This window comes from Pelobates fuscus, chromosome 2 (assembly GCF_036172605.1).
Source record: "Pelobates fuscus isolate aPelFus1 chromosome 2, aPelFus1.pri, whole genome shotgun sequence".
In the NCBI taxonomy this organism is placed as follows: Eukaryota; Metazoa; Chordata; class Amphibia; order Anura; family Pelobatidae; genus Pelobates; species Pelobates fuscus.
The window spans coordinates 357,014,214-357,157,190 of record NC_086318.1 but is presented as its reverse complement, the minus strand read 5'-3'; the positions used below and the strand labels follow the sequence as shown (position 1 = coordinate 357,157,190).

The window sequence follows — 142,977 nt, the reverse complement described above, 5'->3', positions numbered from 1 at the left end:
TCTCGACCAGCAACCACTTCGGCCGAGAACCACGCTGTGTACTCTAAGGCATTCCTCACTTTAGTTTTAAAGGAGTCATCCAAAGTAAAGAAGATATGATCTCCAGGTCAGGATAAATTTCCTGGCAAGGATTTCTTTGTTTGTTAATGTCGCCAACCAATCCATTTTCAAAAGAAATTTGAGTTTAGTTAAAAATAATTGTAGCGTGGGAGCGTTGCGCTGGTTACAGACCCTTAGAATGTCCTTGCGTTCTAATAGCTGCTATTATGAGGAGGAATTGTTTATTAGTTAGGGGTTCACCGAGGATAGGTCCCAAGAAAAAGAACACTGGGGACAATGGTAGTGTGGGCATGTTCCCATTCGTATGTTATGTTTTCACCTCAGTCCAAGATGATTGTATTAGTGTGCACTTTCACAGACAGTGATATAGGCATAGTGTAGGGTCTTTAGAAACCTGTATCTGTAAGAGACGATAGGAAGGATTTGGCATTGGACTTGGTGCACCCTCAGGATGTCTGTAGGAGTTATGTCAGGGAAGTGGGTTTTCCATTTTCCCATGCCTGTTTGAAGATCAGTCCAGTCTGGAGTGTATCGTATGAACATGTGGAGTTTGGATGTGGAATAAGTGGCTTGTGTCGAGGAGCATAGCATGGTGTCTAATGGGTTCTCCCAATCCGCTTCTGTGAAATTTTAAGTGATATAGTGGTAGTAGTTCCACACCTGGAGGTATTTAAACCATGGGTTTTGAAGGCCTCGGAATCACTCCTGTATCTCCGCCATCGTTAAAAATCTTTGACCCGTGTTGTCTACTAAGGAGCGGAGAGCTGTGACACACACCAGTCCGCCCACAACAGGAAGGGATAGTCAGTACCTGGGGCAAAGTTAGTGTTGCGAGTGAGAGGCACGTGATTTTAAAGGGTGAGCTCCCATCTTAGATCAAGCTTGTTTCCAGGCCCTGATTGGGGTGTGTATAAGCGGGTTTGTGAGGATTTTATTTGGAAGGAGGTGGTGTGGCCTGTGCAGGAGAGCCGGCAGTGAGTCCGACTCCGCCAGGAAGGACTCCAACAGCAACTTCGAGAACCTATGCTGGGATTGGATCCAATCCAGTGCATGTCTAAGTTGTGCTGCTAGGTTATATTCCTTAGCATTTGGTTCAGTTTGTATAGCAGGGAGATGTTTTTAGGAATTTTGATTCCTAGGTATTTGAGTGCCTGTGATTCCCATTTCAAGGGGATTCCACCTGGCATTGGCGGGGGTCGGCCGCTTCCCAGATGAAGGCTGTAAGATTTGTTCCAGTTAATTTTGAGTTCTGTCATGGCGTGGAATAAGTCTAGCAGGCCAACTAAGGGAGGCAGCGATTTCTGCGGATCAGTGGTGAAGAGCAAGAGGTCATCAGCAAAGACTGAGACTTTCAAGGTGAAAGACCAAGGCCCATTGGAATTCCCCTGAAACCTCGAAGGGTTTCTATGGCTCGTAGTCAAGGTTCAATGCTAAATTGAATAATAGAGGGAAGAGTGGGCAGCCCTGTCGCACCCCCTTTTTTAGTGGAAGTAGGGGGAATCGAGGCCATTTGTTGTTACACAAGTCAGCGGATTATGTTGTAGATTTGTGATGAAGTTTACAAAAGTGTGTCCAAAGTATTGTAACTTTAACACCCGCATCAGGTGTTGCCAGGTGATGCTGTCGAACGCCCTCTGTATGTCTAGTCCAACAAGAGATGGTGCGCTCATGCCCGGCACCCCCCTCGCAGCCCCCACTACTGCCGCCAATGCCCTTCGGACCCTCATGACTGCTTGTTTGCCCCTTACAAAGCCTATTTGGTGGGAAGTCAGTAAGTTAGGTAGGAACGCTTGGATTCTTATTGCTATGATTCTAGTAAGAAGTTTAACATCTTGGTTGAGTAGTGAGATAGGAGCTCAAGGCTTCTCAGTCTCTGTCTGGTTTGGGGATAAGAATGATTCAGGCCTGATTGAGAGTGTCTATTGGTTCAAGATATAGTTGGTTAAAAAGGTTTTTGAGGGTGGGACTGATTTGGAGTTTTAGGGTTTTGTAGTATTCCGCCGTGAAGCCATCTGGCCAGGTGCCTTCCTGGATTTCAGTGTTTTGATTTCTTTGTGTATTTCCGCCTCCGTGATAGGTTTACTGAGGAGCTCCCTGGCCTCTTCATCAAGTTGGGGGAGGGCTAGGCTTTTAAGAAAATTCATGCTCTGGGCATGATTGTCCGGTGTGGCCTTTGCTAAATTTCTATGGTAATCATAAAACAATTTATTAATTAATTCATGAGACGTGCATCAAGTGCCATCCAGTGAGGTGATAGCGGAAATAGGTTTGAATTTTGACATAGGATTAGCCAGGTGGGCCAGGAGCTTCCCGGACCTGCCACCCCACCTAAAGAAGTATTGTTTTTGAAAGTCTAATTTCGATTTTGCATAGTTCGTGAAAAATTTGTTCAGGTCATATTGAACTTCTTTGTATAAATGTTTGTGGTCATCTGTGGGGACAGTCATGCATTGTCTGTGTGCCTGTTTGAGAACATTTTCTAAGGAGGCAACGTTTTGTTTACATGCCTTTTTAGCTGATGCAGCAAATTAGATTATTTGTCCCCTCAAGACTGCTTTGGACGTTTCCCATAGTAGTTTGGGGTCATCCGTGTGTTCCAGATTGTCATCGATAAAGTTAGCCCAACTGGCCAGGTGATGACTTTGGAAAGATAGATTATTAGTAAGATATGCTGGGAAATGCCAATGTGCAGTGAATGGGCGGGATGTTGGTTTATGTGTCTTTAAAGTGATAGGCGCGTGGTCTGAGACCACTATTGTTTCTATCGTGGGTTGGTTACATTTGGCAGTACTGCTGAGGTGACTAAAAACCTGTCAATCCTTGATAGAGAGTCGTGTACTTGGCACTGAAATGTGTAGTCCCTCTCCGTGCTGTGTAGTATCCTCTGTTACGAACGCTGGTAGTTATAGTACCTTGTTCGCCTATTTGTCCCGAACTGCTGAGCCTTAGTGATTATAGTTGCAGTTCGGGTGTAGATATGAATAGTTCTGGACTAATGCAGCTTCCAAGTAGTTTCTCCCCAGCCACTATATAGTTACCCAAAAATGAGCCTAGACTTCATGAAGGGTTCAACAGGAATGAAGGTTTATTGATGCCACTGGCTTTTATGCAAGTCCCCATGCAAGGGGACCTCCCACCTGTCCCTTGTTGGGCACCAGGACACAAAAGTTACAACCAATAGCATGACATTGATGTTACGGTTGCCTCCAGGCTGGCTGGAAGTTGGACCGTAGAAAAGGATGCTCCTAGCTCTCACCAAAGGACCATCAGCACCGTAGACACCATAACTACTGCGTAGCCACCATAAGTACTGCAGACTCCACGAACCACCGCTGCTGGGCCGGAATCTCGCCGTCTGCTCTGCACCCTGGACCTACGACCAGGCTCCAGGTTCCAGTAGGTGAACCTCTTCCTTCTGTAGAGCGAAGCAGGATCAGGAACAAAAGCTCTTACAAGAGCTCAGTAGCTAAGGGAGTATGAAGAGCATAGCAATCCCTGTAGTGATTATAGCTGTCCCCTTCAAACATGAGTCAAGGCTGCAAGTTAGAGGGTCAAGTCATTCTGTTTTATTGGCACCAAAAGAACCTTCTTTTATGCAGGATCCCCTTAGATAGGACCACCCACAGGGCGTTACAAAAGAACCAATCACATACGTACATTACATCAAACACTCCTAGTAATTACACACAAAATCCTCCCCTCTGCCTGTGATATAATTATGTTACACAAGGGATTAACATAATTATCACAGACCGTAAAAATACAGTTTTTACCCATACCCTGTAACTTTAAAACCATACATCCAATTTTCATACAAATTACATATTTATCAGCAACCTTTAAATATATACATAACCAAAAATCACACAAATCAATCCAGTGGATAAAAAGATAAACGGAAGTCCTTTATGACCGACCGCAAGCAGATTTTCCTGCCCAAAACCGTTCCATAGATTTGGGCTGTGCGGTCGGTCAATTTCATGCAGAAGTCCCATTTGGACGGGCGTTCGAATCTTCAAACTGGGCTTAGTCTCTGCAGCTGAAAGTTCAGTATGGAAGAAGGTAAGGGTCAGCGGTGTTCGCAGAAATGTGTAGCCGATTTTAGTTCCATGAATTTGGCTACACATACCGCTGACCTCGTTCGAATGAGCAAAGGTGGCCGCCGCCACGTGTTCGTTTGCACGAACAGCGGCCACCCAGCGCTCGGCAATTAACCTGCAGTAACCTCACAGCCTGGGAGGTAAATTGCCTGCACACTTCCACTTCTGGGTGGTCCGCCTGTGTGGTACCTGGTTCAGTAAGCCCCATTTACTGAACCAAGTGGGAGAAAGCCAGGGACAAGTTATTTTACAGGTCTGGGGACACCGTCTTAAAGGGGCATTGTTCACCAAAGTCACAATATGTCCCCAGACGGTTCTTAAAGGGCCATACACACCCAATAAAAGTCCCTAAGTTTTCAGGGCAACAATCTCCCAGGGGCCATGGTCATGAGGAAGGAGGCTGGCAAATAGGCTTCTCCACAATCCAGGGAAGCAGGGCAATTTATCATTTAAAGGGCCAGTTACAAATAGCAGTTTGTAACAATTGACAAAGTAAAACACTCCCACTACAAACATACAATCCCTTCCTCTCTGCCTGTGAGATATTAAGTTAAGCTGAGGGATAACCCAATTATCTCCAGGCAGAAAAAACATATTTTCCCCAAAACTTGGAACGTACACTAAAACACATGCTATCCCCTGATAGCCCTGATCTGGTTGACCAACATATTCAAAAATCACCCAGATCGGTTCAGGGGTTTTCAAATTGTATGGAAGTCTCATTTTACCGACCGCACACGAGGATCCTGCCCAAAATAGTTCCATGAGTTCAGTCTGTGCGGTCGGTCTATTTCGATAAAGTCAAATAAATGAAAATAAATGAAAGCACGAACGGAGCCCCCTGGCTCATAGGAGCGATTGTTCCCCTTGTTTGTGGGAACTAAACTACAGAACGGCGCTCTCCTAGCTGTTCGTGCAAAGGACGCAAATGTTCGTATGTTTTTAGCGGTGTTCGGGAAGTCGAGTGTCCGATTTTAGTTCCAGACACTCGACGACCAAGTCCCACTGCCTCCTTTCGTGCAAGCAAGATGGCCACCGGCGGCCACCCAGAGAGAGCGCTCAATCGACAATTCCCTTTGTAGATAATGAGCCAGGGGGTGGTCGGTGTTCGGTAGTTTCATCTACCGAACTAATAAAACATAAAAATAACAAATGGCCTCACAAAGTCACAAATGAAAAGTATTTTTCTACACATCCTCCATGGGTCATGTAAATTACAGGTGGTCAAGCGTGTGAGGCCGTGATCACTGTCTGTGGGAGATGAGGAACCCGTTGGGGATCTGTCTAGGGTAAAGAACAGCATTAAAGTCACCCCCTATTATTATTTGGTCAATGTCGATTTGAGCAAGTAATGTTATTAGTTTGAGGAAAAAGGGTTTAGTACATGCATTTGGAGCATATACATTTACAATACAGTAGCAGGTAGCATTGATGGTAAGACATAGGAAGACATAGCGGCCTTCGGGGTCTATTTCACAACTATGAATAACATATGGCAAATTAGAGTGCAACAGGATCGCCACCCCTATGGTTTTCTAATTATATTTAACCGTGATACAAGCCTGAATCCAATGGGTAGCTTCAGAATATCACCAATGAGTTTCCTGCGGTAATGTGATTTGGGCTTGATGTTCAGTCAGATCTCAAGGTTTCTGGGAAACCAACAAATTTAAGATTGCTTCACCAGCTTCTGTTTTCTAGGTCATCTAACTTGTCTTGCATGGATTTTAATGTGGTATGCTGCTGCTGAATGGTGAAGTGTAGCTGATGAAGATCATCTACTGTTGTGCTTTGTCTTGTTTCTAAGTGCGTGAGTTGGGATAAGTGAGTTTGTAGGAGATGTACAGAATTATCTATAGACCCTTTGAGGTCTTTAAATTGTGTTTCAAAAATCAGTTGGAGTAGATTGGAGACTTTTCGTGCTGTCTCCGATGCTTGCCGTGATACAGGAGTGGCTTGGAGAAGCGCTTGGGATGGACACTCTTCTGTCTCTGTGTCCATTGGAGAGATGTGGAGTTAAAGGTAAGGTAGGGTCTTTGAGATGCGGCTCCTTTGCTGGTCTTTGTGGTTTTCCTTGAGATCTTGTAGAAGGCGTTTTGTCTATGAGTTTGGCCATGACAGTGGAGCAAAGTTAGAGATCACTTGGGAAAAGATTAGGTTGGAGGAGAAGGTAAGAGTGTGGCGAGTTGAGATATGGTGGATGGTGTTGTGTGGCGGTAGATGGAAAAGTGTGGTCGTAGAGGTACGATAAGTGAAATTTGGAATTTGTTTGTGTACGTAGAAATTAATGAGTGCTATTGTCAGGTATGTATGAACATGTAAGTGATATGTGCAATGTTACTCGGAAGGGAGAAGTAGAGCAGTTTATAAGTGGGGAAAAGTGGAACGATAGGAGACAAAAAGGTTAAAGAGTGGAGCAGGTAAGAAAACAGTCTGGATTTTAAACAAGGTTTCTGAGGTGGCTAGTTGCTGTGTTGTCTTTTCATCAGCCAGGGCCTGGTGTGTTGTCGTTTGAGACTATGGGATCAGAAACCAAAGCGAGAGGCAGTTGCGCAGAGAGCCTACAGATCAGGTAAGTGAGGCAATTGGGGGGCAGAGATAACCTACAGATCAGGGAAGTGAGGCAATTGGGGGCAGAGATAACCTACAGATCAGGGAAGTGAGGCAATTGGGGGGCAGAGATAACCTACAGATCAGGGAAGTGAGGCAATTTGGGGGCAGAGATAACCTACAGATCAGGGAAGTGAGGCATGTGGGGGGCAGAGATAGCCTACAGGAAGGGTCAACAAGGAGCACAAAGGAACACAAATGAGCAGGAAGGGGCAGCAAGGCGCAGGAAGGGTCAACAAGGAGAAGGAAGGGTCTGCAACAAGCATTGAAGGGTCAACAAAGAGAAGGAAGGTTCTGCAAGGAGCTGGAAGGTAAAGCAGCACAAAGGTAAAGTAGAAGGAGCAGAAAGGGTCAGCAAGGAGCTGAAAATGGCAGCAAGGAGCAGGAAGGGACAGAAGGAGCACAAAGGTCAAGTAAGAGAAGGAACAGAAATGAGCAGGTAGAGTCTGCAAGGAGTAGGAAGGGTCTGCAAGGAGAAGGAATGGTCTGCAAAGAGCAGAAAGGGACAGAAGGAGCACAAAGGTAATGGAGCAGAAAGAATCAGAAGGAGCACAAAGGTAAAGTAGGAGAAGGAGCAGAACAGGCTAGCAAGGAGCAGAAAGGGACAGCAAGGAGCACAAAGGTAAAGTAGGAGAATGAACAGAAAGGGATCAGAAAGAGAAAGGAGCAGAAGGGGGAGCACAATAAGCAGAAAGTAGCAGAAAGGTAAAGGAGCAGAAGGAGCCATGGAGGTGAGAAGACAGTGTCAGAAGAAAAAGAAGACAGTGTCAAATGAAGGAGAAGAAAAGGAGATTGGAGCAGGAAGGACAAGTGAAGTGAACCCTCCACTTTATTCTGGACACCACATCATAAGGCTTCGGTACCTGGGCCTGGCAGGGAAACTTTGGACCTTCTCATCTCCCCAGGTAAAGAAAAATATCAGTGTTAATGTGTTCACTTTTATTTCCTGAGTGTCAGAAAGCACAGAGTGCCGCTGGGGAGGGGTGTCGCTGATTGGCTAGAGCGGTCAGCTGGCACGCTAAGCCAATCAGTAGCTCCCATTCATAAAAAAGTAAAATATTTTTATGAACCGGGAACTAGCGCTTGGCTAGAGTGGTCAGTTGACGCTCTAAGCCAATCTGTAGCCTGACGTCAATCTGCATGTGCATCTGTGTGTTTGTGTATATATATATATATATATATATATATATATATATATATATATATATATATATATATACATACAGTTACATTTCTTCAGCTCTTACTGAGTATCACACCTGGATTATGGCCCACAACTATGAATCTGTGCTGCTTGGACTGACTCTTTGCCTGTTATGACAGAGTTTATTGGACTTTCCTTCTCTACCTAGTAAAGATTAGACATTATGCTGTATCTAAGTTAATGGTAACCCTGTTGCCCTATCAGGCCTCCAATTTACTGAAGTCAACAATTCTTCACAAAATAGCTTATATTGCTCAGCAGGCAGCAGCAGAATCTCCATCTAATCTTCTAACACCAACTGTGGATGCTGTATCCCTAGCATCAAGAATTTAGTTTACAACTTGAAATGTCCTTCCACTAGTACTACCTCTAATCGTCAAAAGGCTTTGTAGAATCACAAAACAAATATATTTGGGTAACTAAATACTAAAAGGTTGCACAACCATTGGTTGCAATTGCCCCGAACTACCTCACCCTTACTTACTTTGGTGGATCTGAGCTAGATTAGGATATACCCCTATCAATTCAATCTGTGATAAAGCTCAAGGTAACTTAGTTTAGGCAGAATGAATTTAAGGAATGCCATCCGCTTTATGCTCTATGGTGCAAGTTCTGAGCTCTGAGGGTTCAATTTATTGCCAGTAAGTCACCCAAACCAGTGGCGTACACACAACCAATGGGGCCCCGGTGCGAAAACTGATCTGTGGGCCCCCCCGCGCGCTTACTCTGTGCGGGCTGGGGCCGCAACACATGGCGGCGGGCACTGGGTCGCAGGGCTGCGACCTGTGTGACCGCGGTATGTACGCCAGTGCATGCATAAACACATACACTTAAAGGACCACTACAGACACCCAGATCACATCAGCTCAATGAAGTGGTCTGGGTGCCAGGTCTCTAGTTTTAACCCTGCAGCTGAAAACATAGCCGTTTCAGAGAAACGGCTATGTTTCACTGAGGGTTAATCCAGCCTCTAGCGGCTGTCTCATTGACAGCCGCTAGAGGATTTTCTGCGATTCTCACTGTGAAAATCACAGTGAGAAGACGCTGAACGTCCATAGGAAAGCATTGAATAATGCTTTCCTATGGGCGGTTTGAATGCGCGCGTGGCTCTTGCCACGCATGCGCATTCGGAGCTGAGAGGCGGATCGGGGCGGAGAGATTCCCAGCGCCAAGGGAGTCCGGCGCTGGAGAAAGGTAAGTGCTTAAGACACACACACTCTCATGAACAGACGCACACATTTACTGACAGACACACACTCAGTGACAGACATACATACACACTCACTAACAGATGCACACAAACATACTCAGTAACAGACACACACACTAACACACACACACACACATTAACATACACTCACACACACACTCTAAGACTAACACACACAATCTAACACTAACACACACTCACAAACACACACTAACATACACTCACACACTAACACACTCACACTATAACACACTCTAACACACTCACACACACTAACATACACTCACACACACTAACACTCACAAACACACACTAACATACCAACACACACTAACATACACTCACACACACTCACAAACATACACTCACACTCACAAACACACACTAACATACACTCACACACACTAACACACACTAACATACACTCACACACACTAACATACACTCACACTCACAAACACACACTCACACTCACAAACACACACTCACACACACTAACACACTCACACACACTAACATACACTCACACACACTAACATACACTCACACACACTAACATACACTCACACTCACAAACACTAACATACACTAACACTCACAAACACATTTTTTTTTAAATCCCCCCAGCCTCCTTACCTGTGGGAGAGCTGAGGGGATTCCCTGGGGTCCAGTGGTGCTGCTGGGCTCCTGGGGGGCCGGTCACCCGGCGAGCAGTCAGGCTGGCCGGTCCTGCGGGCGCGCGAGGGAGCACTGTCTCCTGTGTGCTTCCTCTTCAGCTCCCTCGCGCGCCGCACTGATACCGGAGCCGGAAGATGACGTCATCTTCCGGCTCCGGTATCAGTGCGGTGCGCGAGGGAGCTGAAGAGGAAGCACCTAGGAGACAGTGCTCCCTCGCGCGCCTGCAGGACCGGCCAGCCGGGTGACAGCATGGCCAGCTTCGGGGGGCCCTGAGGTGGCCGGCTCTTGGGACCCCCAGGAGAAGAGGCTGGCCCAGTGACATACATACCGGGGTCGCAGGGCGGCCAGGCCCCCTGGTGGGCCGGGCCCGGTCGCAGCCGCGACCCCTGCGACCCCGGTATGTACGCCACTGACCCAAACCTTGCCTCTCTCATCAGGACTGGATGCGTATCACTGCCTATCAGAATAGGGCACTGTAGATGCCTATCCCTAAAGGAGCAGAGTCAAGAATTTTGGCTTCCAGAGATCGGTCTGTTAAAGGGATATGTACGGACCAAAAATGTTTAGCTTAAGTCAATCAAAGAACTCTGAGCTAAATTGCATGGCGTGGGAAAACATTATAAGGCTTTAGATTAGTTTAATAGCTCTCACTTGCGGGGGATGGGGGACACTAGGTTCCCCCTCCAGTTAATTATTTCATAGGGGGCACCTTTATTGGATTGATGACTTGATTTTTTACTTGGTATTAGTATAGTTGTCTGAAAGATCAAAATTAAGAAAAGGAAGGACTTTTTGTAATTATCTTTTTGTAATGTTGATATTATCTTTAAGCTTTTTAGTAGATAGAAATAAAGTAGATAGATTGCCAGAGGAATACCAAAAAGAGGCTATCTAATAAACAACTCCCTATCTTTCAACCCATAAAAATATAGCATTCCCAAATTTAGGAAATTATCTATCCACTGGCTGAAAGATGCTGACACAGCACGAATCAGAATTTCAATCATCCAAATTAAATTCCGAAATTAAAATAATGGTCAAATTTTGTCCGAAAACAAATGAACAACCAGATGAAATTTGGGTTGGTTGAAAAAAAAGTTTTTTTTTAATTTGAATGCATTCGGACAAAACGAAAATTTCAGCTACTGACAGTATTAGTTATCAGCAAGAAACAAAGGTTGTTTTGGTGACACACAAAGTATCACTGTTTAAAAAGAGGGGCAAAATTCTAACCACGAGCCATTTACCACGGAAACATAATCTGTAGGAACAACTTTGTTCCACTTTTCTATTAGCTATTGCAAGAATCTTCCTCCATATGGGTGAGGTGGTGATAAAGTTAACAGAAACAAAACATTAAAAAATAGGAAAAAATATATAAATAACTAATAAAAAAAATAATCTGTTAGCTAAAAGCACAACATGACCCCAGAATTCCCAAATGGATGGAGAGCAGTCTTCACTAAGGAAATTTGCAAGTTGCTAAACATATACTTCCCAACAGTCCTAGATTTAGCATAACAGTCTTGAGCGAGACTTCTACGCCTCCTTTCAAGGTTATTTCACATGTCCCACATCTGGGACATCAGAGAAACACTTACAACGTTTCAACGAAGGTCAAAGCTTTCAGAGGTTTACCACCACACTGTGAATGGGTACATTGGATAGCTCAGAGAGGGGCTGGACAGCCAGACCGGTAAAGTTTTTATTCTCATGTGGACCTCAACTTTGACACCTGATCCTCAATGCCAACCCCCTTATTTATCTCAACACATTTATAACTAACACAGAGTTAGTCACAGAAGTGAGAATTCAAGGTGAATTTCAAATTTGCATAGATAATAGCTAAAGTGGGAAGCATCTCTGTCAGCTATGCTTTCAGTTTGGCTACTTTGGTCTTAAATTTGAAATTCACTTTGAATTCCTACTTCTGTAAATATCTGGCAATGTTATTCGAAGAGTGAAATTTACATTTTACTTCAACATAGACAAACTGAGAAAATGGCTGACCTGGATAATGTTTCTAATATGGCTATTTTGCCCTAAAAAATGTAAATTAATTTAGAATTTCTTATCCACACTTTAATTCATTCTTTAAACTCCCACCTTTAGCAGACTAAATGGAAATGGCAAAACTGAAGCTAAAATAGCAGATTTGGAAAAAATCTCCATCTCAACTAAAGTCCCAACTTGACCACTTTCATGGGCGTCTGCAGGAATTTTTCCAGGGGAGGGGGCATAATTGTAATGACATCCATGCTTGGTCCCTTTTTGACAGTGTCATGAAGGGGAGGAGCATAACATTATCACATAAAGCCAGGGTGAATAGCGTTCTCACAACTAGGGTGTCAGGAATACATGTTTGTATTTCTGACACTATAGTGTTCCTTTAAGCAAATTAAAAGAAACATTCTGGTCACCATAACAACTTCATCTAAATGAAAATGCTATGATGCCAGGAAGCCCCTGGGCGCTCTCTTTCCTTTAAGGGGTTAAACCACTCTCAAATGGTTTAACCCCAAAGGCTTCCTCCAGCTCCAGGTTTCCAGGTCGCTCAGTGGTATTCGGCTTCTGAAACTGAGTGTCAGGAAGTGCAGATTGACGTCAGGCATGGGTGCTACAGATTGGCTAGAGTGGACAGTTGACGCTCTAAGTCAATCGCTAGTTCTCGGTTCATAAAAATGTTTTACTTTTATTATGAATGGGGAGCTATTGATTGGCAGAGGCGTTTCTCTAATTAGGCGGTTTAGGCGGCCGCCTAAGGCCTCGCGCTGTGTGGGGCCTCGCGGCCGCCTAAACCGCCATAGGGCAGACTGACATGTCGGGTCCTTGAGGACCCGACACAGGAGGGGGCCCGGCGGCTTCCCCTGTATGCCGCCGGGTGCGAGGCCCCTCCTGTCAGTCTGCCCGGGAGAGCCAGCCTTCAGTCTGCAGCTCCGCTGGGTGTGAGCTGCAGACTAAAGTGTCTCGCGATTTCTAGCCAATCAGAGCGTTGCCGCGGGTTACCACGGCAACGCTCTGACTGAAGATCGCGAGACCTTCACCATGTGGTCTGCAGCTCTGCATCCGGCAGAGCTGCAGATCGGAGAGCCCACTGGACCACCAGGGAGTCTGCCACCACTGGACAACCAAGGAAAAAGGTACCTGTCACCCTGCCACCCACCCTGTCACCCCATCTGCCACCCCCCTCACCCTGTCACCCCATCTGCCACCCTGCCATCCCCCTCACCCAGTCACCCCATATGCCACCCTGCCACCCCACCTGTCACCCCATCTGCCACCCCCTCACCCTGTCACCCCATCTGCCACCCTGCCATCCCCCTCACCCAGTCACCCCATATGTCACCCTGCCATCCCACCTGTCACCCCATCTGCCACCCCACCTGTCACCCCATCTGCCACCCCACCTGTCACCCCCTAACCCAGTCACACCACCTGCCACCCCACCTGTCACACTGTCACCTCCCTCCCCTGCCACCCACCTGTCACCCCTCTCTCACCCTGCCTCCCCACCTGTCTCCCCCTCACTTTGTCACCCCCTCACCCTGCCACCCCATCTGTCACCCCCTCACTTTGTCACCCCCTCATCCACACTTTAATTCATTCTTTAATTCACCTGCCACCCCACCTGTCACCCCACCTGTCACCCCTTCTCACCATGCCACCCCCATCACCTCCTTTCACCATGTCACCCACCCTCTGACCCCCCACTGTCACCCCCTTACTCTGTCACCTCACCCTGTCACCCCCTCACCCTACCACCCCACCTGTCACCCCCCCTCACCCTGTCACACCCCTCACCCTGCAACCACCCCACCTGTCAACCCCCTCACCCTGTCACCCCACCTGTCACCCTTCTCTCACCCAGTCACCCCACCTGTCACCCCCTCTCACCCTGCCACCCCACCTGTCACCCCTTCCTCACCCTGCCACCCCACCTGTCATGCAGCAAACCCAACTGTCACCCCACCTGTCACCCCCTCTCACCCTGCCACCTCCCTCTCACCCCCTCTCACCTTGTCACCCCACCTGTCACCCCCTCACCCTGTTACCTCCCTCTCACCCTGCCACCTCACCTGTCACCCCTTTCTCACCCCACCTGTCACTCCCTCACTCTGTCACCCACCCTGTGACCCCCCACACTATGTCACTCCCTTACTCTGTCACCTCACCCTGCCACTCCCCAAACAATATGTCACCCCCTCTCAGCCTGTCACCCCACCTCACATTGTCAGCCCCTAACACTGTCATCCCATCTCACCCTGTCACTCCACCTCACATTGTAAGCCCCTAACACTGTCATCCCCTCTCACCATGTCACTCCACCTCACATTGTCAGCCCCTAACAGTGTCACCCCCTCTCACCATGTCACCCCACCTCACATTATGTCACCCCCTCTCACCCTGTCACCCCACCTCACATTGTCAGCCCCTAACACTGTCACCCCACCTCACACTGTCAGCCCTTAACACTGTGTCAACCCACCTCACACTGTCAGCCCCTGACACTCTGTCACCCCGTCACACTATGTCACCCCCCTTTCACTCTGTCACCCCCTCTTACTCTGTCACCCCCCTACACAATGTCACCCTCCCTCACACACTAGGTCTCCCTCCTCTCACATTATGCCACCCCTTCACACTCTGTCACCCCCATACACAATGTCACCCTCCCTCTCACACTAGGTCTCCCCCCTAACACACTAGGTCACACCCTGTCACCCCCTCTTACTCTGTCACCCACCCTGTGACCCCCCCACACTGTCACCCACTCGTACTCTGTCACCTCACCCTGTCGCTCCCCCCACACTGTCACCCCACCTCACACTTTCACCCCGTCTTATTCTGTCACCCACCCACTTACTCTGACACCCCCCTCTTACTCTGTTACCCACCTTCACTATGTCACCCTCCCTCTCACTCTGTCACACCCTTTTACTAATATAACCCTCTCACACTGTCACCACCCTCATACTGTCATTTCCGCCACACACTCTGTCACCACTCTCTGCGCACACTGACACCCCTCCATACACACTGTCTCTCCCTCCGCACACACGGACACCACTCTCCGCACTCGGGCACCTCCCTTCATTCTCACTGTCAACCCTCAACACTCTGGCACCCACCTCCATACACTTTGGCACCCTCCTGCTCTTTTACACTCACCCTGCCACAGTTACCCCTTTACTCACCCTGTCACGCCCTGAAGGCAAAATTATACACACTGTCATAAAACATAGCTCCGCCATAAACTCAGTGCCAAAGGCCACAGGCAGTACACAAACATACACATGCTCAGAGAAACATACATACATATACAAGGATACTCACTGCCAGACACACACTCAGGCACACAGAGGTAGACAATGCAACAATGAATACATAGACTAGCTCTCTATATCCAGTGCTGCAAGCTCCCTCTTCAATATATCTACAGCTTATTATGCACACAGGGCCGCCTTTAACGCAGGGCAAACGGGGCAGCTGCCCCGGGCCCTGTCCCTGCTGCCCCCGCAAACTATGGGGGCCCATCGGGTTGCCCATGCACTTAGGGCCACCCGGTGGGCCTGTGTCAGCAGGGGCCCGGTCGGGCGCTGTGGCGCTTTAACAGCGCGACCGGGCCCTTGCTTTCCGGCAGCCGACTGGGAGGAAGTGACAGCCGCGCGTCACTTCCTCCCTCAGAAACAGGAGCCGCGCGGGAGGAAGAAGCTGTTCCGGAGGGGGCCAGGCCGGGAGAGCTTAACTCCCAGCCACCCCAGCCAGCCCACTGGACCCCAGGGAAGCCACTGGAGAGTGGTTATGAAATTTTGCATGAGTGTCTGAGTGTGTGTATGTGTTAGTGTGCCAGTATGTCTGTCAGTGTATCAGTATGTCTGTGTGTGTGAGTCTGTCAGTGTCTGTGTGCTTCAGTATGTATGTATGCATGTGTGCATGTCTGTCAGTGTATGTCTGTCAGTGTGTCAGTATGTCTGTGTGTGTGTGTGTGTGAGAGAGTCTGTCAGTGTGTCAGTATGTATGTGTGTGTGTGTGAGTCTGTCGGTATGTCTGTGTGTGTGTGTGTGTGTGTGTGTGTGTGTGTGAGTCTGTCAGTATGTCTGTATGTGTGTTTCAGTCTGTCTGTCTGTATGTGTGCCAGAATGTCTGTATGTCTATGTGTGAGTCTGTCAGTGTCCGTGTGGTTCTGTATGTCTGTGTTTGTCAATATGTCTGTCAGTGTATGTGTGTTTCAGTATGTCCATCTGTCTGTGTGTATATGTGCCAGTATGTAATTATAAAAAAGAAGAATTTAGGTAAACTAGAAAAATGGTCAGAGTTGTGGCAACTGACATTTAATGTGGATAAGTGCAAGATAATGCATCTTGGACGTAAAAACCCAAGGGCAGAGTACAGAATATTTGATAGAGTCCTAACCTCAACATCTGAGGAAAGGGATTTAGGGGTGATTATTTCTGAGGACTTAAAGGTAGGCAGACAATGTAATAGAGCAGCAGGAAATGCTAGCAGAATGCTTGGTTGTATAGGGAGAGGTATTAGCAGTAGAAAGAGGGAAGTGCTCATGCCATTGTACAGAACACTGGTGAGACCTCACTTGGAGTACTGTACACAGTACTGGAGACCATATCTTCAGAAGGATATTAATACCTTAGAGAGAGTTCAAAGAAGGGCTACTAAACTGGTTCATGGATTGCAGGATAAAACTTACCAGGAAAGGTTAAAGGATCTTAACATGTATAGCTTGGAGGAAAGACGAGACAGGGGGGATATGATAGAAACATTTAAATACATAAAGGGAATCAACACAGTAAAGGAGGAGACTATATTTAAAAGAAGAAAAACTACCACAACCAGAGGACATAGTCTAAAATTAGAAGGACAAAGGTTTAAAAATAATATCAGGAAGTATTACTTTACTGAGAGGGTAGTGGATGCATGGAATAGCCTTCCAGCTGAAGTGGTAGAGGTTAACACAGTAAAGAAGTTTAAGCATGCGTGGGATAGGCATAAGGCTATCCTAACTATAAGATAATGCCAGGGACTAATGAAAGTATTTAGAAAACTGGGCAGACTAGATGGGCCGAATGGTTCTTATCTGCCGTCACATTCTATGTTTCTATGTTTCTATGTCTGTCAGTGTATCTGTATGTCTGTGTGTGTGAGTCCGTCAGTGTCTGTGTGGTTCAGTATGTCTTTGTGTATGTGTGTTTCAGAATGGCTGTCTGTGTCAGTACGTCTGTCAGAATGTGTATCTGTATGTTGTCCATTTGTGTGTGTGTGTGTATCTGTATGTGTCAGTGTTTGTATCTGTATATCTGCATGTGTGTCAGGTTGTGTATCTGTGTGTCTGTATGTGTGTCGGTGTATCTATATGAAGTCAGTGTGTGTACCTTTGTATCTGCATGTATGCCAGTGTTTGTATCTGTGTGTGTCTGTGTGTGTTAGTGTATCTATATGAAGTCTGTGTATATCTGTATGTTCTTGTGGTGTATCTCTATGCCGTCAGTGTGTATCTGCGTGTGTGTGTCAGGTAGTGTATTTGATCGTATCTATATAATTAATCCACCCCCTTTACTTAAACCTCCCCCTTTAATTATTTAATTAATCCACCCCCCTTTAATTAATCCACTCCCCTCTAATTAATCCACCGCCTAATTAACCCACCCCCTCTAATTAACCATCCCCTTAATTAATCCACCCCCCTTAATTAATCCAGCCCCCTTAAATAACCCACCCCCTCTAATTAATCCACCCCCCTCTAATTAATCCACCCCCTTTAATTAATCCACCCCCTCTAATTAATCCACCCCCTCTAATTAATCCACCCCCTCTAATTAATCCACCCCCTGTTTAATTAAACCTCCCCCTCTAATTAATCCACCCCCTCTCTTTAATTAATCCACCCCCTCTTTAATTAATCCACCCCCCTTTAATGAATCCACCCCCCCTTAATTAAACCTCCACCCCCTTTAATACTTTAATTAATCCCCCCTTAAATTCTTTAATTAATCCACACCCACCTTTAATTAATCCACCCCCTTTACTTAAACCTCCCCCTTTAATTATTTAATTAATCCACCCCCCTTTAATGAAGCCACCCCCTCTAATTAATCCACCCCCTTTAATTAATCCACCCCCTCTAATTAATCCACCCCTCTAAATAATCCACCCCCCCTCTTTAATTAAACCTCCCCCTAATTAATCCACCCCCTCTATAATTAATCCACCCCCTCTTTAATTAATCCACCCCCCTTTAATTAATCCACCCCCCTTAATTAAACCTCCACCCCCTTTAATTAAACCTCCACCTTAATTAAACCTCCACTTTAATTCTTTAACTAATCCCCCCTTTAATTCTTTAATTAATCCACCCCCTTTACTTAAACCTCCCCTTTAATTATTTAATTAATCCACCCCCTTTAATTAATCCACTCCCCTCTAATTAATCCACCCCCTAATTAACCCACCCCCTCTAATTAATCCATCCCCTTAATTAATCCACCCCCTCTAATTAATCCACCCCCCCTTAATTAACCCACCCCCTCTAATTAATCCACCCCCTCTAATTAATCCACCCCTCTTTAATTAATCCACCCCCTCTAATTAATCCACCCCCTCTAATTAATCCACCCCCTGTTTAATTAAACCTCCCCCTCTAATTAATCCACCCCCTCTCTTTAATTAATCCACCCCCCTCTTTAATTAATCCACCCCCCTTTAATGAATCCACCCCCCCTTAATTAAACCTCCACCCCCTTTAATACTTTAATTAATCCCCCCTTAAATTCTTTAATTAATCCACCCCCTCTTTAATTAATCCACACCCACCTTTAATTAATCCACCCCCTTTACTTAAACCTCCCCCTTTAATTATTTAATTAATCCACCCCCCTTTAATGAATCCACCCCCTCTAATTATCCACCCCCCTCTTTAATTAATCCACCCCCCTTTAATTAATCCACCCCCTCTAATTAATCCACCCCTCTAAATAATCCACCCCCCTCTTTAATTAATCCACCCCCCTCTTTAATCCACCCCCTCTAATTAATCCACCCCCCTCTTTAATTAATCAACCCCCCCCCCCCCCTTTAATTAATTCAGCCCCAGACATAAAATATCTACTTACATTTTGATGATGCCTTCCTTGCCTCCGAGTCCGACCACTGGGTGCCTCATCGCCCGGAAATGGATCCTTCCGCTGAAGATCCGTGAAGGCGGACTGACGGCGCTGCGCACGTCGTCATCACGTTGCGCGACGCCGCGGCCCACAACGCTCCTCCCCCTCCTCCTCATAGAAGAAGTAAGTTCCGCCAGGCCGCAAAGGTGCTGCGGCTGTGCACAGCGTAATAATGGGGGGGGACACATGACACTGGAAGTCATGGCACCCCCCTAGTCAGTGGCACCCGGGGTGGGCCGCCTCCCCCGCCCCCTCCTTAGTATGCCACTGATTGTTGTGACTTAGATGATGATCAGATCACATTTTATGACCAATTTGTGCAGAAATCCATATCATTCCAAAAGATTCACATACTTTTTCTTGCAACTGTAGCCTGTCCCTGCAAGCATTTTAATGTAAACACAGCCTTTTCAGACAAAAGACAACGTTTTCATTGCAAACCAGAGCCAGCTTCAGTATCAGTCACTCAGGTGGCCACTGGAGGTGCTTCCTGCCGTTCAGCATCTCTGTACTCTGCATGGAGGCGCTGAACTTTCCCCATAGATGAGATCTATGAGGAGTTGCTAATTGTCGCAGCGTAGAATTTTTGCCACATATGCGTTATGCCTAAAGCATTGAATTGTCTGCGATCATCAAGTTTGATCTCAGCCAATGGGGCAGAGCGAGGGCATGACCAGCCACAACTGGACCCACCTGGCGCTGGAAAAAAATGAGTAAATCACCTTTTTAACTGATGGTAAGGTGGAACCTGGGAACTAAACAGCTATTTAGACCTCTAGTGTCAGAAATGCATATTTGTTTTCCTGACGCAATAGTGTTCCTTTAATCTTTTCTATAGAAAAGCATTGAATCAGTCCTTTCCTATGAGGCTTCAACGTCACATGACGTCAAGTTTTACTTTGTCAGTGCCGTGAAGGCGCTTCTAGTGACAACATCCACAACTGCTAAAAGGTATTGAACAATATATAAATGTTTACATACATGACTTTTACATTATTTTTTTTTTTTTTTTGTATAGCTTTAAAATATTGAACACATTTAAGGCGTAACCCTAGTTTAGAGTTCCAAATCCAGTTGTGATTTCTAAAATTTTACTATACGCTGTACTTATAATTGCACACCTCACAATCTTTTTCTATAGCTCTCGGGTCATATCAGTAGCAAATATGTTAGTTGCGACCAGGGCCGGATTTAGATGAAAAGAGGCCCTAGGCTATTCCACTTATGAGGCCCTTTCACCTCCAATTTTTAAGTTTGTAAATTACATGAGAGACAATAAAATACATCATTATTGTGATATATATCAATATGTTAAATGAAACATGTTGTGATTGGTACTAACCTTTATAAAAAATGTGGCACGGATAATAAATAAAACAAAAGTCGAGATGAGGAGAGGGGGGGGTGATTGTGAGAGGGAGGGGGGTGACTAAAAAAATTACCTTAAATCCCTGGTGGTCCAGTGGGGGCTGCCTGGTGGTCCGGTGGGGTCCCTGGTGGTCCGGTGGCTCTCATTTCCGGTCTGCAGCTCCGCAGAGCTGCAGACCATGGATCTCGCGAGACCCAATCAGAGCGTTGCCGTGGTAACCCGTGGCAATGCTCTGATTGGGCAGTGCACGCGAGATCCATGGTCTGCAGCTCTGCACATTGCGGAGCTGCAGACCGCCGGTCTCGGCGATCGCGGCAGGAGGGGCTTTGCAGTCTGCCCCGGGCACCCCCCCTATTAAGTGGCACCCGGGGCGGACCGCCCCCCCCCCCCCTTAGTACGCCACTGGTCATATCATATGCGTAGAATTTCTCCTTATTTTCGGTTCACTGTTTTAGTGTGCACTGTTTTTAGAATAGTGTAATTTTAATTTTGCTAACAATTTGAATGTAGGCCCCTCTTGATCTTGAGGCCCTAGGCTGAAGCCTAGTTAGCCTATAGGAAAAGCCGGCCCTGGTTGCTACACCTCCTCTGCACTAAAAGAGAAAATAACTTTAATCTCATTGTTTTATCTGTAAACTTCCTACCACAATACATTCATTTGAGTTCACTTTTGCCTCGTTTCCACTGAGCGGATCGGTTCAGGTCGGTTCGGTACGGTACGCTATTTTGAGTGTTTCCATTATGAAAGTGGCCCATACAACCGAACCAAACCGCACCATTCATGGTCCCCCTTTAGATGTAGGGCCATAGGAAATGGTACGGTACGGTTAGGGCGGAGCTACTGGCGTCACACAATACATTCCACTGATTGGCGGATAGAAAAACGTCAATGCTCACGTCAAAGGCAAGCGCGAAATAAACACCACGTCGCCGTTTAGTCCAGATAATAGGAGAAGGATGCCTGCAAACAACAGCAAGCTCTGGTCGGCTCAGGAACTATCCACTTTCCTAACTATAATTGGCGATAGCGTTATTCAGAGTGAGCTTGATGGATCAGTGAGAAATGAAAAGGTGTATAAAGATATTTCTCAGCGGATGGCTGCTGAGGGATTTGAACGGACATCGGGTCAGTGTAGGGCAAAGCTTAAAAAGCTGAAAGGCCAATATAAAAAAATTAAGGATGCCAACAGCCGTAGTGGAAACAGTCGAAGTAGTTGGAAGTGGTACGACGCCATGGACGCCATTTACGGTCATAGGCCGGCAAACCAAGGCAGGGAGGGCGGTCTGGACTCTGCATCTACACTTCTCGAATCCATGATAGAACCCATTGGTAAGATTTATTTTTTTCTTAATTTGCATTGGCTTTCGCTCTGCTAACCATTTATAGATTCACTGAACAAAACCATTAACTATTTGCACCAAAAAACACATTTTATTTGTACAGTGTACTGAACTATTGATCTGTGCATTTTCAGATACAGTTGAAGGACTCTCCAATGATACCTCAAGCTTTTCATATGTTTCTGACGATGGTCCATCAACGTCGTTCAGCAGCACCAGTACGATTACGTCAACACCGACCCAACCACAGACCCAACCGCAGAGTATGCCCAATGCACCCCGGCACACTGGTAAGACATGCTGTTCAGAGTGAACATTGTAATTGTGCATTTTCCTAACTTTTAATTTACAGCAAACTGTGAACTCACTCAAAATGCTTCTATATGTAGTTTGTTTGCATAATTAAATCCATAATCATAATTGTACATTGTCTGTATATACTGCTATTTAAATTCCATTGTATTTTGAGCTTATCTTAAGTATATTGTGTTTAGGGTGTTTATTGTACTTTGTGCTTATACTGTTCTTATGTGTTACATATTTTCCTTATTTACATTATGTTAAATGATAAATATCCACCTGTTTTTTGTACCAATTGCTAAAAAAAAAAAAAGCACTATTATGGTCTTTTGTTTATTCCAGGTGATAGGAGACGGTTTCAGCTGGATTTGCACACAGTCATGGAGGATATGCGGGCAGCAGAGGAAAGGCAGCAGGAAAGGATGGAGAACCTTTCTGAGCGGCGCTTTCAGGCACTGCGTCAAGATGCCCAGGAAGCGAGGCGCCAGGAGGCAGAAATCGCCCGGCAGCAGATGGAGCAGTTGGCTAACTTCAACCAGGCCTTCCTTGGTGTCCTTGGGCAGCTTGTTCAAGTGCTGGGAGGCAGTCGTGATCCCAGGTCACCGCCCAGGCAGTAGTTCGTTTCCACTAGCACATGACCTGTACACTTCTTTATTTTATTTTTTTGATAATTACATTTATTTTTGCTTTTTGTAAATAATGTTTATTTGTAAATATATTTTTTTACTCTGTACTTGTGAGTATATTTTGAAAGATCATTTTTTTATTAGAATAAAAAACAGGAGAGACTTTTTGTGTGTGTCTGATTAAATTTAAAACTTTATTAAAAATTTCTAAAATGTAATAAAACTGTAATAAAACGTTAATAAAACCAGGGTAAGAAATTAAAGGTTGAGGTGCCGCATGAGAGCCTGACGTATTTCACTGCACTCTTCTTCGCTATCCAGTGTAATTACCCGTCCTGGCTCTTCTGCAGACGTATTCCAATCCTGGTGGAAGTCTTCTCCATGTCTTTCACAAAGATTGTGAAGAGCACAGCAAGTAAGCACCATGGATTTGACAAGTGCAATGTCACTGTCATTCCTCTTCATAAGACAACGCCACCTACCCTTAAGTCTTCCGAATGCATTTTCAACTACTACACGAGCCCTGGATGTTTTCTTGTTGTAGGTTTGTTGTTCTAGTGTCAGGCGGCCATTGTCAGGAAATGGTTTCAGGAGCCAATTTTGTAAAGGGTAGGCAGAGTCCCCGAGCACATAATAGCCAACATTCACCCCCCCAATGTTCTTAGTGCAAACAGGATACAGGCCTCCCTGGCCAACCCAATCCCAAAATGTGGACAGTCGTAGAACCCGAGCATCGTGCAAGCTCCCAGGCTTTCCTACGTTCACACTCCAGAATAGTCCTTTTCCATCCACTACTCCTTGGAGGATGATGGAATGCCACCCTTTTCTGTTGAAGTAGTCAGTGTGGTATTCTTGTGGTGCTATTATTGGTATGTGTGACCCATCAATAGCACCAACACACTGTGGAAGGCCCCACCTGTTCTCAAAGTAGTCAGCCATGTCTTTAAGCTTTTGCCAGTCCGGAAAATGAATAATTTCAGGAGCTAGCAATGTGCATACAGCTTTACAAAAGTCCTGCACACACCGGCACACTGATGATTTACTGACACCAAAAAGATGACCTATACTTCTGTATTCACTGTTGGTAGCCAGCTTCCACAGTGCAATGGCAACTCTTTTCCTCACAGGCACACAAGCTCTGAAGTTGGTGGTTTGCTTCTCCATCGCTGGACCTAGCTTTGCACAAAGGTATAAAAATGTTTCCTCCGACATTCTGAAATTGTGCACCCACTGTGTGTGTGTGAATCCAGGGACGGTCACATCCCACCACTCATTGGCGCGGCGGAGAGCCCAAATGACTGGTCGGCGGCGCTGTTTTGACAAAAGGAGAAGCGTCTAAAAAAATAAACAAACAAAAAAGGACAGATGTTACTATATCACTATTAATAGCATCATGTATAAAAGCGATCAACAAAAATAACATAAGGAGTATTTATGTATAAGGTGTAATTCTTGATTTTTACAAATGTGTGCAACATGATGTTGTTAAATACATAATGTATTTCCTTCCCATCTTGTATTCGATTTTTAACATATTCAGTATTATTTTTAATTTTTAATACGTGTAGAACTACATGACAAATGGCATAAAGTTGCTTACCCTATAGCGCTGCCGTCTTTGTCTTTGCCGCACAAAGGTGTACTTCTCCTCCCGGCTCAAGACCCAAGCCATAAGTTTTCTTCTCTTTTCTGCTGTGTTTCTCTTCGCCGCTCGCAACCTTCTCTCATAAAGTGCGGCATGTACTTTGATTTCAAAGAACCAAAAGCCAAATAGAGCAAAGACGAGCTGCTGGATGACCTCCATTATTGTTATTTGTAGCGTCACGTATGTTGTCGACCAAGTGTGTCGTCACACGCATTTGGCGTAAACCACGCAAGCCTCCAGGCGTTCCAACTTGCAGTGGAAACGCTCGCTGGAATAGGCCGGACCATTCAAAACCTTCCAAAATGTACCGACCCGAACCGATCCGCTCAGTGGAAACGAGGCATATGTGAAATAGGCCTGGTCATCTCATTTAATTGCATGCACACTTCAAAGGACCACTATAGTGCCATGAAAACAAATTTGTTTCCTGGCACAATAGTGCCCTGAGGGTGCCCCCACCCTCATGGCCCCCTCCCGCCGGGCTGAAGTGGGAGGAAACGGTTAAACACTTACCTTTCACCAGCGCCAGGCTCCCTCGGCGCTAGGGACTCTCCTCCTCCTTCAGATGTTATCGAGCCGCGCGCGCATTCAGTCCGTCCATAGGAAAGCATTGTATCTAATACCTCGTTTCCACTGAGTGGATCGGTTCGGTTCAGTTCGCTATTTTGGGTGTTTCCATCATGAAAGTGGTCCATACAAGCGAACCATACCAATCCATTCAGGGTCCTGCTTCAGATGTAGGGCCATAGAAAATGGAACGGTTCGGTTAGGGCGGAACTACTACACAATCCATTGATTGGTGGACAGGAAGAGCATTTTTTCTAAACCCTGCATGGCCCTGAAGGTCTGACTTGCAGTGGAAACGCTCACCAGAATGGGCTGGTCCATTCTAAACCTTCCAAACTGTACCAACCCGAACCGATCCGCTCAGTGGAAACGAGGCATTAATTTACAGAATATCCATAATTGTGGATGGCAGGAAGGGTGGGGACTTGCCAAGCTAGACAATCTGCCCCTTCCCCTAAGACACGTCTTGCCAACTGGATTGGCAGGTATCGACGCTTCTGCCTATTTCTTCGTTCCAGGCAGGTATTTTCCCATCTGCTCCTGACACCTTCTAATTGTCAAAAGGACACCCCGGACACCTAAAGCTTTTTTTTTTTTTTTTAATTCTTTATTTTGGTTGTGCAAGCATTACATCATACTTGAGTAGCCACGACAGCCATATCAAGCTTCATAACAGTAACAGTTGAAAACAATATCATGGCATAGAAGGTACTGCACATTTTTTTTTAATAAAAGGAGAGCATGTAAGAAAAAGACAAAGAATAAGACATTCGTGGTTTGTGATAGACATGCTAGGCTAAGTGTGTACATAACAAAAGTGTTCTCGCTTAACGTTACAGTGAGGTGGGTTGCCTTGCATATTGTGTAAAGGGAGATGTTTATAGCTAGGGCAACAGTGCAGGTAGACATGTTCTCGCTTGGGTGATTACGCATGGTGTGGTATGTTATGCTGTAACGTGGTTGCGTAGTGTTGGTTCGTGCGATGCCTGCGGGGTGGCAATACCTATATGAGTATGTGCTAATGAGTGCCCTGTTAGCTTCTTGTGCATGTAACGCAGAACAACATACAGATTACGTAAAATAACAAACAATATATGTTGCATGCAAAATCTTATTAGGTCACTGTGGCAGATCTATCACCCTGCATATTGCGCAAAACAACATACAATACATTTTGCAATTAAGATCCTATGTGTATGCTGAGATATGTTAACTAAAAGAAGGAAAGATGCAATATTTCCTCCCTTGAGGACATCCTATTTTTGTATTATGCAGGCTAGTGCATCACTTGGTATGCTAGAGTGGCATATACGCTTATGACCATTAGGGCTGCGGTAAGCAAGGGGTTAAAGTTGGGCCCTCAGTGAACCTGTCTGAGCGCTTAGTGTCCCTTTCTGGCAGTTCTGAGGTCTGGTTTTAAGTCCAGCATCAGGATCAGCCGATCCCCGTTAGCGGTGGTGGTGGTGCCTGGTTAGGTAAGCCCTTGGTCAGCAGTGAACGGTTTGGGGTGTTGAGGGGCCAAATGCCGTGTGAACGTGGTTCTATTAAGGCCCATAGAGACTGTCCTGTGGCTGCCACGGTGCGGCCCGCCAAGCCTTGCTGAGGCTGGTGCGGCTGGCTGAGGCGTTGCTGGGGCTGATCAGATGGTCTCCCGACCCGCTTCTCTTGTCTAGTAGAGGTAGGCCTGCTCGTGTGGTGGGTGGTAGAATGCTTTCGCCCCTTGGTGCACCGTTTGGTCTGTGCGTTTACGGGTCTTGGGGTTCGTCGCTGGGTCCCAGCAGGTAAGTGCGGTGGGCTCGTGCAGACCTTTGTGGTTGCTGCAGGGGACCGGCCTGGCAGTGGCGGGCTCCGTTTTACTGCTTGCGTTGCCCGCCGGCCCTGCCCGCCTGTGGTATCCCTTACGGGCAGCGCCTGTGTGTGGCCTGGTGGTGAGTTTTGGTCGCTTGTTGGGTTTTCTTGGTCTTCTCCTGGGTCATGCCCAGGGAGGGGACTCCACACATGCTTGCCCCCTGGGGTTATGTGCTGCTGGGGAGTTGCTCCGATGCTCCGCCCGGGTTTCCGTGGGGTGCTCTTGTCAGCGGCTGAGAGTGTCCCTCTAGCTTCAAGCTTCTCCCAAAATGCGGTGAATATCTTATTTAGGCGCATATCGGTTTCCCGCCATGCATTGTAAGGGTCAGCGGTGCTGCTGGCGTCGGCCATTTTGGAGGCTGCAGGGACTTTGGGCTTGGGACCCCTTGGAGCCTGTGCTAGCTCGCTGCTTCGCCGTGAGGGTATGTAGGGATGGACCGGGATGACCCCCACCGGTCCAGGGGGGGGGGGGAACGAGAGCTCACCTCCGAGCTCCCGGCTTGGTGTCGGCTCCAGGGAGCGGCCGTCTCCCTGTTGTCCGCTGTGCTGGTAGGCCGCATCGCGAGTTGGGCTCCGATCTTCGCTTGTGAGGTGTCGGTCGGTTTGTCTCGGTGCCCTCTCTCACGTAGCAGTCCTTTAGCATTGATTATGCGCCGGTGTGGCAGCGTAATTCAGCCTCGAGTGCCCAGCTCAGCAGGAGCCGCCGAGATGAACGTCCTCGTGGCTCTGCGGTCAGGCTCCGCCCCCCCTAAAGCTTTTTTAGCTGCTTTATTTTTTCCTTCCCAATTTACAAACAGTGCAGATTTCAGTATAAATGAATCATGTTAAACGCACTGGGCTTTCAAGCAGCCAATTGGTCCAGATGCTTCCTAGTTTCTTTAGCTCAGTGGAGCTTAACTCAAGAGGCAGAAATTACTCAGAGCACCTGCCTTGCAAAGAGTTCTCATTGAGCTGCATTGAGAAAACTGTTGAGTGAGAAGAGAAGAGCTTGCAAAGGCAGAAGACAAGCAATCTTTAGATTTTGCAAGCTATTTTTAGATATACCCAATGAAAACAATATGTAATTAAATGGATGCATGTTTTAATTTGGGGTACATCTACTAAAACAGTGTTGTTGTTTTTTTTTTTAGCAGTAGAGCGTCCCTTTAAGCCAAAGTGATAACTCAGTCAGCAATTTCTCAGATGCTATAGTAGTAACGCAATAGTAAGTCTGCACTGTCTCAGCTCTACGACTGATATCCAAAAATTACACATAAAATACTTCTTTAAATGATTTACTTTTTTTTTTGAAATTCTTTATTTTTGTTGTGTTTGAATAACAATCAGTCTTACGCTGCCACAACAGCAGAAGCAAGAGCATAAACACATTTAGTATAACAGTGGCATTAGATATTACTGCACATTTTAAATAAATAGGTAGAAGATAACATTGTTAAGCATCAACACAAGCATTAAGTTTATATCCAGGCTGTCAGACGTTGTGCATTTCGTTGCATATGTACTGAAGGTATACCTGTTTGATAAGAGATTAAAGCAATATAATCGCGTGGGTGTACGTCAGGAGAGTAAGGCTTTTTCTCAAAATGGTAGAGTGTGTAAGACTTGCTTTAGGTGAGTGTGAAAGTGAATGGGTACAACTAACGTATGTATAATTAAAGGAACACTATAGTCACCTAAATTACTTTAGCTAAATAAAGCAGTTTTAGTGTATAGATCATTCCCCTGTAATTTCACTGCTCAATTCACTGTCATTTAGGAGTTAAATCACTTTGTTTCTGTTTATGCAGCCCTAGCCACACCTCCCCTGGCTATGATTGACAGAGCCTGCATGAAAAATAAAAACTGGTTTCACTTTCAAACAGATGTTATTTACCTTAAAGGGACACTATAGTCACCTGAACAACTTTAGCTTAACCCCTTAAGGACCAAACTTCTGGAATAAAAGGGAATCATGACATGTCACACATGTCATGTGTCCTTAAGGGGTTAATGAAGCAGTTTTGGTGTATAGAACATGCCCCTGCAGCCTCACTGCTCAATCCTCTGCCATTTGGGAGTTAAATCCCTTTGTTTATGAACCCTTGTCACACCTCCTTACATGTGACTTGCACAGCCTTCCATAAACACTTCCTGTAAAGAGAGCCCTATTTAGGCTTTCTTTTTTGCAAGTTCTGTTTAATTAAGATTTTCTTATCCCCTGCTATGTTAATAGCTTGCTAGACCGTGCAAGATCCTCCTATATGTGATTAAAGTTCATTTTAGAGATTGAGATACAATTATTTAAGGTAAATTACATCTGTTTGAAAGTGAAACCAGTTTTTTTTTCATGCAGGCTCTGTCAATCATAGCCAGGGGAGGTGTGGCTAGGGCTGCATAAACAGAAACAAAGTGATTTGACTCCTAAATGACAGTGAATTGAGCAGTGAAATTGCAGGGGAATGATCTATACACTAAAACTGCTTTATTTAGCTAGAGTAATTTAGGTGACTATAGTGTTCCTTTAAAAAATTGAACTTTAATCACACAAAGGAGGCTCTTACAGGGTCTGGCAAGCTATTAACATAGCAAGGGATAAGAAAATCTAGATTAAACAGAACTTGCAAGAAAGAAAGCCTAAATAGGGCTCTCTTTACAGGAAGTGTTTATTGAAGGCTGTGCAAGTCACATGCAGGGAGGTGTGACTAGGGTTCATAAACAAAGGGATTTAACTCCTAAATGGCAGAGGATTGAGCAGTGAGGCTGCAGGGGCATGTTCTATACACCAAAACTGCTTTATTAAGCTAAAGTTGTTCAGGTGACTATAGTGTCCCTTTAACTTAAGATGCTAAAGTACTGCCCGTTCAACATTGTATATGTTAGTATGACCACAGATGTATATAGCCTCAAAAGTCTTAGTATAAGGACCTTAGCTGAGGGGGGACTCATGCTTAAGTCAGTGAGGGAGAGAGGGATAGACAGGCTTCCCCTGGGTGGGATGTCCAGTGAGGGCCGCATGAGCCGTTTTGGTAGGTCACGCCATCGAGCTGTGGTCATGTGCGTCTGAATTACCCTGGGCCTCTGTTTTTTTGTTTTGTAAAACAAGTAGTAATTATAACTTATTGTTATAGAGGGCATCCTAGTTTTGGGTGGTCCACGTTTTATATTGACTATCACGTTGACATCTATCCTATGTGCCCATGAAGGACACAGAGCCTTCGCTAGCAATGCTTAAGGTTATTCACTATAGGTCATCAAGCATGGTGTATACTGTAAACGAGAAGTCGCTGGCTCCTTCAGTGACTGTAAGTGTGATAAAACCCCCAGGGGGCCCCCTGGTAAGCTAAAAAAAAATGATTTACTTTTTAAAACAAAACTGGTCTTTGACAACACTACAGTCAACAAAAATGTAATGGTTAGAAATGTAAAACACATAACACTATAGAAACATATGTAGGCAACAACATAACAATAAAACAACTCTGCCACAAGAAGGGGGTGGCAGAGGAACATAAACAATAAAAACCCAGATCATTATGACTGCATTGACTGTGGTATGTAAATATATGTAAATAAATCATTTAGCTTGATCATCTAGGCAAGACACATAATTGCAACAAGGTAACCTTCAACCAACAGATGGCGTTGCACGTCCATGTAGCAGTCTGGTTACAGTGAATGGGTTACCCTGGTCTGAGCTGGCTGTCAAGAATATATAGGGATCCTACACGCAGAGTGTAGTAGAATAGTAACGTGTACCGGACCTTAGAATAGCCAGGCTAACATCACAAGGACAGAGAGTAATCAGGAACAAGCCGAGGTAAGGGGGGCCAGAAATCAGAAACAGCAAGAGTACGAAAACCGAGTCAAAGGAGTACAGAAGGTAAAAAATCAAACGTAGTTAAAGTCAGAATCAAGAGAAAAATACAATTATATAACATGCTATTGGGACTATAAGAACCACAACAGGGCAATGAGTCATGTCCTGAACTCCCTTTATATACTGTGTTCCATTAATTGGCAGCAACGCCCCCAAAACGTTCAAATTCAAACATTTTGGCGGGCCATGACGTCGGTGTGCACGTGCTGCATCATAAAAAAGGGCGGGGCTATCGCAGCCTGCGTGAGAACCACTGGAAATAAAAGAGGGACTTCTGGAACGGTCCCCTTCCACTTGCAGGATCCACCAGGACTTTAGTTGAGGTTAGGGGTAGAGGCAGTAGTGGGGCTTTAGGTGCTGTACTGGGGGCTAGAGGCACTAGTTGGGCTGTAGAGAGGTTTATGGGACATTAATAGAGGGTTGGGAGCTGCAGTGGGTGCTAAGAGGCTTTAGTTGGGGGGGCTAAAAGCAATAGTGTGTCTGTAGTTGGGGTTAGGGATTGAAGTGGGGAATTAGGGGCTGTAGTGGGAGCTAGGAGGCTGCATTGAGGGTAGCACTAGTGGGGGTTAGGGGCTGTAGGGTTTATAGTAAGGGTTAAGGAGCTGAAGTGGGGAATAGGGGCCCTCCCTGAGGCTTCTTGTGTCAATTGCCCTGGTGCCCCCCCCCCCCCCCGCATCTCCCCCTGCCTCACATGTTATTAAACTATGAATTGTAAGGTACCTGAGAAGTGCAAATTTAAGACCAAAATCGATGAGCTGTAAAATGTCTCCAATTTTTCTGTTTTGACCCATAAATTGCAATTGCAGACAGCAGTTTATAAAATGACTCCATCAGAGTTCATTACAAGGACCTGCAATTCCAAACAGGAAACTGGCTTTCAAGCCACTCCACATGCCTTCTAACCTTTATACAGCATGTGCACGATGATAAGGGAGTGAGATAGCTGTTCCTTGTAATGCAACCATAACGGTAACATGACATTTGCACAGACGTTATTCGGCATGTGCTTAAACTTTTATATAAACCTTTGTACAGACGATATTCGTCATGCACTATAACCTTAAACTGAATAAGACACGGACACAGTTAATTCTGTTGGAGTATAAAGTCCACAGCTTTTATTAATTAAATTATTAATTAAATTATCATAAATTAACATAATTTAGGGTCATTGTCCAACTATACATTAAATTACTATACCCCCCACACAGTACCCCTGACAATGACCCTACCAATTGAACAATATATAACAAATAACAATTCACTTGAAACACGGCCTACCAAAGAGGCCCCACATCATATTGTTAACTGTAGGGGTGTACCTCAGACACCCCTACACCCACAGGTTCGTCGCCACCGAAGAGCTAGAACCAACCAGTCCTTAATTCCATCAGGCCTACACCTCGGCCTGTCCAGTCCAAACTCTACGCCAAATTCCAATTTCTACTATGCCCTGTTCCGCCGCTGTGACTGAAACGGAACTGCTAAACCTAGGGAGGGTGGGTGGGACAATTTACAGGTAAGAAAGGTTCTGGTTAAAATGGCCCCTATTCTAAAATGGCTGCTCTTTATACTCCCTGTCTCCGCCCCCAAGCTCCATTAAACTAATCCAACCCCCAAACACTAGCACCTGCCCACTTCCTGGCTCTGTCAAGGCCCACTCCTCCTACTGCGTTGTTCCATGGGCTTCATGACATTTGCACAGACGTTATTCGGCATGTGCTTAAACTTTTATATAAACCTTTGTACAGACGATATTCGTCATGCACTATAACCTTAAACTGAATAAGACACGGACACAGTTAATTCTGTTGGAGTATAAAGTCCACAGCTTTTATTAATTAAATTATTAATTAAATTATCATAAATTAACATAATTTAGGGTCATTGTCCAACTATACATTAAATTACTATACCCCCCACACAGTACCCCTGACAATGACCCTACCAATTGAACAATATATAACAAATAACAATTCACTTGAAACACGGCCTACCAAAGAGGCCCCACATCATATTGTTAACTGTAGGGGTGTACCTCAGACACCCCTACACCCACAGGTTCGTCGCCACCGAAGAGCTAGAACCAACCAGTCCTTAATTCCATCAGGCCTACACCTCGGCCTGTCCAGTCCAAACTCTACGCCAAATTCCAATTTCTACTATGCCCTGTTCCGCCACAGCACATGGCTTGACCTCCTTAAGCGCATGTGCGACCCCCACCACACCTAAACAGGGCCTGCTCAATACCTTCGTGGAACCCAAGGTTCAACAAGTCGTTCCCCACCTCTGACAGGTGTACACCGTCCCTCCTGAAATACCCAGGTAACATGCCCTCCAACTCTCTGTGACGCACCACTACGCCCCCAGAACGTCTAATGAAAACTGACATCATCTTATTCACCTTACCCCTCGATCGAGCTATTGCAGCCGGGTCCCTGGCGTGCCGCCACGCAAAACGCGGAACCATTTCAGACCACACCACCACCACGCCAGGAACCAGCTCCCTCAGTCGATCTACATCCCTTTTCATCCTTCTCACCAATTCCCTTTGTGGAATCCCACCTAGGTCGTTCCCTCCTCCATGAATCAATACCACATCCGGGACCGACCCTCCAACCACTTTCTGAAACAAGAAATTACACAAACTCTGCCAACTTGCTCCCCTGAAACCAAACCAACATAGAGTCACTCGTTCCAAAGGAAAGCCCAGCTGTGATCCGCTTCTGCGAACTGCGGCCCTCTTCTCCGCCCAGTACACATACGAGTGGCCCAGCAACCAAACTTTCAAACCTGAAAAGAGACAAAGTTAGTGGCAGAAAAAGGCAACGTCCCCATCCCCAGCTACTTGCACCCTAGCAATTACACCAACATATCAGGCCTTACATACGAGCGGAATCGCACGGACTCCCACCTCCCAATTTGCTTGATCTTCTCGTCCCCCAGACCTAAACGCGCAGCCTCCGTCGCTGCCCCAATGCGAAAGGAGTGCGTCCCAAATTGACTCGGCTCCAAACCCATTCTCTGCAGACCCATTCGAAACATCCGTAGAAACTGAAATCTCGACAACGCTGAACCATCGGCGTGTAAAAAGAAACAACTCTTACCTTCTGGCCGCACCTCACAGTACCTTTTGCCACAAGCCACCGGGCAAGCCTCTGATCCTGGCAACTCATACAGTACCACCGCACGGCCCTTGCCGTACACGTCCGTTTTAGACCGGCGCAGCCATATCTGCACCTGATCAATACCCACGACCACGTCCTTGAACATCAAACCGCCGTTCCCCAACTTGTTGGCACTCACCAGCTCACTAATGCGAAAAGCCCCAAAAAACGCCCAGACAAACGCCCCGGAAAATAGTGTCACTTCGAAAGGGGAATTACACAGATCAATCAACACACTTAACAGGTTTTGCAAAACCGAAAACGACACCGGTCGCCTCGGGTCCGCGAGCTTCTTACCCTTCTTAAAGCCCTTCAAAGCCTGGCGTATTAGAAAATTCTTCGTAATGTCCTCCCACCCGTTGAACTTGAACAAAAACGCCATGGCGGACATGCACCTATCTATCACGGCCGGCGACGCTTGTTTAGCAAACAAGCGACACAGTACCCACAACAGCACGTCCACCCTCTGCCCTTGCGAACTGTCACCCCCTACCTGCTGTACCGCCTCGTCCCATTCTTTCCACACCTTGACATAGCCAGACCACGTGCTCGGCGCAAGAGAATTCTTTATACACTCCCCAAGCATGCGGTCCCGAGCTGCCACATCTCGCCAGGGCAAGCCTGCCCCTGTGCCAAAGCTTCCGGCGCCGCTTCCCGAAATCGTTCCCACTGAAAACGAGAAAGCGCATCAGCTACCACATTCAACATACCAGGGATGTGCCTAGCCCTAAACACCAAATTAGAAGACATACAAAGAAGGACAAAACGCCGCAACAAACACAAAACAGGGGGGGACGACGCCGACAAACTATTGATCGCCTGTACGACCGCCATGTTATCTGAGTGAAATATAATATGCTTGTTGGATAACACCCGTCCCCACAAACTCACCGCTACCACTACCGGGAATAGCTCCAGAAACGCCAGATTTTTAATCAGCGAGCTTTGCCTCCAGGCCTCCGGCCATGGCTCAGCGCACCAGTGACCCCCCAGGTAAGCCCCAAAGCCTACGCTACCAGAAGCGTCGGTGAATAAACTAACAACCTCCCCTGATGCCGCCGGCTCTCGAAAAATCACCGTTCCATTAAAATCCCGCAAGAACCGGTCCCACACCATCAAATCTGCCTTCATATCCGCCGAAACCCTAATGTAATGCGACGGCAGCCGCACCTTACTCGTAGCTTGCGCGAGGCGCCTACAGAAAACCCTCCCCATGGGTATGACCCGGCACGCGAAATTAAGGCTCCCCACCAGCGATTGGAGCCCTCGCAGTGTCACTTTCTTGGCCCTCCCTACCGAGGCCACCAGCTCCCGCAGCCGTGACAATTTGTCCCCCGGTAACCTGCATTCCCATTTACAGGAGTCAATTTCTAAGCCCAAAAAACTAAGGCACGTCGTAGGCCCCACCGTCTTGTCCTCCGCCAAGGGAACCCCTACTTTATGCGCCACCCACTGAAACACGTCCAATATCTGTTTACAGCGGTCCGAATCCCTCGGGCCCACGCAAAGAAAATCATCTAGGTAATGCACCACCGCACCCTCTGCCGATTCCGTCCGCACAACCCACTCCAAGAAGGTACTAAACTTCTCGAAATAGGCGCACGAGATCGAACACCCCATAGGCAGGCACAGATCAACAAAATATTCCCCTTCAAAACAACACCCGAGCAGATGATGGCAGTCCGGGTGTATCGGGAGCAGTCGAAATGCCGCTTCCACATCCACCTTTGCCATCAGTGCACCATGCCCCAGCCTCCGAACCAACTCGACTGCCTTGTCAAATGACGTATAAGAGACGGAGCTAAGAGCCGTGTCGATGTCATCATTCACCGAAGCCCCTTTTGGGTACGATAAATGGTGAATCAACCTGAATTTGCCTGCCTCCTTCTTGGGGACCACGCCCAACGGGGATATTCGCAAATCGGGCAATGGCGGTGCCGAGAACGGCCCTGCCATCCTCCCCAGTTGCACTTCCTTACTTAGCTTGTCCCTCACCACCTCTGGGTGTTCCCGCACTGACTTAAGATTCCCACATAACGTACCAGGTCCCCTAACTACGTAGGGAATAAAGAACCCTTCCCGAAAACCCCGCCACAAGAAAATAGCATCTTCCCTGTTAACGTATTGCCTTAGCCAAGGCAACATCGCGTCTATTTTCACCGGAGACGCTCCCAACGGGAGCTGCGGTGGCTGCCGCCCCTGCGGGCCCGCTTCCCCCGCCAGACTTACCCTTTTTGAAACAACGGTTGACACCGTGGGACCCCCCGCAGCCTGAGCATTCGTGCCGGAACCTGCAGTTATTTCCCCATTTGCAATGTCCTTCGTTGAACATCCAACAGAAACCTTTCTTTTGCCCAGCCGACCCGGCCCCTGAGGCCGTGCCGGCTGCCCCAGGAAAGGGCGCCGCCTTCTGGGCCATCATAAGGCGCATCCATAACGGCAGGTCCATTTGGTCCCACCGCATGCTCGCATTCGCTGCCAGCCGCTGACGAAATTGTTCGTCGTACCTCCACCAAGCCAAACCTCCGTAGGTCCGGTACGCGTCACCTATCCCGTCCAAATAACAAAATAGTTCTGAGCAACGCCCCGGCGCCTTCTCCCCGATTACGCTAGCTAGAATGCAGAAGGCCCTCAACCAATTCCCAAAGGTCTTAGGTATCTTGCGATACCTCCGCCTTTTCTCCTCTTCCTCCTTTTTAGCATCCTTCTTATCCTCCTCCTTCAAGTCTAAAAACTCCTCTAGGGGAAGGAGGGAAAATATCTCCACAAACTCACCTTTCCATATCTTCTCCTTCACTTCTATTTTTAAATGACATCCGAGGGGGCCCGCGAAGGACACGTGCACATTCTGTCGCGCCGCATCCGGGACATCACCTACCTCCCGCTCTTCGCCCCCTCCTTCCAACCCAGACAAATCAGCCCCGGCTCCGGACTCTCCTCCGCCATGCACGGACAGCTGTGTAACCCCGAGCCCTGTAGCTATGTCCCGGCTACTCTCTCGTGCCCACACCTTCCCGAACTGCGCAGGCGACCCCTCTTTCCCAGACCAAGAATCTAAAAATGTTCTTAAATCATTCAACAACTGTCCTGGGTGTCGTGTGTGTGAGAACTCACCACTCGAACCTCTGGCCGTAACTGGCTGCAGAGGCGCTGTCCTTCCGTCCACCTTTTCAGGCACCGGAGAATCCCGTTGTCGCCGACTCCCATCCGCCTGGACTCGCCTCGAGACCGTAGGGGTATTGCTCCGAGACCTGTAGGGAGAAGGAAATCTGGGTAGTCTGTCCTGAACCTTCCTCACCCGCCTTTCCTCCCTACGTTCCTCCCAATCCTCCTCCGCAACGCTGCGTCTCGCAGGGCGACTGCCCTCACGAGATGATCCCCTCCACCGATCACTGAGCCTCTCTCCCGGCGAACCCGATCTTCTCCGCTGACTCCTCCTCATGCTATCCCTGGAATCACGCCTCCAGCAACATGAGCCTGCTAAGCTGCACCCGCTCCGCGCAGGTGATCCTTCCCTGCTCCCTGAACTCCTTGCTCTGCTCTTCGAAATGCTGCGCCTGACGCCAGAGAAGCGTCGTTCTGCTCTCCACTCACACCCCGAGGCCTCCCTGTCATGAAGCTGACCCTGGGAGCGGCCAGATGGGCCCTCCCGCCTACCGCTGACATCCCTAACCAGCTTGGCAGTTTGAGCACCCTGTCCCTCAACTGTCAGTGCCGAGCCTGGCCTCTCCTCGGCCGTCTGCCCCATGTCCGATTCATCTCCGCTATCCTGGCAGCCTGCCGTGTGCCCAGACCTACTCGCTTTTTGTGAGGTCCCCTTGTCCCTGCATCCGTCTCCCTGACCTGCCTCAGCCTGAGACGTCCCTGCCCTCACACTGCTGTCCTGGCCTCCCCCCACAGCTTGAGGGGCCGTCATACATCCGCCATCACCATCACACCCCTGCCCTCCAGCATTCGCACTAGTGGCTGACTCACCGGGACGTGTCCGCTTCGTGCCGCCGCTCACATGACTCCCAGCCGGCCTGGCCTCCGTCCCGGCCGTCTTCCGAGATCCGCCAGGACCGTTCCTCCTGCCAGCCGCGGAACCGCGTGGCTTAGATCCATCCGCCACCATGCGCTGTGCGGCCGTCCTCGCCAGGCCGCTGCCGCGCCCACCGGAGCGAGCCGTGCGCCTGCCTGGCTCTGTTGACCGGGCCTCACCCGGACCGTCGGTCACACCACATCCCGCCGAAGGGCTCCTCCTCCGCCGCGCTGCAGGCCCAGCGCCCGGGCTCAAACGCTGAGGTGGTCTCGTCCTCCTCGCCGGTCGACGGGCCGGTACCGCAGGAGCAGGCCCGGCAGTCCCCAACTGCTGATGAAGCCAATCCAGTCCTCTGTCCTTCACAGCTGCCCGAACACCATCCAGGATCTCATCTAGCGACGCCATAATCCTGCAGAAACGACAAAGAAAAGAACCTCGCCGACCTGACACAATTTACAGGTAAGAAAGGTTCTGGTTAAAATGGCCCCTATTCTAAAATGGCTGCTCTTTATACTCCCTGTCTCCGCCCCCAAGCTCCATTAAACTAATCCAACCCCCAAACACTAGCACCTGCCCACTTCCTGGCTCTGTCAAGGCCCACTCCTCCTACTGCGTTGTTCCATGGGCTTCAGTAATATCGTTAACCTTTACAGGAAATAACTTTTCAATTCATTTGATCACAAGTCCTTTTAGTGCAGGATTGGCCCATAATGTATAAGCTGAAAATGCTATACTTATGCTCCATTTACTTGTGCGGGTAATTGGATTTTTAAGGTTAAGACGCTTTTTGAAAGGTTGTGGCATTTGTTTGATGTAAATCCAAAGTTGATAGGATCATTCAGAGAACCACGACATTGCATTAGGTATGAAATGGGATGATTTTTCTAATACTGAAGCTCAATAGAAAATTAACAAGGTTCAGCAATACGTTTGCCAGAATGTGACCCTAGAACTCATTCATTTATTGGGTAATATAAACTGAACAATGAGGGAACAGTGGCCTAAAGATGTATTTATGAACACTTCTCTGACATCCTTTCACGTACATCCATTTTACATACAACACAACTAAGTCACAGAAGAGGTAATATATCGTTTTGGTTTGAAAAAACAATGTGTGAAGGGATTTACAATTCCATAACGTTTTATTTCCCTTGGATTCCAAATGATCCTTTCAACTCAATCTCTCCCCCTGATTCCAGTTGTCTCCTTCTCACATTCAACATTTTCAATTATGTTTTTATTCCGTTTAATTGTTTTTCCTTTTCCCTCCAATAGGTTTCCTGTTATACATAAGTTTTCATTCTATTTTTCCTTAGGATGTTTTCCTCTACCTGGGATTTGCTTTTGGCAATATGTTAAGCCACTGTGGTGGAATCTCGGTAAAAATAAATTTAGTAGGCCGAGATTACCACGTGGCATGTGTACGTGCATATGCTGACGTATCGATCAGTTGGTTGCACGAGGCAAGATACGATCAGTAGTGTACGGAGCATGTGCAAGAATACAGGATGTAGTATTCCCCTCCTCCATTGTGCTGGACAGGCCATGCGGTCAAGCAGGAAGTTAATTCTTATTTGTATTGATTGGTCAAGAGAATGTGCGGGTGGAGCTTAATATGGGAGGAGTTATGTGCCTATATAAGGAGCCTGCACTATTGTCCGGGGCTCAGAACTTGTTGTATTTTGGTGACGTTAGTCCCTCTGAGTCCCGATCGGTGATCCAATAAAGAATCTCTTCCTTCCTGAAGAAACCTGTGTCCATCTCTCTGTGCTTCGCTTCCGTCAGTTTCTCCGGTATCATTTGGTGCATTGGCCGGGAAGCTCATCGTTCAACGGTAGCTGAGAGGCAGAGGCGTGAGACGGTCTATCTTTGCCCACGTTCTCTACGGCTGCACCCCTGAACTTCTGCGTGGACCTCCCTTCGTCTCGGCGCCACTGGTCTGTTGTCCAGGAGATCATCGGCCTCTACGTAAGAAGTGCTGGGGTGTCCCCGTCGATGAGTGTGAACTCAGGTTCAGGAACGAGGAGGTAAGACAACTGCTGTTTTAGACGGCAGACCCACTAGGGGTATACCGATTGTGCGGTAGGCCCATAAGGGGTTATTTGTGTATGGAATCTGCCCCCTCTGTCGGAGGGAAGGAGCGAAGGCGCACCGCTCAATCGAACGCTCTTTAGTCAGACCGTTTGATTTGGTTAGTCAGGCGGGGTCCTGTGTAAATAGCCCTAGCCGGACACCGGTGTCTTGTCTAGACTAGCGTTCTAGGGTGTATATTACGTTCGCTAGGTCGGAGGGACCGGGAGACTAAGCGGCGCCTGTGTAAATTCGGTTCGCTAGCTCTCAACCTATCTTGGCTAAGTGGGAAGGCGTGTAAATTTGGAACCCACTAGATTTTTGATAGTAATCGACTAAGAGGCGCCTGTGTAAATTCGGTCCTCTAGCTCGCTATATGTGGTGCTTGGGCAGTGTGGCTAACCAAAACGGGTGTACATAGTTTTAGGTAGTCCATTCAAGGTACTGGCCAATAGTTTAGTTGGGAATTGTAAATGTGTTAAAGATTGTTTAGTAAAGTGTATATCTTGTTAGATAGCGCGAGCTCAGCCGTCTAGCGAGAGTGTTAATAGTGTGTTGCTGTATCATAGTGCACGGTACCATAACCCTGTATATTTACTGACACTGTATATAAGTACTAATCATTGTCGTCTATTGCATGTTTAACACCATAACCACTAATAATTGTATTGTGACCTTAAATTGTGCTTTGACCTATGCTAACCGTACTGTAACCGCTATTTGTAAAAGACGATGTTACTGGGGTGTGTTATAGATGGGTAATTCGTATATAGAGAATTATAGCGTGGGTGACTGTATAGTTTCGCCAAAGGGCATAATATTGATTATCTAGTGACTGGTGTAACAGCTGTGTGTGTACGGGAATTCCCTGAGTGTTTATTGTGTTATTGTGTACGTTTGGACACGCCCCCTGAGTCCGAGATCCCTTTGCCGCCCCCTTACTTTCCTTTAAGAGGAAGTGACGCAAATGCAGGAAGTCCTGCACCCCTTCCCTCATTGCCCTCATCCACTTCCGCTTCCTCCTCCAGTACAGAATCCACCCCCTCTCGTACTAAATCTCCCCTTCCGGAACCAGAGCCAACCCCCATTAGATCTGAATATCCTGATTTGGCGCCACTTCAGACTTCCGGTCAAGCTTCTTCTAGCTCGGCTCGAAGTGTTTTATTTACTACTTTTTCCCAAAACCAAGCTCCCACATCCTCATGCTTTATTACCCCCAGACCGGAACCTCTAACTGACGCCCCTCCACGTAGCCCCATACTAACCCGACAACTGACAGGTACCCAACAATTAAAACATTATCAGATGCCTCTTCGTCTGAATCCCGGGTCAGCCTATATCGATGCCGCAGGTCAAATGGCACATGCTGACCCAGTCTTCGTATATGTCCCGTTCACGACAACCGATCTCTTGAATTGGAAGACCCACAATTCCTCGTATACTGAGAAACCACAAGCTATGACTGATCTGTTTACCTCGATAGTTCAGACACATAACCCGACATGGGCTGATTGCCAGCAGTTATTAATGACTTTGTTTAACAATGAGGAAAGGACAAGGATTAACCAAGCGGCCATTAAAGGATAAAGCCCGCTAGAGGATAAAGCCCGTGCTTTGAATCAAGCCAATCCATCAGCATGGGCCGCAACACACTATCCTAACACCGATCCCGACTGGAATGTAAATGGTGCTGATATGGTTCAACTCAGAGCCTATAGAGACGCTATAATTGCTGGCATGAAAGCTGGAGGAAAGAAAGCCATTAATATGTCGAAGACAGTTGAGGTGATTCAGAAAAGTGATGAAGCGCCCAGTGTCTTTTATGACCGATTATTGGAGGCATACCGCTTGTATACCCCCTTTAATCAGGAAGACGCAGATAATTCCCGAATGGTGAACTCCGCCTTTGTCAGCCAAGCTTACAGAGATATTAAGCGCAAGCTACAGAAGTTAGAAGGGTTTGCAGGTATGTCCATCACCCAACTAATGGAGGTAGCGAATAAAGTATACATGAACAGGGAAACAGAAAGTAAGAAAGAGGAAGAGCGCAAGATGCGTAGAAAGGCAGATATGCTAGCGGTAGCGATCGCAGGCGTAGATAGACGGGGCCCAGATAGAGGCGATAGTAGATGGAATAGGGAGCCTTTGAGTAGGAATCAGTGCGCGAATTGCAAGGAAGAAGGGCATTGGAGGAACGAGTGTCCACAAAGAGAGCAGTACGAGAGAGACCAACCCAGGGCAGGTTATGGAAACTTTAGAGGCAGAGCGAGAGGTAGAGGAGGCCCCGGAGGGAGTAATGGTAATAGAGGGAGCAATGGGAACAGAGGAAGTGTTAGGGAAGATAGGTATTTCCCAGCAGCGCAAAGGTCCCGCGATAGAGAAGGCAGGGACTTTGTAGGATTGGCTGACACGGTCATGGAGGACTATTGATACCGACCGGGCTCCATCCCCCTTGGTCGAGCGGAGCCTATGGTCGATGTATCAATAGGGGGAAAAAGGAGTGCGTTCATGATCGACACTGGTGCTGAACATTCAGTGGTGACTAATCTAGTTGCTCCTCCATCTGGAAGGACTATTACTGTAATAGGAGCAACTGGAAGAAGTGCTGAAAAACCGGTTCTTAAAAGTCGACTCTGTACATTGGGAGGCCACGTAGTAAAACATCAATTCCTTTATATGCCTGAATGTCCAGTCCAATTGCTGGGACGTGATATGCTATCTAAATTACAAGCACAGATTACGTTCCTACCAAATGGAACAACATCCTTAAAGTTTAATGGACCTTCAGGTATTATGACATTATCCGTACCAAAGGAAGAAGAGTGGCGACTTTATACAGCGTTGACTAGCCAAAACCCTAGGAGTGATGAGTCCTTATTCAACATACCAGGAGTTTGGGCAGAGAACAACCCACCAGGACTGGCCCGCAATATTCCACCTATTAAAATCGAACTAAAACTTGGGGTTTATCCAGTGAGCCTAAGACAATATCACATCCCGCAGAAGGCTAAGAAGAACATCCAATCTTATCTGGATAAGTTCATACGGTATGGTATCCTAAAATTCTGTACTTCCCCCTGGAACACCCCATTGCTGCCTGTTCAAAAGCCCGGTACAGATGAGTATCGACCTGTGCAGGACTTGAGAGCAGTCAATGATGCGGTTGTTAGTATACATCCAGTTGTACCCAATCCATATAACCTGCTTGCTTTAATTCCGGGCGGGGCTACTTACTTTACAGTCTTAGACCTCAAAGATGCCTTCTTTTGCCGCAGAAAGTCAATGTATTTTCACTTTCCAATGGGAGAACGCTGTAACGGGCTCAAAACGCCAAATGACCTGGACAAGACTGCCCCAAGGGTTTAAAAATTCACCTACCCTATTTGGTTCAGCTCTAAGTCAAGATCTACTGGATTTCGAGTCCATCCCAGGAGAGTGTGTATTGTTACAGTATGTAGATGACTTGTTGATAGCAGCAGTTACAAAAGAAATATGTCAGCAAGCAACGCACGATCTACTACACATTCTCTGGAAGGCAGGATACAAGGTGTCTAGAAAGAAGGCTCAGTTGTGTTTGCCAACTGTCAAATATCTGGGATTCCATATCTCTGAAGGTCAAAGAATTATGGGGCCAGAGAGAAAAGAAGCTGTGTGCCAAATACCAATACCCAAGAATAGAAGACAAGTGCGAGAATTCTTGGGGGCAGCAGGCTTCTGTAGGATATGGATTCCCAGCTACGCGATACTGGCAAAACCTCTGTATGCAGCTATCAAAGGTACAGAGCACGACCCCTTCTTATGGACTCAAGAACAGCAAACGGCATTTGAAGATGTGAAGAGGGCTTTGATGAGTGCCCCAGCATTAGGTCTACCTGATCACACACGACCATTCTACCTGTATGTACATGAGCAAAGAAGAATGGCTGTGGGAGTATTGACACAGTACTTGGGATCATGGCAAAGACCTGTTGCCTACATGTCTAAGCAACTGGATGCAGTGGCCAGCGGACTTCCACCTTGTCTAAGAGCCGTAGCTGCAGCCGCCCTGCTAGTAGCTGAAGCCGATAAACTCACTCTGGGTCAAGAACTTTATGTACGAGTCCCACATGCAGTACAGACGTTGTTGGATTACAAAGGAAATCATTGGTTTAGTAACAGCCGTATGACCAAGTATCAAGCAATGTTGTGTGAAAACCCAAGAGTGCATTTAGAGACTGTAAACACCTTAAATCCAGCTACCCTTTTGCCACAACCTACTGAAAGTCAACATGATTGTTTGGAAGTAATGGATGAAGTATTTTCAAGTAGACCAGATCTTCGTGATTTTCCCATCCAGAACCCGGATGTTCAATATTATACCGACGGCAGTAGTTATGTGAAAGAAGGGATCCGCTATGCAGGATATGCAGTAACAACAATAGACAAGGTGATAGAAGCTCGGCCACTGGCGAAAGGAACATCAGCACAAAAGGCAGAATTGATAGCACTGACACGAGTGTTACAATTGGCTGAAGGTTTAAGAGTGAACATCTACACCATGGGTCGTCAACCTGGTCCCTACCGCCCACTAGTAGGCGTTTTAGGATTTCAGGTGGGCGGTAGGGATTTCCAGGTTTTGACGACCTGACGACCGGGCGGGCGGTACCCCTGCGACTGGGTACCGCCGTGACAAATTGCGGCTCCGGCCCGCGCGGCAAACCGCCGGGGCCGCATATGGAGGGGTCCATCGGGTGGCCCATGCTGTCAGGGCCACCCGATGGATGTGGATTGTGAGGGGGCCCGGTCAGCGCTGGGCGCTTTAACAGCGCGACCGGGCCCCCTGTGATGACATCGCAGAGCTGGGAGGAAGTGACTGCACATCACTCCTCCCAGCTAACCCTGAGAGCCGCGCGGGAGGAAGACCAGGGAGTCAGAGTGGGAACTCTGACTCCCATCCACCTGAGCCACCACTGGACCCCAGGGAAAGTCACCCTCCTGAATCTAAAAGGTAGGAAACAGGAGGGTGACTTAAATATAATGTGTGTGTGTGTGTGTCTTTGTATGTATGTCTGTGTGTGTGTGTGTGTGTGTGTGTCTGTATATATGTGTGTCTTGTGTGTGTGTATGTATGTGTGACTGTCTGTTGGTATGTGTGTGTCTGTATGTATGTGTCTTGTGTGTATGTGTGTCTGTCTGTGTTCCTGTATGTGTCGTGTGTGTCTTGTGTATGTGTGTATGTGTCGTGTGTGTCTGTATGTGTTGTGTGTATCTGTGTCTGTATTTGTGTCTGTATGTGTGTGTGTGTGTGTGTGTGTGTGTGTATGTATGTATGTGTGTCGTGTGTGTGTCGTGTGTGTCTGTGTCTGTATGTGTCGTGTGTGTCTGTATGTGTCGTGTGTGTCGTGTATGTATGTGTCGTGTATGTGTGTGTATGTATGTGTCGTGTATGTATGTATGTATGTGTGTGTGTATGTATGTGTGTCGTGTGTGTCTGTATGTGTCGTGTGTGTGTGTGTATGTATGTGTCGTGTGTGTGTATCTATGTGTCTGTATTTGTGTATCTATGTGTATCTATGTGTCTGTATTTGTGTATGTGTCTGTATTTGTGTATCTATGTGTATCTATGTGTCTGTATTTGTGTATGTGTGTCTGTATTTGTGTATGTGTGTCTGTATTTGTGTCTGTATGTGTGTTGTGTGTGTGTGTATGTATGTGTTGTGTGTGTGTGTATGTATGTGTTGTGTGTGTATGTGTTGTGTGTGTGTGTATGTATGTGTCGTGTGTGTGTATGTGTGTATGTGTGTCGTGTGTGTGTCTGTATGTGTGTCTTGTACGTGTGTCTGTCTGTTATAGTGGACTATATAGTAAGTGGGCTACCTAGCTCAGCCTTCCTACTGGGCATTGCTACAAGGAAGGTTAAAAAAATAGAAAAAAGGGGAAAAAAAAGGTGGGGAGGGGAATTGAGGAGGGAGAGGAGATGAGCTGACGCACAAGAAAAATCATAGAGAGATAATATGAGAAATCATATTATGCGCAAACAGAGAAGTCGTCTGAATATCACTGAAAGAGACCTTCGTTTGTTCCTTACGAAAATCGAACCAGATATCAAATATTTAGTCTTGCAGCATCAACCTCAAGGATCTCATTAATCACTAGTAAAGGTAATTTCAATTTACTTTATTGTTTTCTCATTAAACTTTATAAAGTTAAAAACCTTATAAACCTGCATTAAGTAGAAATAAAAAGATAAATGTACGTACATTTATTTTTTGTAAAACACCCTCCTTTCTAAAAAATATTCCGCATTTGCGCGAAAACTGGTGGGCGGTAAGGAAATTTTTTCAACCAAAAAGTTGCATTAGTGGGCGGTAGGTAAAAAAAGGTTGACTACCACTGATCTACACGGACTCCAAGTATGCGTTTTTAACCACTCATGCCCACGGAGCTTTGTATAAAGAAAGAGGACTATTGAATTCAGAAGGCAAAGAAATCAAGTACGCAGCTGAAATCCTACAACTATTGGAAGCAGTGTGGGAGCCGAAAGAAGTCGGTATCATACATTGTCGAGCGCATCTGAGAGGAGATGGTGATGTAACTAAAGGAAATCGGATGGCAGACAGTACAGCTAAGCGTGCCGCTGAATCGGGAAGACAGGAATATGTGGGGCATATAGCTGCCCTTATACCAACTCCACTGTCTCAATGGACTCCAGTTTATACAGCTCAAGAAGAGGAGTGGTTAAAGACTGAACCTGGAAAGTATTTGGAGAACAAATGGTATCAGTTAGAAGATGGAAGAATAGTCATTCCGGCATCACTAGCGGTAGAAATTGTCCAAAATTATCACAACGGGACACATTCTGGGAGAGACAGCACAGAAGAATCTCTCAGAAAACATTTCTACATACCAAGATTGTCCAACTTGACTCAGGCCATTGTACGAAGATGTGTAACGTGTGCTAAAAATAACGCAAGACAAGGACCAGTAAAGCCACCAGGAGTCCAGTTTATGGGGGGACTCCCCATGTCCGATTTACAAATTGACTATACAGTGATGCCTAAATCGGGTGGACATCGTTACCTGTTGGTAATTGTGTGCACCTATTCAGGCTGGGTAGAAGCATGTCCTACTCGTACAGACAAAGCAGGAGAAGTTGTGAGATTCCTGCTACGAGAAATAATACCCCGATATGGACTACCCTGCTCTATAGGATCGGACAATGGTCCAGCTTTTGTTCATCAGTGCCTACAACAACTGACTCATATGCTTGGTATAAAGTGGAGGCTTCATACGGCATATAGACCCCAGAGTTCTGGTAAGGTAGAGAGAATGAATAGAACTATTAAGAATCAGTTGGCTAAAATGTGTCAGGAAACCCAACTTAAATGGAATGTTCTCTTACCCATAGCTCTATTGCGAATCCGCAGTACCCCTACCAGAAGGATGGGTCTCTCTCCTTTTGAAATCATGTATGGGCGACCACCTCCCGTACTTGGTAACTTAAGGGGGGATTTGAGTCAGTTGGGAGAAGGAATTACCCGGCAGCAGGTTGTAGAGTTGGGTAAGACTATGGAGGAGGTACAGAAATGGGTACAAGATAGATTACCTGTGAATATTTATCCCCCAGTTCATAGTTACCATCCAGGAGACCAAGTGTGGATTAAAGAGTGGAATAATGTACCGTTAGGGCCCAAGTGGAGAAGTCCTTATGTTGTTCTTTTGTCTACCCCTACAGCGATAAAAGTAGCTGAAGTGACTCCGTGGATACATCACTCCAGGGTTAAACCAGCAGCAGTCGATTCTTGGCAAGTTACAGCAGATCCAGAGAATCCCTGCAAGATCCGGTTAAAACGCACGACTCAGTCGGAGTGACGAGGAACTTTGTGGATTACAAAATTTTATTGTTTCAGAGATTTGGTGCGTGAGTGAGAGGGCCATAATAAAGCCTGTCCGCCCACCGACGTATAGTATATAAGCCAGGGAAAGTCTCGAAGGGACTCCTGTGAAGACGAGCAGAACTCCATTCCCTGCAGCCCTTACATCCTGGAAGCTGAGGTGCCTTCGCACGGACGAAGACTGAGGATGACGGCGAAAGATGTGTTCTTTATAATGTTTATTTATGTGTATTTTTATATTCAGGAAGGTAGAGGTACCGACACTCCTAGCTGTGAGGTATGCATTAAGACTACAAGAACAGGTAACCATATTTCCCAAACCCTAATTTGGCATTCACAATACGAGTGTAAAGGAGATGTATCAAGATGTAGATACCTTAATATAGAATATAGTGTGTGCCATTTAGGAGTAGGAGAACCTAAGTGCTTCAGTCCAGAGTATCAACCCCGTACAATTTGGTTGACTCTCAGGAATGGAGATCCTCAGGGGACCCTAATTAACAAGACAGTATTAGAATCCGTATATTCTTCGGGTGTTCTGCTATTTGATGCATCTAAGGCGATATCAAGTGGTAGAAAGCCGTGGAATGTATGTGGGGATCTTAGATGGGAGAGGACGTATGGGTCTAACGATAAATATATTTGTCCCAGTAGTAAAAATAAATATGTGAGTCCTAGATGCCCAAATAGAGATTATAACTTTTGCCCATATTGGTCTTGTGTGGGGTGGGCAACTTGGGGACAGACAGTAGACAAGGACATGATAGTGACTAAGTTGCCTACCAGCCCATATTGTAAGTCTATGGAATGCAACCCAGTCCATATACTTATAAATAACCCCGACAAGTTCTTAGACAAGTATGGTAATTTATTTGGGTTTCAAATATACGGGACAGGTTTAGATCCTGGGACAGTATTGTTTATAGGGATAGAGACTGATACGGTATCCTCCCAAACTCATCAAGTATACCATTCCTTTTATGAAGAGATGAGTATAGATAATAAGATCCCCCATAATGCTAAAAACCAGTTCATTGATTTAGCCGAAAGTATTGCCGGTAGTCTTAATGTTACCAACTGCTATGTGTGTGGAGGTACTAACATGGGAGACCAATGGCCTTGGGAAGCAAAGGAGGTAATGTTCGGTTCTGAGGCAGTTGACCAATTAATATCTACACAAGCCGATTATCATATGAGTGTTAGAGGTAAATCTGAGTGGAGATTAAAGACCTCCATCATAGGTTATGTTTGCATAGCAAGGAAAGGAATGATGTATAATACTTCTGTAGGAGAATTAACTTGTCTAGGGCAAAAAGCTTATGATGATGATACAAAGAATACAACTTGGTGGTCGGCTTCAAATGTCTCAGAACCATCTAACCCGTTTGCTAGATACGCCAATTTAAAGGATGTGTGGTTTGATCTATCCATCACATCTACCTGGAGAGCCCCAGCAAGCCTATTCGGAGTTGCCACAGGACTGGGAAGGGGCATGTGTGTTGGGTATGCTCAAACCATCCTTCTTCTTGTTACCTATTGAAACAGGTGAGACTTTAGGTGTTAAAGTATATGATGTGAATCATAGGAAGAAAAGGGGACCCATAGAGATAGGCGCCTGGGAAGATAATGAATGGCCTCCCCAGCGTATTATAGATTATTATGGGCCAGCCACGTGGGCAGAAGATGGTACCTTTGGTTATAGAACCCCTATTTATATGCTCAACCGTATTATAAGATTACAGGCGGTGGTTGAGATTATTACTAACGAGACCTCACAAGCGCTCAATCTTCTAGCGAAGCATAATACCAGGATGAGGACAGCAGTCTACCAAAATAGATTAGCCTTGGATTACCTTTTGGCAGTAGAGGGAGGTGTATGTGGGAAGTTTAACCTGAGCAATTGCTGTCTTCAAATAGATGACGAAGGGCAAGCAATAGCTGAGCTTACTAGCCATATGGTTAAACTAGCGCATGTGCCTACTCAGGTATGGAAAGGGTATAATCCAAGTAGTTGGTTTGGTAGCTGGTATGAGTGGTTTGGAGGGCTTAAGGCAGTGGTAGGTGGAGTCCTACTGATTTTAATGTTGTGTCTACTCCTGCCGTGTCTTATACCCTTAGTAGTTAGGTCTGTGCAAAGTCTGATAGAAAATATAGCAGAGAGGAAGGCTGCTGCACAGATAATGGCAATTTATAAATATGAGGCTCTAGATCAGGGAGAACCAATGCAGGAAGATGAGTGTTGAAGATTCACATCATAAGTTAAGTCTGGTCTGGTTCAAGGTAACTTGCGGTGTATGCAAACTAAGGTTAAGTGATGCCTCAAGTAATTGTGAAATATCAAGAGGCATCAAAGGGGGGAATGTGGTGGAATCTCGGTAAAAATAAATTTAGTAGGCCGAGATTACCACGTGGCATGTGTACGTGCATATGCTGACGTATCGATCAGTTGGTTGCACGAGGCAAGATACGATCAGTAGTGTACGGAGCATGTGCAAGAATACAGGATGTAGTATTCCCCTCCTCCATTGTGCTGGACAGGCCATGCGGTCAAGCAGGAAGTTAATTCTTATTTGTATTGATTGGTCAAGAGAATGTGCGGGTGGAGCTTAATATGGGAGGAGTTATGTGCCTATATAAGGAGCCTGCACTATTGAGTGGCAATAAGAATCTTAGACGGCTGTAGTCTATCAGTCCAACTTCAGTACGGTCAGAAGAATGAGCCTGTGTGTTGGGTGAAACGCGCGTCGGGGCTCATGACACTGATCTGACCTGGTGTGATCTGATAACACTAGGTGTGCTACTATATACCTAGCCACCTCAGCTACGCTTACGCTCCTTCTTCTGACCGTACTGAAGTTGGACTGATAGACTACAGCCGTCTAAGATTCTTATTGCCACTCTGTTCTGATTTAGCCTAGCACTGTTAGCACTATAGACAGGTGCCCTCGAAGGCACAGATTAGGGCATTTGCTACTTTACAACAGATAGTTATTCGAGATTTCTCTTTAGCCGTAGGTGCCCTTGAAGGCACAGCTTAAGGTTCTCTCACTATCTCACTGGGTGCTCTACAAAGGGGCACTACCTTACTGTCTCCTTAACGGTGCTACTGAGACACCTCACCTCGATTAGGGTGACTCTACCTGGCTCTCAACAGACTGTGCAACGATTTTTAATTTATTGATAAGGGGCACACATTTCTGTTTACTCTCCTCTCTCTGCTACTAAAACCGGCACCTACACGGTTAATTGACGACGAGTAACAGTGCTACCCTTGCTATTAATGCCATTTGTTGGCAATTAGTGGATCCTGTCCACTGTGTACCGGACCTAAGCATTTAAACGCACAGACTAATTTACACTTAGTTATTGTGTGATTCTCGGTCCATATATAGGACCTAAGACATTTAAACGCATGACTGACACAGGCTGACTGACGTCTAAGTTACTGTGCTGTTCCCGGTCCATACACAGTATACTGTACACACAGCACCCCTGCGCAAGGACGTATCCAGACACCATTGTGATCATTACCAATTACATTGATTACCGTCCTGACGCTCGGCTGTGCCACCAACTAAACCAGTAACATCTAATACTGTGTGTATACACTAGCTACCTCCGTGTGTATCGGAGTTGTCTATGTACTAGGTGTACTACATTTATTTAGACCTAGAGGTTTTAATAAGACGACTAATTGACTAGTAGCTACTCCATTACCTCTAGGCTCAGACCTTTCGGTTAAGTACACTCTGCTTACTGGTTTAGGGACTTATCCACTTCACCGTTATCCGGTGACTAGCGCCCCAAGTTGTTTGTCTTATGTAAATATACCCTTTATTTTCCTCACTCCCCGTCTGTATATATTCCTCACTTTAGTAGTGTTAAGGCTCAGTCATCCGTTTCTGCCCCAGTTATCCATCACTGAGGCAGCGATGACCACTGATTGTTTTATTTTTAGTGCGTGTGTTAAGTACTCTAATTAATTAAAGACCTATTTCTTTTACCTTCTCTGAGATTTTTTCTAACACCATACAGGGACAGTACCTTCCTCCTTTTTCTTTGTACCAATTTACTTAGGGTTATCCCCTCATCTGTCCCCTAGACTCCACCTACACTTCTATAGGGCCCACCTCTCAAAATTCACCAATTATCATTCACTTGCTTTTTGCATGTTAAAGGACCACTATAGTGCCAAGAAAACAAACTCGTTTTCCTGGCACTATAGCGTTAATAGGTCCCCCCACCCTCATGGCCCCCCTCCCGCCGGGCTGCAGTGGGAGGAAGGGGTTAAACACTTACCTTTCTCCAGCACCGGGCTCCCTCGGCGCTGGTGACTCTCCTCCTCCTTCCGACATCATCGGCTGAATTTGCATGCGCAGCAAGAGCCGCACGCGCATTCAGTCAGTCCATAGGAAAGCATTTCTCAATGCTTTCCTATGGATGCTGGTGTCTTCTCACTGTGATTTTCAGTGAGAAGCGCAGAAGCGCCTCTAGCGGCTGTCAATGAGACAGCCACTAGAGGCTGGATTAACCCATACGTTAACATAGTAGTTTCTCTGAAACTGCTATGTTTACAGCAAGCAGGGTTAACCCTAGATGGACCTGGCACCCAGACCACTTCATTAAGCTGAAGTGGTCTGGGTGCCTATAGTGGTCCTTTAACCCCTTAAGACCGCAGGACGTTCTATGCCGTCCTTATTTAGATGGCTCTAAAATCCGCAGGGCGGCATAGAACGTCCTGCGATCTTATGTACTTTCACGGTCACCGGCGATCCCACGCCGGCGATCGCGGTATGGGGGACTTACCTGGGAGCCCAGGGAGTCCCCCTCCGTCCTCTTCGGCCTCCCAGGGCCATGTGATCGCGAGGTCCTTGCGAGGACCCCGCGATCACATGGACGGCATAGCCATCCATGTCAATGCCAGCAGGGGGAGTGCCTGTAATGACAGGTACTCCCCCTGCTGTCTGAAAAAAAAAAAATAAAAGATGTTAAATCAGTGTAAAAATAACATTATATATACTTAGATCATATATATTTATTATATATATGATCTAAGTATATATATATACACATATACACATAAATATACATACACTGTCTACGTGTATTTTAATATTAATATATACATAATTATATATATATATATTAATATCAAAATACACGTACAATGATATTGATTAAATATATATATAATTTTTATTATATATATATATTTATATATAATAAAAAATAAATAAATATATAAATACGTTAAAAAATAAAATAAAAAAATAATACAAAATAAATAGATAAAAAATATATAAACGGGGGCGGGGCCAGGCCGCCAAGCAAGATGGTCGCATGTCAGACCAGCTCCTGAAACCTCACAAGACATAAGCATGGAAACCGGACTTTTAGCAGCAAAAACCGACCGACTGAGGTGGACCCCATCGGGTGGAGAGTACCAGACCCAGGGTGAGGCTGGCCTGCCGGGTTTCAGTCCCCTGGAGGAAGAATCCTCACTGGCGCAAACGAGGCCTACTCCGGCGGTGAGTGGGGCAGACGGCCGCTGCCCCACTATCCTGCCCATCGGTGCTCAACCAAGGCCAGACCCGGCGGGAAATGGCCCCGTTCCCCCCCTCTGGACCGGGGGGGTGATCCCGGTCCACACCCCCGCACGCCCCGATCATCCAGGGCGCAGCAACAGGGCCGACCTGCTCCGACACCCAGACACAGCAGCCAAGATGGCGGAGGCCAAATGCGATGGCGCCAAAATCGAATCCGCCACAGGCTACTCATTACAACAGGCAAAGTGGCGCAGAAGTAGCCCACACAGCTCCTTCTTCACAAGAACCTACCTGTGGGTCGACCCGGCAAGAGGCAACACTTTAATAAGGTATTTCAGCCCAACCATGAGGGGCAACAGTACCCAAGAACTCTCCACGCCACAGCTAACTAGAAGAGGACACCTGCAGCAAGCTCCCAGGATACCTGAGCCCACTGCCATCGCCACGCTGCAACACTCGAGACCAGGCTGAATTGTGACCCCTGCATTGGGCCCCTCTTACCAATCTCCTCAGGGACTGTACTAGGCACTCGGAGGGAAAGGGCTGAGCAGCTGCACACGACCGGAGCCTGCCAGGCGCACACCTCGCTATAAGTGGACTCCCTCACCATACCTCATGTCATGAGACCTGCATTTTACAGGCTAGGAATGTGCACAGTACTGGATTTTAACCTGCTATTATTTCCTTTTACATTATTTTTTACTGAGCTTTGCCTTTGCTTTTATCTTATGTGTGACCAGCATAGCTTGGGATAGCATCTTGAATTAACATATATTATTCATCTTATTTAGCAGGAAAGCAATGTTACATGTTATGCAGCTCCTGCTTCTTTAAAATTAGCTCCTATACTGTGTCCCATATGTGGGGTAATTACAACTTCTACTCTACCAACTTAAGCCCGGCAGGCTACTAACCCCCAATCATATATTCGTCAGGACCTTAGGTGTCCCTACCATACATGCAGGGAGGATTAATACTTGCGCCGGTCCGGCTGAAATTAGCCTACCCCAGCTGGCCCACTGTCATATATAGTACAGCATTTAAATTACATGGCTAATATAGCCCTAGGGTGTGCCCTCAGACCATCTTGCATGCTGGCCTCCAGCTGTCAATCACCCAGTCAGTTCCACTGGTTAAATCTAAGCCCTCTAACCCGTATGAGTCGGCTCTTTGTGTTTGTGTTTAAAACTTATTTTGCATAGCGGGGCATAATTACAATTATAAATCATAGCATAGACTGTACCACGGGCATGATACGGTATAATCCACCGCAAAGCTAACAATATAACACCAAGCTCTGTACTGCAATGTCTCAGCTTGACCGCTAGTCTTAACGTGATTGTGTAACGACACATATCTGTGAATCAAACTATTACTTTAACTTGTATTTCTAAGCGTGAGAAATTATCCTGTTTTATATAACTACTAAAACGTGCAATGTCATTAATGCCATGTAATTAAACGTGTTTGCAAACTTGAGTGCACCAGCTATTGTGGCAGTGCAAATTCACATGTTAACCTTATGCACGAACAAAAATAAAGAATTAAAAAAAAAAAAAAAAAAATATATAAACATGCGTCATTTCGTTCTAACTGTAATATATATATTGATATCAAAATACATGTAGAACAAAATAATATATATATCTATATACATAAGTATATACGTAAATATCACTAAATATATACCTATATATAAATAAAAAAATAAAAAAAATTATATACATATATATATATATACACACATATATATATACACACAACCCATGCCGAAAGTATAGGGAATTTAATTTGCTAGCACTATATTTAACCCTGTAACTTTCCAAGACACCATAAAACCTGTACATGGGGGGTACTGTTTTACTCGGAAGACTTTGCTGAACACAAATATTAGTGTTTCAAAACAGTAAAATATATTACAACGACGATATCGTCAGTGACAGTGACATTTTTTGCATTTTTCACACACAAATGGCACTTACACTGACAATATATAATTGTTGTGATACGTTTTACTGTTTTGAAACACTAATATTTGTGTTCAGTGAAGTCTCCTGAGTATAACAGTACCCCTCATGTACAGGTTTTATGGTGTTTTCAAAAGTTACAGAGTCAAATATAAGGTTTGCGTTTCAGTTTTTTCACACTAAAATTCACCAGGTTGCCTTTGCGACCGTATGGTAGCCCAGGAATAAAAATTATCCCCATGATGGCATACCATTTGCAATAGTAGACAACCCAGGGTATTGCAAATAGGGTATGTTCGTTTTTTTTAGTAGCCACTTAGTCACAAACACTGGCCAAAATTTGCGTTCAAATTAGTTTTTTGCATTTTCAAATATTAACACTAACTTTGGCCAGTGTTTGTGACCAAGTGGCTACTAAAAAAGACTGGACATACTCCATTTGCAATACCTTGGGTTGTCTACTTTTGCAAATGGTATGCCATCATGGGGGTAATTCTTATTTCTGGGCTACCATATGGTCTCAAAGGCAACGTAACCAATCTGGCGAATTTCAATGTGAAAAAACTGAAATATGTAACGTGCTATATTTGACCCTGTAACTTCCCAAAACACCATAAAACCTGTACATAGGGTGTACTGTTTTACACGTGAGACATCGCTGAATACAAATATGTGTATGTTACTGCAGTAAAAGCAAACAGTATTATGACATTCACAGTTAGAATGTCACGTAGAACTAAACAAATTTAAAAAATTCTTATTTTCTCCCATTTTTGTAATATTTTTTTCATATTAAATTATGTTCCATACCTAAATATTTGATGTTAAACGAAAGCCCTGTTTCCCCTGAATAAAATGATATATAATAAGTGTGGGTGCATTTAATATGAAAGAGGTGAATTATGGTTGGACAGACATGTAGCGCAAATGCCAGGTTTTGTTTACGTTTTTTTTGGATCACAACTTGTACATTTGGCTGCGGTCTTAAGGGGTTAATGATAATTATAAGTAGCAGCATGTAAATAGTTTTTTTTTTTTTTTTTTTTAAATAGTGGAGCCAGGGTTAATTATTGGCCAGCACTGGCTGGCTATTTGACACATTTAAAAGTTAAAACAGAAAAAAGGAACCTGTAGGACAGGAACAGTGTAGTGTGTCCTGAGAATATCCTATAGTAGGGGTTAACCCTAAATATATGAACTGACAAAAAAGGAGAAAAGAGGGAACCCTTGGACAAAAAGTCCAGGATACCCAAGTAGGATATCTCAGTGTGAACTGATACTGTTAAAAAGCCATAATTTTATTTATACATACTAGACATCAACAAAGAAAGAAAGAGTATAACTCCAAACTATGGAGACAGGAAAGTAGGTATTATACTAGGAAGGGACCCCAAACACAAAAGGGAGACAACCAAGGTATGTTGCTCATAACCAGCAATGCTGCTAAAGGTAATACAACCTAGAGTAGAAATGTCCTATATAGAGTTATAGAACATAGAATCAAGCCCCCAGGGGTTAACTGCCTTTAGGAAATGTATAAGCAACTTAGAGTCCCATAGGTCACCCAGTTCAAAGAGTAACAGGATATAGGTGTATAGGTATATGCCAATAGATCAAAAGTCTCTCTGCTGCACTTCTCTATATAAGTCAGCTGTGCTTTAAGACTGCATATCCCAGAATCACCTCCTAGTCTGAATATGACACCTGTGACACTGAGAACGAACAAACCTCAGTACCTCAAACTATACAGACGAATAAAAGTATCCTAAAAAATAAAGGGGTGACTTTTTTAGGACAGCTCCCCCGAGAGGAGGAACCACAGGGCCCGTTCAGACAAACTCGCAACAGGGGAAGGACTCGCAGACGATACTAGAGAAAGATACCCGTATAATTAATATCTCGGATACTCCTCTTACTATGACACAAAGTCAAGTAATTATGAAGGGTTTGTCTTTCGTCCCAACTCCTCCATTCTGTAAATTTGAATGGGTTAAAGATATAAATCTGTTTGGGAGGAAACTTGCCCTTCATAAGTTTTTTAAAGTGAGAGATGAGAAAAAGACCAAAGATTTGGGCTTCGATACAAAAGAATATCAGTGCCTGCTGGATCTGGTATCACTTCTCAAATCTAATGACAATGCTACCCCCCTTCCATACACAGATCTGCACCCAAAGAGTAAGTTCACTCCCAACTTCCGTGACTTTAAAAACATTGACATGTTTGTTGAATCCACCACAAACATGATTAAGAACCTCAATGTTGATACCCTTATGGTTAAACCTAGGGAAAATCTTACGAAAAAAGAATGGAAAGCACTATGTGAATTGAGAGAAAACGAACATATTATTATCAAACCGGCAGACAAGGGGGGTAACATTGTCATTCTGAACAGACCCCATTATGTCCAAATCGCTGAAAATATACTGAATGATGTAAACACATATGTAATACTTGCGTCCAATCCTGCACCCAAGTTTATGTCAGAATATAAAACTCTATTGGACAGGGCTTTTGATCACGGGGTTCTCACAAAAGACGAATACAACAGTATTTTCGTTAAAAACCCAGTGATCTCAACGTTTTACTGTCTCCCGAAAGTCCACAAACAATACGAGACATTAACAGCCAGACCAATTGTATCAGGTTCAAACAATTTTATATGTAAAGGGAGCAGGTATATAGATAAAATTCTACGACCTTATGTAGAAAAGCTACCATCCTATCTAAGAGACACTAAGGACACACTAAAGTGCCTAAGGTCCTTAGAAGTCCCACAGGGAGCAATTCTCTGTAGTTTGGACGTCGAGGCGTTATATTCTTCAATACCCCACCAGGATGGAATTGCACATGTGGGCCATTTTCTTGAAACAAGAGGTCCACAACACTCAGGGCACACTACATTTGTTTTGGACCTGTTACAATTTATACTGACCCACAACTTTTTCCTCTTTAACAATCAGTTCTACCACCAGGTGCGGGGGACAGCGATGGGTACGCCTTGTGCCCCATCCTACGCTAACCTGCACCTTGGGTGGTGGGAGAACCATATTGTACATGCTGAACACCTGGTACACTTTATGGATAATGTCTTTTTATGGAAGCGTTTTATTGACGATATCCTTATAATATGGACAGGCACAAAAGAGCTCTTTATTGAGTTTGTGAAAATTTTGAATATAAATGACTTGAACTTACGTCTGACTATGGAGATAGGTACATCCTCATTAAATTTCCTGGACTGCACATTCACCATTACGGAGGGACTACAGATCCATACTACCCTATACCGCAAGCCCACATCCACTAATAATATGCTGAGTTGGAAAAGCTACCACCCCACTTCACTCAAGAGAGGCATTCCAGTGGGACAGTATCTCAGATTGAAAAGAAACTGTTCCTCTCCTGAGGACTTCATACAGAAAGCTGCCCTACTGAGAGCCAGGTTTAAAGCCAGAGGTTACCCTAATAGGTGCCTCAAACTGGCGTATCAAAGAGCACTTCTGAGTGAACGAGAAATCCTCCTAGAGGACAAACCAAAATCCTGCCCCCCAAAAATAATCAGATGTGTGGCAAACTATGATGCAGGATGGGATACTGCAAAAAGGGTGTTGGCCAGATTCTGGCCACTTCTTACCCAAGATCGCCATCTAAGAGATGTAGTCCCCTCACGTGTCTCTATAACTGCTAAAAGAGGAAAAAATCTAAAAGACCTGCTGGTGCCGAGTCACTTTTCCAAACCTAGTAGCAACAAAAAGAGCTGGATTAATGTGCAAGGGACTTATCAATGCGGACGGTGTGTAGCATGTCGCTACATAGACAGAGACTCGAAAGTTGTAACCGACTCCTCTGGTACACTGAAGTTCCCTATTAAACAGTTTTTTAACTGCAATTCTACAGGTGTTGTGTACCTCCTTACCTGCAAATGCGGACTAAAATATGTCGGTAAGACAATACGCCCCCTAAAAAGACGCATAATGGAGCACATCCACTCGGTCACCTCTGAAAGAGACACTCCAGTTGCGAGGCACGCTAGGTTACATCATAGCGATACACCAAGATGCTTTAAGTTTGTCGTTGTTGAAAAAGTACAGTTGGGAAAAAGGGGAGGTGACTTGGATCTTATTTTAAAAAGAAGAGAATGTCTATGGATTCATAAACTGGACACTCTTTTTCCAAATGGCCTAAATGAAGGTTTTACCTTCACCCCCTTTATTGAATCCTAGATTACAATCTAACCTTATGAGTATGTATTTGTGAGATATATGCTGTTTCCATTATATACCTTTACATATTACATCCTAGGCGTGAACGCATGAGGACAGCCATCCATGATGAGACCTGACGAGTCTTTTATATATATACCCACTAACTAGTTCATTTATTGGTATCTGTCCACCTATGAACTACTGAAGCCAGATTGGTGTATACATCTAACTCTATATTCTAGCACCCAATGTACAGTTCTTCCATGAATTTTAATACTTAATTGTGAAGACACTGGAAGAAATGGACCCACATTGGGCAAATATGCTAGATATGAGTGTCCTTGAAGATATACACAATATCAATAACTTCACACAAGCAGAACTGTATTTGCTACTCGTTATAAGCTCTTTAATTCTGAATCCTCTGAGAGTTTGGAGAGCATTGGCTTAATAGGTATCTAAATGCAACCTAAGAGCTTTAAAGTTGCCAAAGGCAACGAAAAAATGATTGGTGTATACATCTAACTCTATATTCTAGCACCCAATGTATAGTCCTTCTATGAATTTTAATACTTAATTGTGAAGACACTGGAAGAAATGAACCTACAATGGGCAAAGATGCTAGATATGAATGTCTTTGAAGCTATACACAATACTAATAACTTCATACAAGCATAAATGTATTTGCTACTCGTTATAAAGCTCTGTAATTCTGAATCCTCTGAGAGTCTGGAGAGCTTAACCCCTTAAGGACCAAACTTCTGGAATAAAAAGGAATCATGACGTGTCACACACGTCATGTGTCCTTAAGGGGTTAATAGGGATCTAAACGCGACCCAAGAACTTTAAAGTTGCCAATGGCAACGAAGAAAAAATACACTCTCTGAGGTTTCGGCACTAAGCCCCGCCCACTCTCTGATAGGCTTCCGACAATATGATGGACCTGTGGTTCCCCCTCTCGGGGGAGCTGTCCTAAAAAAAGTCACCCCTTTATTTTTTAGGATACTTTTATTCGTCTGTATAGTTTGAGGTACTGAGGTTTGTTCGTTCTCAGTGTCAGAGGTGTCATATTCAGACTAGGAGGTGATTCTGGGATATGCAGTCTTAAAGCATAGCTGACTTATATAGAGAAGTGCAGCAGAGAGACTTTTGATCTATTGGCATATACCTATACACCCAGGGCTGCCATCAGACATTTTGGGGCCCCTGACAAAGTTCAAGGTCTGGGCCCCTAGAGCCCACTCACGAGTCCGCCCACAGGGCCGTCCTTGAATCTGCCCACAAGGATGCTGTATGTGTGTAGAGTGAATGCAGAGTCTCTGTGTGTGTGTAGTCAATGTACAGTGTGTGTTTAGTGGATGCAGTGTGTGTGTAAAGTGGCCAAATGTAGTTCTGAATCTGTTGTAAGTCCCAGAATGCTTTGCTAGCTGGGGATCTACAATTTGCAGGGCTGTATTTAGCACTCAGCAGTGTATGTGTGTTTGAATATAAACATGGTATTGAATGGAGCATGTGTGTATTTGAATTTTGGTGTTTGAATGCAAGCGTGCATTTGTCTGTAGTGTATACACACACACACACAGATATACACACCCTGACATACATGCAAATACACAGACACACAGTTACACATATTGGCAAATAGTTACACACTGACATAGATACATAGACATATAAACATATACACAGACACATTCAGGTGCAAACTGACTCACAGACACATACACACACTGATATACATACATGCACACACATAGGAGATACAGGCACATGCATTGACAAACATGGAAATATACAGACACGGTTACACACACACACACACACACACATACATACACACTGACACCCAGATACAGACACACAGATACACGCACACAGAGATACACACTCAGGTGCAATCTGGCACCCATATATACACACAGATACACACACTAACGCTCTGATACATACACACACACACACACACACACTGACATACATGTAAATATACAGACACACTGAAAGATACAGACACACACACACACACTCAGGTGCACATTGACACAGATACATACAGCCACACATCAACAGATACACGTAAAAACTAAATATAAATAAAATATATGTGTAAAAATGTAGAAAAACAACAATAAAGTAATCAATTCTATGGGCAGATTAACACCAAATAAACACAGCTTTAGTTGAGAATCTCAGAAAACAAAGAAAGCGTGAGCCCTCCAGCAAAATATTATCTCTCTCTCTCTCTATATATATATATATATACCGTATTTTTCGCTCCATAAGACGCACCTCACCATAAGACGCACCTAGTTTTTAGAGGAAGAAACCCCCCAAAAAAATATTCTGAACAAACTGTCCCATAGTGTTTCTTACTATGGGACAGTTTGTTCAGAATATTTTTTTTCTCCCCTGTCCCATAGTCTTCATCTCCCCCCCCTCCCCATAGACTTCATCTCTCCCCCCCCCTCCCCATAGACTTCATCTCTCCCCCCCCCCCTCCCCATAGACTTCATCTCTCCCCCCCCCCCTCCCCATAGACTTCATCTCTCCCCCCCCTCCCCATAGACTTCATCTCTCCCCCCCTCCCCATAGACTTCATCTCTCCCCCCCCTCCCCATAGACTTCATCTCTCCCCCCCCTCCCCATAGACTTCATCTCTCCCCCCCTCCCCATAGACTTCATCTCTCCCCCCCTCCCCATAGACTTCATCTCTCCCCCCCTCCCCATAGACTTCATCTCTCCCCCCCCTCCCCATAGACTTCATCTCTCCCCCCCCCTCCCCATAGACTTCATCTCTCCCCCCCCCCATAGACTTCATCTCTCCCCCCCCCCTCCCCATAGACTTCATCTCTCCCCCCCCCTCCCCATAGACTTCATCTCTCCCCCCCCCCTCCATAGACTTCATCTCTCCCCCCCCCCCTCCATAGACTTCATCTCCCCCCCCCCTCCCCATAGACTTCATCTCCCCCCCCCCCCATAGACTTCATCTCCCCCCCCTCCCCATAGACTTCATCTCTCTCCCCCCCCCTCCCCATAGACTTCATCTCTCTCCCCCCCATAGACTTCATCTCTCTCCCCCCCCCCTCCCCATAGACTTCATCCCCCTCCCCCCCCCTCCCCATAGACTTCATCCCCCTCCCATATTCTTCTCTCCCTTGTCCCATAATTACTTACCTGTCTTGTAGCGTTGGCCGGCAGCACAGGGCGCACCGCGGTACTGGAACTTGAATTTCAGGTTCCGGTTTCCGGCGGGACTGAAAGGAAGTGTGCACACTTCCTTTCAGTCCCGCCGGAAACCGGAACCTGAAATTCAAGTTCCAGTACCGCGGTGCGCCCTGTGCTGCCGGCCAACGCTACAAGACAGGTAAGTATTCGCTCCATAAGACGCACAGACATTTCCCCTCACTTTTGAGGGGGAAAAAAGTGCGTCCTATGGAGCGAAAAATACGGTATATATCTATCTATATATATATATATATATATATATATATAAATTATGTATTGCACTAATTAACACACTTTAAAAAATAAATGCAAACGACCGAAAATGGGCCATGCACATAATAAAATATAAGACAGGCTATGCAAGATAAAAACGTACACAACATGGACAGGCAGCGCCAAATAGAAAAGATATACATTACAACAAAGTTACCAAAACAAACTAACAATCTGTTTAAACATTTAAATAGAGCCACAACTAAAACTAAAATAAATGGGGAATATCAACTAAGTAGTGAAAATGATTGTGGACAAAAAGTGTACGTAAAAATCAAAAGCACAGACACTAGAAAACCATGAACATAAAAGCTGCAGCACTGCTATAAAAAAAAATCAAAGAATAAAACAATAACAAAAACATACACTCAGGTGCACACTACCAACCAGATACAAACAAACACATAGATACACACACTGATAGATACATAGATACAGACAGACACACACACTCTCAGGTACACATAGATACACACACTGATAGATACATAGATACAGACAGACACACACAAACACTCAGGTACACATAGATACAGACACACTGACACTTTTTTTTAACCAACCTCCTGTTTCTTACCTTTAGGCTGCAGGAGGGTGGACTCTGCTGGCTGGGGCTGATGTGAGTGTGGGTCAGACTCTGTCCTCCTCTCCTCCCACCCTCATGTTTTTACCTTTAGGCTGCAGGAGGGTGGAGTCTGCTGGCTGGGGGCCTGGGGCTGATGTGGGTGTGGGTCTGACTGCCCTCCTCTCCTCTTCACACTCTCCGGTGCTTCCTCCCGCGCGGGTGTTAGCTGGGAGGAAGTGAGCTCACTTCCTCCCAGCGCTGCTAGTGCCAGGATCCTTAAAGGGGCCCGGACTAGCTATTAAAAATCCACGGCACTGATCGGGCCCCTTCAGAGATATGCCCATCGGGTGGCCCTAAGTACATGGGCCACCCGATGGGCCCCCTCAGGTAGTTCTGCCACTGCCAAAACACATGTATATAGCGATAACTGCTATATATATGTATGCACATAGGGAATGGGGGGCCTGGGTGCCTGGGCCCCCCAGGACCGCCGGGCCCATGACAACAGTCATGGTTGTCACCCCCTGATGGCGGCCCTGTATACACCTATATCCTGTTACTCTTTGAACTGGGTGGCCTATGGGACTCTAAGTTGCTTATACATTTCCTAAAGGCAGTTAACCCCTGGGGGCTTGATTCTATGTTCTATAACTCTATATAGGACATTTCTACTCTAGGTTGTATTACCTTTAGCAGCATTGCTGGTTATGAGCAACATACCTTGGTTGTCTCCCTTTTGTGTTTGGGGTGCCTTCCTAGTATAATACCTACTTTCCTGTCCCCATAGTTTGGAGTTATACTCTTTCTTTCTTTGTTGATGTCTAGTATGTATAAATAAAATTATGGCTTTTTAACAGTATCAGTTCACACTGAGATATCACATTTAAAATTTAGAAGAAATTGAAAAGCCTATGGAGGTTAATACGAACCACATCTAACTAAAGAGAGGGTAAAAAGCCATAAATTTGCCCACACGAACCATGCTGCAGGTGGGAGCATGCCCATGGCCAGATTTCCCATAAGGCACCTCTCTACAGGTGCCTGTCCTGTAAGGGGTGCCTACTCAACCTGTTACCATCCCCGTCACTACCTCCTGCCTTGTGGCTGCAGGCTCCAGCACTCCGAAATGTATTTATTTATAAAATATTTTACTGGCATGGATACATTGAGATTTCTCTTGTTTTCAAGTATGTCCTGGGTCCATAAAACATTGCATTGTAAGAATAGGATACAATATTACAAAAATACAATATACAAGCTATAAATATATATACACATAGACACATATATAAATTTAATATATAACAGGTAATAAATATATTCAACCATGACAGGTGCATTCTGTGCTGAGGTATATTGCTCACCCAGTCTCAACCAAAAAATCATTAAAAACCGACTTCTTCATAAAAGCGTATCAATTACGGAGGGAAGGTGAAGGCAAACGGAGGGAAGGCGTAAAAGGGGTGAGCCAGTACAGTCTTGTAGGAAGGCATCCACTGCCTCCGCGGCTGGGTCTGGGTGCCAGCTGTAGAACCGAGGTAGTTGGGCGTTGAGCCGGGAGGCGAAGAGGTCGATGGCAAAAGGTCCCCAGTGAGACGAGATAGTGGAGAACACTTCTACATCCAATTTAAATCGCTGCCGTCTGACAGATAGCGTGAGCTCCAATTCACATGGGTATTGTGGAGACCGGGAAGGTATTCTGCCTGGATGATCAGATTCCTGGCCAAACAATAGGCCCAGAAGTCCTTCGCCAAGCAGGCCAGAATAGCCGAATGCGTGCCGCCCATGTGATTGACATAGCGAACTGCTGAGATGTTGTCCATGCACAGTCGGATGCATGCACTGGCGGTCCCGTTCGCGAAGCTCCGGATCGCAAAGGAGCCGGCCAGGAGCTCCAGGGCATTGATATGGAGACGGGATTCGGTCTCCGACCAGCGTCCCCGGTAGTCACACCGTTGCAGTGGGCACCCCAACCGTGGAGACTTGCATCTGAATCCACTGTGAATTCCGGTTGGGAACCAAAGATGGCCTTGCCATTCCAAGCGGATAGGTTGTGGATGCACCAGGTCAGCTCATCTCGGGTTTCCGAATCCAGGGAAACCATGTCTGCATATGATGCCCCGTTGTGAAGATGTGCAATCTTCAGATGCTGGAGGGCACGATAATGGTGAGGGGCAGGAAACACCGCCTGGATTGAGGAGGCCAGTAGGCCGCTGATCCGTGCCAGATGACGCAGCGACAGCTGGGGGCGCGGCGTAGTTCTTTGCGGATGGAGCGTATTTTGACCAGAGGGAGGCTGAGAGATTCTGCTTCTCAGTCTACTGTGAACCCGAGGAACTCTATGCGTCGGGAAGGGGTCAGGCAGGATTTTTCCCAATTGAGGAGGAAACCCAGGCAAGATAGGAGATCCATCGTCCCCTGTAGGTGTTTCAGGAGGACCGAGCGGTCCTGTGCCATGAGGAGGATGTCATCCAAATAGACTATCAGTTTTACTCATCGACTGCGCAACCAACCAGGGCGCATCAATTTGGTGAAGCAACACGGAGCTGACGAGAGCCCGAAAGGGAGGCATGTGAAGTGCCAAGTGTCGCCTTTCCAGAGGAAGCGTAGTAAGTCCCTGGATGCCTCGGTCACTGGGACCGTCAAGTATGTGTCCATCCAGTCTCCCCAAAGGAATAAGTCCCGCAGGAGATTAATGCCCTCCATCTTGAAGTGGCGGTAGCGCACTAGAGTGTTCAGGGCCCGGAGGTTGATAACTGGGCGCACCTTACTTTTCTACAAGGAAGATGTTACTGAGAACCCCTGTGGGGGACATTGGGGCCCGTTCTATCGCCCCCTTCGTGTGGAGAGACGATAGCTCATCGTCTATTAGGGCAGGGTCTGTCCCTGCAAGTACAATAGGTTGAGAGGGAGGAATATGACACTGGGTGTCGACCAACTCTATGTGAAACCCCCTCACTGTGGTCAGAACCCAGGCATCTGAGGTGATGTCTAACCAGGCTTGGAGAAAATGACGGAGTCTGCCCCCTACACAGATATTGGAAAAAACATGAGGTTTCCGGGGTTTCCTCTGAAGCCTCTGGAGCGCCATGGCCTCCCACGAGAGGGGAAGAAAGGGGACTGTTGTCTCGTCTCCTGGTAGGATGGTCTCTGGTTGTAGAAGCCTCATCCTGATCCACGGGCGTGGTAATTAGACCGGCCGGACAGACGGCCCTTGAATCTGCCGGCCCTGGTAGAGACCTGTCCCTGAAATACCCTCTTCATAGAGGATTGAGCCTTGTCCAGGGCAGTAAAAGCACCCACAAAGCGCCCCAGATCCTTCTCCAAACAACAGGCCCTGGGCATCTTTTCCCGCCTCAGTGAGAGCGAGGTTAGCCAATTTGGGCTAAATTTTAAAGAGAATGGCTTTACGCCGCTCAATAGACAGGGAGGTGTTCACCTCTGCACCCAGCCACGGAGTTCTTCTGGGTCAACCTGCCTATTTTCTCTCTGGCTAGTTCAGCCAGGTCAAACTATTTGGCCAAAGGACCAAAAATGTCCAGGTGTTTGTCCTGGCATAATTTTAAAGCGGAATCCAATCCCTTGCGGGGATTCCACACCATTTTTAAAATAAATTGGGACATTTTGGGGTCAACAATAGGGGTCTCACAGACTTTACTGGGAATCAGGGGTCTAGGACATTCTGCCCTGAGTTTGTCGCGCGCCGCCTTGCTAAGGGGGCGCCGTACCCAGTTCTCTAGGCACTTAGCCACATGGTCCGCTGGGAGCCATTCTGCTGACCTCGGGTGATGGAGAGCATCCGGGTCAAACATAAGTTCCCCAGACGGATCCATGAGGGCGGAACCCATGGTAGTGGGGGAGTCGCTGCGCAAGCCACACTTATTACCAGCCCCGATAGAGCAGGGGCAAAGGGGTCAGTGTCCTGCCCGCCAATGTCGTCATTGGAGTCACAAACGGACTGAGCATCAGCCTCCTCACAAGACCCGATTTTTGAGTCGGAGTCACTCTCTTTTTGTGCTCTAGCACATTTCCACTGCCGCGCCCGTTCTGCCTGGCGCGTAAAGGCTCTCTTGCGTGACATAGGCACGCTGTCATGGGTGGATATAGTCACACCAGTCGTATTGTTTCTGGAGGCAGGGGGACTTAAGTGCCTGGATTTGGCCGTAGCCTTTCTTGGAACATCCCCTATAGGGCTTAAAGCAGAACGCGGTAAGCGCGTCGGCATAACCGAGCCTTCTGCGGCCAAAGGGCATGCCAGTAAGGCCTGTGAAATAGGAAGGGGGGCCAGAGCTGGCAAAGGGGTTAACCAAAGCATGGGGTATATCCATTTCCCCAGGGGGAAGGGGGTGGCAGGCACTTTGGACTTGGGCATAATAAAATTGCTGTGAGATATCCCAATGACACCAAATATAAAATAGTAATATATGCTGCAGGGAGTTGAAAGCTAAAATTAAAATGTCAGGGAGAGAACAAGCTAGCAGGAGTTAATCACCCCAGACTAGCTATACCTTATTAGAGGGTAGAGATAGGGAGCTCACCAGGGCCCAGACTGTCAGACAGGAAGAAGGAGCAATGGAGTCACAGACAGCCTGAGAAAGATAAGGCAAACAGAGAAAAAAGATAAGAGCAACAGGAGAAGCTCAATTGATAGGGATACTGATAATAAAACCCTAAAGAGGTCTTGAACCCTGGGCTCAAAGGATAACACAATATAAAATCCACAAGAGGATAAAACATGGAAACATAAAACATATGGAAAATAAATAAGTAAATAATGAAACTACAAGCAAAAACCAAATAAATGGTACAGGTAGCATCAGAGCAATAATCAGGGCCGGACTGGCCCACCGGGATACCGGGAAATTTCCCGGTGGGCCGCCGGCACCTGGGGCCGGGCAGACAGCTGGGTCTGCTGGCCGGCGGCCGCTGGCTGGGGAGGTCTGCTGGCTGGGGAGGTCTGCTGGCGGCCGCAGGGGGAGCAGGCTCTTCTGTGCTCTTCTGTCTCTGCTCCCCCTCCCTCGCGCGCAGCTTAGTGAGACCGGGGCCGGAATATGACGTCATATTCCGGCGCCGGTCTCTTGCTAGCGCGCGAGAGCGGGGGAGCAGAGACAGAAGAGCACAGAAGAGCCTGCTCCCCCTGCGGCCGCCAGCAGACCTCCCCAGCCAGCAGACCTCCCCAGCCAGCGGCCGCCGGCCAGCAGACCTCCCCAGCCAGCGGCCGCCGGCCAGCAGACCTCCCCAGCCAGCGGCCGCCGGCCAGCAGACCTCCCCAGCAGACCTCCACTAGCCCACCCAGCCGGTCACCAACAAGTAAAATATGTAATTCTGTCAGTGTCAGTGTGAGTGTATGTGTGTGTTTGTGTCTGTGTCATGGTGTGTCTGTGTCATTTTGTGTGTGTCTGTGTCATTTTGTGTGTGTCTGTGTCATTGTGGGTGTGTCTGTGTCATTTTGTGTGTGTCTGTGTCATTTTGTGTGTGTCTGTGTCATTTTGTGTGTCTGTGTCATTGTGTGTGTGTCTGTGTCATTTTGTGTGTCTGTCATTTTGTGTGTCTGTGTCATTTTGTGTGTCTGTGTCATTGTGTGTGTGTCTGTGTCATTGTGTGTGCCTGTGTCATGATGTGTGTGTCTGTCATTTTGTGTGTCTGTGTCATGATGTGTGTGTCTGTGTCATGATGTGTGTGTCTGTGTCATTGTGTGAGTCTGTGTCATTATGTGTGTGTCTGTGTCATTGTGTGTGTGTGTCTGTGTCATTGTGTGTGTGTGTCTGTGTCATTGTGTGTGTGTGTCTGTGTCATTGTGTGTGTGTGTGTGTGTGTCTGTGTGTCATGGTGTGTGTGTATGTGTTTGTGGCATGGTGTGTGTGTGTGTCTGCCATTGTGTCTGTGTCATTGTGTGTGTCTGTGTCATTGTGTGTGTCTGTGTCATTGTGTGTGTCTGTGTCATTGTGTGTGTGTGCGTGTGTCATTGTGTGTGTGTCTGTGTGTCATTGTGTGTGTGTCTGTGTGTCATTGTGTGTGTGTCTGTGTCATTGTGTGTCTGTGTCATGGTGTATCCGTGTGTCTGTGTGTATTTAAAAAGTGTTTTTACTCACCTTTTTTTTTTCTCCCCACGCCGTGCTGGTCTCCCCTCGACTGGCCCTGCCTCTATGGCTGAGATCATCAAGCATGATGATCTGAGCCAATCCAATGCTCTGCCATAGGATTGGCTGCAAAGGTGCTGCACACTGTGCAATCACGCTGTGCAGCACTGACACAGGAAGCACCTCTAGTGACTGTCTGAGTGACTGTCACTAGAGGTGTCACTAGGAAGCAATGTAAACACTGCATGTGAGTATGCGTAATGTATTATTAAATTAAAAGGACCAATATTATATATTAGAAAAAGAAATATATATATATATATATATATATATATTACTCAACCATCTGGGGTGGCAAGACATTGCCTTACATATTACATACGGCAATATATGGGGCAATGACTTATGGGGCTGGCATAGATTTTTTTTTTTCCAGGGCTGCTTTGTATCCCCAGTCCGGCCCTGGCAATAATGAGAGTAACATCAATAATGCAAATAAACAGTATACATAACAATAAGGCAATGATAACATGGAAGAAATTAGTCATGTACTTATCTGTTTGGTAGCAGCAAAGAAAGAGGAATTATGTGGGGAGGTGCTGACTATTATACTATTCTGCTCTGTGTCAGTGTGTATCAGGGATTCTTAGGATAGGTGTCAATCCATATCTGCCAAGTGACCCTATGTAGGGGGAACAGTCTCTATTCTGCTCTGTGTCAGTGTGTATCAGGGATCCTTAGGATAGGTGTCAATCCATATCTGCCAAGTGACCCTATGTAGGAGGAACAGTCCCTATTCTGCTCTGTGGCAGTGTGTATCAGGGATTCTTAGGATAGGTGTCAATCCATATCTGCCAAGTGACCCTATGTAGGGGGAACAGTCTCTATTCCGCTCTGTGTCAATGTGTATCATGGTCTCTGAGGACAGGTGTCAATCCATATCTGCCAAGTGACCCTATGTAGGGGGAACAGTCTCTATTCTGCTCTGTGTCAGTGTGTATCATGGTCTCTGAGGACAGGTGTCAATCCATATCTGCCAAGTGACCCTATGTAGGGGGAACAGTCTCTATTCTGCTCTGTGTCAATGTGTATCATGGTCTCTGAGGACAGGTGTCAATCCATATCTGCCAAGTGACCCTATGTAGGGGGAACAGTCTCTATTCTGCTCTGTGTCAGTGTGTATCAGGGATTCTTAGGATAGGTGTCAATCCATATCTGCCAAGTGACCCTATGTAGGGGGAACAGTCTCTATTCCACTCTGTGTCAATGTGTATCATGGTCTCTGAGGACAGGTGTCAATCCATATCTGCCAAGTGACCCTATGTAGGGGGAACAGTCTCTATTCTGCTCTGTGTCAGTGTGTATCATGGTCTCTGAGGACAGGTGTCAATCCATATCTGCCAAGTGACCCTATGTAGGGGGAACAGTCTCTATTCTGCTCTGTGTCAATGTGTATCATGGTCTCTGAGGACAGGTGTCAATCCATATCTGCCAAGTGACCCTATGTAGGGGGAACAGTCTCTATTCTGCTCTGTGTCAGTGTGTATCATGGTCTCTGAGGACAGGTGTCAATCCATATCTGCCAAGTGACCCTATGTAGGAGGAACAGTCCCTATTCTGCACTGTGTCAGTGTGTATCAAGGATCCTTAGGATAGGTGTCAATCCATATCTGCCAAGTGACCCTATGTAGGGGGAACAGTCCCTATTCTGCTCTGTGTCAATGTGTATCATGGTCTCTGAGGACAGGTGTCAATCCATATCTGCCAAGTGACATGTAGGGGGAACAGTCCCTATTCTGCTCTGTGTCAGTGTGTATCAGGGATCCTTAGGACAGGTGTCAATCCATATCTGCCAAGTGACCCTGTGTAGGGGGAACAGTCTCTATTCTGCTCTGTGGCAGTATGTATCATGGTCTCTGAGGACAGGTGTCAATCCATATCTGCCAAGTGACCCTATGTAGGGGGAACAATCCCTATTCTGCTCTGTGTGAGGAGGAGGAACGGGAAATGAGTAGCTCGGCATCCAACCTTGTGCAAATGGGGTCTTTCATGCTGTCGTGCCTGTTGAGGGACCCTCGTATAAAAAGGCTGAAGGAGAACGAGCTGTACTGGGTGTCCACGCTACTAGACCCCCGGTATAAGCAGACAGTGGCGGAAATGTTACCGAATTACAAGTTGGAAAGGATGCAGCATTTGCAAAATAAATTAAAAAGTATGCTTTACACAGCGTATAAGGGTGATGTCACAGCACAACGGGAATCTAACAGGGGAAGAGGTGAAAGTCATCCTCCTCCTCCCACGACCACGCCATATCTGCCAAGTGACCCTATGTAGGGGGAACAGTCCCTATTCTGCTCTGTGTCAGTGTGTATCAGGGATCATTAGGATAGGTGTCAATCCATATCTGCCAAGTGACCCTATGTAGGGGGAACAGTCCCTATTCTGCTCTGTGTCAGTGTGTATCAGGGATCCTTAGGATAGGTGTCAATCCATATCTGCCAAGTGACCCTATGTAGGGGGAACAGTCCCTATTCTGCTCTGTGTCAGTGTGTATCAGGGTCTCTGAGGGCAGGTGTCAATCCATATGTCAAGGTGTCAATATGTCATATGTCAGGTGTCAATCCATATCCATTGTGATTTAGGAATGTTAGGTGATTTCTGCCCTTTATGGATTAAAACCAGACTCTGCATCAACGGTGTAATTTTCCATGGGAGTTTGCCATGGATCCCCCTCCGGCATGCCACAGTCCAGGTGTTAGTCCCCTTGAAACAACTTTTCCATCACTTTTGTGGCCAGAAAGAGTCCCTGTGGGTTTTAAAATTCGAAAATTTTGTGTTCGCAACATCACTATTAGCCATAGCAGCATTTACTAAGCATTCAATTACCAAATCCTTGTATACCTTAATTAGTTCTGAGGTGTCATGTAGGAGCAATGTTGATAAATGGAGGAGCATTGTGTGATAACTTTCATATGACTTACTATATAAACCTCTTTCCAAAATTTCTGTACTCTAGGACATTTCCACCATATGTGTCTTATATTCCCTCCCAACATAAGTCTGATATATGCAGAATCCTGGAGTGAAATGACTGGAATGTCTGATACCGTTGAGTCAATAGTTTGTAGGGGGGGAAGTGCGTTTGTGAGTTGGTAGCATTATTTTATCCCACTCCTCTTTCTCCTGAACAAGGCCAAATTCCTCTTTCCACAAATAAGAAAGTGGAGTGCTTTTTGTGCTAATAAAAAAAAAAAACAGAATACATTATACCAATATACAGCAATGTGTGTTCTTTTAAATTTTCTTTCTAAGTGTACATATAAGAGGAAAAAAAAATAGAAATATAGTACAATTTTGCAAAATAAAGATTGTCTTTCAGTAAGAAACACAATGATCTTGCTCATATTTATTGGAGCTCATATAAGTAAGCTCCCAAACTGAAGAACTTTATACCCATACACAGGTGGTAACGCTTCTTTTTCATCTAGTGCAGATTATCCCTGGATTAAATGTAAATGTATCCGCTCAAATTTATAGTGAGCATTTAAATATCGCTTCAACATTGATAGTGTTGTGTCTGTACAAGAGTGGCACTTTCCTCTTGGGCTGTATATAATCATTATGCTTACAGCTAATAGAATTACATTTTATTGATTGTGTATATCCACAGTTTGGGTGGTTTGTCCATGCTCCAGGTCACCAACCTGGCAAATGTGATGCAGAGTTATATTTTTCCACATCAGGGGTGCTAACTACCTCTGTGCTTTGGCAGGGTATATTGTGCAAATGACACCCTTGGGGAGTGCCTTATACAAATTGTTGAATCATGAGATGGGCAGATATGTGAATCATAAGTTGGGCATTTATGCGAATAGGAATCATCTGAAACAAATAAAGACGGTGCGGGAGCATTGCCGTCCTTACCCACCCAGAACAGTGGTCTTGTATGCCAGTTCCAGAATTTATTGCACAGCAACCCAAATATTGGAAGGAAGTCAACTGGAAAAGGTGTAAGAATTATTTGGTCTACTATTGTCAGGGTACCTGAAGTCTCTACCTCCGAGAGAGGTAGAGACTTAGACGTCTATCCGTCCGGACGGGCTGTTTCCTCTGTTCCTCGCGGTCCACCCGGTCACGTAAACGCCGGCCGCGAGGGAGTCACTTCCTTTTTTAGCAGGACGTCCGGAAACCGACGTCATGACGCCAGCCCGGAACGACCTGTCACTCAATCCTTTAGAGACTAATCAGATCTCGTCGGAGGCGTGTCTATCCCTCCGAGCCAGGGTATTTAAACTTGCTTACCCATTTGCTCATTGCCCTGTCGTGGTTCTAGCCTGTCTAGTCACACAGTGCTCTGGTATTTTCTGTTATCCCTTTGGTTCCGACCCGGCTTGTTTGACTTACTCTGTTTACCTCTGTTATCCTTGACCCGGCTTGTTCCTCGCTTACCTGTCCTCTCGTTCCCTCGACCTCGGCTTGTCTCTGACCATTCTCTATACTCTCCGTACGTTAGTCCGGCCATTCTAAGGTCCGGTATACGTATCCTGTACCTGTTTGTACTCTGCGTGTTGGATCCCTGTCCCGATCCTGACATTACGACAGGGCCAATGGATCCTGCAAGTACAAACAGTCAGCTTGGTCCCTCTGATCCTAGGTTCGAAGCCATGGAACACAGAATGGACCAAATGGCACTAGCGCTACAGGCGTTATTATCTCGTGCCAATAATCCACCAGAGGAGACACGTACTACGTCTATCTCCCCTGTAAGTTCTGGCCTAGAGGTAGCCACTGTAGGTGCCTTCTCCCGCATTACCCCACCAGTACGTTATGGTGGTTCACCTGAAAAGTGTCGTGGTTTTTTAAACCAGATTAGTATCCACTTTGAATTGCAACCTCGTTCCTATCCTACTGATAGGGCAAAGGTTGGATTTATTATCACCTTACTCATTGAGAAAGCTCTGAGATGGGCCAACCCACTATGGGAGAACGATAACCCGTTAGTATATAATTATAATGCCTTTGTAGCTGCCTTTAGAAGAACTTTTGACCCCCCTGGTAGAAAGGTCAATGCAGCCAGATTACTGTTGCGCCTGAGACAGGAGAACCGAACTCTCGTGGATTATGCACTAGAGTTCAGGTCTCTGGCGTCAGAAGTTAAGTGGAATGAGCAGGCTTATATAGAGGTGTTTTTGAACGGGCTATCAGACGTAATCCTTGATGAGGTTGCTACTAGAGAACTCCCTGAAAATTTGGAGGATTTAATTTCTTTCATTTCTCGTATTGATGAGCGTTTAAGAGAGAGACAAAACACTCGAGAGAGGAACCTTAGACCTTCCTTTAAATTAGCTCCCGCATTTCAAAGTCCTGATTCCACTACCTCACTGTTTCCTGAACCTATGCAGATAGGCAATACTCGCCTCTCAGAAGAAGAGAGACAGTACAGGAGAAGAGAGGGATTATGCATGTACTGTGGAGTCAGAGGTCACTTACGCCTGAATTGTCCTAATCGTTCGGGAAACGCTCGCACCTAAGTTTCTCTAGAGGACAGGCCTTGGGTGTTTCTATTTTGTCCTCTACTCATAATTATAAAGATCACAGGCTTCTGCTACCAGTTTCTTTAACTTGGGAGAAGGGAGTACTAAAGACTATGGCTTTGATAGATTCCGGAGCTGCTGAGAATTTTATCGACCAAGCCTTTGCTACTAAACACACTGTCCCATCCCAGTTAAGGGATACACCCTTGGCCGTTGAGGCCATAGATGGTAGACCTTTACTTGAGCCTGTTATCTCCCGTGAGACCATACCCGTTAACTTAACTGTTGGTATCTTACACGAGGAGAACTTATCACTTATGCTCATTTCGTCCCCTTCGGTCCCCATAGTCCTAGGGTACCCATGGTTAAAAAGACATAATCCTATTATCGATTGGGAGTTAGGGGAGATACTCTCATGGGGTCAGGGCTGCCAGGAGAAGTGTTTACGCAGGGTTTCCCCATTGGCTGTAATAAACACACCGGGTAGTTCCACTCAGTCTACAGAGGGACAGATACCGTTCATCTACCAGGACTTAAAAGCAGTATTCGACAAGAAGAATGCCGATACCTTACCTCCACACAGGTCATTTGATTGTAAAATTAAGCTTCTACCTGGTACTATGCCTCCGAGGGGCAATGTATATCCTCTATCCACTCAAGAGAACTCAGTTCTAGAGGAATATATTCGTGAGAATCTAGAAAAGGGATTCATTAGGAGATCCTCTTTCCCCGCCGGGGCTGGTTTTTTTTTCGTTAAAAAGAAGGATGGTACTTTGAGACCTTGTATTGATTACCGAGGTTTGAATAAGATAACCATCAGAAATGCCTATCCCATTCCTTTGATTACCGAGCTGTTTGATCGTTTAAAGGGCTCTAAAATTTTCACCAAGTTAGATCTCAGAGGGGCGTATAACTTGGTGAGAATCCAGCATGGACACGAGTGGATGACAGCGTTCAATACCCGTTATGGTCACTATGAATACACGGTTATGCCATTTGGTCTTTGTAATGCTCCGGCAGTATTTCAGGATTTGATTAATGAAGTTCTTAGGGAGTTTCAACATGATTGTGTCATTGTATACCTGGATGACATACTTATACACTCTAGGGAGATTGAGACCCACCACAGACAAGTCAGAAAGGTATTGCACAAACTTCTGCAACATGGCCTATACTGTAAATTGGAGAAATGCAGTTTTGACCAGTCTCAGATAGACTTTCTTGGGTACGTGATTTCTGGGGAAGGCTTTAAGATGGATCCTGACAAACTCCAATCTATTTTAGATTGGCCATTGCCTAAGGGACTCAAGGCTATTCAGAGGTTTATTGGTTTCTCTAATTATTATAGGCGCTTTATTAAGGGATACTCTTCTATTATTGCGCCTATTACCAATATGACCAAACAAGGGGCTGATACTAAGACCTGGTCTACTGAGGCTCTTGTTGCTTTCAAGACGCTCAAGGAACTTTTTGCTTCTGCTCCAATTTTGGTCCATCCTGATACGACTCTGCCGTTCCTACTCGAGGTCGATGCCTCTGAGACGGGAGTAGGGGCTGTTCTGTCACAAAGGTTAGGGGTGGACAAACCGTTACACCCTTGTGGGTTTTTCTCTAAGAAACTATCTGGTCCTGAAAGCAGATATGACATCGGTGACAGGGAACTGTTAGCGGTCATTATGGCTCTTAAGGAGTGGAGACATTTATTAGAGGGGACCTTACATCCTGTTACTATTTTAACGGACCACAAGAACTTGTCCTATATTGGGGAGGCTAAGCGCCTATCTGCCAGGCAAGCTCGTTGGTCCTTATTCCTGACTCACTTCAATTATGTGCTTACTTATAGACCTGGTTCTAAGAACTCCAAAGCCGATGCTTTATCTCGCCAATATGAACCGTCCACTGTAGCTGAGCCAGTTCTTTCCTCGATAGTTCCTAAATGTAATATCATCGCTAACACGAATCTCAGGATTCATTCTCCGTTGCTTACCGAGATCATAAAGTTACAACATCTAGCTCCTAAACAGACTCCTCGGGATAGACACTTCGTTCCTCCTGCTCTCCAACTGGAAGTGTTACGGTGTTTCCACAACAGCAAGGTAGCTGGGCATCCTGGCATTCGCAAGACGTATGCTTTAATCTCCAAAGATTTCTGGTGGCCTGCTTTGCGTAAGGATATTAAAGATTTCATCGATACTTGTGAGGTCTGTACTAAGACTAAGCAACCTCATACGCTTCCATGTGGATTTCTGCATCCCTTAGAGGTTCCAGAGAAGCCATGGTCCTGTTTAGCTATGGACTTCATTGTCGATTTGCCTATCTCTAAAAAACAGACTGTCATCCTCACCGTGGTTGACAGATTCACCAAGATGGCTCACTTCGTTCCTCTGCCTAAACTCCCGTCTTCACCCGAATTGGCAGAGATATTCGCAAGGGAGATTTTTCGTTTACATGGGATACCCTCCCAAATTGTATCTGACAGAGGTTCCCAATTTGTTTCCCGTTTTTGGAGGTCCTTCTGCTCTCAACTGGGTATCAAATTGAATTTCTCTTCTGCCTATCATCCTCAGTCTAACGGAGCTGCTGAACGCACCAACCAAAAGATTTAACAATATTTACGTTGCTTTGTTTCTGAACACCAGGACGATTGGGTTGGTTTGATTCCTTGGGCGGAGTTTGCACACAACAATCTCGTTTGTGATTCTACTCATTCAAGCCCCTTCTTCATGAATTATGGCTTTCATCCATCTATTCTTCCCTCGGCTTCTCCTTCCCAAGGGATACCGTCGGTTGATATTCATGTTGCCAATTTGAGGAAGTTGTGGGATCAGACTCGACAAATTCTTCTGCACAATTCTATGCTGGTTAAGAAACACGCCGATAAACGTAGAAGGGCGGCTCCGGTGTTTGTTCCAGGTGATAGAGGATGGTTGAGTACAAGAAACATCCGTTTAAAAGTACCTTCCATGAAGTTCGCTCCTCGTTATATTGGACCTTACAGGGTGCTGACTCGAATTAACCCAGTTGCGTATCGTCTAGCTCTTCCAACTGCCTTACGCATCCCTAACTCATTTCATGTTTCATTGCTGAAACCACTAGTCTGCAACAGATTTTCCTCCACAACGTCCTCTCCTCGCTCTGTTCAGGTGGAGGGTCAGGAGGAGTATGAGGTTAACTCTATTATCGATTCTCGAGTACAATATCTGATCGATTGGAAGGGATATGGTCCTGAGGAGAGGAGTTGGGTACCTCAAGAGGATGTTCATGCTCCTCGTCTCCGCAGGGCGTTTCACTCCCGCTTCCCATCTCGTCCCGGTTCCTTCCGCCCGGTGGGCGTATCTGAGAGGGGGGGTACTGTCAGGGTACCTGAAGTCTCTACCTCCGAGAGAGGTAGAGACTTAGACGTCTATCCGTCCGGACGGGCTGTTTCCTCTGTTCCTCGCGGTCCACCCGGTCACGTAAACGCCGGCCACGAGGGAGTCACTTCCTTTTGTAGCAGGACGTCCGGAAACCGACGTCATGACGCCAGCCCGGAACGACCTGTCACTCAATCCTTTAGAGACTAATCAGATCTCGTCGGAGGCGTGTCTATCCCTCCGAGCCAGGGTATTTAAACTTGCTTCTCCCATTTGCTCATTGCCCTGTCGTGGTTCTAGCCTGTCTAGTCACACAGTGCTCTGGTATTTTCTGTTATCCCTTTGGTTCCGACCCGGCTTGTTTGACTTACTCTGTTTACCTCTGTTATCCTTGACCCGGCTTGTTCCTCACTTACCTGTCCTCTCGTTCCCTCGACCTCGGCTTGTCTCTGACCATTCTCTATACTCTCCGTACGTTAGTCCGGCCATTCTAAGGTCCGGTATACGTATCCTGTACCTGTTTGTACTCTACGTGTTGGATCCCTGTCCCGATCCTGACAACTATATTCTGAGGTATTTTATTTAGTCTTGCACTAACAGAATGGAAAAATAATTTTCAGATGTCATCTATGTCCAAGGTACAGTAATATTGAGGATTTCAAATTAGATAGTACTTCATAGCTTTGGAATTCTGCCATTAGGGTAAGTCGAGAGAGTCACAGATTTGATAAGGTAAATAGAAGATCATCTCTCAAACAAAATTGGCAGAGAAGTGGTTCCAGTATAAGAGTGAAAACGAGTGGTGGCAAGGGACACACTTGCATGGTTCCATTCCTAATGTTAAAAGGGTCGGCTTTTAGAATCGGTGCCGATGGTACAGTGTACAAGGCAGCGATACATGTCTGTAAAGGATTACCAAATCCACAAGATTGCAGGGTGGCCTACACAAATCCCCAGTCTTCAATGTTAAACTCGTTCTTCGCATCGGTAGACAGTAAGATCCCTACTGTCCCCTAGCCCAATGAATCAGGTTGAGGGATCTGGTCGTATTGGCCTGTGTCTTGCGATTGGGGTTGAACCCTGATCTTGTATGGTGAGCTAAATACGTCAAGTAGGACATAACTCTCAATTAGGCTAGTTAAAAAATTAGATCTCTTTTTCAAGTGCATAGCGGGGCGAATCACAACCAGCGAGGTGTTGAGACTGCATTTATTTCACATGTAAAGACAAAATATCCAAACTGACTTTGTTAAAATGCTATTTTAGAGACCTATTGGGCACCCACAACATCATACACCTACTTTGGACACCCCTCCGCTTCAGGCCTGTTCATCCCCTACTCCCTACACAAATGCTATTGTTGTTTCGGATATGGGATAAATACAGACCCAGATTGGGTAGTACCCCTGGTCTCTCCCTGGTGACCCCCCTTAAGGCCATGCCCTACATTATCCCCAAATTTAATGCCGCATCGTGGTATCATAGAGGGGCGACACACTTATACCATCTCTTCTCTGCTGACAAACTCCTGGACTTCCCCAGCCTAGTGGATAAATTTGCACTCCCGCATTCCTCACTATACTCATATCTACAACTAAAATCCTACCTGTCCAGAGAAGCGACACGCTGACCAAGCACCCCCAGGGACACCAATAGGATTACCGCATGGGAACAAATGTGTTTATCTGCAAAATTACTGCCACATTGTAAGCCGATCTCCATGTGCCTCAGCTCCATAGCTAACTATAATCACTTCTCCACCACCAAATATGCCCGACAATGGGAGATTGATCTAAATTGTCCAGGGCCACTTAAATCCTGGGATACAATCCTCAACGACCCACTCAAATTACTAAAGTCGTCAGCCCACGTAGAACAACATCGCAAAATAATATACCGATGGTACTTAGTGCCAACTAGGCTACAAAAAATCTTCCCCTCCACTTCCTCACTATGTTGGAGATGCCATATGCAGGAGGGCTAGATGTACCATATCTGGTGGAGCTGCCCGCGGCTACTAAGCCACTGGACCGAGGTCCATGCATTAATCCAAGACGTTACCCAACACCCCCTCCCTTTCTCCCCGCTAACATGCTTGATCTCCCCAGAGGGATGCCCCAACACGCCAAGAAAATTATGTTACACATTGCCTTAACGGCGCAACAATTAATAGCAAGGAGGTGGAAATCCACAACCCTGCCCAAAAAGGAGACTCTGATAGAGGAACTACACAAGCAGTGGATCTATGAGATATCCTACAAGTCCCTGTTCTCCCCTTCTGCACTCTACCAAAAAACTTGGGAGCTCTGGCAAGCATGGAGATCTGGCAATGTACCAAGCGCTGTACCCAACTAACTGACCGGACAGGTTCAACCCTACCACAACTTACAAAACCGTAACCTCGAACCCAGTCTCTTGGGTGGACCACCGGAAAATGTGTTGATATGTCAATATGTTCATAGGTTGTTGTATAGGTCTGTAGACACAGCTATATGTGATTTGTGATTATCGCTAGATAATGCTGCTAGAATGTCGACATGATGCTTGACTGTAAAAATTGTCAAATTGAAGAAAAAAAAAAAAATGCTATTTTGGTGTAAATTTTAAGTCTCACTAAGAATTCACTTTAAATTCCTGACAGTGCTCAATTGAGTGGATAACTATCCTAATAAATGGAAGAGCAAGTCAGGGCATTCCGTGTACTAAGCACGGCGGCTTCATGGGCTGCTAGTGAGCATGTGCAGAGGAACTCAGATTTCACTAGCACTCTCTCCCCCAGGAAGCACTTGTGCTGCACGCTGCTTCGGGTTCTTCTCTCAGTGAAGCGTGTCTTGCCTGCTGTGTGTGGACTCCAGACCCGCACCATGCCGCCCACCTTAAAGCACCCCAACCCGGAGGGTAATACTAGATCGCCGGTAGTGTGGCTGTGGGAGTTTGATTGCGTCAGTCAGTCAGTGTGAAAGGATGGTGTGCGGTGCGGACATCTGTGTGCATACTCTGCTGTAACTAGAGAGAGTGATCTCACTTGTTTTGTAACTACCTGACGTCAGTTATGCAGACTATATTTTATAGAATGTTATTAAAGTTCTGTGTTCTAATATGCAGACTGTATTGTATAGAATAATGTTATTAACGTTCTGTGTTCTAATATGCAGACTGTATTGTATAGAATAATGTTATTAACGTTCTGTGTTCTAATATGCAGACTGTATTGTATAGAATAATGTTATTAACGTTCTGTGTTCTAATATGCAGACTGTATTGTATAGAATAATGTTATTAACGTTCTGTGTTCTAATATGCAGACTGTATTGTATAGAATAATGTTATTAACGTTCTGTGTTCTAATATGCAGACTGTATTGTATAGAATAATGTTATTAACGTTCTGTGTTCTAATATGCAGACTGTATTGTATAGAATAATGTTATTAACGTTCTGTGTTCTAATATGCAGACTGTATTGTATAGAATAATGTTATTAACGTTCTGTGTTCTAATATGCAGACTGTATTGTATAGAATAATGTTATTAACGTTCTGTGTTCTAATATGCAGACTGTATTGTATAGAATAATGTTATTAACGTTCTGTGTTCTAATATGCAGACTGTATTGTATAGAATAATGTTATTAACGTTCTGTGTTCTAATATGCAGACTGTATTGTATAGAATAATGTTATTAACGTTCTGTGTTCTAATATGCAGACTGTATTGTATAGAATAATGTTATTAACGTTCTGTGTTCTAATATGCAGACTGTATTGTATAGAATAATGTTATTAACGTTCTGTGTTCTAATATGCAGACTGTATTGTATAGAATAATGTTATTAACGTTCTGTGTTCTAATATGCAGACTGTATTGTATAGAATAATGTTATTAACGTTCTGTGTTCTAATATGCAGACTGTATTGTATAGAATAATGTTATTAACGTTCTGTGTTCTAATATGCAGACTGTATTGTATAGAATAATGTTATTAACGTTCTGTGTTCTAATATGCAGACTGTATTGTATAGAATAATGTTATTAACGTTCTGTGTTCTAATATGCAGACTGTATTGTATAGAATAATGTTATTAACGTTCTGTGTTCTAATATGCAGACTGTATTGTATAGAATAATGTTATTAACGTTCTGTGTTCTGATATGCAGACTGTATTGTATAGAATAATGTTATTAACGTTCTGTGTTCTGATATGCAGACTATATATTATAGATATAGAATGTTATTAACGTTCTAATATGCAGAACAGTGTAATGACAGCCAGAAAGGAGTTAAACGTGGATATCCTAGTGACTGGGATACCTGACTGACATTTTGGCAATTTTTGTTTTAATGTGTTTACCATGTTATGCAACGTAGATGACTCACATCGCCTTTTCCATTTTTTTTTTCATATATAAAATGTATCTAATTTGAGCTATCATGCAGCATAATAAAAATAGACGTTCACGATAAAGTAAATATGGATGCTTATTATTAGGTAAGATACGAATATGGTATTATAGAGCTCTGAGTAAGTTATTTTTTATCTAATACTAGTGGTTTTGTGATGAACTGACTCAGGGTTTTAAACTTTAGTTTCTGATATTACTAAGTTGGATCAATAGGAAAATCGACATTTTGAAATCTTGTCAATGACAATTCAATCTTCTTCAATAGCAATAGTTTTTTTCAAACTTGCTCTGATATTTTTGGTGATTTTCACATATATTTGTCTTTCTGTCTTCTAATACACCTGGATTAAAAATAAGGACTTAAGCAAAACCTGATTTAGGTTGTATTTTACATAAAAGACAAGTGATACCCAGACTTTTAAAGCAGGACTATCTTCTTTGGTAGTGAGAGTATATTATTTTCTATTGCCGGGGGAGGTTAGTTTAAAACCCCCTCAAAAATTACCTTTGTTGCACTTCCGTGTGATGCGTCAGACTCGGTCAGATATCTACACAGAAATGCCATGAGAGAACATGCACGCCCTGGTATTTTTCCAGTAGTCCCGTGCACTTCCATTCATTGTCTCGCATTCACATATTCTAACCTACATGTTGATCCTGGCAAAGTGTTTACTGGGTTTGCTAGCAGGTGCATGCACACCTCTCACGTAAGTTAGAGATGCTCTAATCCAGGGATAAGTAACCTTCGGCACTCCAGATGTTGTGGAATATTTCCCCTATAATAATGGCAAAACATCATGGGAGGTGTAGTCCAAACCATCTGCCGTGCAGAAGGTTGCCAACGCCTGCAGTCTAATAAGTAATGTCTCATTTTGGTCTATGGGGTCTGATTTTTATTCTAAAAACCCCTGTGCAGCATCGGTAATGAGAGAAACCGTTTATCTCCCAAGAGCACTGCCACTTTTAAAATGAATGTAATTCCTCTGAAAATTGAGTGCAGCCATTTTGTGTCTCTCAGTTTTCACATAGCTGTATGCAGCAAACGGCAGAGGCTAGGACAAGTTAGAGTGACAACACACACCGGTGCTTTGATGTAATTTGGTAACCAACCGAAAATATTCCTAACCTACGTTTATCCCTCATCATGCAAATAAAATTTGATCATTTATTGTGGCCATGTGTATTCACTGTGTTGCAAAATGTTCCAAATACTATTCTGGGCACCATAACCCCTTATGCATAGTATAGTTTTGGTGCAAGGAGGTCCAGGGGGGGCCATCTTACCACTAGAGGCAGGTTAACGCTGCAATCTCCACTATATTAATCAGATGGTCTCAGAAGGACCATTTTATTGCCGTGCATGTGAACTAACCTTCAAGTGCTTTCATGTGGGAACGCATTAATTTGGCTGAAAACATTAATCTGATGATCTCAGCCAAAAAGGTGGGACGAGCTGCAGACCGAGCAGTGCGGCCTGGGAAGCAAGGCAATTTAACTGTTAAGGAGTTACTTTTTTTTTTTTTTTAAAAGGTAAATTAAAAAACTACTTTTTAATAATACACCACATTAACTCTGCAGAACATAGCACCACATAGTTCACAAAAGCACCATACAATACCATAACAACCTAAGCTTGCTGCATAGAATGGATTATGGTGCAAGGACGTTGCTGTGCACTTGCAGCAGTTTGCAAAAATAAGTCCACCACTTCTGACATGGGAAGCATAGTATTTATGTAGCCAACTGCCAGAATGCTTTGTGGTCTCAATCACAAATGTCACTATTGGCATAACAACAAGGCTGTCCTCATGTAACCTGTAGATAAAGTACTGAATCGGCTTTAGAGCTTAGCTTCATAAGGTGTTTTGTTTTTTTTGCTGAATTGCACCAACTATATTGCACTAACTATAACATTTTAAAGGGAAACTATAGTGCTTGGAAAACAAAGTTGTTTTACTTGCACTATAGCCCCTTTATAATGCCCCACTTCCCCCTGTTGTGCTGAATTGGCTAAAAACCCTCTATATCACTGACCTGATTCCAGTGCTGATGTCCCACGGCGGTGGATCAGGCTCCGCCTCTTCCAATGTCTGCCAACGGGGGACCTAAGGTGCATGTGAGGCAATGGTATTGTATAGTGCTCTCCTATGGCGTTTTGGGTGACGCTGGATGTTTTCTTGCAGAGACTGAGGACGTCCAGCGTCGGAGGTGCAGTAAACCCTGCAAGGTAATTATAGCAGTTTATCAAATTACAATTGCAGGGTTATGGGGCCTGGGGCATTGCGCCCAGACCACTTCAATGAGCTGACGTGGTCTGGGTGCCTATAGTGTCCCTTTAATTAATGGAAGCAAGCAGATGCCTCGGCAATAATTTTGATACCCTAGCATTTGTGTTGTTTGAAAGGGCTTGCAAATGTTTTATTGTAGACCAACGCAGTGGTTTGTATTCATATATAATGCTCCCCAAAAGTGTCTGGAATCAAGCTGTTGATTTTTTTTTTTCCCATGTACTCTGTATTTGACTGTAATATTGGTTTATTTTTTATTTTTTTGTAATTCAGCTGTGACTCAGGTGAGCACTCAAGATGAACTTAATTCAATTCTGCGAGAGAGGATCATGGTATTGGACGGTGGCATGGGAACTATGATCCAACAGCATAGTTTGTCAGAAGAAAGCTTCAGAGGACAGGAATTTGTTGATCATTCCAAACCTTTATGCGGAAACAATGATCTTTTAAGCATTACCCAGCCAGAGATAATCTTCAAAATTCACAAGGTATCGGTCTGCTACAGTTTAAAATGTTTGGTATGACTAGGGCGCACATGTGCCTTGAGGGTTCGAGCTTTATAATGTGAATTCTCTATTAGTCTAGGAATACATATATTCTAAACACGTACACCGTGGTCATTAAACACATAGCTAAACATACTCTTGTTTACACTTCAGGTCACATACTTCAGTACTTTATGGGATCGAAAAGCCATATAAAGCTGAGTATTGTATTTTTTTGCTTGTGCAAAAAACATTTGTGCTTTATTAAAACATTTTTCATTTGCTGTTGTGTGTTTTAACGATGTAAAAGTTTCAGGGGATTTTAAACTGATCATAATGCAAAGTCATCTGCAGTAATCATTTTAAAAGAAAAACCTTTTCTGGTTACTGTATACATTTGTTTGTCATCGATAGACCAGTCAGTAAGTTAATATGTGACTAAAATTATTTCTTTCTTTTTTTTTTTTCTCTCTCTCTCTCCAGGAATATTTACTGTGTGGAGCTGATATCGTGGAAACTAACACATTCAGCAGTACAAGCATTGCTCAGGCAGACTATGGCCTTGAACATCTGGTTAGAATTTTTCTTGCAGTTTTATAGTTTGCTGTAGTTCGTGTTCTTCGTGTTACAATTAAAGGGACACTATAGGCATCCAGACCACTTCAGCTCATTGATACTCTACCAAGAGAAAACACCTTTTATTAGTGCCTTCTTGCAGACCTAGATTTGAACACATTTTCCAAACTCTCATATTCTCACAGTTTATCATGTCAGAAAGAGGTGGGCAATAAGGTCCCTCTTACTGAAGTTTAAATGGGACAGAATGAGCCAAATCTTGGTGTAGGCCCTTAAATCCCCTGTCTCCTTTCTGAGACTGCCAGAGCACAATAGAGTGCTCTGAGTATAATGTGAAAGCGTATTGCATTTCTTTATTGGTTTAATTTTCTCTGTTCTGTGCTGACTTCTTGCTGCCATCAAAGGCACAGAAGGTTTGATTATTGGTACAGGCAGTGGTGTAACTACCATGATTGCAGGGGTTGCAGCGGCTGTGCTGCTCCCCTTCTGCCGGTGTGTGTGTGTGTGTGTGTGTGTGTGTAGCGCGTCCGAGTGGTCTGATAGGAAGTGCTCACTGAGAGAACACTTCCTGTCAGACGGGTACAGCGACCAACAGGTATGGGGGGGGGGGGAGAAATGGAGGGAGGGGCGAGAGAAAAGTTAAGGGGTTGCAGGGGAGAGGGGAAAGATAACTAGAGGGCTGCAAGGGAAGGGGCGAGAGAAAAGAAGGGGACTGCAAGAGAAAGGGGGTTGAGAAATGGAGGGGCTGCAGGGGAGGAGGGAGAGAGGAATGGAGGGGCTGCAGGGGAGGAGGGAGAGAGGAATGGAGGGGCTGCAGGGGAGGAGGGAGAGAGGAATGGAGGGGCTGCAGGGGAGGAGGGAGAGAGGAATGGAGGGGCTGCAGGGGAGGAGGGAGAGAGGAATGGAGGGGCTGCAGGGGAGGAGGGAGAGAGGAATGGAGGGGCTGCAGGGGAGGAGGGAGAGAGGAATGGAGGGGCTGCAGGGGAGGAGGGAGAGAGGAATGGAGGGGCTGCAGGGGAGGAGGGAGAGAGGAATGGAGGGGCTGCAGGGGAGGAGGGGGAGAGGAATGGAGGGGCTGCAGGGGAGGAGGGGGAGAGGAATGGAGGGGCTGCAGGGGAGGAGGGGGAGAGGAATGGAGGGGCTGCAGGGGAGGAGGGGGAGAGGAATGGAGGGGCTGCAGGAGAGGAATGGAGGGGCTGCAGGGGAGGAGGGGGAGAGGAATGGAGGGGCTGCAGGGGAGGAGGGGGAGAGGAATGGAGGGGCTGCAGGATGTTTGTTTGTGCATGGATTATACATGTATGCTTGCAGTGCCACAACAGCAGGTGCATGCTATTCCATAAACATTTGTATGGCATATAAACATTGCACGTTTTTATACGTTAATACAGGACTATAGGAAGAAGCTTAGTCGACATAGGCTATCATGAGAAACACGAACGGAGTTATGATTTCATCTAACGTTGCTACACAGAGCGCTATAGAGTATTAGGTTGCACTGTAAGTGTAGGAAACATGCTTGTACTAGAATTGTCAGTTACCAGGTATATTGAATAGTGTAATCCCACACTATACATGCTGACTGCTAAGTTGGTTATAGAATTAAAAAGGAAAAAAAAACAAAAAGACGAGTATTGCATAAACAGACAAACAGACAAACAGCCCGTGTGTGCCATGCTTGCAGGACTTGAACATAATGTGCATAGCTTTAGCCAAAAAAGGTAGATAAACCTAAGTCTGAGGTGTGTGTGGAACAGTTATATTTATTTTAACAGTGAGGCTGAATAAATGCGGGATGTGGATCCACTGTGACTATTCCAACACCCCATCTCTCTCTGCACAAGATTTACTGGAGGTGAGGATGAAAATTAATTGTATAAACAATATAACAAGATAGAACATAGCTGGATTGTGTGTCTGGCCTTAGAATGGGAGTTGAGGATCACTTGAGAGAGCCAGGCTGTTAAGTGGGCGGCAGAGGCTGCACACAGTGTAAAGTCCAGGTTTAGCTATTTCCCTCGCTTGGGGGGTTAGTATTATGAACAAAGGGATAATAGTAGCATAATAATAACTGGTGGCACTACAAATACACCATTCAGTTGAAACCTCTGAGCATGGTGTTTAGAGTGTGGCGCTGGCACTCTGTGAGAGGATCTGCATAGCTGTGTAAGTGTAGGGTTTAACTCCGGCCCTGGGGCAGAACCTAAAAATCAAAACTCAAAATGATGCAAAATCATAATAACGCTTCCTAATGAGAAACTCAGGGTGCAGAGAGAATCGAACTGCTAGATTGGCTTAGTGGCTTGGTCTTATGTGTAGATGCGGGTGTACCCCTCTAGCAATTAATGGTGTCTTATTCTATTTGGGATAACCTGAGGTGGTGGGGGAGGGTAAGGGAAGGGTTGAGATGGGGCAGAAATAAATCTGGTTGGTTAGGATAAGTATGATTCTAACTGTCCTAGACTAAAGAGACTGGGTCTCGGAGGTCTGAGGAAACAAAACCATAAAACAGTATAACATAAAGCAGAAAGGCTTATTGGTGTCCAGGGAATCCATTGTTACTGTAGGTGATGTCTCCAGCTGGGGCTCTGGTGTAGGCTGCCGGGGGACAAATGGAGAGATCCGTTTTGGGTCCCATGCATGTGTATTCTGCTGTGCCATGGCGGGCCTGTTGTGGTCCAGTGAATCCAGTGGCAGCGCCAGGATTTGTACGAGAGCCGTGACTTCCTGGAGGTCGGTGATGGAATTAGCTGTATCACCCTGGTATACGTTGAGTGTGCGAGATAGGCGCCATTGGTAACAGCGTGTTTTTGCAGAAGTGAGGTAAGTGGCCTGAGAAACCATCGCCATGCCAGAGTGCATCCAGAGAAATTGGAGTAAAAGGTGAGTGGCATAGAGAGTTACCGCATACGGCTGTGTGGATTATGGTAGAGAATAGCCGATTACTATTTGTTTTGCCCCTGATCTCCGGAGCTCCAGAAACATGTGTCCTCTCGCTTCTGCAGTTAAGCTCCGCCTCCTCTATGCTGCATTTCTAACAGGAACAGACAATCTGACACTCCAGCTGCTCTAGAACAAAACATGACGAAAAAATGTGTTCTAGATGCAAAACATAAAATGTAACATTACATGTAATCCATACGTAAACGACTCCACATTGTGGTTTATGATGCGTCTAAATCTCCTTCCCTTATTGCTATTGTTTTCCTGTAATACACGTTTTACGTGTCTGTATTTTAATCATGTTTACAAACCATTCGCTGTTCAAATATATAACCAAGATGAACATTTGGTACAGAAGATTAGTTCTCCATAATTATTTATGGACTGTAGCCTCTTGCATTTTTGTTAGATTGCCTTTCTTCTTACCTTTCCTTTTATATAATTCTGTAGGTGTGATGTGTTGGATTAAGTTTTTTAAAGAATACCCTTCATTGTTTCCAGGCATATCGCTTGAACAAAGCTTCTGCTGAAGTGGCAAGAAAAGCAGCTGAAGATGTAAACGCTGAGACAGGTGGTTTCTCTTACAGTATTTTACATGTTTACCATTATGTTGTGCATAATTTATTATAAAAGTCTTTGTGGTACAAATTTTTTGTAACCTGACACCAGAATAACATTTTTTATTTTTGTTTTGTTTTAAAGGCATTAAGAGGTATGTGGCAGGAGCTATGGGACCCACCAACAAGACATTGTCAGTCTCCCCTTCAGTAGAAAGACCAGATTATAGAAATATTAGTAAGTACATCACTTGTGATACTAGATAGTTTGCATCAATTCATTTCATCTTCTGAACGTTTATTATTAAGAAATATTGTATACAGAACATCAAAACAATTACTTTTTTTTTTTTATTCTTTGTTTTATTTGTGGATTTGCACATACAATACAAGGTACGGTATTAATTTTATCCACTTTTTGTTTAAAGGTAAATAAGGTAAATAAGTAAGCATAACATGCATAGATAGCTCTGTATCAACACAGATAACACATTTACTGAATTGTATGTGGGCTGGGTTTCTCTAATGTATCGTTTCGTGTTAGTGCTTGTCCCTCTTGGACTATGGTGAGTGCTTCGGGAGGTTGACTGGTGGCTTCGCAGGGCAAGCCTTTGGCATACTGGGCTTATTGGGGTAGGTGCTGCTGTTTGCTGGGGCTTTGGGATAATGTGTACGAGGGTTGGCTACAAGACACCAGGGTGTATGTGGCATGTGGTAGCGCTTATAGTGGGCTGCCTTCTCGTGAGGTGAGTGCTCAGATATCGCTGCCAGCAGGGAGGTCATCTTCTGCGGGGCCATCCCGTGTTTCGTCTGGGAGTCGCCCTTGTTGTCATGTTGTGGTAAGTGCATAAACGGTTGGCGTGGGAATATGTGGCTGTGAGTGTTTGTTGTGCTGGTATGTGCCGCTGGTAGGGTCACTGTCTGGCCCATGGTTATTCTAGGTTGGTGACATTAGCTATGCTCTAGTGCAAGTTCAAGGGAAGGGGGGTAACTCAAGAAAAGCTAGCCTGTGCTGGGAATTCTGTCTGGCCCTGGCTAGGGAGGGTGCACAACTTGGTGGAGTGTCCGGGGCCTCAACGAGGCTTAATAAAGACAGTCTCTGTGGTTTAGTCCCCTGAGTCTGCGTTGGATGGGTGGGGACCTCTTCGCGGTTCAAACGGGGTGATGTTGTCCACATCCCATTGTTGTCTCCGAGGGCTGCCTCTCCCTGGTTCCGCCTGTGTGTCGATGCCTTGCTGGGTTAGGAATCGTTGGCCCTCTGCTGGCGAGTGTAGCTTGTGGACTCTTCCCTCCCAGGTGACCTGTAGGGAGCGTGGTGTGCCCCAGCGGTACGGGATCTTCTACTGTCGTAGGACGCTGGTGACATGGCGCATCGTTTGTCTCCATATCATGGTAGGCTTGGAGAGATCGTTTTAGAACGATGGAGTATGTCGTTCGAAGGACAGGGAGGGTGTTTCCCTGACCGCTGACATGGTTGCCACTTTATCCAGCTGTGTGACGAATTGTACTATGACATCGCTGTGTGTTTGCTGGGGCAGTCCGCCCTGCCCACCGGTTCTGTATATGTTGTCCACCAGGATGCTTCTAGCTTGCTTGTGGGGAAGTATATGCTGCAGTAGGCGTCTTATAAGTTGTGGCAGTTCTGTCCTCTCCACTGTGGTAGGGATGCCCCTGATCTTAATATTTTTGCTGCGGTTGCGCTCTTCCCATTCAGCCATTTTGTTTGTGTCACGGTGACTTGGGAGTCTGTCAGTTTTTTCTGTGCTGCGGCAAGTGAGGCCTGCTCAGCCTTGAGGTGTGTGGTTGTCTCCTGTTGCTTTAATTCGCCCAGTGAATGTGAGCATGTCTTCTCGCAGTATCGCTAGATCTGCCTGGAACATCTTGCGGATGTCCCGGAGTAGCGTTTTTATATCTCCCTTTGTAGCTGGGATGTTGTTCTCCTCATCTGAGGATTTGTTGTTCAGGCCCCCGGTTGGGGTGATCTCGCCTAGTGCGTCCAGAGAAGGTTCCTCATCGGACGACGAGATCCCAGTTTGTTGGTCCGCCATCTTGGGCGCCATGCGCTGGAGGCCTCCCTGCAAGTAATCACCGATATTTCGGGAACCTGATGCCAGGGCTGCTTTGTTCTTCTTGGCCCGTTTCCCCATTGTGTTGTGGGGGTGTGTGGTCGATAAACCGTCGGTGTAACACCCGGTTTGCTGCGTTTATTAAGCTTCGTAGCATGGAGCTTCAGCTCTGCACGTCTGCTTGGTTTGCTGGTCGGCTCCGCCCCCCAAAACAATTACTTTTAACCCCTTAAGGACACACGACATGTGTGACATGTCATGATTCCCTTTTATTCCAGAAGTTTGGTCCTTAAGGGGTTAAAGGCATTTGTCACCCCTCCAAAGGTGACAGGTGCTTTTACATGGCCTGGGGAGAGAAGACAATATTTATATGAAGTTCTTTCCCGGATATGCGACTATCTTTCGGTTGGGGCCAGTCTTTCTCTTGCCTAGAGTCAAGCTAAACTGTTAACATTTTTACGTGTGCACAAGGACTATACAGATGTCTATGGAAGACACAACAAGATCATTTATAGAACTGCTCACGTAATGGGCGAGATGTATATTTCCTTGAAGTTGTGATCCATACTGATTGTGTTGGAATTTCAATGAAATTCCAACACAATCAATGAGTATTTCATTAACATTTTACCTTTAGCATACATGGGGGGTGGTGGAGGATGTTAAAGGGTAGATCTTGACAACTTATAATAATGATATTGAGTATCTATTATAGTAATAATATTCCTCATAACATCTGTTACCCCAATTGAAATTATACTTGTGCTTGTTTTTTTCTTTATCAGCTTTTGATGAGCTTGTGGATGCCTATGCAGAACAAGCAAGAGGACTTTTGGATGGAGGAGTTGATATACTGCTTGTAGAGACTATATTTGATACAGCCAATGCCAAGGTGAGAAGTCTTACACCGCCACTATTATCAATATTCAAATTCACTAATGGGAAAGGGGGAATCAAAAGACAGACACAAACCGAAAACAAGACAAATTTGGAATCAAAATTATGTATGGAAATTGGAAGGATAATGTTCACAATTTGTTTCTATAAACTCATGATTATGTTCCTTGTAACATGCTTTTCAAATTGTAGCTAATTGAAAAGGAACCTTTAGGAATTATACTTTTGTAATAAAAGACACATAAATGATGCAAAAATGGAACATAAAACTACAGATTCAGATAACTAAAATTGAAGAAACGTAATAGTTTCTCTATTAAATGTTTGCAAATATTGATAGAATCTTACTATTTTAGCTGTGTCCTGGGTTTTCTGAATAAAGAAGTCTTACGTGTGTGTGTGGTGTATATGTGTATATGTTTTTATATGTATGTATTCCATATGGTACAAAAAGGAATGTTGCATAAACCTGAACATTAAAGGGACATTCTACGAGCTGTAACCACTACAGCCTTCTGTAGTGATTATGGTGCCAGCATGCCATGTCGCAGTCCTGCTGGGATCAGAAAAATTGGTAAGTTAGTGAGTGCAAGTGAAGTCTAACAAAGTTATTTACGAATATTTGAATAGTATAAAATTTACATTCCGAATTGCAACCTATCCAACACAGCTTGATTATTTAAGCCTGAATTTCGTAAAATGAGATTTAAATATTCTCAGTTAGAAGTCTCGTGATTATATTTACTACCATAACATTTTTATTGGTAATACCATATCGATCAAACCTTGGTCCCTCCCCTTTTTTTTGTGCTACATTTCACAGAGGGTAAGGTTTGATGTTGTGATAACCAAGGAATACAGATGTGTATTATTTTTTATAAACCTTTTTGTGTTTTTTTTTGTCTGAGTGCTATTAAACTTGCAGACTAAGCATGTCAGACTTTAAAAAACACATAGCGTAATGTCTAGTTTATAAATTAGAGAATCACAGGCATGTGTGTTACTTAACAAATCAGAATTATTTTTATTTAATTTATTTTTTTAATGAAAAGAGAATTACTGGTTCACTAAATAAGCAGATTACACATTTCCAATGGGATACCCATGTTTAAACACAGAGCAGTCTGCCGTTTCACCTACATTTTTATGTAAAGGGATATAAAAAGGTAAAAGGCTTTATTACTTTAGTGTGGCTTGTACCTTTTGTGTGTGTGTGTGTGTGTGTGTGTGTGTTTTTATTTTTTTATTTTTATCGGATTTATTGTCTAGAGAGGAACTTCTATCCATATGTTTTAATCCTATAAATATATTCTATTAATATGTAATATTGGCATTTATATAGTGCTAACTTATTCCGTAGTGCTTTACCATAATTTAAAGGGGAAATTTAAAAGTAAATGAAACAAACTATTGACAGAAACAATAGGTTGATGAGAGCCCTGCTCGAAAAAGCTTATCATCTCTTTGTACGTATGCCAGACCGTTCTATGCCTATATATTTACCTGTAATGAGATTCTAGTACACTCAGTCTTCTTTATCTTATATCTTGTACCTCCTTTTAGAGTGGAAAAATAAGCATTTTTTTGCTTTGTGAAATGACACCACAAACATGGTCTGTTCACATTCAAAGGTCACTTGCCACTGATTACATACATTCTAAAGTCCACAGTGATGTGGACATCTATCTGTGAGCAAGATGCAGTAAGCTAAATCTGAATAATAAAAAAAGCAAAACCCAATTTATAGGTTTATACATTTTTTTTTTCTTTCGTTTGTTTGTGGCTGCTGTTAGGAAGGAATAGTTCTTATGCAGTATACTTTAAAACTTTTTTTTTTTTTTTTTTTTTTTACATTTGAGTAAGTAGCAGGTTGTATATTTTAGATAGAAGTATTGGCATAATTTCACTCTTGAAGATAAACAAGAATCACCTTTCTCGCATGAAGCGTTTAAATTATCTATTAAGACCGCATCAGGGGCATCACTTGTTAAAGTAAAATCAAATGGCAACAGGCCTAAATTAACATAAAACATGTGGATGAAGACAAGCAGGTCATCATAAGCGTGTGATATTAAACCTCCTGTTAAGGAAAGGCTGTGCTGGTCGGTGACCCAATATCATTCAGCTTGTTCCCTGGTCTGGGAAGCCTAAAGCTTGATAGTGTGGTGCCTCCCATTTAATCATACATTAGGTACAATTTGTAAAGTCTAGATGTGAAATAGTGGCACCGATTTTACTCTTGGAGACTAACAGGTGGCACGTGCTCACATGCGGTCCTTAAATTATTCGTCCTGACTGTGCCAGGGGCAACTCGATTTAAAAGGAAATTCTAATGGCAACCAACCCAAAGTAAAATAAAATCAATGTGAAGTCCCAAGCTGTTTGCTGAGGGGGGCGGGACCGTGTCGGTCTATGGCCCCTTGTTATTCGGCCTATACCTTAGTCCGGGAAACAGTAGACCAGGAAGAGTTATGACTCCCCGTTTTGTGTTTTTGGGGGAAGTGACAATATAGGTACTATGTAGGGTTGTAGTCGTGTGGTGACATTCACGCTACTGTGAGTAGTCTAATTAGGCGGGTAGAAAGTAGTTATCTGTGTGTGGTCGGTATGCTGGGCCGTTAGTTTTGGGGTAGAATCTAATTCGGTAAATTAAAGCCAATTCTACAGGTGCCCTGAGGTAAGTATACGGTACGAGGGAGAGGGCTTAGACTCACGTTTGTACGGATACTGAGGTCGTGCTATGTCCGTGGGTCAGGTCATTACTAGCCCACAGATTAAGTAACATTTACCTGAAACAAACGGGAATTAATCATTAGGTGGTATGGTCGCGAAGTTCAGGTAGTGACTGTTGCATAAGTGTCTTGGGTGGTCCCCCAGGGCACAAATGGGGCGACCGTTGCCGGATTCCAGGCGTGGGTTTTTGAGGCAAGTTGCGGTCACGAAGGTTGTAGAGAGTCTGGCGGGAGTCCCAATGTTCCCAGTAGCAACCTTGCTTCATGAAGGTTCCTGATGGAGTATTTGGCACTTTGAGCACTGTCCAGGGTAACTTAATTGATCTTAATATCAGTATGTTGAGGAAAAACTTGATAGAGAATGATAGAAAATAAGAAAGTGGTCTTCTTTGTAATACGCTTATTTTTTGCCCACTTAGGGAGATATTGAAAGTTTTTATAACACCTTTTTCCCCTTTTATTCAAGCATTTCTCTTTATTAAATAATGCCTTATGGAATACTATAGGAACTCTACCTGCAACCCTCGTGTTCTGCCTACGATCATGAGGCATTTGCCGAGCAGCAATGTACAGCTGATTGGCTAAGACTGTCATCTGGCTGCTCTCATGCGATCTCGGTGACCAGTGCTGGTATAAAGTGTTATGACTAGAAGGAAGTGTTTAATCTCTGCCATAGCCATACCTCCAGTGAGGGGCTTGGCTATGGGTGGCCAACGATCCTAATTTAGTTTTAAACTGCTCGAAAATGATTTAACACTGAAAGGAAGGACACCCGTGAGGGACAGATTCATGTAATAGCTACCTTCCCTTGACCCCATGGCCACCGCAAAAGAAGCAGTCACCATCTGGGGTCTTTGCAAAACATTCAAAGACCTGAGAAGGTAACAGAGCCGCTTTAAGATGCTGATTTATAATTTAATATTTAAGGCTGTAAGTACTTTGGAAAGCAGAATGGCATGCAAAAACCTTTAACCGTGTACCTTTTTAATTTTCTTTTTGTTACATTAACAAAGCAACCTGAAAACGATTGTTGAAATAGTTTAATCATGATGTCAACACCTTCTATCGATATTATTAAATTGACCCAAATCCACCTGCAAGCACATTATGCATTTTATCCTCAAATAATGGAATTCTTACTTATTTCTGATTGATGCATTTCTGCATAAACCACTAAATTTGTCAGTCCTTTAATGAATGTATTCACACCACTACGCAATCAAAAATTATCATTAAGACCAATGCACTGGTCAATTGCAGTACCACTCGTCTAATATATCTGATCACATGTACATGTGACATCGAGTATATTGGTAAAACCATCCAACCTTTTCGTCGAAGGATCCTTCAACATATTAACTCTGTAAAGAACACTATCACACCTACTCCTGTGGCAAGACATGTCATACATTTCCACCAGGGTAATACTGACAATTTGAAATTCCAGGCTATTGAGAAGCTGATCCCTAACCCTAGGAAAGGGAACTTCAATCAGCAATTACTCCAAAAAGAATCTAAATGGATATATTCCTTTAGAACCCTCGCCCCTCAGGGACTCAACGAGGAGTTCAACTATACACCCTTCATACATTAATCATATTTAGTTCCCATACTCAAAAACTAAAAACTTAAAAACTTTCTCTGTCATGATTACTGGTACTCTAAGATCATAATTAATTATTTGTACACATTATAATAATTTTTAGTATATTATTAATTATCTCTAATGACCCTTTGAGTATCAATACTTCTTTTAATCACAAGACATTGCAGAAATTGCTAACACTAAAGAACGTCTACTAATGTACTCATATACATGCTCCCTACTGTACATATGCCATAGATCCCTCTACTATGTTCATTATTATTTCTGATTGATGCATTTCTGCATAAACCACTAAATTTGTCAGTCCTTTAATGAATGTATTCACACCACTATAATAGCGGTTAGTGTAAGTTTTTCGTAACTGAATAATTGCATCACACTTCTTATTTTTTTTCTGTAAAATAGGCAGCATTGTTTGCTATCCAGAAACTCTTTGAAGATGAATATAAACCAAGACCCATTTTTGTAAGTAACTCTACGAAAGCAAAGTGTATGCATTTATCTGTGCAGTTCAGACAAAAAAAAATTAAAAAAAAAACTTCTGTAGTAGCTTTGAGGGATATTTTATGAAACCGAATTATTTATTTTTTGTCACAAAAGATCTATTATGTCCATTTAAATTAGCACATAGGTGTCACTGATGAAATATGGGAGCCAGAAAATTGGTGAAAATAGCTAAACTGAAATTAAAGCTGACTTAGAGAATTTTTCCAGTGCGGCTATTTTGTCCATTAACTTTGAGAATTCAAGGTGAATTCTAACTGAATTCTCACTTTTGTGAATAACCCTGAATGTGTGTTGTGAGTTCTCTCCTTGAGACAGTTGACTCATATATTTTAAACTATAAGTGTCTTGTAAAATAGCACAAAATCATTTTACAGATAACCTTATCTTCATACATTGTGCTGGACAGATTTCACATTTTTGTTTTGTTGCTTTTCTTCTACAATGGGTATAGATAAAAAGTAAACATAGGGCCACTCCAAAAATGTGTGTGTGTTTCCATTTGCCCCAAGTGCATGTGATATGCATAATGTTTAGACTTGCGGCATGCAATTTGGCTGCATCTCTTGCAGTGCCATTATGTATGGCAATGCAAGAGTTAAAGGAGCATTCCAACGTTAAAAAAACAATATTTAATATTCACGTCTCGAGTGTCCCTTTAACTTTGTAGATGCTGTGTTCCCCACTCATAAAAGAAACAAAGCTAAATTAGCTTTTTATCCATCAGCGAGTGCCCTCTTGCTGCTGCAACTCCACTCGGGGGATACAGTTGGTGATTAATCTACCATTCCTGTTTGAACATAATTGACGCATGTGTAGTTGTTGATACAAATGTAACATGTTAAGGGTTTCTACAAGCATCATAACCACTCGAGCTTGCTGTAGTGGTTATTATACCAGGAGTACTCTGGCACTGTTTCCTGGTAAAGGAGTAAGCTGTTTTGCAACAGTTTGCCCTCTTATCTGGTCCTACCAGGTGCCTTGGGTACTCTTGCTGGCTGTGACGTGCATCCATCTTCTGCAGAGATGTTGGCCCTACCATCCATTCATTGGCTAAGTCTTTCAGCTGACTGCTCTTAGCCAGTGAATGCAACTCTGCATATAAAAATATGCGCTCAGAATTGACATGTGCCAGCCCGGAACTAGAGTACTGGACTGGCTCATGTCAATTCTGTGCAGCGCCTCAATCACACTGGAGTTAGTCTTTAAACAGCAAAGGGGTTGAATTCAATATCTGCAGTGTTTTCATAACGAAACGCTGCACATGCAGACTCCAAACACCATGACCACTGATGTGCTTATAGTGCTTGGAGTAACTCTAGGGTGAGGGATTGTACAATAGAATGCTTCTTATAGGGAAGAATTTTACCTCTGTTTCCCTATGGAAGCTCTCACTTCCACGTGAAGGATGATTCAAGTAGAGTAAATAAGGAAGCCCTCCTGCCTGTCAGCATGATTGCCAGAAGATATTCCCTAGTTGTTCCAAATTCATGAATGTGCTGACATCTCTTGAAGACCAGACAGTTATTGCTTAAAATGCTTCAATAAGTGCTTTACGGTCTGGAGTTCCTTTAAGTAATTTCTCATACTTTGCCCAGTATTCTGTTTGAATGTTTATGTATACCCTGCAAAATCATTTTAGATTTCAGGAACCATTGTTGATAGAAGTGGACGAACTCTTTCTGGCCAAACCGGAGATGCTTTTGTTATCAGCGTTTCCCATGCTGAACCTCTCTGGTAAGAACCCACGTATGCTCTTTGTTTGGCGTGGTTCTATTAATGTGTTTGCTGTGACAAATTGCTACAGTTTTAGTACAACTTATTTTCTATTGACATTCAAACCTTCCACAGAGGGGATTTAAATGTCTGCTGAGTCTTGTGTATTCGTTTATAGAGGACAAATGCTTTTTGCTTTACCAATCCAAACCCCTTTTTAAACACAAAAGCACATTACTAGCTTTTGCAACTGCAGACAGTCATTGCATACAGTTGCCTAGTTTATCTATAATTTTTGCAACGTCCTGTTCATTTAATTTTATTCCTTACTCCGTCCCATTTAATGTATAAGTGAGACCGCTATATTGAGTCCGCATTACTAAAGTGTTCATTTAAACCGCTTCAAACAAGCAGAGAGCTGTTTTATGTTGTTCTTTCCTTTGTGTAGCTGACCTTTTCAGCTGTTAAACTGTCCAGTTTGGCAGAAATCAAGGGGTGTTGTTTAATTTTCCCCAGTACAAGTGCTTAAAGCCGATGTTTCATACTTTTAGTGAACGTTTAGCCAATGAGTTCTCAGAGCACTGCAGTAAAATGTGTTTCAGACAATTGCAGGCTAATAAGAAATTCTGAGTATGCAACATCAATGTGAACAAGCACCCAGAAGTATTTTTCATTAGCTCTTTTCCCATGTATTATTATTATATATATTTTTTTTTATACAACTGGATCCATCTAGAGATGTATACACGAGTCATGTAAATGTATTTCCCCTCTGGAAAACTATGTTGAAGGATTATTTTACAGGTATTATTGCACATACGTTTATGAAAGCAGATATACCGGTAATCAAGTGTCAGAACTAAATCTTTCTCTCTCTATCATTTAGCATTGGTTTGAACTGCGCTTTAGGGGCTGTTGAAATGAGGCCCTTCATTGAAGCCATTGGCAAATGTACAACATCCTACATCATCTGTTATCCAAATGCAGGTAATAAGACGTAGTTTGACAGTGTAACGCTATTATTATTATTATTATTATTATTATTACATTTCAAATGTATGTACATATCAGTCAGAAACAGACCAGGTAGTAAAAGCATCCACGAGTATTGTTGTATTTAACAAACTATATTCTATGGGTCATTCTTAAATGGAAATAACCTGCTGTAATAGGGTGTAATAGTGGAAGCAGTTCTGATGGGTTTACCGTGCCCTGGAGATGGCAACAGCACTTGGGGTGACAATAAAGGGACTCCTGCTTCTAGTAAATGCTATTCACAGATATAAAAGATTATGTGAATACTGTCTGTACTCTGGCTTCCTGTGTTCATCCCACTAGTTAAGACTAGTTTGATGCCTGATGATGTTCTGCAGCCACCCTATATTGTCTGACAAGCTTAACTCAAGAAAAAAATAACTACAGCATCGACTATGTGAACAGGGAGCAACAAATGAAATCATTTAGAAAAAACATAATTTTCCTTTTCTTTTGTTGTTGTTGTTGCTTTCAATGACACAGTATGCAATTCTGTAGAAGTTTTGCTTTTGCAACATGTAGGTGTCCTCTCTTTGCAATAGTTACAATAGGGTTGACCTAGATTGCTAGAGAGGAGTAGTGGAATGGCGACCACTCTGTTTGGTGATCAACTACGCATAACTTAAATAAACAAATTGGTTAATATTACTGATGACTATAATAGAAGAAATGGTAATTTAAAAATAATTTATTTTAGATATATAGCTGTTATACTGATGAAAAAACTGACAGTGCCCTTTGTTTTTTGTTTTTTTTTAAATAACATTTAATTTGCTTTTGTTATTTGCAAACAATTTTTTTAATTCTGTTTTTTTAATTATCAGAAATTTTTAAATGCCATTCATACATGGAAGCATCGGTATATTATATGCTCTAATATTTAGTCAAATTGGGATAATTTTCTGTTTAAATGTTAAGCCAATCTCTGTGATTCATCCAGAATAAATAACGACATAATCTCCATATTGTGAGATTCTTTCTTTTATCTTTATTTATATATATATATATATATATATATATATTTTATTCTTATTTTTTTTTTTTTTTTTTTTTTTTTGTGCATGTAGTTGCAAATCCTACTTGCAGAGCCACAACTATAGCAAGCAGTTACAAAAGGCATAGTAGTACAATTCTGTGGCATAGAGCTAATAATGCACTTTTTTTTTTAACAATTCTAGCACAAAAAGAGACCGTGCTTGGCATTAAAAACCAAACTAAAGGAATCAGGTTAAGCATATGCACGGAGTAGCTTAGAAACAACAGAATGTTATTCCACCATATAGGATGGTTATTAAATGCTAAAGTAAAACCAAGCGAATGCTCAGAGTGAAGAGTAAAAATAGAAATAATGCGAAATAGACCTTCCAATGGATGCTGATTAGTAAGCAAGTATAGTAAAACCAGTATATAACAAAAATAAATAAATGAAAAAAACATCAATTTTAATTGCCTGGTAGCCCACACCACCCCAACACTCAAATACTTTAGAGGTTAGTCTGCAATTAGCTGATCTAAGGGGTCACTCCCAGGATAAACAAGGACGGTGTGATTGCTTAGTATTATAGTAAGGTAATAGTATCTTAAGCTCAATCCCAGCATCAGACTTTGATGAAACATTGCTTAATCTTGCCTAGTATAACATAAAATAAAAGGTAAGCCCGAAATAGAAATAAACAAAGCAAAAAAACACTAGAGCCCCACAGAGTGCAGAGCCCTAAGCCACTATGCGACACAGTTTGCAATTATATGAATGCCCCTCATCTCCCTCCAACCTCCAGCAAGTCTGTTTTGACTAATGGCACAGTCCCAGCGTGTCAACGAGCCTAGCTAACTCCACTCCACCAGTCCCATGGTGTTTTACAAGCACAAGCACGGGACCAGCAAGATGGTAGAAGCCGATATGTAGCTGGTGGGCAGATGAGTAAAACAGCAGCCGTCCACTTCACTCCCCGCCCCTGTAGGCCACAGTCTCGATTCTCCCTCAGGGGCCATAAATCTACCGATCTTGGGTCTGTCAGCAGCCCCAGTAGCTGCCTGCATTGTAGACTTCAGGATTCTGGCTCAAGGTAAGTGGAACATTGGGAAAGTTGTTGAGTAGAGAGGCCATAACCTTCCAAAGCAGTTCTGACATGCGGTCATCCGCCACGGCAGCCCAGCCCCGCCCTCGACAGTGCCCTTTAAGAACAGAATGCTGTAGAACAGGGCTGTCCAATGGGTAGATCCCCAGATGTTGTAGAAGTACAACTCCCACGATGCTTTGTCATTCTAAATACATTCTAAAGGCATGCAAAGCATCATGGGATTTGTAGTTCTACAACATCTAGGGATTTACCTATTGGGCACCCTTGCAGGTAGAAGTTATTCTCAGAGTGCAATAAAGACTACTGTGTGTATGTAGATTTTTAGGAAGTCTGAGAGCAAAACCACATTTGTTAATATTTTCACTATATGTTAATTTATGTTTTTCTTTGATTATTCATACAGGTCTACCAAACACCTTTGGCGGTTATGACGAAACTCCTGAAGTGACAGCCAAACATATAAGGGTATCTGATCTCATATTCAATAAGTTGGTCTATAGCAAGTTGAAAACAAATGCATGCATGTATTTTTATTTTATTTTTGTTAATTGCCTGCCTTGAAATTCCTATCTATGTATTAGTTTTATGAACACCCTGCTTACTTTTGATCACCACATTCTTGTTTTGACATTTCCTTATACAATTTTCTGTTTTGTTTTATTTTCTTTGTAAATTGTTTTTCTTCTTATTTAGAATAAAATACATTGTGCTAACCGTATTTCTAGAAATTACATTTGATTTTATTCACAAAATACCCTTTTTAGTATATTGTCTTCATTTCCAATGTAAGGTAATTTAAAAAATAAATTAAAAAATCCTGTATGCCTACCTCATCTAGTGTGTGTGTATATATGATGGAAGCAATCTTCAGGTAAATAAATCTTTTAAAGCGGCTTGGTCACTGTCTGGGGTATTTGCACAGACCCCAGACAGTGACATTGCTGCTTGGGGTCCGGTGACCATGGGTACAGAGAAAGGCAAATGTGTCCTATTTACCCTTATGGGCACCACCATTCTTTTCTGTCCTGACATCTTTGACCTCAGTGCTGTACTCTCATGCATTGAGGTTCCTGTGAGACCACGGAATCCTCCATTGTTCGAGCTTTTTTCCCTACAGTCATCACTGATTACAGTGGGGAAAAATTACTATCGTTATGAAATACTACATTTTACTATTTGTGGGTTGGGTGACAGTGCCACTTTAATCAATACATTTTCTAGGTTAAGGTTTTACCGATCATGATAGGTTCACGTTAAGCAATAGCATCTCTCTGAATAATAACCAAATAATTTCATCACAGATCATCCTTACAGATATAAATGTTCCCCTCCATCAAATATAAAAGTGACATTGTCATCCACATTTTTTGTTTCATGTTTTATGTTCCATTATTTTCTGGATATCCTGGAGAGAGAGAGTGTTTGTTTTTAAAATAAAGATTTATGATGTGCTTTATTTTGTAGGATTTTGCATTGGATGGTTTGGTGAATATTGTTGGAGGTTGTTGTGGAACCACTCCAGCTCACATCAGGTAATTGTGCTGGCTTTTTTTATAGCAAGCATGTAAAAAATACAACCTGTAACTCACACTAATCTCAGGTAGCACTTGTTCACGTATACCAGAGCTTCCCTTACAGTAAAGTGCCCTTAACGACACAATCCCTACATTACAGTATTACTAAACATTAACCCTAACCAATAACCCATTCACTACTTTAACACTTACTCTAGCACTAACACCAAACTAAAAATCTACTTTAATAATACCAAAGGTCTCTAGAATTCCTGGGATGGCATAACTTTAGACTAATACATGCTTCACAGTTATTTATTCTTTAGATTCCATATGATATGTCCTTGTTGGCGCAGTATGGAAAAATACCATTAATCTCATAATTTATTCTGCTTTATGATTCTGATTTCTACAGAACCCCCTCTATGGTACTAGATTTCCAAATTGCGCGGTTCACTGTTGTGTATCTCCCACCCCCTCCTCCCTCTCATATATGTATATGTATATGTATATATTAAAAACCAAAGAAAAGAAAGTTACCTGCGCTCTCTCCTTAATCCCTATGTATATTTAGACAAATGGAGGTCATTTAGTTGCTCCAATGGCCATTGGAGGGAATGCCCACCTGCCAACGTCAAGGCAGACCCCCCTAAGCGGGTCCTAACACTGACCCTTCAGCCTGCTTACTTGAGCTTCTGGCAAAGATATCTCTAATGAGACAGAAAGGGGTATTTTTTATATACACCCCTATATACTTATTAACCCTTAATAGGGAACACATGGGATCTTTATCTCTTATATATGTCTTCTCCTTTTCACATCAGAGAGATTGCAGAAGTTGTCAAACATTGCAAACCGAGGATACCTCCAGCCTCCGTGTTTGATGGCTACATGTTACTCTCTGGTAAGTAAAGGTTTCTGGATTGTTGCCACTGCGTGTCTTGTTATCCAGTAATATGAGAAGGACGATAACATGTGTAAACAAAAATTGTGTTGTGATTTTTTTTAATGCGAACGCTGAGCATTGGGGTGTGGTCTGCCTTATCTTTCCGTATCAACCACCCTCTGCTTACAAAGTGAGGATGCAAGAAATTGCAGAAAAATCTGTTTATCATTCTATTAAAATAAACGTTCACTGTCTTCAGTACTTTAGCATGAGCCTTGTTCTACAAAGTGGCTTATTCACTGATTGCAAGTATCACAACACAGAGAAACAAAGCAGAAAGTTATACAAAGGTTTTAGCTGGCTGCAAGTACAACTATTGCTGTGCATTCAATGCCCACTATACTGATGCTTTGTTTTATTTGGAGTCATGCCATATACACATATTATTTCTGAGACCAAGTTGGAAGAGTCCCCATGGAAACTGATGGAATATTCTTACTGATTGCTATAATTTTAGAACTTTTTGACCCAGAATCTGTGTTTAAACCTGGTCCTTCATATATGTACTATACACCTAGTTGTTCCTGTAAATGGTGTTTAAATAGCTTTCTTTCTTTTTATTTTAATTAAGGTTTGGAGCCCTTCAGGATTGGACCATACACCAACTTTGTTAATATTGGAGAGCGCTGTAATGTGGCGGGGTCAAGAGTATTTGCCAGGCTTATCATGGCAGGAAAATATGAGGTACAGTTTAGGAAAATGTTTTTTTTATAGAAGAAAGGTCTCCAATGAGATTGTGATCCATTCACTCCAGCAAATACTAGTGAAGGGTTTATGTGTGCATATGAGGCAAAAATAAAACACATTTAGCTTGTCAGCTCTTCAGTGTATCAGGGCTGATATCTTATCGTGATACCCTAAGATTGAACAATGATCTGCGTTGTATACTAGGATGTAGCATCAGAGCATCTTCTGTAGAAAGCGATCAATTGACCTGCAACTCTCAACTAGACCGAAGTCAGGTCATTATTCAATAGTGTTTTTGGAGCAAAAAAATAAAAGTGAAACCGTGCAGAAAGGAAAGGCTGAAAGAATGAGCTTATGGTGGATTCATATTTCTTTGTGTCTTTGGGTACAATTTCTGCTTTATCATTTTCTTATTCCAGTCAGTGATTTACACTTGCTATGTGTTTCAATTAGTTTTGAAAACCTTCAGTATCTCCAAGAAATGTATCATAAAGTTTTCAATATGATTGATGATAACATTTGGGAAATGTGCAATGTATGCTTAGTTTAACAGTCGTCCAAAAAAAGAAAAATATTTTTTTTTCTTTTAAAAGGAAGCGTTGGCCATTGCCAAAACCCAGGTAGAGATGGGAGCTCAAATTCTGGATATCAATATGGATGATGGAATGTTGGATGGCCCCAGTGCTATGACCAAGTTCTGTAACTTCATTGCATCCGAACCTGACATTGCAAAGGTTGGCTTTATTACATGCTCCTATGGAGAGTGGAGACACTATTTTTTTTTCTGTAAAATTGTCACAATTTTGGCCTGCTTTTCTACATTGCCCCTTCTTTATTTTCCTTCCTCTCTCTCCTTGCTCCCCCTTCTCCTTCCCCGTCGTCTCCATTGTATCCATTCATCTCCTGCCCACTTCTAACCCCCACTTTTGTCATCCAAATTACTTCTTCCTTTGTCCCCCCTTTGTACCCTGATTGTCCCTCACTCCCCCTCTCCCATTTTTACCCTCTATGGTGTCTCCCTGCCCTCCTTGATGCCAGCGCTTGTGCACTTTGGCACCCCACTTTCTCCCTTCTCCACCCTTGTTATCCCCTTCTCGCTCCTTGTTATTATTGTGAAAACCCCACAATTACAAGTCTTTCTTGCTTACAGGTACCATTGTGCATTGACTCCTCGAATTTTGCAGTGATTGAGGCTGGATTAAAGTGCTGTCAGGGAAAGTGCATCGTAAACAGTATCAGTATGAAAGAAGGAGAAGAGGACTTTCTGGCAAAGGCAAAAAAGATAAAACAGTTTGGAGCCGCTGTAGTCATCATGGCTTTTGATGAAGTGGGACAGGTGAGCTAGTTTTTATTTTTTTTTAGTATTTTACATGGCATGTCTGCAAGCTTAATATAAAATTTTAACACGGTCAGATTATATTATATTATATATATATATATATATATATATATATATATATATATATATATATATATATATATATATATATATATATATACACACACTTTTTTTTTTTTTACTTTAAATGTCGAAACAGAAATCCAAAATGTGATTGATATTAAAGTAAAGATAACAAATGTGTGCAGAGATAGGCTTTCAGATGGAAAAGAGTGTACAAAGTGCATAGAATTAGGGGAGTTATGTGAAAATTACTTACCAGACTGGATTATACAGTTCTTAAAATAACTTGTAAGTCTACTCTTTAATTTCTACTATGCATAAAATAAAAACCCACCTAGTTCAGTCACTCTTTTCATTTTTTTTTCTGTTTTTTTTTCTTGTCTAATGCTACTTTATTGCTAGTGTGCTCTTATCTAGAGCAGGGTTTCCCAAAGTGTGGGTCGCCGGCTGATTCCCAGTGGGTTGCGATGACCCACACCTCCAGTGCTGCCCGCGACCTAGGGCTATGAGACCGTCAGGCAGACTGCTTAGTCGGGCCCTCGGTCCGTGACCGCAGGGCCGACACTAGGAGGGACCTGGCGGCTTGCCCTGTATGCCACTTGCCCCCTTTAATCATTCTGCCAAGGGGGAGCCCAGCACCTGCGATCTGCAATACAATACACTCAAAAAGCAAACCTGCATTTAAAGTCCAACACTACATACACACACCCATGCATTGAGACGCAAACATTACACATAAGTACACCACTACATTCCAATGGCAACAGTACATACCAATACACCCATACATGCACACATAAACTTCATACAAAAACATGCTTACATTCAAACGCTCAAACACTGCTCACAAATATAACCCTGCAACGATGGGCAAATGGTAGATCCCCAGCTGGCATAGCATTGTTGAAGCCCTCCGGCAGATGGGGATCTTCCTTTTGGCCACAGTTGCACTAGAGGGGGGCCTAGAAAACATACTTGCACCAGGGCCCTCTCTACATTAGTTCAACCACTGGGATAATCAACGTGAGGTGCATGGATGAAAGAGCGGGACACAGCACTTCTGATTCTGACCGTCTGTGAGTAAGCAGTAGTGTGTCTCTAAAACTGATTACCATGATATGCCAAGTTTCTGCGTCTAAAACCACCATGATATCCGAGAATTCTGGCACTAAAACTGCCATGATAGGCCAAAGTTATGCCTCTAAAACTGCCATGATATGCCAATTTTATGTATCTAAAACTGATTGCCACGGTGTACCAATTGTATGCATTTAAAGCTGGTTTCCATGGTGTGCCAGTTATATGCATATAAAGCTGATGTTATGCATTTAAAACTGATTATGGTGTGCCAATTGTATGCCTCTAAAGCTGCCATGGTGTGCCAAGGTTATGCATCTAGGACTGTTTGCCATGGTGTGCCAATTATGTCTCTAAAGCTGATTGCCATGATGTGCCAAGTTTATGCATCTAAAACTGATTGCCATGGTGTGCCAATTAATTATATGCCTCTAAAACGGATTGTCATGGTGTTTTTAAATATGCATTAAAAGCAAGTGAGTCTCTAAAAATTAATTTTTTAAAAGTGGGTCTCTGCCCATAAACGTTTGGGAAGCCCTGATCTAGAGAGCTTTTATCAGAAAGTGAACAGCTGGATTGCATATGCAAGCACTACATTTGAAAATACCTGGAGGATGAGTATTAGACAGGCAGCATAAAAACTAATACTGTTGCAAAATGATATATTTAAAGGAACACTTAAAGTACCATAACCACTAAAGTCTGCTGTAGTGGTTATAGTGTTATGAGTGCTCTGGCACCCCTCAAATGTAAGAACAATTTGACTTTTTATCTTGGGTTCTCTATGCGCCACTCATCATCACTCATTTGTAAAGAGAGTTGTCAGCTTCTAAGCAGGAGCTTTTTGTTGACTCTTGTGAGCTAAGCCCTCCATCAGCTGATCGCTCTCAGCCAATGAGAGAAACCCTACACTGCCAGCCTTAGTTTAGAGATGGAGAACTTGCGGATCACCATAAAAAGTAGCGGAGGTGGGTAGCACAGGTAATAAGTCAAACCATTCGAAAAATATTTAACTTCTTCCATTGTAGAGATGTCAGAGCAATCCTAGCACTATAAGCTTTAAAACAATAGAATAAACATGTATTAACTATTTTTACAGTTTAATGGTAGATCCTGAAAGACTGGTATATTAAATTCTAGAATGTCAATCATGTCTATCCCAGTAACTCAGTCTCGGATATAGGAAGTGTTTATTTGGTAGTGCATCAGTGGTTATAGGAATTATTGGGACCTGGAGTAAACATACTGCTCCATTAGTGCGGAGGCTTTATAGAGACATTGTTTGAGGAATAAAAGATAAAGCTTTACTTGTTTCCAGGTGTACCCTTACTATTACTATAAGGAATAGTGTCATTGTGTTTGGACAAACCAAGATAATGAGTTGTATAAAGTGTTGATTTTGCGAGGTGGATTTGTGAAGTGATTTGATCTCTGAAAACTTCATACTTTTAATTTATTTTATTTTTTTAATTGTTCAATTGATGTATTTTTAAACAGGCCACAGACACAGACACAAAAGTCAGTGTCTGCACAAGAGCATATAACCTTTTGGTTGAAAAGTTGAACTTTAACCCCAATGACATTATTTTTGACCCTAATATTTTGACGATTGGAACTGGCATGGAAGAACATGACAGATATGCCATACACTTTATTGAAGCCACCAAGATTATAAAGGTGAGTGCACAACGTCACAGGCTTAACACTGATCTGCATAAAGGAGATATTTGTTTGTTTTTACTTTTGAGTGACATCTGAGATCACTGACTTGGCTTGTTTCTAAGCTAAGTTATTGGAGACAGATTGTTGAAATAGTAAATATTAGGCAATTTTCCATAAAATAACTTAAGCCTCTATGGTTTCATTGCAACACACTTTCACTTAACTGGTGTAGTTACATTTAAAAGTCGGCCTCCTCAGTGCTATAAAATCTGTAAAAAAATGTTTTATGCAGGAAAAGTAACAAACCGTTGCATCTTGTTGCTTATAGGATGTGGTAAATTGTTAACACTATAGTCACCAGAACAACTACAGCTTATTGAATTTGTTCTGGTAAATAAGCTTTTTGCTGTTAACACTGTCTTTTCAGAGAAAATGCAGTGTTTACATTACAGCCTAGTGATAACTTCACTGGCCACTCCTCAGATTTATTATTTATTATTTATTATTGCCATTTATATAGCGATATAAATGTCTGTTAGAGATCCTTCCTGGGTCATGGCTGCCTAAAATGCATCCAAACATTCAGTGTCTCCTCCCTCTGCATGCAGACCCTGAACTTTCCTCATAGAGATGCATTGATTTAATTCATCTCTATGAGGAGATGGTGATTGGCCAGGGCTGTGTTTGTTTGGGGTTAACTCTGCCCCTGATCTTCCTCCTTATTTTTTTATTTTTTATTTTTTTTTAAGTGGGCCTATTCCATTGGCCTGGAGCTGCAGCTCGATCAGCCCCTATGTTAGTCCGGCCCTGCCCACACTCGAGGTAACCGACACACAGGCTGCCTGAGCAGTATACGCATCTAGGCAGGGGCTTTGGAGACACAATCACCTAATAAATACCTTTTAGGTCTTACCTCTACTCTCTCACAATAGTTTCTTGGCCAAGTAGGAAAGACTATTTTGAAATTCCTCTTGTGGTAATTTGGGGATTTAGAGAGGAAATCATTTAACTAATGCAAGGAGTGACTGCCACTAGAGGTGTTCCTAGGCAGTAATGTAATTGCATTTAAAAAGCCTGCAGGGACAGACAGACACCAGAACAACTACATCAAGCTGCCTTTGTTCTAGTGACTATGGTGTCCCTTTAACAGACCACAAGATAAATTATAAATTAAAGGGACACTATACTCACCAGAACAACTACAGCTTATTGAAATTGTTCTGGTGAGTAGAATCATTACCTTCAGGCTTTTTGCTGTAAACACTGTCTTTTCAAAGAAAATACAGTGTTTACAGTACAGCCTAGTGATAACTTCACTGGCCACTCCTCAGATAGCTGTCTGCCTAGATAGATATCTGCCTAAATAGATATCTGCCTAAAATGCATCCAAACATTCAGTGTCTCCTCCCTCTGCATGCAGACACTGAATTTTCCTCATAGAGATTCATTGATTCAATTCATCTCTATGAGGAGATGCTGATCGGCCAGGGCTGTGTTTGAATCATGCTGGCTCTGCCCCTGATCTGCCTCTTTGTCAGTCTCAGACAGTCCTTTGGGGAAGCATTGTTATTGGCTCAGACTACCACTTCTGATGATGTCAGCAAACAGAGGCAGTTCACAGGCAAACAGGGGCTGAGGTATCGGCTGAATACAAGTAAGATTTTACTATATTTTGTAACACTATACACAGATGGTGGTTTTAACACTATAGGGTCAGAAATATGTTTGTATTCCTGACCCTTTAGTGTTCCTTTAACCCCTTAAGGACCAAACTTCTGGAATAAAAGGGAATTATGACGTGTCAGACATGTCATGTGTCCTTAAGGGGTTAAAAGAAATGCATTCCCTATAAACCTTTTCTCTGCTTGGACCCATGGACATATACATCTTTCTCGCATGCTTTTATGCTAGAGCTGTACAGTAGCTTCTTTTAAATTTTCATGATTGTATGGCAAGTGTGCTTGCAGTTTCCAGTAAACCATAAATTGCCGGTTTAGAAACCTTGTGCTCCCATTTGAAACCGTGCAAGAATTTCACTGTTTCTTTTCATCCAAATGAGATTGACTGACTGAAAAGGACAAATATGGTTGAATAAAAAGTCTCCTTAGTTTGAAATATGTGTTTTTACTTTCTGATTTTGAAGTGGTGAATTTTCGAGTGGTGAATTTACAAATATAAAGTGTATTTCTCTACTTAAACATTCTTCACAATAGCTTCTATTTCCTATAAGATCCGCTTTGGGATAAACCATTAAGATATATAGTGATTTTTGAATAAGTGTTCTAGAAAGTACATTTTAACAATGTGGCCAGCAATATAATTTTTCTTACAGATTTTATGAATTTATACAGCATGGACCCGGGATGAACCTTGTTGTGTGCATATAGTCTGCATTTCCTAATCTACTGTGGTTTTATTGTTTTTGAATTGCTAGTCAACTCTAAAGGGAGCTAAAATCAGTGGAGGGCTGTCCAATCTTTCCTTCTCATTCCGAGGGATGGATGCCATAAGAGAAGCCATGCATGGAGTTTTTCTGTACCACACCATTAAGGTACGTAATGATTTAAGAATGTCATTTTACCTGTTGACTTGCGTCCCCATAGCACCATGTTGAATGCAAAATCGAGATGTATTATAATCTATAAAGTTTGTCTGAATTATAATAACTGATCTTCTGCATTGGTTATCTGGTGTGATACATGTCTCATACTTTTTATTTATGTATTTGGCCTTCCTTTGAGACTTGACCTTGAATCCAACAACTCCTATTGAAAGATGTGCTAGTTTAATGCGATGAGTAGTTTAGCTGATTTTAGAATATATTGATCAGCAATTCATTGCGAATACCCATTAATAGTATGGCACTAGGATAAATATACCGGTTCTCCGGGTGAGCTGCTAGAATGTAATGATAGAGTGGAGAGGTTAAGAGGAAATCTCTGAGAATCTAAGAAAGATAATTGATACTTCTCTCTGGACTTCCAACAGAAAGTATAATGGTTGTCATGAAACCTGTCTGGTACCCTGTAGTTAATTCAATACCATTTATGATACACTTTTTTTGGTACAGAAAAATATAAATGTTTTCTCCTTTAGATTGGCATGGACATGGGTATAGTAAATGCTGGGAATCTTCCTGTATATGATGACATTGACAAAGAACTTCTTCAACTTTGTGAAGATTTAATCTGGAATAAAGATCCTGAAGCCACGGAAAAGCTTCTCAAATATGCCCAGGTACTCTGTGAGACACCTAGCTTAGCTTTCTTAACTTAATTCATCTGTTGTACAGATTAGTTCTTATAATAAACATAATAAGTTCTTTAACCCCTTAAGGACCAAACTTCTGGAATAAAAGGGAATCATGATGTCACACACGTCATGTGTCCTTAAGGGGTTAAAGGGACACTCTAATCACAGTTACTACTACAATATACTGTAGTGAATATGATGCTAGGAGTAACCTGTAAACTTTCAAACCATTAAAGATTTGACCGTTACCTTTTTCCACTCTTAAGCTTGTATGGTAAAGCACACGTTCGTACATTCTAAGCCAACGCACAGTATTGCAACCAGGTATGAGTCGTTACGATAACCCTAAAGTTGGAATGTAGGAACACTTTCCCATACAAGCTCACAATGGAAGCAATGCGGAGGCCCCACAGACCAGTAATTGCTAGACTGTTCTTAAATGGTTTGACAGTTTACCACTAGACTTTAGAAATGGACCCCTGATACCATAACAACTACACAGTGCTGTTGTTAATATTGTGCTTCGAGTACACGTCTAATAATAGTATCCTGGAAGCATTAGGAATGGAATAATACATATTTTAACTGATTGGATACTAAATAATTGGTAAAAATCAAGCCACTCTCCTACTTCTGGCTGCACTTTGTATTTCTTGCCTCATCTAACACGCAACACCATGCATACTTATTTAAAAAGTTGTCATACCGTATGTTTTTTTTTTTTTTAAATGCCTTTACAAATTATGTATATATTGTATCCAGACAAAAGCTAAGGGAGGCAAGAAAATTATCCAGACTGATGAATGGAGAAATGGCTCTGTAGAGGAGAGGCTGGAATATGCTCTTGTTAAGGTAATTATCACAGGAGCTGATGTTGCTGTACTTGTTTTTGCTTTTTCTTGTATTCAAGCTTTGAGTGAAGAAGGTGGTACCTGACTTCCTATTGTACATTTGAGCATAGACACGAGTGTCTACATAACTGGTGTGAAGTTTTTATGTGTCATGCGCTTACACCAAAATGAGCTGGACACAGTAAAGAAAAAACACCATTGTGGTCAGTAGCATGTAGGACAGACCTTCAAGAGGTCTGTTCATGTTTCCCAATTTCAATTGTGCTAAAAATTCAGAAATGCTTGTTGGAAATCATTCCCATGATACATGTAATGCTTTTATTCAGTGTTCGTCTATCTGAATTCTTATGGTGATTCTCCGCTCCTGTGTGTTCTATCAGGCCGATTCCTATCAGGTCGATTCCTGCCTCCTCCTGTTAAAGTTACAAATTAACGCAAACCAATTGAACCAATTAAATGTAATAATCAATAAAACCCATAAGCTCAATAGCTCAAAACAGGGGGCTCAAATCTAATGTATAGTTGTGGCAGAATAACAGAGCTTCTGTAATTTCACACTGTTACACTGTCTTTCGTTGCTCTTTTTACCACATTACCTTTTGATGTATTCCTTTGCTGTTTTGTTGATCTTAACCTATCATACTTCTTACATATTTGATAGTATTACCTATATTTTCAAGGTTTGTTCACATAATATATTTATATTTTGGATAGTGGCATACTGATGAGGATAGCAGATTGTCAATAATCTGTGTCGGATCTGCTCCGAATATTACATTTATTGGATTGCTTTCTTTCAATCTCACCAATGCCCATGTTTCCTTATTTATATGATTAGGGAATTGAGAAATATGTTGTAGAAGATACGGAGGAAGCAAAAGCAAACACTGAAAAATATAAGCGACCACTTCACATCATTGAGGGACCTCTAATGAATGGCATGAAAGTTGTCGGAGAGCTCTTTGGTGCTGGGAAGATGTTCTTACCTCAGGTATTTGGAGAATATATCCCGTTATTTCTGAATACACAGAGCTGTAAGTCAAGAAAACTGGGGCTGTTCGGAAATGTATACATTTTAAGATCAACCTTATCGCATCATAGGTGATCAAGTCTGCTCGTGTTATGAAGAAGTCGGTGGGATACCTCATTCCCTTTATGGAAAAGGAAAGAGAGATGATGAGAGCCTTGTCAGGCAGCGTGGAAGAAGATGTAAGTTTTTACATATTTATATAATCTGTTATTAATTAACCGTACTAAATTGTGGAAATAACGAGCATATTAGTGTTCATCTAATGGGTCTCCAACAGTGCCATCCTGCCAGTGGGATGACTCTGTGCCTTATCAAATTGAATAAATTCCCCATGACATTGGCCAAATAGTTTCCTTAAAACTCGCCAAAGTTTGATTTCTCAAGTCACTGGAACCAATTGGCATTCTTCCATTAGCTATAGCTAATAATAGTGGTTGTAGGGTTCAATATTGAGCTGGGGGTGGACTTTGTGCAACATTTTCATGGACTGTGAAGGAGAAACTGATTTAACGTCATCAAAGGAGGTTAGGGTAGGTAGCATTAGCAGACGGTGGAATGAAGTAACATACCTGTAACAAGTGGTTGCCATTACAGTTCAGATGGTGTGTGAAGCTGAAACACCTCTGGATTTGTGAATTGATGAAGAACGAGCTGTACATGGAGATGGGTTAAAGGAACAGTGTAATGTTGAAAACCTGTTTAGCTTATCCATACAGTCCAACATTCTGTCAGATTGGAACCATTTTTCTGGATGCTTGAGTGCCTTTATGTGAAAAAAACATTCAGAAACTACGGTGGTGGGTTTTTGTTTCCTTCATGTAAAACGAGATCACCTTCAGTCTTGAGTCCTTCCTTGACCGTTGCTACAACAGATGTCACAGCATCTGGCTTAGAGGTGTGCATCTTGGTTAAAGTTCTTAAAGAGCCATTTAAAAGACAAGTCAATTTTTTTCACACTGAAAACAGTGTGGACAGCTGTTCTTCATTTTGCAAGTACTTTAAGGGGAGTTGAGCTCATGTCTGACTGATGTAAAGCATTTATGTGAACCATCAAGGTGGATTCCATACCTCCAACCTTTATTGCCAAGGCAGTTAACGTATGGTGTGGGCATAAAATTATCCTCTCATGATATCAGTGTTCAAATAAAGGTCTCTAAAAATATGCTGCCAGATGCCCCCAGAGGGTATCTCAGGCAAGCAGATTGATTCCTTTCAAGATTAGTTTCCAAACAAATTGAAAACATGTTCAAGGACCTTATTGCCTTGAGGGAAACAAAATAACCACATTTTTCACTTCCATCAGCGAATCACATTTCAGACATACTGAAATGCTTTCTCAGTTTGCGGAAATTTGCAACGATTTGTACATTCCCACTAATCACCATGATTCCCAAACCCCTTCAAAGAAATCAGTGGACAAAGTAGTTATCGTATAATTTCTTTCTTTTGGGCCTCGAAGCTAGTTTTGGATCTGACAGATCTATTAGCAGGAAATCTCTGGCACCATTGAATTCAAGAGAGTGTATTGGAGCATCAACTAGTTTCTCTGCATTTGTTAAGCTAGATTGTTATTTAAAATGTGTCTTCTCAGTGCGAACTCCTGGTTTGGAAACTTACATTGTTACAAGGTCAGACAGTGTTTGATAACCGGCAGTTAGCCTTTGTCTTCCTTGCATTTGTGCAGGGAGTGAAGACCACAGAGACTACCTGTTAGTTTTGTAAACACTGTTGTTGTGTGTATGTGACTGAAGAATCTTGTCATATACTAAAGGTATGGATACGTTTTCGTCTATTTTTTTTTTTTCTTTTACATTTGCTTTATTTAAAAAAAAAAAAAAAAAAAAATCTGTTTTTCCTTCAAAATTTAATGAAAGCGTTATTATATTAAACATATTTTTGAGGTGACCTTTTCCTTAAATGATGCAGTTTGGCTGTATTAATATTTTTTTACCCAATTTTTACTTTGACTGCCCTTTCATCCCTGTGTTAGATGTGTTAAATTCCATGTGATATTTCCCTTAAATAGAACCCATATCAAGGAACCATCGTACTGGCAACAGTTAAAGGAGATGTACATGACATTGGAAAGAACATTGTCGGTGTTGTGCTGGGTTGCAATAATTTCAGGTTAGTCTTTGCAAAATGTCTATAGTTTCTAGAGTCTAGAATTTAGGCGGTTTTATCCTTCATTTATAGTTACAGCTTGGCTGTTTTAGTCTATATATTGCGATTCAACTTCCAGGTTTTTTTTCAGTTTAGTAAATAAACCCGTAAGTGCTTTGATACACTTAATTTGCCACTTCTCACATATATTGATTGCATAGATGAAAAACTTTCCTGTTCTGTGTGGAAACTGCAGTTTTGCGTGTTTGTGAGTATGTTGTTGTTGTGGTAGGTTAGTATATTAGAAAGTACATTATGTTTGGCTAGGTAAGTTCTGCAATCTACTCGTGATCAAAATAAGTTTTACAGAGGACAATAATTTGAGAGGCGGTTTATCTGAAAATTAGTGAAATCTGACAATCTGTCAATTGGAGCTGATGTTAAATAAAAAGCAAAAACTGTACATTTCTGAATATTGGATACTGTGCCATGTGCCTTTTACAGTCTTTGTATTTTTTTGTTTTTTACTTTTTTTTCCCCTTTGACTGCAGGGTTATTGATCTAGGTGTCATGACTCCATGTGACAAGATACTCAGAGCTGCAATTGAAAATAAAGCTGGTACGCCAAAATGTCTGACATTATTTATATGAAACATTAATTGATGAGTCAATTTTGGGGCAATTCCCAAAATTGAAGCAGTTACCATGGAAAGCCATGGAATTGATTGCTCCCCAAAATATTGTTCTAATGTTTAATTAGATAATAGTATGATGCACCTGTTCCTTATGTTTCTACTGATATTCGGTTCAGTAATGATTTTTAGGTCTTAGAAAACAGGTAGCTATTCGTGTTTTTTTTTTTTCTTCATGAGTGTGAGACACTCTAAGCACCAAAACAACTTTAGCTTAATTAACCGTGCAGAAGATAAGAAATTCTAAATTAAATAGACTTTGCAATAAAGGAAGTGTAAACATTAGATGACTCTATACAGGACGAGTTTAGGAAGAGTGTGTAAGTCACATGCAGGGAGGTGTGCCTAAGGTTGCATAAACAAAGTGATTTATCTCCTAAATGGCAGAGAATTGAGCAGTGAGTCTGTAGGGGCATCATCTATACACCAAAGCTCCATTAAGCTAAAGTTGTTTTGGTGACAATAGTTTACCTTTAATAAATTGGTGTATAATCCTAGCTGCCTGCGGGAGGCATGGTTAGGGCTGCTTAAAGAGAAACAAAAATATTTTAAAGTGGATCGCTTTTTTGTATTTCATAAACATATATATATTATTTATGAAATACTGATCAAGCTTGCGTTGGTATTGCACTGAAATTACAATGCAATCCAAAGATATCATACTTTGTCTTATGGGCAAGCCTTTGTCTTGAGGTTAGCAAAAGATAGAGTTCCGTCAAGTTTTGTCCAATCCTAGCAGCCATCACTTGCGACATTTAAAAATAGTTTATAAAGGGTCTTGCAGTATCCTCTATAGACCTCAGTGTTGTCATCTCATGGCTCCTGGGCGCTGCACGCTCGCGGCGCCCATCTACTAATACTGATATGATTATATGAACATCATTTCCGCTTCTGGGAGAGTTATGTCATCACTGCGACCTTGTTCACACACACTTTTTGGGGTCACAGGGGTGACATGGACTGATATAGAAATTTATCATAGATGGGATCATCCAAGAGATAACCAGAGGCTCCTAATTAGATTTTCGAGTGCTCGGGAGAACGGATAATAAAACCACAGACTGACTTTGTTATAGCTTAATATCATCTAAGCTTTATTTGGGAGAGTAGTGCATATTTATTATAGCATTAGTCTACTGTGCATGGGCACATGAAAACAAGCAACAATTACTTACTTGAGAAAGTGTTATCTAAGCTATGCTAGAATACCAAGGTTAAAACAAAAGTAACATTTCATGGAAAGACTGCTGATAAAAGCAGAAGTGAAGAAATTAACTTTTAACCCTTTCAGGCGTTGAAGGACTTAACTAAGGCAAAGGTTTTAACCCTTTATTTACCTTGATCTATGACATCATTATCTATAAAATCAGAGAATATAGAATAAATCTAGTTATTCGAATTTGGCTTGTTTACCGACTCCTGTGACCTCTGCGATACTGACTTCGCTAGTTATAAGTATTTACGTACTTCTGGTTCATTTTGGCTAGCTTTATTTTTACGCTTTCTCTCTTTTATATGTTAAACCCGGCCATTCTAAGGTCCAGTAATAGACTCTTTCTGTCTTTATAGTACTGACCTATACTTGCAAGATGCGTAGTGTAGCGGTGACCATCTGTCACTTGAGGGGTCTTTGCAAAACATGTTGCTGAGGCTTGAGACATATTTATTTGTAATGATATCCGTTTTTGACTTGTACTGTCTGTGTGGTAGATATAATTGGTCTATCGGGTCTGATTACACCTTCCCTGGATGAAATGATTTTTGTTGCTAAGGAGATGGAACGCCTAGCAGTAAAGATCCCTCTGCTGATTGGTGGAGCCACAACATCTCGGTAAGTAACTTTTGCAGCATGATAGTTTGTGTATTATGGTTGTTGGTGGTTAAACGATACAGTTTTCTTAAACGTCTATACTATACATGGCTTCTATATAGAACTACAAAGTAAGAGATGTTTAAATGTGTATAACTTATAGGACATGTCGTTTCTCCCTTGCCCTACTACATTTTGCAGAAACTACTCAAGTGAGAAATTCAGAAATGCATACAAGGAAAGGCAAAGGAGAGCTGTATTCTCTTGTTGTTGTCAACAATTAGCTGTACAGCACCATCTTAAATGGTTGTTGGACAGAAAATTCATAGAAGCCGAAATTAAAATTTTTCAATACAGATTTTCAAGAGTTATAAAAGTTTAATCTTTACAGTTTTATTATATTGGGTTCAGGAAATGTCTTTGGGTTAATACTTCAAAGGAGTGTTACATCTGAGGGATTTATTTTTCTATATCTTTTCCAATTATCTTCGCAAATATTGTTTTTCTGCATTTACGTAAAATTTAAGTAATGACAAACGTTCTATCCAATACACCTTTTTTGACTTGGACTGAAATATGTTGAAGTCCAAAAAAACTAAACAAAACACCAAGCCTGTGTTTGTCTTTGTCCTGGTGATTTAACTTGTACGTCTAAGTTCTCAACCCTTTTCAAATGGATAGTTTATACCACAGAATGCTAAATTTTAAATGCTTTTCATAGAAACATAGAATGTGACGGCAGATAAGAACCATTCGGCCCATCTAGTCTGCCCAGTTTTCTAAATACTTTCATTAGTCCCTGGCCTTATCTTGTAGTTAGGATAGCCTTATGCCTATCCCACGCATGCTTAAACTCCTTTACTGTGTTAACCTCTACCACTTCAGCTGGAAGGCTATTCAATGCATCCACTACCCTCTCAGTAAAGTAATACTTCCTGATATTATTTTTAAACCTTTGTCCCTCTAATTTAAGACTATGTCCTCTTGTTGTGGTAGTTTTTCTTCTTTTAAATATAGTCTCCTCCTTTACTGTGTTTTATTCCCTTTATGTATTTAAATGTTTCTATCATATCCCCCCTGTCTCGTCTTTCCTCCAAGCTATACATGTTAAAGATCCTTTAACCTTTCCTGGTAAGTTTTATCCTGCAATCCATGAACCAGTTTAGTAGCCCTTCTCTGAACTCTCTCTAAGGTATCAATATCCTTCTGAAGATACGGTCTCCAGTACTGCGTACAATACTCCAAGTGAGGTCTCACCAGTGATCTCTACAATGGCATGAGCACTTCCCACTTTCTACTGATAATGCCTCTCCCTATACAACCAAGCATTCTGCTAGCATTTCCTGCTGCTCTATTACATTGTCTGCCTACCTTTAAGTCATCAGAAATATCACCCCTAAATCCCTTTCCTCAGATGTTGAGGTTAGGACTCTATCAAATATTCTGTACTCTGCCCTTGGGTTTTTACGTCCAAGATGCATTATCTTGCACTTATCCACATTAAATGTCAGTTGCCACAACTCTGACCATTTTTCTAGTTTACCTAAATCGTTAGCCATTTGGTTTGTCCCTCCTGGAACATCAACCCTGTTACATATCTTAGTATCATCAGCAAAAAGACATACCTTACCATCAAGACCTGCTGCAATATCACTAATAACAATATTAAAGAGAATGGGTCCAAGTACAGATCCCTGAGGTACCCCACTGGTGACAAGCCCAAGCTTTGAATATACTCCATTGACTACAACCCTCTGTTGCCTGTCACTCAGCCACTGCCTTACCCATTCAACAATATTGGAATCCAAACTTAAAGATTGCAATTTATTGATAAGCCTTCTATGTGCAACAGTGTAAAAAGCCTTACTGAAATCTAGGTAAGCAATGTCTACTGCACCACCCTAATCAAAAATTTTAGTTACCTAATCAAAAAAATCAATAAGATTAGTTTGGCATGATCTCCCTGAAGTAAATCCATGTGTTTTTAGATGTTCAACAATCCTATCCTTTAACATGGTTTCCATCACTTTCCCCACTACTGAAGTAAGGCTTACTGGCCTATAGTTGCCCGACTCGTCCCTATTACCTTTCTTGTGAATGGGCACAACATTCGCCAACTTCCAATCTTCAGGGACTACTCCTGTTATCACTGATTGGTTAAATAAATCTGTTAATGGTTTTGCTAGTACACCACTAAGCTCTTTTAATAGCTTTGGGTGTATTCCATCAGGTCCCACTGACTTATTTGTCTTTACTTTTGACAGTTGAAATAGATCCTCTTCCTCTGTAAACTCACGTGTAATAAATTACGCATTTTATCCTTTTTCTTAACTGAGGTCCCTTTCCTTCATTTTCATCTGTAAATACCGAACAAAAATAGTAATTGAGGCAGTCAGCTAGACCTTTATCCTCTTCTACATACCTTCCTTCTTTTGTTTTTAATCTAACTAATCCTTGTTTTACTTTTCTTTTCTCATTTATGTATCTAAAAAAGGTTTTGTCCCCCTTTTTTTTTACTCTTCTGTGTGTGATTTGGAAGCTTATAACTTGCTTAGCCTCTTTCTGCCTAATCTTATAGGTCATTCTGTCTTCCTCACTCTGGTTTTTTTTTTTATAATTACTAAATGCTAACTTTTTGTTTTTTACTATTTTGGCCACATCTGCGGAGTACCACAGTGGTTTCTTGAATTGTTTTGCTTTTACTGACTAGGCTAATGCAATTTTCTGTTGCCTTCAGTAGTGCAACTTTTAAATAATCCCATTTCTCTTGGACTCCATTTAAATTGCTCCAGTCTGATAATGACTCATTTACACATATTCTAATTTTAGAAAAGTATGTTTTTCTAAAGTCTAAAACTTTTGGTTTTGTGTGGTGTGACTCAGTCACTGTTCTTATATTAAACACACTGACTGATGATCACTGGATCCTAAACTTTCACCTACAGTAATATCTGATACCAAATCTCCATTTGTTAACACTAAATCTAGTATGGCCTCTTTACGAGTTGGCTCCTCAACGACTTGTTTTAGAGACCATCCCAGTAGGGCGTTTAGAATATTGTGTGCTCCTGGCAGCTATTTTTGTTTTCTAATTCACATCAGGAAGATTAAAGTCACCCATGATGATAACTTCCCCCTTCATTGTCATTTTAGCTATTTCCTCAACTAGTAGATTATCTAACTCTTCAATTTGTCCTGGGGGCCTATAAATCACACCTACACGAGCTACGTTGTGATTACCAAATTCTAACGTAACCCAAACAGACTCTATGTTCGCCTCACTAACCTTTATTAGGCTAGATTTTCTGCTATCCTTCACATACAGGGCCACCCCTCCCCCTTTCCTGCCTTCCCTGTCTTTTCTATATAAAGAGTACCCTGGTATTGCTATGTCCCAGTCATATTTCTCATTATACCATGTCTCAGTAACAGCGACTAAATCTACACTATCAGTTGCCATTATTGCCACAAGTTCATGGATCTTATTCCCTAAACTGCGAGCATTTGTAGACATAAGCTTATTTCTTAACACACTTGCTACAGGCACCTTCTGTCCTTGTTTTGGGGGACAATTGGATTGATGTTTTATCACCCTTTTGCCCCCCCCTAGTTTAAATACATGCTAGCAAAACCTCTGAACTGCTCACTGAGAACATTTGTTCCCTTTTGAGAAAGATGCAAACAATCTTTTTTTGTACAGTTTATTTCCATTCCAAACAGAGCTACCATGAGAAATAAAGCCAAATCCTTGCTCCCGACACCATTCACCAAGCCACAAGTTAAAGTCCCTAATACGCATCCGCCTGTCGTTCTGAGTGTTATGAACAGGCAGAACTTCAGAGAATGACAGTGTGGAAGCAACCTGCTGTATATCATTAGCAAAAACACTAAAAACTTCCTTAACCTCTGAAACCTCATTGCAAGCCAAGTCATTTGTCCCAAGATGGACAAGTACATCCAATTCGCCTTCCTGCTTTGCTCACTTAACAATATTACAGATACGTCTCCTGTCTCTGTGAGCAGTAGCTCCGGGAAGACACCTCCCAAGACCACCATTGTCCATCTCCACACCTCTTATGATGGAATCCCCTAACAACAACTGCTTTCTATTAGGCCTCACCATAGTCTCAGTGCCTCTCTCCACAACACCACTAGCCTCAGTGCCTCTCTCCACAACACCACTAGCCTCAGTGCCTCTCTCCACAACACCACTAGCCTCAGTGCCTCTCTCCACAACACCACCAGCCTCAGTGCCTCTCTCCACAACACCACCGGCCTCAGTGCCTCTCTCCACAACACCACCGGCCTCAGTGCCTCTCTCCACAACACCACCGGCCTCAGTGCCTCTCTCCACAACACCACCGGCCTCAGTGCCTCTCTCCACAACACCACCGGCCTCAGTGCCTCTCTCCACAACACCACCGGCCTCAGTGCCTCTCTCCACAACACCACCGGCCTCAGTGCCTCTCTCCACAACACCACCGGCCTCAGTGCCTCTCTCCACAACACCACCGGCCTCAGTGCCTCTCTCCACAACACCACCGGCCTCAGTGCCTCTCTCCACAACACCACCGGCCTCAGTGCCTCTCTCCACAACACCACCGGCCTCAGTGCCTCTCTCCACAACACCACCGGCCTCAGTGCCTCTCTCCACAACACCACCGGCCTCAGTGCCTCTCTCCACAACACCACCGGCCTCAGTGCCTCTCTCCACAACACCACCGGCCTCAGTGCCTCTCTCCACAACACCACCGGCCTCAGTGCCTCTCTCCACAACACCACCGGCCTCAGTGCCTCTCTCCACAACACCACCGGCCTCAGTGCCTCTCTCCACAACACCACCGGCCTCAGTGCCTCTCTCCACAACACCACCGGCCTCAGTGCCTCTCTCCACAACACCACCGGCCTCAGTGCCTCTCTCCACAACACCACCGGCCTCAGTGCCTCTCTCCACAACACCACCGGCCTCAGTGCCTCTCTCCACAACACCACCGGCCTCAGTGCCTCTCTCCACAACACCACCGGCCTCAGTGCCTCTCTCCACAACACCACCGGCCTCAGTGCCTCTCTCCACAACACCACCACACTCTGAAAGTGCAGAAAATGAATTATGTAGAGCAACAGACTGTGCAATATGCCTTTTATCCACAACTCTAAGTCTACTAGATCCTACATTGATCCATCTGCCATTCCTAGTATGTCTCTGCGGCAGTGGCTTTGCAGCAGTTCCAGCCTGAGTTTGTTTACCAGATAATTTACAAATCTCAGTCTTCAAAAATACAATCTCCTGCCGCAATATAAAGAGAACTGTCTACAGATTAGACCGCATCCAAACCTCCAAAAAGTGGAACGTGAAACAAATGCATAGCAACTATTACATTGGTTACTGGTTATCTCCAGTATATCTCCAACCACACTTAGAAGCAACACTTAGATGAAGCAACCAAGATTTCATTGTACAACCTTTCACTCATGTTTTACAGTGCAGGCTGGCAGACCTGAATTACTTAATTGCGTTACATAGGGCATTGCCCTATTATAGCCAGATTGACAAATGAAGAGGAAAAGAATAGTAAATCAACAAGGATATGTTAATAATCTGATACACTACTGCAATAATGGAGCTAATTTATTCTGGATAATACTTTTACTATTCGATTTAATTTGCAGCCTACACGCTGTAGATTTTGTGATGGTATTTTGTATAACCTTACATGAGCCTTAAGATGTTTGCATAATTCAGGTAGTTTTCATTGCCACTGTAGTAAGCCAACAAACTCTTACAACATTGTATGCTAGTTACAGTTTGAATAGAACACAAGGACCGATACATCTTGAATATGACATTAAATTACACAGTTGATCGTTGGTTCGGAGCAGGCCTACTCTTTGCTTATTTTTACTCATTAAATCCTAATTTGGAATTTTGTTGCTTAATGTGGTGCTAGAACAAACATTTTCCTTTGTGTTTTGTAGGACTCATACTGCAGTGAAAATTGCACCGCGATACAGTGCTCCAGTGATCCACGTTCTGGATGCATCCAAGAGTGTGGTGGTTGTAAGTAGGTTATTTTTTCAGTATTTAAGACAAATGCTGCACATCTGCTCAAAGCTAAACGGATTGTGTTGCAGTCCATACTAAAATCCTTTGACAAGAAACCTAGGGAAACCTACACTTATGCATTTAACACAGACCTTCATGTAGTATGTTGCTTATTATATACCCAGCAGACCATAGTGCTCAGGGAAGATTAGCAAACTGTATACTTCGAGTATACACCTGCATAAAACGCCATCATCCAACATCAGCCATTAGAAAGTGAAAATATAACCCTGGAGAGTAGAAATTCACCCTTGGTGTGTATGCTATGGCAAGTAAACTTTGATCCCTGGCTTGTAGCATAGGACTTCAAATGTTAAGCCCTGGTAAAGCCAACATTACATCTTGCACCATGTTATCACAGTTCAAGTAAAGTGAACATGTATAGTGCGGAATTAACCAGTGATCACAGTAAACCTAACCATGTTATATGCACACACAAGCATGCTTTATTCAGTATTTTCTTTTTGTATGATGAGCATGTAGTTCTCACAGACTTTTATAGTACACATTGAGGAATAGTTTGATGTACAGCAGAGGGATCTGAAAATCCCTCGCTTCCCCACCCCATTAATTATTAATGTGGCGCTGTCATCACATGGAAAATTTGCATAATTTGCAAACACCCTCGACAGTGGCAAAGCCGCTGGGGGGTCCGATGGCCAAGGGGCAGGCATATGTGAGTTTTACTGATTGGAACCTGTCATTCACAGGCACTGCCTTCTTCTTCCGGCCGGTACTCTTTTGCACTAGGAGCCAACGTCACTTCTGTACCTTTGCGCATGCGCAAGTGTGCAGCATTAAGGTATATGGAGGATCCTGCATTACTGTAATCACTGGTGATGTCTAGGGGAATTACACTTCTAGACGGCGGTAGTGCTGCCCAATATCTAGAGGTGTCCGGCAAAGGAAGAATGCAGTATATCTTTTGACTTTGTTGGTATTTCAGTGCAATTCCAACACCGTTAATATGAGCATTTCATAAAGATTCTATCTTTCTGACATACTTAATTTGCAGGGAGGGTGACAGTGCTGCTTTTAGTGGGCATGTTTGGCAACGATTTCAAATATAAGTACAAGTAGCTTTAAGTTATGACATTTATGGAGAGATTTAAAATCCCATGTTACTAACAGAAAGTGGTATTTGGGTCTAACAGTGGCACAGTTATTGCGACACATTCCTTCTGATTTGTCTTATTGCCATAGTGATTGCACCACACTTGGAACTTTTTAATTTTCTGCTAAATCTCTCACAGAACAATTTATCCTAATTGTATTAATTTAACTAGTGCTCTCGGCTTCTTGACGATAATGCAAGGGATGACTTTTTGGAAGAGCTAGATGAAGAATATGAAGACATTCGCCAAGATCATTATGAATCCCTAAAAGTAAGTTTACATATGTTTGTTTTTTTTGCGTTTTTTAATGGCCAAGTGCAAGTGAAGTGGATTATTAAATGTGCACTGCAGCAGAGCGGATTTAATGGGGGAGGGCAGTGTCTGACCATTAGCTTTGTTTGGTCCCAACACAGTGCCTGTAATCCTTAATTCATTGCATATTATTTGAAGGAATTTGAAGCCGGTATCAACAACCAACAAAATGTTTATCTTCTTCTTGAGACTGTATTATAATATCAATAACATGCACGGCATTTTTGCAAAGTTTATAGTGCACACAGTACATGCTACGTTATGGCTGCTATCAGTTTATGTAGCAGTTCCCCTCATCCTATTGGATAAATGGAACTGCTGCTTGGGGATATCCTCAGAACACGGTTTCAAGGCATGCATGCAATAAATGTAGTCTGCAAATCTAATAATGTTTGTAATCCCCTTTTCTACTTGGCCTCTATTACTTTCCTTAAGAGAATACACAGATAATTGCGCAGTCTACAAGTATGTTTCTGGCATGTTGTCAAATTACATTTGTACTTTTTTCCATTTATTGCTTAAAGGAATACAAACATGACTTCCTAACACTATAGTGTTTTTCTGGGCCCTCACTGAAAGGTTAAATAAGATTTAATTACCTTCACTGGGGCCGCCGCTCAACCCCACCTGAGATCATTATCCGCTATTGCTTCTCTGCGCCAATCAGCATCTCCCCGTAGCGATGCATCAGCACAGTGCTGTGGGAAGCGTATTGCACTTTTTTGTAGAGGGAAAATTTAGCTTCTTCAAACATTGCAGGACTGCAAAATGAAACCCCTCTAGTGGCTGTCTAAGTAACCGTTCTTTTTAATGCATGCGAGAGTCGTTGTTGCAGATGTGTTCACAATGCAAATATTTTTAGACAAAACAAGAGGCAGAATGATACATCAGTTGGTTTTCTACACAGGAAAGAAGATATTTGACATTGGAGCAAGCAAGGAATAAAGGATTCCACATTGATTGGCTTTCTAATCCTGCACCAGGTATTTAACAAACATATCTCGCCATTCTGTTGAATGATCTTTGGGGAGGATTAGAGGCATTGCTTTTTCTGTGATTGCCCTATCCCGAAGGTGAAAAATATACAGTAAAAGAAAACTAAAATGTTTCCAAAGTAGAAATATTTGTTTTATAATTGTTTGCTCCATTCTGTCAGTGACCTCCATAACTGCCCTGGTATGTTAATGAGTTATCCATTTTTTAAAAAAATCATTCAATTGTACACAATCCTGATATCAGATGTGGTTTAGCAAATTTTTAAACATACTACTTTTCTTGAGATATTCTTAAAATATTTTGTCTTCCATTCATCAGTTGGATAATTAATATGCTGCGGCGAGTACTTAAATGTCTCATGCAGTTGTTCTTTAAAAGCAAATATGTAGTCCTTGTTTAAAGGACCACTCTAGGCACCCAGACCACTTCAGCTTAATGAAGTGGTCTGGGTGCCAGGTCCAGCTAGCTTTTACCCTTTTTTTTAATAAACATAGCAGTTTCAGAGAAAACTGGGAGTGGGTCCCTGAGGGTGGGGGCACCCTCAGGGCACTCTAGTGCCAGGAAAACGAGTATGTTTTCCTGGCACTAGAGTGGTGTGTGTTTAATACTGTTTAATACTGTTTAACTACATAACATTTACACATGCGCTGTAGGTGGTGGTTTAATAAGGCAGTTTAATTTCATGTTTATAAAATGGAGTAATTTGACATTGCTGAGAATTTACCCCCTGCTCCCTGCCCTGAAGGAGGGGGGGGGAGGGGGGTGCATAGTGTGTGTAAAGATTTCATTGGATTAGAAAGGTGTTGGCTTTAATTGGAGATAAAATCAGACTGTTGTTATATATGATGACCGAAAGCCATTTGACAATCACACTTTTTTAATTTATTTTTTTCCCCTAGTTCGGCCTAAGTGTACTGGAACAAAAGTATTCAAAAACTATGACTTAGAGAAACTCCGAAATTACATAGACTGGAAACCATTTTTTGATGTGTGGCAACTTCGAGGCAAATACCCTAACAGAGGATTTCCAAAAATCTTTAATGACAAATCAGTGGGTAAGCGCTTTTGAGAACCTATTTTATTGAGTTTTCAAATATGTCCTCTAATTTGAACTGAAAAGTGAAATATACTTGTTTTGAAAACCTCTGTTAAAATGATCTGTTGTAGTAAAAAGTGAGTGATTTCCATGGTGCAAGCTTGTTCATTAGTGGCTAGAGAATGTTATGTTCATTTGTTGTCTAAATATTATTAACCTTGTGACTATACGGACCCCTGGAGCAGCCTCTTCTCCAGGTGTATTGTCCAGGGATCATTGCTGAGGACCAGCGTCAAGTCGGTGACTATATCTGCCTCCAGGATGCTGGTCTCCTTAAGGGAATGTTCATGACATAGCGGTGAATGGTTGGCAGGTGGGAACAGATAGTTTCCACCTAATTGGATTAACGGTTTAACCTCTTGAGGTGTAGATGTAGTTGGAATGGAATGTTCCTTTAAAGTTTAGTAATTATTAAAGTATGCCTGTCAGAAAAATAAGCAAAAACATACCAATGCCAATTGTAAATCCAATATCTATCCATAGAGGTCAAGAATATCTAAGTTGTTAATAAATGAAATCCCTTATATAGATTTGTAATTCATAAATGCCAATGCCTTTTGCTATGGAAGCTAATTATGCTAGTCAACCTATGCTATATCTATGTAACCACGTGATGAGCTTGTCATTGTACTGAATTATCGTTGAGCATTATCTTGCTAATGTAAATATAATTCCATATCCGGCATTAATAAGAAAACAAAACATGCTTCATGCGATAAGACGTATTTTGGCTTCTTACAAGGCAATTCTGATTCTCAGACACCTAGTGAAGATTCTCAGCGCTGACTGAACTTGTATTCACTAAACTAAATGTAAAAGTTTATATTCATCATCAGTGCAAGTGTTTGGCTTAAAGAGACTGGAAAATTACAGAGAACAAATACAATTCATACTCAATGAACCTGTTTACACCCAAATACCCATAACACTTGATTGTTACGATATTCTCCCCCTCATTTAGTGCTTTGGTAGTGAGCATGGCTTTGGGGAATCCGAGAGCTGTTCATTAAAGGTACACTAAAGGCACAGAGACTACTTCAGCTCACTGAAGTGGTCTAGGTGCACTGTCCCCAGGTCCCTTAACCCTCCAATGTAAAATATAGCCGTCTTAGAGAAACTGTAATGTTTACATTGTAGGGTCAAGACTACCTCTAGCGGCAGTTTACCTTTGGAGGTGAGGAGAGGGAATGAGACACATGGAGGGGCTGGAGTGGGGAGAGGCAATGAGACATAAGGAGCTGCATGCGATACATGAAGGAACCAGGGAGGGGGGGAAATGAGAGGCATGGAGGGATGCCCCAGGGCAATTTTCCTACCAGGACCCAGTGATTTCTAGTTACAACTCTGACTGTACCCCCTAGTTTGTGTCACATCATTTTTTTTTTTTTCACAAGTGTTGACAAAAACTGGGGCTCTCGGGGAACCTAAAGGAGCTCTCCAACTTGGTAGTTATAGGCTTGGTGCTCTGGGCAGGTTACACATAACATTGGTATAGAGGTGTTATTAATCAACCAAAATATTACGTATTTTTTAAATGCATTCGTTCTCAACCTTTTTTCACATTACCTAAATTTTGTATATGCTGGAACCAATTTTTCACCTAAATTAGTTAAGCATCCCACATTTTAAGCTGCACAAAATGTCTGTAGAAAACTTTCCTTTAGACCCTTGCCAATGTAAGAAGGTTCTAAAATGCTCTGAAGAAGACAGAGTACTCCTGTAAATCTGTTATTGTGGCCAGTTGTCTGGAGTCTGAAAAATATGATGTGCTTGTTGCAACCAGTTGGACCCAAATAGCTACTTGCATAATGTAGATTATCGTACTCTTTATGGCCAAATAGATAATCACTAACAATTTTGCTGCTCTTCATGGGATTTGATCATGTCAAATATGTGATGTGCAGATTTCTGCATTAATTTAGCTCAATTTTTTTTTTGTTGGTTAAGAAAAGAAAAAAAGTTTCATGACTTTTTCTATTCATGTAGGTGAAGAAGCCAAGAGAGTTTATGATGATGCCCAAAAACTGTTGCAAATTCTGATAAGAGAACAGAAATTCGAAGCCCGGGGTTTTGTTGGCATCTGGCCAGCTCAGAGTGTGCAAGATGACATAGTGTTGTACTCAGAAGAAGATTCTGTACCTTCCTCTGAACCAATTGCTACCTTTTATGGCTTACGTCAACAGGTAACAAAAACCGTTAATGCACTCAGTGGTCTCTTTATTGTGTTCATTTCTTGTTAATATTATCTAAACTGCAAATTACTGAATCAATATCAATCAATATGAATCAATATACGAAGCATTCTAATGTGTTTAAAGGTCTGGTGCCACAGTAATACTATCATCTCAGAAATTGCTTACCCAAGTCAAAAGTTTAATCCAGATCTGGAACCCTTGCTAACTTACAATAGTGGGTTATCTGCTACTTCTCACTGATGAGAAGCAATGACCAAAATGATTGTCTGGGGTTGCTGTGTGTGGCGGAACCAGCCCCGCCACTTGTGCCTGGAGAGGACTGCTTGCCAGCCTCTTGCCCTGTGATTATGGTCCCTGGGAGGTTTGGCCCTTGAAATAATAGATTTGGGCATAATGTTTTTTTGTTGTGCTGCTGCTGGCCCTTTAACTCCCAGAGAAAGGATTTGTACTTTTAAATTGGCACTTCGAATGCCGTCGAAGTGCCGAAGTAGTCGAAGTGGCCGCCATTCGAAAAATGAACACGTGGCGGCGGCCATTTTGGTTCATTCAATGTGGTCAGCGGTATGTGTAGCCGCTGAGCCTTACCTTCTCCCACAATGATTTTGCAGCCGCAGAGACTAAGTCCCGTTTGAAGATTCGAACACACGTTCGAATGGGGCTTAGTCATTTTTCCAGCCTGAAATAGACAGACCGCACAGCCCAAATCTATGGAACTGTTTTGGGCATGAAAATGTGCTTGCGGTATGCTGACTGCCAGGAGTGTAAGCTGTTTGTATGCTTTTCCTGTTCGGCTGTTTCCAGAATTCGTGTAGTTTGCAGTTCGGGAGATTGGTGCTTACAGTAGCTGTCGGTGCATCTGGAAAGGGGAATATCGCCTAAACGGTTTTTAACCTCTGGTGAGCAAAACGGTCCGTTACACTGTGTGTCTCATGAAGAAGGAACTTGCTGGCATTTAGGATTGTCTAATATGCAAATTAATTGGCTATTTCTGTAGTGGCACAGAAGGCTTCTAGACACCGTAGCAGGCAAAACCTTGAGCTTTGGTTAGTCCATGCTATCATCCATTATATTCTTAAGCTAGTTTAAAGGCCACAGATACTCAATAGCTTTATACAAAACTACTGCACAAAAGCCAAGTTATTGTAGAAAAAGACCAAACCGCATTCTGCCCTTTTCACCGACGGGAAAACGCAAGCATCTTTGTAGCATGACATTTCTACCATAGAAAGACACGTGGCAACATGAGAATTGATATCTATTGTGGAACTTTGATTCCAGCACATATTTTTTCCTCAGTGCCGTTACAACTGTGTATTGATCCGTATGCTATATAAAACGAGATGTTTTGGCTGTAGACATTGTGTTTGGGCCCATAGGATCTCGTCAATGTGAAAAGAACTCCTTTCTTTTTAATTACGCATATATTGTAAAGGGGGTCATGACACACACAAATTAAGACCGTTAATTTAAAAAAGTGCCAAATAGTGATGTCTCGAACAGTTCGCCGGCGAACATAGCGTGTTCGCGGTTGCGAACACACGCGATGTTCGGTCCACCCCCTATTCGTCATCATTGAGTAAACTTTGACCCTGTACCTCACAGTCAGCAGACACATTCCAGCCAATCAGCAGCAGACCCTCCATCCCAGACCCTCCCACCTCCATGACGAATAGGGGGCGGACCAAACATTGCGCGTGTTCGCGACCGCGAACACGCTATGTTCGCCGGCGAACGGTTCCTGGCGAACTGTTCGGGACATCACTAGTGCCAAATCTTCCTGTGGGTCATTCAAAAATACAAATATGTATCCTCTATATTTTGGTAGGTAAATTCTAATATATGGAATAAACCCCTTACAATTAGGGAAATAGTTACATGCTTACAGACATAGTCACATACCATGTGAATGAATAAAAAAAAATATGCACTGTCAGGGTAGGAGATGGTGGTTGATTGAGTGGAATATACATACGATCGTCTGAGAACCTATAGAAATGTGGGCTACAACACAAGATTATCAACTTACTATTTTGTTACTTATTAATTTGTGAATAAGACAACTACATTAGTAATACGTTTTTTTTGAGAGGGGGGGGGGGGGGGGGGGAGGTAGGGGGATGTGTGTCTGTATATTGGCCAGGTATTTGGAGATGAAGTGAACTAGTACTACCAGTCTAAATACAGATTTCAGAAAAGTAGACAAAAGTGCTAAAAAAAAAAATCTTTTTTTTGTTCTTTAATATTGTTGTAAGTGTAGCCCTTTATTATTTTTAAAGTGCACCAACTATTGCCTGTGCAAGCTGTTCTATATGAATGAAATAAAAATACAGGAAGAGTCAACATTTCACATTTCTTTGTATGTCCCTTCAATTACAGGCAGAGAAAGACTCTGCTTCTACAGACCCATACTATTGCCTCTCTGACTTCATCGCCCCCAAAGAGTCAGGGGTGCGTGACTATTTGGGAATATTTGCTGTAGCCTGCTTTGGAGTAGAAGAACTGAGCAAAACATATGAGAAACAGGGGGATGACTACAACAGTATCATGGTAAAGGCTTTGGGAGATCGGATAGCAGAGGTAAGCCAAACTTTATGATTGCTAATATATGTAAAGTGATCTGGATAAAGGAATCTTCCTTGACCTCTCCTTGCTCTCCTTGCTGCTTTTGATACTGTTGATCATCAACTTCTTCCTCTTCTTCTTATCCCTCACAACCTCTGCCTACTAAACTCTGCTCTTTCCTAGCTCTCCTACTACCTTCTCCAGTGCGATTTTAGTGTCTCCTTTCTCTCGTCCACTACACCTCTCTGTCCTCTGCACTATACTGCCTCCTTTGGTAAACAAACTATCTTCTTCCTCGACTATTGCAATATGCTTCTCACTGGTCTCCTGTAATCCCAATCCCAGCTCGCCCTTCTAAAGTCTCTACTGATTGCTGTGGCATGGCTCATCTCCTTGTCCTCCCGCACCTCTCATGCCTCCACCTCTGTTAGAACTTACATTGGCTCCCAAATAAGAATAAAATCATGGTCCTCTCTTACAAATCTGTTTATAACACCGCTCCTGTCTACCTATTGTAACTGCGGCTGGTTCTCTTATTTACCACTATAATGTCTTAAAGTATAGAACTTAGTAGGGCTAACCATACAGATATCTTAGCCATAATTTTATATAGTTAGTAAGAGATACTCTATTTAACATACATAAATAATTAGAATGCAATATAAAATAAGGATTGTCTTGGAAGCAATAGTTTTGTCTTTTTAGATATTTATTATATAAAAATATAAATATAGACATAAAAAATCCATTATAGCAGAGTTTATAAGATTAAACTAAATGCTTGCAAATATCATTAATAGGTTAACATACCCTTCTGAACATGTCATCATGTCAGCCTGTCATTTTAAGATGGAGCAGTGTCTGTCTCCAAGTCTCTCCTCTGTCTTTTAACATTTAAAAGTACACCTATTTATACCTTAGGTGTCTACATTTTAGGGTCACTGTAGTTCATATATGAAAAAGGAACGCTTCTTTTACTTTATTCATTTTAGGACCTCCCTTAATTTGGCAAACATACAAGGCCATAACTAAAGGGTGCATATGTCATGGACATTTTCCTGAATTAGTTCAAGATGGCATCTTAAAGTCTGAATAGCTTATCTTTTGTTTATACTAAGACGTAAGTGCCCAGTCGTGGGAGATTCCCAGATTTGGGGAAGTTCCATTAACTTGGGGTTGCCACAGTATATTGTGTACTGAAAGAGTCATAGCATAGCCTTGAAGCTTGAAGCCTTGAAGCTAGTAGTTAAATCACTTTGTTTCTGTTTATGCAGCCCTAGCCACACCTCCCCTGGCTATGATTGACAGAGCCTGCATGAACAATAAAACTGGTTTCACTTTCAAACAGATGTAATTTACCTTAAATAATTGTATCTCAATCTCTAAATTGAACTTTAATCACATACAGGAGGCTCTTGCAGGGTCTAGCAAGCTATTACCATAGCAGGGGATAAGACAATCTTAATTAAACAGAACTTGCAATAAAGAAAGCCTAAATAGGGCTAAGTGTTTATGGAAGGCTGTGCAAGTCACATGCAGGGAGGTGTGACTAGGGTTCATAAACAAAGGGATTTAACTCCTAAATGGCAGAGGCTTGAGCAGTGAGGCTGCAGGGGCATATTCTGCTTCATTAAGCTAAAGTTGTTCAGGTGACTATAGTGTCCCTTTAACTTTGACCTCTTTATTACATGAATTGGTGCCCAGTTGCCCCTTGATTATATGTAGTATGATGCTTGTTTAACATAAAAGAAGGCAAAGCGAATTTAAATGATATGGTATGAAATTAATTGTTCTAGCATTTTTGTACATTATAGAAAAACACATTTAACCTCATTAGGACAAGGTTTGTGCTCATGACCATCCTGGCATGTCGTTGGTTAAGATTTTTGAGGTTTGTCACTAGATAAAATACAGTCTTTGAAATGTTTTTGTCATATAACCTCTGTGTTAATACAATGTTGTGATTTGTGGCAGAGAGCGGATACCTGTTATGTTTTTTTTTTTTTTTTCTTTTCCTTACCCGTTTTTATTTTTTTCTGAAAAGGCATTTGCTGAAGAACTTCACGAGCGAGTGAGGAAGGACCTGTGGGGATACTGTGACAGTGAGGAATTGGATGTAGCTGACCTGCGTAAAATACGCTATGAGGGCATCCGTCCAGCACCTGGATATCCCAGCCAGCCGGATCACACCGAGAAATTTACCATGTGGAAACTGGGAAACATTGAGGAAGCAACAGGTAAATTGTGGAGGTTTTTTCCTTGGGCTACAAAACAATTACCATGCATAAATTAAGAGAAATAAACTACATAACTGAGATTGTAAAGCCACATAGTGATTAGCCTCTATAGGGTTCAGGATGAATTAAAGGATCACTATAGGGTCAGGAACACAAACATGTATTCCTGACACTATAGTGTAAAAAACGCCCCCTTTATGCCTCCATAAATATAGCAAAATCGCACTGTATTCAAGCCTGAAGCTGTAGATCTGCATGCAGTTTGCCTCAGAAAACCAAGCTGTCTGCTGACATTATCAGAAGTGGTAGCCTGAGCCAATCACAATGCTTTCCCATAGAATTGGCTGAGACTGACAAAGAGGCAGATCAGGGGCAGAGCCAGCATGATTCAAACACAGCCCTGGCCAATCAGCATCTCCTCATAGAGATGAATTGAATAAGTGAATCTCTATGAGGAAAGTTCAGTGTCTGCATGCAGAGGGAGGAGATACTGAATGTTTGGATGCATTTTAGGCAGCCATGACCCAGGAAGGATCTCTAACAGCCATCTGAGGAGTGGCCAGTGAAGTTATCACTAGGCTGTAATGTAAACACTGCATTTTCTCTGAAAAGGCAGAGTTTACAGCAAAAAGCCTGAAGGTAATGATTCTACTCACCAGAATAAATTCAATAAGCTGTAGTTGTTCTGGTGACTAGTGTCCCTTAAATTTCATACAGGACATGCTCCCTCTTAGCAGCGTTTCTAGTCATGTAAATGTATAGTTTAATTATTTTGGCATAAACTGTATGTTTTTAATTCACCACTTGCCAAACTGCTAAAGGGTGCAAACTACTTTATCATCATTATCAAACTTTGTGTACTATGCATCAGAAAGTATTCTCAGGTTACCATTCTAACATTGACTTGGGTTAAACGAAAGTGCATCTGCCTCTTATTTCTTTGTAAAGATGCTTTGTCAGACTTGGCTTGGTGAGACTTGGGCAGCTTTGTGGATTGCTGTGCAACTAGAAACAGAGAAGTTATGAGAACATTATTTTCTCATTAGCTGATCGGATCGGTTTGAGCATGAATTGTGCTGTTTTTCTTAATCTTTGAATTCTTATTGATTTTAACCTTATTGTTTTAATGATTTGCTCTCTTATCTTTAAAGGGATCAAGCTGACTGAATCGCTAGCCATGTCCCCTGCAGCTGCCGTCTCTGGTTTAATATTTGCTAACACCAAATCCAAATATTTCGCTGTTGGAAAAATTTCCAAAGATCAGGTATGTGTGGGAGCCTCTGATGGGAAAGAGAAATGAAAACATCACTAAAGAATTGCTGGGAATTCGAAATGATTTTCAAATTAAACTCTAGAATAGCTTAACTGGTGACAAAGCTGAAATTTTCCAGTTCATCTATTGTGGTCCTAAATTTGAAAGTCACTTTGAGTCCCCAGGAATTTTTGCTTAATAAAAAACCCTAATGGACTTTATGAATTGTAATGCCACAAATGTGATGAGCATTGTAGAATGGTAGAAATGCAAAATGCATTATGAATGAAGAACGTGCAGATCCTTAAACTGTAGTATAAAAAAAAACATTTCCTGAATATGGAAAGCAATCTTAAATAGTCAGTAGATAGGACATTTCGCAAATTGTAATGCAAGGGAGTTGAACCAGTTTTCAAGGTATAGACCTTTAACGGTAGATCTACCCTCAACATCAGACTTAAACCCTTTTTCGTAAGCAAGAAATATCTTTAGTCTTGTCACCAAGATAATGAAATTATTGAACAAAAGATGGGATATTTCTAACTTTGTAGCATATGAATGTGCTTAATTTAGATTATAGCAGAGAAGGATATTTATAATTATGATGCTTTCCCAGTTCAATTTTGTGATTACATTTAAAACAAAACCCCTTGCAGGGGATAAGCTTACTTGGTTGCTAGCAATGTTCAGCAGGTTGTTGTAAAGAAAAAAACAAAGAAAAACAAGTTACCTGCGCTCTCTCCTTAATCCCTATGTATTTTTAAACAAATGAAGGTTTTTTTAGTTACCTCCAATGGCCATGAGAGGATGAGCCCACCTGCCAACGTCAAGGCAGACCCCCCCTAGGTGGGTCCTAACTCTAACCATTGACCTTGCTTTCTTGAGCCTCTGGCAAAAATCTCTAATGAGACAGAAAGGGGTATTTTTTATATACACCCCTATACATTATTAACCCTTAATAGGGAACACATGGGATGGGCGGCAGCATTGTAACAAGGCTGAGTAATACAAAGAATGGATACAAATGCAGAAAGATAAGTCCTGCGCTCACTCCCATTACTGGGCGGCTGTAAATGACTACAGTACACATCAGCCCCAATACATAGTACATGCGCTCTCTCCTTAATCCCTATGTATTTTTGGGATTTCTGTTTTTATTATTCTATATTATATTAACTTTTATGTTCGTCCTTAGCTGATATTATATATAATTGTTTTTATTTTATTTTTTGCCTCCCTGTTCCAGGTGGAGGATTATTCCCAAAGAAAACAAATGGCTGTTGAAGAAGTTGAGAAATGGCTTGGTCCAATCTTGAGCTACGATCCCGATTTATAGCCAGAAGCTTTTTTTCTAAACTATTAAGAATAAAGATGTTTGAAATGGCTGCTCATGAAATGTCTTCAGCCATCTTGGAAACACTACATGGACTTAAAGATGAGCTGTGTTAGTCATACTTTGTTTTGATGGTTTGTTTTTGAAGTTAACTCATTGTTTGGAAAAACTGGATACTCACAGTTTCTATTAACCATTTAATGTAATATCTGTTGTCTAAAAAAGCAACAAAAGAAACTGAGTTATAACTGGGTACTGTATGGCCACATTCAGATATGTGCTAGAAATACAACATTTTTGTATTGACTTAAACAACTGCAAACTTGAATCTGTTTCTGTACCGGTAAATTGATAGAAACAGCTTGTGTACTTAGCTGCTCAAAGAAATTGGTATACAAGATCATTTGATACTGTATTATGAAAAAATGCACTTTTAACACCGACAAAATGTGTTTTGCTATAAAAAAAAATTAATCAAAAGCATATAACACCTGGTAATGTCTACGTTTGTCTGAAATTAAATAGAGATGTGAGAAAAGGTTTATTTAAATATCAATGACACTGTAAAGTACCTCAGAAAAGAAGTTATTTATATTCCTCTGAAACAAGTGTTTTTGCTAAAACTGCAGTTGAAAATAAATTTATATATTTAAGGATGTGGTGTGGAGGCAAATAATTGATCGTATGAATTTAGAAACATAGAAACATAGAATGTGACGGCAGATAAGAACCATTCGGCCCATCTAGTCTGCCCAGTTTTCTAAATACTTTCATAATTTGTGTCCCCTAACTTCCTTTAAAGAGACATGCATTACTTTACAATTTTCTTTTAAACCAGCAAGCAAACAAATGTAAACATATACATGTTAAAATAAAGCAAGGAAAGCTTTAACACGCATGTTATAAACTCACTTTAAATGTGGTCATATTGCATTGTTTGGCATGTCTCTCAGCTAGGGGAGATTCTTCAGCCTCCCGTTCCATACATACTAATCCAGTCCAGTCAAGTACAGTCCCACTAGTGTAGGAAACAGGGCAACAATGCGTAGAAGTAAGAGAGAAATACAACACTAGAGCCTGCTCTGCATGAATCACATTAGACCCACCTTCCTTCTCCCCATGTCAGGATGCTGCAAGGTGAAGTGATCTTCTAACTTTGCATATGTCAATCTATCAGGCATGCCCAGTGCACTTTTCCAGCATTCCTAGGGATAGAACACTGATTAGTTAGATCACTGCACCCCCCAGAGTGAGAGTGGAAAACAGAAGAAAGCTATGGGGGGGGGGAACAAACATTTACTAATCCCTACTCTATATATATATATATATATATATATATTAAAAAAAAATAATAATAATAAAGTCTTGCCAACATTGCAAACCCAAATGATACACATTGTCAAATGATGTGCCAAAACCCACTTAAGATCTTGGTACATTTTTGAACTCTGACTTTGGGTGCAAACTTACCAAACTTTTTTTCAACTATAAGATTTAAAGAGCCAGAGTATGCAGCAATTGGCCCATTTTCATCTGCATTATACTGATCATGCATTACAAATTAAATAAACCAATGTAAATTTTGTTGAGATTTATCTCGGAATTCTTTTAAATTTCTTTTTTTTTTTTTTTAAATTCTGTATTTTATTTGTGCATGAAGATATACATATAGCACACCGTGCCACAACAGCTAGAGTATGCATAATGAAACAAAGGTGTACAGTAGTTAGGCAGTGGTAAAACTTTGCACATTTTTAAATTTTTAACGTATAACAATGAGTTATGTCTAGGCTAATTTTTGATAACATTACGCAGCTGGGTTAGCTTAATGCAGGTTATAAAGGTGGTGGATAACAGTGCATGTTAGTCGTTCAAACTTACGTTACTATGAAATAGATGTGTTATCGATTAGCTATGTCTGATTAAACATGTTGTTTAGAGCAATAGAAGCTTCACATGTTAGTAGCTACGTCACGCAAGCTGGGGAGCCCAGCAGTGAGTAGTTTAGGCAAGCTGAGTAGCCTGATGTTGCTAGAGAGACGAGTCACAATAAGCAGATTAGTAGATAGTGCGAAAGGGTAGAACAAAAGTGAAACAAAAAGTCACAGGCAACACATCAATTCAAAAAACAAATGTCATGGTAAAAAGTAAGCTTATCAATAGTGTTAGCAATCGCTGCTAACGTTAGGTATTACTGTTAGTCATCGCTACCAACAATAGGTATCTGAAGGTCTATTGTGTGTTAACAGTTATACAACATCACGTTTTATAGTTAAGGTAACCAGTTATTGATAATGTAGTAGAACGATAGGAACAGATCGTAAGCAGCTCGGCATTAAGTGCAGGTAAGTTATGTTAGGGTAGCTGGCATATGAGTTAAACAAAATCGCATTTTAAATCCACATAGATTAATTCACACAATATGCAGCTGCCACGTAAGACATTAATGCTTATCGGGGTTATTGGCCCCGGGGAGGGGAAAAACTGGGAGAGTACTATGTCAGCAGACACTGTGTAGAGATGGAAGGCGAGAGATCGGTAACCAGTAGTAAGTCCCATTTCGTGAGGATTCAGTTCACCCGATGTCTGCTAGTGTCAGGGTACATCTAGAGGGTATTGGCAGACATGTATTTGGTAATTATTGCAGGAGGAGAGAGTGCACAGTAAAAGGTTGCAAAACTTAAAAACAAAACAAGGACAGAAAAACACAGTGCTATGTGGCGACACCAGAGAACAATAGTGCATGCAAATTGAGCTGATTCACAATTAACTGGCTGCGGCCACGCTATTACATAGCTGCAAGTTCTGGGTGGTATAAGGCACTGGGACCTTGCTCAGGGTAACTTAGCACTGTCAGCCAAAGTCTCAGTTCGGTGTAGCCTTACAGTCTCTGTGAGTCTACCTTTGGTATAGGTCAACCGACGCCCTGTCTGGACGTTGGAGGTGCTTTTCTGGGGTGATCATCCGACCTGACCGTGGCTGGCTTGGGTGCCGCTTGGCTTGTCTGGTGGAGGGCTGGTGGTCCTGCAGGTCTTAGGATGCGCTTGTCCGCCATCATTGTCTGACTGCCGCTGGGTAGTGCCCTCTGTGCGCTCTGGCTCCGGAGTCTCCGTAGTGGACCCGTGTTTGAGGTGCTGCGATTTAATATACTGCTGGGGCCCTGGTATTGTCCATGAGTTTGGTCACCTCTAGTGAAGGTACCTGTGCCCGTTTTTGCGCGGTCTGTTTCCCGCCTGCGTGTTTGCCTGCGTTCGTTCTGTCGGGCGCCCACCTGAAGTATCTGCTGTGGGACACTGTAATAGCTTCGGCGGGTCGTCGGGCGGATCCACGAGGCCACTTTCCGGGCCGCTTGATGGCAGGGCATACCTCGCTTGCATAGCAGCTCGTGGAAGGCCGAGCAGAGACGATCAAGGGTCTCTATGGAGGTAGGCTTTTGTCTGCTGTGCGTGGTCCCTCTCTGTGGCTGCTGGCGGGCGGCCATCTTGGATGCTCTCCGGCAGCCTTTCGTCCGTTTATGTGTGTGAAGTACAACTCGGTTGCAATCCTCGTTTATCCGCTTGTCTCACGGGGACCGGGATGACCCCCACCGGTCCAAAGGGGGGGGTTCGGAGGTGAGCTGTAGTTGCTGGAGTGTGCGGTGTCGGAGAGAGCGGCCGCCTCTCTCCGGCTCCCGCTCCTGTAGGCCTCAGATTATTCACCCCGCTCAGAATGCCCCGACAGGCTCCCAAAGGGTATCCCCCGGGACCTCAGTGTACCCCCGGAGTGGGTGGCACACTTCGGGACGTCTTTGGGCTGTATGGCCTCCGTTTTTGTCCACTTTTTCACTTGCCCGCCAGGAGCTCTCACCCCGTGCGACTGTTCGGCATGGCGGTCAGACTCCGCCCCTTCTTTTAAATTTCAATGCAAAGTATTGGAAGGTGGTTGTTTGTCAAGAGAAGAATTTCAATTTAAATTTGACAAATGACCGTACATTTCTATACTTGCAGTTTTAAAGAATTACTCCAAGCACCATAACCACTACAGTGCCCTTGCTTCACCCTAATGTAAAAAGTCAAACCATTTGCTAATGGTTTCACTCTAACTGGAATCTGCTTGAAGCCAATGTCTGCCTCTCGTTTTCTTGTCTGGAGAGCCGGACTAGGAACTTCTGTTGTCTCTCGTGAGCTAAACACTGCTGTGCCCAGTGGTGCCGCACTTGGCTCATTGGCTGAAAGCCATCATCTGACGCTCTCAACCAGTGAGCTAACCCCTGCAATACCAGACGTAGCTCAGTCAGAGAGCTTCCGACTGTCCAAGAGGCAGGAAGTGGCACTCAGCAAACTACAGGCCAGAAGTCAAACCATTGCCAAATGGTTTAACTCCTTACATTGGGGTGGTAATGGAGCTTGGTGT

At 43.2% G+C, this 142,977-nt stretch overlaps 2 protein-coding genes across 3 annotated transcripts; one reads left to right on the top strand and one right to left on the bottom strand.

Moving 5' to 3' along the window:
- Nucleotides 1-22,932: 22,932 nt before the first annotated feature.
- LOC134586339 (uncharacterized) lies at nt 22,933-23,886 on the bottom strand. The gene has a single exon (XM_063441808.1). The coding sequence runs from the start codon at nt 23,884-23,886 to the stop codon at nt 22,933-22,935; it is 954 nt and encodes a 317-aa protein (XP_063297878.1).
- Nucleotides 23,887-30,541: 6,655 nt separating this feature from the next.
- MTR (5-methyltetrahydrofolate-homocysteine methyltransferase) lies at nt 30,542-139,023 on the top strand. 2 transcript variants are annotated; one of them, XM_063443645.1, is made up of 33 exons: nt 30,542-30,593; nt 85,437-85,651; nt 86,132-86,221; nt 89,666-89,735; nt 89,867-89,959; nt 92,573-92,679; nt 97,428-97,487; nt 99,169-99,263; nt 100,129-100,229; nt 102,762-102,823; nt 103,823-103,890; nt 104,697-104,776; nt 105,390-105,502; nt 106,099-106,239; nt 106,656-106,841; nt 109,482-109,661; nt 112,081-112,197; nt 112,743-112,883; nt 113,661-113,750; nt 114,588-114,740; nt 114,851-114,958; nt 116,806-116,906; nt 117,434-117,501; nt 119,285-119,405; nt 125,361-125,442; nt 126,774-126,872; nt 127,822-127,897; nt 128,810-128,965; nt 130,993-131,189; nt 133,578-133,778; nt 135,808-136,000; nt 137,152-137,264; nt 138,499-139,023. In XM_063443645.1, exons 2-33 carry the CDS (start codon nt 85,493-85,495, stop codon nt 138,586-138,588), a joined length of 3,711 nt encoding a protein of 1,236 aa, XP_063299715.1. In that variant the 5' UTR covers nt 30,542-30,593; nt 85,437-85,492; the 3' UTR covers nt 138,589-139,023. The 2 variants fall into 2 exon arrangements, with proteins under 2 accessions (XP_063299715.1, XP_063299714.1); XM_063443644.1 differs by lacking the exon at nt 30,542-30,593 and adding an exon at nt 81,247-81,372.
- The last annotated feature ends 3,954 nt before the right edge of the window (nt 139,024-142,977 follow it).

What these genes read in the sequence shown, in the direction of transcription:
- LOC134586339 (XM_063441808.1), bottom strand. Translation starts at nt 23,886, where the DNA reads ATGTCGGAGGAAACATTTTTATACCTTTGTGCAAAGCTAGGTCCAGCG.
- MTR (XM_063443644.1), top strand. Translation starts at nt 81,339, where the DNA reads ATGCCGCCCACCTTAAAGCACCCCAACCCGGAGG. An exon ending in TCCCATGCTGAACCTCTCTG is followed by an intron (nt 99,264 to 100,128) that starts GTAAGAACCCAC and finishes TCTATCATTTAG; the next exon opens with CATTGGTTTGAACTGCGCTT. An exon ending in CCGAACCTGACATTGCAAAG is followed by an intron (nt 106,240 to 106,655) that starts GTTGGCTTTATT and finishes TCTTGCTTACAG; the next exon opens with GTACCATTGTGCATTGACTC.